The sequence below is a fragment of the Mesocricetus auratus genome, unplaced genomic scaffold (assembly GCF_017639785.1).
Source record: "Mesocricetus auratus isolate SY011 unplaced genomic scaffold, BCM_Maur_2.0 Super-Scaffold_100009, whole genome shotgun sequence".
Classification (NCBI taxonomy): Eukaryota; Metazoa; Chordata; class Mammalia; order Rodentia; family Cricetidae; genus Mesocricetus; species Mesocricetus auratus.
The window spans coordinates 81,560,401-81,704,579 of record NW_024429193.1 but is presented as its reverse complement, the minus strand read 5'-3'; the positions used below and the strand labels follow the sequence as shown (position 1 = coordinate 81,704,579).

Genomic DNA, 144,179 nt, shown 5'->3' with positions numbered 1-144,179 from the left:
CCTTCCCGCCAGCCTGGTTCCAGAGCCACATCATTCCCAAATAAACACACAGGAGGCTATATTAATTATGAAGCTGTTGGCCTTGCTTGTTTCTTACTGGCTAGCTCTGACCTAAGTGTTTATCCCATAATTGTTAATCTAAGTATGTCTCTTACCAGAGAAGTTTCCGGGCTTCTTATCCCTATGGCAGTTACATCTTGACTCCCTGTGTTTCTCCTACCCAGAGTCCTCCTGGACTCCTAGTCCCACCTATCTTGCTTCCCTATTGGCCAACAGTGCTTTATTGACATATACACAGGACTTCCCCATCATGTTACTATCTGTCATTCACATCTACACCCTCATAAAATACATTCACACATACACATGCATGCCTCCTTTACAAGAAAATAATACCATTCTGTCAAGTGGCATAAACCAGTCTCAGAAAACAATTGTTCCAAGATTTCTTTCATAATTGGAGCTGAAATATTTATCTACATATTACATATATGCATACATAGGTTATATTATGACTAGAAAAGGAGACTTGTGCTCAAGGGAGGGGAACTAGCATAAAGGGTAAAGGTAATAACAGAGTAATATAGAGATTATGAGTAATGTCCACAGTGTATAAGTATATAAATATATACATATCCTAAATGTAATAAATATATACAATATATTATAAGGTAAACTTTAAATTTAGAAAAATATCGCTGTTAATATAATATAATTTAATACAAGTATTATTTAAAATAAATTATGATGTTAAAAACAATTTAAAACTGGAAATATATTAAATGAAGTGACTATAAATTATTAAAGAGAAAGGATGAAATGCAGGGAAAGCAACACATGAGCAGTGTAATAGGCTATAGAGCTCATTTCTTTATGTGTTTCAACTCTCTTGTGCTTATTATTGTTATTTGACTTTGGTGGTGTATAAGTGCATAAAAACATTATTTACAGTGAAAATGTGTCTTGATTGGAGTTACACAACTTCAAAAATGACCACTCTAACTCTCTAGGAGTTCATCAAAATCTAGAGTTTGGGGTCAGACAAGTGTTCCTTTGAATGACAATCTTGATCTCATTTTTTGGAAGCTTTTGTTTTTAGTTCATTACAACAGAATGCTTTTTATATGTAAAAGTATTTGGCATTTATTTAGTGATGCTGCATAATAAAGACACTAAAACTGAATTTATGAAGTATAGATAAACAATTGTTGACAAGAACCCAAGATTACAAAATGAGTAATAAATGCCGACGGGAAAGTAGGTAATGTTCCTCTCAAGCATGAAACTGAGTGCTATACAACACCATAAACAAAAGCTACACCAGAAAGATTAAAGACTTTAAAATAATAGCCAAAGGAAAAAAAAACCCAAAGTCCTAGTAGAAAACCTTCTTAAAATTGACAATGATGTTGAGTAGGAACTTCCAAACAAAATACAAGTTAAATGACACAAACAAGCAAGGTAAACTTCAAAGCCTTTTTGTAAGAAAAAGAAAACAGCAGAGTGAAAAAGACAAACTGTTTAACTTACATCACATAGGTAAACAATTACTATTGAAATAGTTAACATTTTATGTCACTATGAAATACAAACATACAATCATACAAGTGACCAGGAGTTGAGGACCTATGTTCGCAGTGTAGACATAAATGGACAAACTCCTTTGGGGAAAGAAGTTCAATATCACTGAACATCTGGTAAATGAGCATTTAAACCTAAGGGCGACGACATTGCACATACAAAAATGGGTGGGGGAAGAAGAATAAATGATGCAGAGGAGACGAGGAGGAAGGGAGAGAGGAGAGAAAGAAGAAAAGCAGGAACAGAAGGAGGGAAGGAGGGCATATGAAGTGGTGATGAGGATATGAAGTGAAGAGAGTTTCAAGCATGCCCTGATGATGAAGATGCAAATATGATAGCTGCTGTGGGATGGTATGGAAGCTCTTCAAAATTATAATTGGTATTACCACACTATCCAGTGTTAAAACATGGGGACATTTATCTAAAATATTTGAACACATAATCTGAAAAAGATAGTCACAGCTCCATCCTCTTTGCAGCATTATTGACAACAGCTAAAATGTTGCATAACAGAACCATAAATATGCATTGATGGAGGATTGAGTATAGAAGCTATGTGAGTGGGTAGAGATCACCGGTGAAGTCTTTGCCTAGTTTAAGTGAGACACTACCATTTACACCAGAAACACACACATGTACACACACACACACATACACACACTTTCTTTCTCCTCCTCCCTTTACCCCTCCTTCTCCTCAACCATCTACTCTGTTTCTTTTTTAAACTAGGCATGATGGCCCATTCATTTAATCTCATCATTAGGGATGCTTAGGCATGAGACCTGTTATGAGTCTGGTTCCTGCCTGTGGGTTCACAGATACCAATCATGCAAGACTGCACTATGAGACCTGACTTCTCAATGGAAACGATGAAAGCCAGAAGATCCTGGACAGATGTCCTACAAACGCTAAGGGAACAAGGATGCCAGCCCAGACTACTATATCCAGCAAAGCTCTCAATTACCATAGATGGAGAAAACAAAATATTCCACGACAAAGCCAGATTTAAACAATACATATCCATGAATCCAGCTCTACAGAAAATGCTAGAAGGAAAACCTAGAGCCAAGGAAGATAACTACATTCACAAAGACACAGGCAATATATAATCACACTTTACATAACACCAAAAGAAAAAGGGAGAAGAAACTACACAAAATAACTTCACTAACAATAAATCAAGCACAAACAAGGATCACCAATCAATGGTCATTAATATCCCTCAATGTCAATGGCCTCAACTTGCCTATAAAAAGACACAGACTAGCAGAATGGATACGAAGACAGAACCCTTCCTTCTGCTGCATACAAGAAACACATATCAACATCAAAGACAGACGTTATCTCAGAGTAAAGGGTTGGGAAAAGATCTTCCAATCAAACGGTCCCAAGAAACAAGCGGGTGTAGCAATCCTAATATCTAACAAATTAGACTTCAAATTAAAATCAATCAACAGAGATGAAGAAGGATACTTCATATTCATCAAAGGAAAAATACATCAAGACAAAGTCTCAATTTTAAACATCTATGCCCCAAATACAAAGGCACCTACATTCGTAAAAGAAACATTACTAAAGCCCAAAATACACAAAAAAATCTCACACACTAATAGTAGGAGACTTCAACATTCTGCTCTCACCGCTAGACAGGACCTCCAGACAGAAACTCAACAAAGAAACAAAAGAACTAATAGAAGTTATGACCCAACTGGGGTTCACAGACATCTATAGAACATTCCACCCAAATAAAAAGGGATATACATTCTTCTCGGCACCACAAGGAACCTTCTCTAAAATTGACCACATAATAGGAAACATAGCAAATCTCCACAGATACAAAAAAATTGGAATAACCCCCTGCATCTTATCAGACCACCATGCCTTAACATTAGAATTCAACAATAACACAAATCACAGAAACCCTACAAACTCATGGAGATTGAACAATGCACAATTGCACCATCCCTGGGTAAAGGAACAAATAAAAAAGAAATTAAAGACTTCCTCGACTTCAAGGAGAATGAAGACACAACATACACAAACTTATGGGACACTTTGAAAGCAGTGCTGAGAGGAAAGTTTATAGCACTAAGTGCCCACATGAAAAAACTGGAGAACAGTCATACTAGACAATTAATAGCACAGCTGAATGTTCTAGAACAAAAAGAAGCAAACTCCGCCAAGAGGAGCACACGCCAGGAAATAATCAAATTGAGGGCTGAAATCAATCAAGTAGAAATCAGAAAAACATTGAGAAGAATCAATGAAACAAAGAGTTGGTTCTTTGAGAAAACCAACAAAATAGATAAACCTCTGTCCAAACTAACCAAAAGACAGAGGGAGAGCATGCTAATTAACCAAATCAGGGATGAAAAAAGGGGACATAACAACAGACTCTGAGGAAATCCAGAGAATCATCAGGGCATACTTTGAAAATCTGTACTCCACAAAATTTGAAAATTTAAAGGAAATGGACAATTTCCTGGATAGATATCACTTGCCAAAACTAAATCAAGAACAGGTAAACAATCTAAACAGACCTATAACCCCTAATGAAATAGAAGCAGTCATCAAAAGTCTCCCAAACAAAAAAAGCCCAGGCCCAGATGGCTTCAGTGCAGAATTCTACCAGAAATTCAAAGAAGAGCTAATTCCAATACTCCTCAAAGTATTCCACACAATAGAAGTAGGAGGCTCACTGTTAAACTCTTTCTATGAGGCTACAATTACCTTGATACCCAAGCCACACAAAGCCGCAACTAAGAAAGAGAACTATAGACCAATTTCCCTCATGAACATTGATGCAAAAATACTCAATAAAATACTCACAAACCGGATTCAAGAACACATCAGATAAATCATCCACCATGATCAAGTAGGCTTCATCCCAGGAATGGAGGGATGGTTCAACATTAGAAAATCTATCAATGTAATCCACCATATTAAATATCTGCGAAAGAAAAACCACATGATCATCTCACTAGATGCTGAAAAAGCCTTTGACAAAATCCAGCACCCCTTCATGATAAAGGTCCTAGAGAGATCAGGGATAACAGGAATGAACCTGAATATAATAAAAGCAATATACAGTAAACCAACAGCTAACATCAAACTAAATGAAGAGAAACTCAAAGCAATTCCTCTAAAATCAGGAACAAGACAAGGCTGTCCACTCTCTCCATATCTCTTCAATATTGTACTTGAAGTTCTAGCTACAGCAATAAGACAACAAAAGGAGATAAAGGGGATACAAATAGGAAAAGAAGAAGTCAAATTTTCACTATTTGCAGATGATATGATAGTTTACATAAGTGACCCAAAAAGCTCCGCAAGGTTACTGCTAGAGCTGATAAACACCTTCAGCAATGTGGCAGGATACAAGGTAAACTCAAAAAAATCAGTGGCCCTATTATATACAGATGATGAAGTGACTGAGAAAGAAATCAGAGAAACATCACCCTTTACAATAGCCAAAAACAGCATCAAATATCTGGGGATAATGTTAACCATGGAAGTGAAAGACCTGTATATCAAGAACTTTGTGTCTTTAAAGAAAGAAATCAAAGTAGATACCAGAAAATGGAAAGATCTCCCATGCTCTTGGATTGGTAGGATCAACATAATAAAAATGGCAATCTTGCCAAAAGCAGTCTACAGATTCAATGCAATCCCTATCAAAATTCCATCACAATTCTTCAAGGACCTAGAAAGAACATTAATCAACTTTATATGGAAAAACAAAAGGCCCAGGATAGCCCAAACATCCCTATACAATAAAGGAATTTCAGGAGGAATCACCATACCTGACTTCAAGTTCTATTATAGAGCTATAGTCCTGAAAACAGCTTGGTATTGGCACAAAAATAGGCAGGTAGACCAATGGAACCGAATCGAAAGCCCTAATTTTAACCCACACACCTATGAACACTTGATTTTTGACAAAGAAGCTAAAACTGTACAATGGAAAAAAGAAAGCATCTTCAACAAATGGTGCTGGCATAACTGGGTACTGGTATACAGAAGACTGCAGATAGATCCAGGTTTATCACCTTGTACAAAACTTAAGTCCAAATGGATCAAAGATCTCAACATAAATCCAGCCACACTGAAACTTTTAGAAGAGAAAGTGGGAGATACTCTTCAACGAGTTGGTACAGGAGACCACTTCCTAAACATAACACCAGTGGCACAGGCACTGCGATCGACAATTAACAAATGGGACCTTCTGAAACTAAAAAGCTTCTGTAAGGCAAAGGACACAGTCAAAAAGACAAAAAGGCAGGCCACAGAATGGGAAAAGATATTCACTAACCCTACATCTGACAGAGGGCTAATCTCCAAAATTTACAAAGAACTCAAGAAACAAGTCTCCAAAACACCAAAGGATCCACTTAAAAGGTGGGGTACAGAGCTAAATAGAGAATTCTCAGTAGAGGAGGCTAAAATGGCCAAGAGACACTTAAGAAAGTGCTCAACATCCTTAGCCATCAGGGAAATGCAAATCAAAACAACTCTGAGATACCATCTTACTCCTGTCAGAATGGCTAAAATCATGGGGGAACAGGAAGTTGAGGGGGTGGGGGTAGAATAGGGGGAAGAGGGAATCATAGGATCGAATACAGATCAGGCACCAGAGCGACCTCGAGTGATCTAAAGGGATAACAACAATTGGTAAGCTATGCAATAGTGGAGAGACCACCTCGAATGCCCATTCCTGATAATGAACTTGATGTCTATAACCATCCAGGAGCCTTCATCCTGTGACTGATGGAAGCAGAGGCAAACACACTATTAATCACTGAACTGAACCCAAGAAACCCAGTGACAGAGAGAGAGGAGTGATGAGCAAATTGGCAAAGAATGGGCTGGCAAAACCAGCAGAGACAGCTGATCTGAACAGGGGAGAGCTCTTGGACCCCAGACTGACAGTGGGGAGGCCAGCATGGGCCTGATCTGGACCCCCCAAATGTGAGTGTCAGCAAGAAGGCCTGGGGCAACCTATGGGGCCCTGAGCTGTGGATCAGTGTCTATCCCTGATATACAAACAGTCTTCGTGTGCCTATAGCACAAAGAGGGATGCTCTCTCAGCCTGGACTCTTAGGGGAGTGCCTGGACCATACCCAGAGTAAAATGACAGACTCTACATATCCCCTATGTGGAAGGATTTGGCAATAGGGTGGGAGGGTGGGGGGAAGGGGAGTGCGGGAGGAGGGGAGGGAGAGGGAACTGGGATTGATATGTAAAACAAGCTATTTAAAATTATAAAAAAAACATTTAATTTAAACAAATTCTTATTCACGACACTGATACTGTTAGAAAGTATAAAGCACAAATATTTAAATCAAAATGTTGTCCATAAACATTTAAGAAAATACAATAAGAAAAAGAAGGTTATGACAATGGAAAAAAGAAAGCACAAGGCACAATGACAAAGATAAAACGCACATTATTAAGAGTTTTTCTTACTTTCTCAAACGTGCCTCTTCGTCCAAACTTCTTGTAGCCAATTTTCCACTTGGCATCTTAGATAAAGAAAAGATGCTTTATACAGGCCTGTAATTAAACTATTAAAGTTATTTATCAACAATATGTACTAAACTGTTAAAAAGAAATAATTCATTATCCTCATTTATGATATCAATTAACAGGCATGAGAGCTGGAAATTTCACTTGTATAGAGCTTCAGTAGCAAGTTCAAGCTTTTAGTGAGATTAAGACAGTGAATGAATAAGTAAATATTAACTTTAAAAATAATAAATATTAGATTGTTTTCTTTTAAGGAATCATTCATTTAAAAATCAGTATCATTGCCTGATTGACCATGGTGCTACATCATCCAGTAATCTGAAATTTTGGGGCTGTTATGACTAAAGTAGCATGGCTACAATAAAATTGATAGACATTACAGTATAATAATTTGATCTTACAGTATAATAACTTGACAAATTTGTAAATGAGGAATGTTCTTATCTAAATACCCTCATCTGTCCTGATGCTTTATTGAAGAATTGAAAGAACAAAGGATTTGGTTGCTAGAACTACCCGGCACATCCTGGTCAGATCTGACTCAGTTACCATTAAGCAGTTCAGTGTATACATAACATTGAGATTGCATTGAAACTTACTGCTGCACGCATCTGGAAAATATTGCCTCCCAACAGGAATGAAAATCGAGTCATGAGACTGTTGTCTAAATCTGGCTCCTTGACAATCATGGTTTAATATGCCCTGGACACAAAGACTACACTCAGTTGATTTTCAGTAACTAGAGAACTGTTTTGCATTGTATCAGCACAGTAACTGATTTGACACACAGATATATACAAATACCTGCAGGACTTATCCCCACATCTTTCCTTTCCTCTTCTGTCCTTTTTCTCCCTCCCTCCCTAAATATGTGGGAATGCATGGTAGGCAAGCACTCTCCTACCGAACTCCATGCTCCGCACTTTGCAAGCCCTTTATGGAGTTCAGATGGACCTTTCTCTTATAGCTGCATAATGAAAGTTCTAACTTTGTCCCTAATGCATTTCCTCATTTCAGTTAACTAACATCACGGCTGCACTTCACTATTTTGCAAGAGTTCATCTTACAATGAAATAGAATCTCCTGCTTAAGGGCCTGGTATTCCCCAATGCAGTGAGAAGGCCTATAATCATTAGCTATTATTTTCACTTAGTACTTCCTCTTGAAAGTTAATCAGGTAAAATCAGATTTCGCTCAAAGCCAAATTCTTCTGCTTAATTCAGAAGGGATCTAAGAGCTATGAATCTTTGATTAGACATAATCTCTTATTATTCAACTATTGTTACTAGAAAAGAATTGAATTAAGTTTCTGTAAATAATATTCTATATCTTAAATCTTATTCTCAAAGGCAAATTCCATCACAACTACACATTACCTTTGTAAGGGATACCAAATTTAACTGCTTAATTTTCATCAATATTACCAATTAAGGGATCTTACTTTCTTATAAATTAATTCAAGCTTTATACCTCAAAGGAACAACTATATGAACTACATTTTAATTGAACAATACAATTGATCTTTCACTATACCTTCCAGGCATTATTAAATTTATTTTAGGGAAAGTTGGGTAAGACTCTATTTTTTTATTTCTATTGCTCTATGACTATAAACATGTGAAAATTAATCATATGGAACATTTAGTATTTGTGCATTTAACATTGTGTCTTTATTAAATGTTTAAAATAAAAATTAACTAATTTGAGGAGGGCAGCTGTGGTGCAAACCTTTAATCCCAGCAGGTAAAGGCAGGCAGAGATCCAAGTACGAGATCAACTTAGTTTACAAAGTTCTAGGACAGCCAGGGCTACACAAAGAAACTCTACTTCTAACAAAACAAAACAAAAAATAAAGAAGAAAAAACTAACAAAAGAAATGAAAGAATGTCCATTACTGTTATTTAAAACCCTATTCATTAACATATGTGACTGCTATATCCAGTGTTTAGTGTTATATGACTGCATCCATATATATATTATTTTCAATTTAAATTTAAATTAGAAATAAGGTTGCTTCCAGGTCCCTCTCCGTTTCCCTCCCCTCCTCCTGTGCCCTCCCACCAAGCCCCCAATATTCCCTCATTTCCCCAGGGAGGGTGAGGCCCTCCATGGGGGTGTCCATAGTCTGTAATTTCATCCAGGGCAGGGCCTAGACCCTCCCCCAAGAGTCCAGGGTGAGAGTGCATCTCTCGTTGTTAGATGGGAGCCCAAAGTCGATTTGTATACCAGGGATAAATACTAATCTACTACCCAAGGCTCAATAAATTACCTAGGCCTCCTCAGTGACACCAACATTCAAGGGGTCTTGATCAGTCCCATGCTGAATTCCCAGGCATCAGTCTGGGATTCAAGAGCTACCCCTTGTCAGGTCAGCTTCTTCTGGTGGTTAAACCAGCCCATTCTTAATGCCTTTGGTCATCAGTCCTCCCTCTCTGTACTAGATTTCTTGAATTCATCTCAGTGCTTAGCCATGGGAGTCTGCCTCTTCTTCCATCAGCCACAGAATGAAGGTTCTGTTTCCCAGATCTCTGGCCATGGGATTGTAGGCTGTCACTCCCCAGATCTATGTCTAAAATCCATATATGAGAGAGTACATACCATGTTTGTCTTTTTGTAACTGGGTTACCTCACTCAGGATGGTTTCTTCTAGTGTCATCCATTTGCCTGCAAATTTCAGGATTCAATTGTTTATTTCTGCTAAATAGTACTCCATTGTGTAAATGTACCACATTTTTTCTATCCACTATTCAATTGAGGGCCATCTAGGTTGCTTCCAAGTTCTAATCAAAAACACCAATGACAGCCTATGCTGGAGAGGATGTGGTGAAAGGGGAACACTCCTCCACTGCTGGTGGGAGTGTCAACTTGTGCAACCACTTTGGAAATCAGTATGGAGATTCCTCAGGAAAATGGGAATAAACCTACCACAAGACCCAGCAATTCCACTCTTAGGCATATATCCAAAAGATGCTGATTCATGCAACAAGGATGTCTGTTCCACTATGTTCATAGCAGCATTATTTGTAATAGCATCCCAATATTTTTAACAGATACAATGTAATGAAGGAATTTGTTATCATTAAGGAATTTCTCATGTTTTATATTTATTTACTGATTCTATATGGAAAAATGCAGAGAAAAGTAGACCTCATTCCCAACGAGCATATCTATAACACAGCTCCTCCACCCAAGTCTCAGGAAACATATGGAAAATGGGAAAAAAGACAATGAGAACCCTGGGGTCAGAATTTGCAGTGTGAGAATATCTTCTGGATATGGCAGGAGTGCTGCAACCATGAATGCTCACCTGCATTTGGTTGCTGTAGCAGAACTACACAAGACCACTGCAGGCAACACTTTGGCATGAATGGTGTCAGAAGGCTCACAATGGACCGCCCTTAGATGAAAAATGTTAGGAAGCTATTACCTCTCTAGGGCAACTGTTTTCTTCATGGTCTAGTCCTTGAGGGCCTGATCATGTCTCAGGAATTGCATATTTGCCAACATACAGAGCACAAATTGCAGTCATTCTTGATGTAGCCTAAAAAACAGAAGGAAATTATAACTATGCCTCATGGCATTAGGGAAGGAAAATAGCACTGAAGATTTTTATTCAATCAACCATATTTTTTAGAGGTAATGCTCTGCCTTAAGTGATCTGAAGTAGCATCTACTATTAAAAACTTAATGTGACTAATATCTACAAGCAAAGCCATGTTATTGTGTCAACTTTGTAAACATAATTCTGGTATTCCATTATTTTACTTCCTTGCAGCCCACTGTTTTCCTAACTATATCCCACATAGGATGTTAAGGCCTACCAGGCTGAGATGAGCCAACCTGAAGTTTGCCTGGTGGTATTAGATGTCCTGATTGTGCCTAACCAATGAGGAGTGACCACTTGATACTGACTGAGGCCTAACAACAGATGCTGCCAGAGGTCCTGATCATGCATAACCAATGAGGAGCAGCCATGTGATGTCAATGGATCGGGAGTCCTGGGTGCTCAGAGCGTATATAAGGTGCCCCCCATTGCCAAATAAATGAGATTCCTCCTTTGCTTTTCACCTGACTTCCACGATCTGTGTCGTTGACTTTGTACATTCTCACTCACTCTCCCCGAATGGACCCAACAACAATCCTTTTTCCTTTTTCTTTTTCTTGCATATTTCTTATGAGACAGAGTCTCGTGTGTAGCTGTCATTGAACATGAAGTCACTATACAGGCCAGGCTGGTTTCTTACTCAAAAATATCTCTTCCTCTGTTTTCTGATGCTCTCATTAAAGGCATGTACCACAAGACACAGATACCACCAGCTATTGTTTAGGTATAGTTTTGTGGATTGTAAAGTACCAATTAATGTTAACTGTGCTTCTCAGTGACAACTAAAAATGTCTTCAACTGTCATCACATATACTTGATAAAGAAAACCTCACCCAGGGATAATAATTTGTGATACCAAATGTTTGCATAGTATATTATTACAGAATCTCAAATATTTTCTGTATGAGTGTTTGCTTGCATGTATGAATGTGCACCACATGTACGTCAGGTGCATTCAGAGGTCAGAGGGCATTGGATCCCCTACAACTGAAGATATGGATGGTTATGAACCACAATATCTGTGCTGGTAGTGGAATCCAAGTTCTCAGAAAGTCAGAAAGTGCAAATAATGCTATTGACCATTGAGTCAACTCTCCAGTCCCCACACTTTATAGATTAATAATCAATATGGAAGAATTCTGCACACTAGAGACTGGGTAGTATACTTGTGGTATAATCTTTTAGCTGGTAGTGCCAGGTTGTATAAGACAGCAGGCTGAACAAGTCAAGACAAGCAAGCCAGGAAGCAGTGTTTATCATGGTCCCTACTTCAGATCCTGCATCCAAGTTCCAACTTTGAAATACCCTGTTTTGACCTCCCTTGACGATGCATTGAAAACTGTAAGGCAAATATACCCTCTCCTCCCAAGAGAAAAAAGCTAGAACAGCGTGTTCATTGGGACACTAAGTATATTTTCATTATATATGAATAGTAGTGTCAAAATTATAATATTTTTCGTCTAATTGAAAAAGAATAAGAAATAATGTCTAACTACCTAAAAACCATCAAATATTTCTTTGTAGGAGAGGATGTGGAGAAAGGGGAACACTCCTCCAATGCTGGTGGGAGTGCCAATTGGTACAGCCACTATGGAAATCAGTATGGAGATTCCTCAGGAAAATGGGACTCAGTCTACTACAAGACCCAGCAATTCCATTCTTAGGCATATACCCAAAAGATCACCATTCACACAACAAGGATGTGTGTTCCACTATGTTCATAGCAGCATTATATATAATAGGTAGATCCTGGAAGCAACCTATATGCCCCACAACTGAAGAGTGGATAGAGAAAATGTGGTACATTTACACAATGTAGTACAACTCATCAGAAAAAAACAATGGAATCTTGAAATTTGCAGGCAAATGGTTTGCTCTAGAAGAAACCATCCTGAGTTAGGTAACCCAGTCACAAAAAGAAAAACATGGTATGTACTCACTCATATATGGATTTTAGATATGGATCAGCGGAGTGTCAGCCTACAATCCCAGTGCTAGTAAGAATGGGAACAGGGAGGTTCCCAAGAAAGATGCATGATACCCCAGAGAACTGGAATGAGGCAAGCTCTCGTGAGAATATTGGGAACATTGGGGGATGGCAGAGGGAACCAGGAAAAAGAGAGGGGGATAAGAGGAGGGGAGAAGAAGGCAAGGGGGAGCAGCAAGGTTGAGTCGAGGTAAGAATAGAGAGAGATACAATAATAGATGGAGTCATTAGAGGGTAGAGGAGAGAGCTGACACTAGTGAGAATTCCAGAGATCTACAAGGATAACACCAACTGGCAAAATAAACAATAGTGGGGAGATTACATTAATAGCCCCTCCTTGATGATAAGGTTGAGGACTACCTTGTATGCCATCCTAGAACCTTCATCCAGTGACTGATGGAAGCAGAGACAGATACCCACAGCTAAACACTTAACTGAACTCCTGGAACCCAGTGACAGAGATGGAGGAGTGATGAGCAAAGAGGTCAAGACCATGATGGTGAAACCCACAAAGACAGCTGATCGGATAAAGGGGAGCTCTTGAATCCCAGACTGATGGCTGGGAGGCCAGCAGGGGACTGGTCCAGACTCCATGAATGTAATGTCAGTGAGGAGGCCACAGAAATCACTGGGGCCTTGGTGTTTACCATGGTGTATGAATCATCTTTGGGAGCCCATTCCAAATAGAGGGATGCTCACTAAGCCTGGACACATGGGGAAGGGCCTAGGTCCTGCCCTGGATGAAATGACAGACTCTGGAGAATCCTCCAAGGAGGGCCTCACCCTCCCTGGCGAATGATGTGGGGATGGGGTAGGGGCTTGGGGGGCTGGTAGAAGAGGAGGCGTGGGAGAGGGAACTGGGATTGACATGTAAAGCATTCATGTTTCTAATTTAAATAAAAAACATAGAAATTTGCAAGCATTTATTCAGCAATTCACGTGACAAAACCAGTGTCCATAGCAAATACTGATGAAAATGAATGGATAAAGGTGATAGCATAGCTCCCATGCCATGCAGTTATACCTATAAAGAGAAAAAAAAGGTAGTATATCTGATAGACTTCTAGTTTGATATGGTTACCCTGCTTATTGAACGTTTTAGAGGGCAATTTTTCAGAGTAGCTCAATGTATGGTAAAACATAAATTTTAAGGTATATGAGATTTGTTGCATTATAAATATATCAAATCACTGTCTTTACAAAAGACTTGAAAATTGCTTATTTTCATTTATTATTACCATTATTTGCATAACCACCAGAGACATTTATCACTGTTATTGAGTCTCATTGCCAAATACCAAGAAAATGGCCAACAATCAGTCATGAGATTCATACCGCATCCTGAATACTTATGTTAGATTTCACTTTCCTGAAAGTATCATACATATACACAGATGCACACACATACACAAAGATGCACTTAAAAGCACATAACCCTGAACACAAACAACATAGAGATATAAGTACACATGAAGCACATTCTTAAATCTACAATAGCCACATACAATTTCACACAAATTCACACACACAAGACTTGTTTTCTTGTTCCATGTATCTTACTCTTTTGTGAAAGAACCAGGGTTTGCTTCTCTGTCGATGAACCTATGCTATTTGTTTTTGTTGTTGTTTTAAATTCGACACCTAATGAAGCGTGACAAGGTGCTATGCAACTCCTGAGACTACATTTTATTAGAATTTAAAAGTCTATTAAGTTAATACCAGTTAATAAAGAATCCTGCATGCTATATTTTACATGGTGAGAAGATAATTGCCTCATAATTTCATATCTATATGGAAGTATTTATTAGTAAATAGTAGAATCTTTAATTTTTTAAAAAAGATTGGAAGGCAGTCTAGATTGATGTCGACCTAATACATGCTATAGTCATTTTAAAGGAGGGAACATAAATTGAAAAAAATGCCTCCCAAAGATTGAGCTGCAGACAAGCCTGTGCAGCATTTTCATAGTTACTGACTCTTGTGGGAGACCCAGTTCATTGTGAATGGTGCCATCCCTGAGATGGTGGTCTTATAAGAAAGCAAGTTGAGCAGGTCATGCAGAATTCCTACATGGCTTCCTCATCAGCTCCTTCTTCCACCTATGTCCCTGACCTGTCTGAGTTTCTGCAGTGGCTTCCCTCAGTGTACTGTGTTCAGGTGTGTAAGCCAATTAAATCCTTTCCTCCACAAGTTGCTTTGGTCATGGTGTTCCATCACAGCAATAGAAAGCTAAGAAAAGTGGTAATCTACCAGAAAATGAGAGCACTTGTATGTTTTATGTATTTGATTTCTGTGTAACAATGACAGATATCAGTGACATATTGGAAATTACAGAAATAACAAATTGAAAATTATTGGGACAACGTCATTATTTTTCCTAATCACTTTAGTGCTACAATGTGTCTAATACATCAACACAGTACTTTGTGTCAGAAGTTGATCAACCAGAGAAGCCATTAATATATCCATGAAAAATCAATGTACATAATAGTGCCTTGATTAGTTAGTTACAGAATACAAACATACATTATATAGTTTGTATAAACAACTCACAAGTTGTAGTGATCACCAGGCAAGAAAAGAATTATAAAATAGAAAGTTTCAAGAGTGACAGTATATTTAATTATCCTGTTAATCATCAATTACTTAAATTCTAACAGTATCTAAATATCTTTATTTTTGGTTAATATAAACTGAAAACTATAGATTCACTTAGACTATTTTAAATAATTTCCATACATTTTAGCATGAAAGATAATAATTTAAATTCACACTATCTTAAATTATTTTTAATAATAGAACTTTTAGTTTTATGTATCCCACTTGCTTCTAAAATACATACAACTCTTGCTGCTGGCATTTCTGTTGCCTAAAGTATTCATAAATGCTTAAATGTAGTGATGTAAATTGCTTTTCTCACTCCACTAATTTTATTTATTTTTAGTTTTATTTCTTTCCTGTAAACACCTGACTTACTATGCTCTGTATACGACACATAATTTGACACTTTAAAAGCTCTTGTTGACCATTTTTACTTGCTAACTTATGGAACAAAACGATTAATTAAATATTTTGCCTTTTATGTATGCTGAAAATATAATTTTAATTTCTGAATGGAAAGATTAATATGCTAATAAAATATTTTAGTTGTTAACTACATATCTTATGTAAAAATCTTCTAGAAATGTAAATAAGATGACAACAAGGATCACCCAATACTTACAATGACTAGAAAACACACATAATTAATATAACAATATTATTTACAATTATGTGAATATTACACTCTATCTGTGGATAATTCTCACTGATATTCATAAAAATAGCAGTAAAACATTTAGATATAAAATATATGTGCATTTTATATCTTGAATGTGATTCTTAGAATAAATGCACAACCCAATGGAACTTTATGTAGTATCTTGACGTTATCTTGAACAGATGAACTCATTATCTCTCAACTAGGGATTAATTCCTTGAATACATTTTAGTCATACTAATAAACACAGTACAAAATCTACATTATCCGTGTATTTTGCGGAGGGGTGTAAGTAGTATGTATTTGTTACTGAGTTCTCACATTGTTAGTGATTTTATAAAATAGCAAAGAATTTAGATTCTATAAAATAGAAAATAAAACAAAATTTTGATTCACATTAGTTATGGAGTTCATTAACTCTCTCAGCCTTAAATCATAGTCATTAATCCAGAATAAAAAATAACAAGTGTAATTTATAATATTCATATATACGAAAGTTGAACTTTGAAGCAGACATGCTTTATGGTCATAGTGTTCATTGAGAGACTCTTGCCTCAATGCCTCTGAGATTTTATCCTGGCTAACTTCATTTAAGTCAAAGGGCCTAATTACCTAAAAGTGAAAAAGCTAAAGAAGCAGGCTAGTGTTTTATAAATAAAGTACATGTGGTTCTAAGAGAGAAATCTGCCTTAGCAGCATGTGTTAAAGTCATTCAGTCTACTTTATAGCCATGACTTGCTATAAAGAAACACCAGGGAAGGGAAGATCATCTATTAAGTGCCAGGAGCATCCTTACTGTTCACAGCCCTCCTGTGAAAGACCCACAAGGAAAAGCATTTTTACCTCTTTCCATTATGCCAATTTCAAATTTTAAGAGATCTTAATTTGGATCATGCGAACAACACACACATACACACACACACACACAAACACACACACACATAGCATACATACACATGCAAATACACAGAATATTCATACATAAATATGTATGTGTTTATATTTGAATATATATTCAGGTATACAAACACACACAAAATAAGCTTCATTATGAATTTCAGCAAAATTTAATGGGAAGAAAAATTAATTGTTAGAAAAAAAAATCTCAGCACTACCAAGGCAGAGGCAGGAGAATCTCTGTGAGTTGGAGGCCAACGTGGTCTACAAAGCAACACAGAGAAACCCTGTCTCAAAAAATTAACAAAAAATTTTAAAAAGTCAAAGATTAGAACTTCAAATATGTCATACTAGCAAATATATTTGTCATCATAATATTCCTCTCTGCTTTTGTGAACTCTGACAAAAATTACACTGTGTCTTCTCTGGCTCTTTTAAAAGAATCTTGACATTCAAAAGAAAGCATCGCCCCCCTGAAGCATACATGTGAAGAATGAAAAAGTAACTTGGAAATTCGCTGTATTTACATGAACTGACTTTCATGCACATTAGTTCTCCCCTTGAATTCAACCACCATCTCTTTAACATTAATACTTATAATCACTTCTCTGTGCATGGGGCGTTCTGCAAAGGCAATTGCTTTCAGGCAGCCCTGCCTAAAATTACTTTCTGAAGTAAGGCTAAATATCATATGCACAGAGGAATACATCTTACAAAAGAATTTGTTAAATTATTTAAAGTTTATCTAAAGTTTCAGTAACAAGAACTGTAAGTCAACAGTCCCACGTGGAACTTATTGGTAGACTGGAAAGAGCGGTGAGAAGAAACCAACCCAGCTGGAGCAGAGAGAGAGGGGGTGGCAGGAGAGCTTAAAAAGGGAGAGCTGCACATGCTCACTGAGTCCCATAACCAGTGATGATTTAGCCCCCTTGTCAGGAGGAGGGGTTAGTGTAATGTTGGAGTTCCTACAGTACTGTGCACCGAATGCATGTTTTTCTGTACTAAACACTAAAAGTAAATATAAAGGCAGTGTAGTTTTAGCTATGATGAGTTGTGGGAAAGATTCTTTTACTTTTGAGTTTTGGGGTTTCATGCCATCAGAGTGTAAGAACCTGTCAAAGATAATGCCTCATAACATTCTTGATTCTTTATTTCATTATCTGCAAGCAAAGTAACTTAAAACACACTAACGGAATTATTTTGCACACATTCAAAGATCACAACTCCCTTATATTCCATCTGTAGGTTGAACTTTTGTAGCAGGCTATAATATATAACAAAAAACTTCTGTTTGGATTGATATTTGATTGACTGAAGTGTCTTTCAGAAATAGTATGAAATGAAATGATTCTGAAATTTTTAGGAAAGAAATCTTTGTGGATTGCAACAGTTGACATGTTTTATGATGCTAACTAGTTTCGATCTTCAGTGAAATCCTATAAGCGTGCACTGTTTCTAGATTACATAATCAGAACAAGAGTAAAAGAGCCCCGCATTAGTCCTCCTCACTGACACCTGGTGGGAGGGCACGGGAAGAGGGGAGGGAAATGAAGAGGGACCTGGAATTGACATGTGAAGCAACGAAGCAACCTTGTTTCTAATCTAAATTTAAATTTAAAAATAAATAATAAAAAAGAATATTAATATAATACAGAATTAACATAGACACTTCAAATAGGAGTAGACTACGAGTTATACTGAAAATGTCATTAGTAGTAATAAAAAAAAAGAGCCCTGCATTCCTTAAAATGTGCTTCATGAGCCGTCTGTATGTGATAGCTGGGAATTATTTTATATAAGCTTTGATCTCAAACTTGCTTCAAATAGTAAATTATAAACCTGTAGAATAGAAATCAAAAGGTAAAATGTAAGCTTTTCTACATTTCTCTGAGCCAAATACACTCAAACCCTTGCCTCCATTTTCCTCTTGCGAATGGTGAAGAAAGGCCTTAAGAAGACTGGCTGACTCACTTTTGGCACTCTTTAGCACCAGGGATAGAAGAATTTCATATGCACTTTTCCTAAAAATCATTTTCAAATGTCATTATATACAGAAAGTTCAGAATATCTGTTCTACATTTTAAGTAGGTATGCTACTATAAATATACAAATAAAGTATGACCCTTGCCAACTGAAAAAGTTCAAATAAATAGTTGTCCATCAACTTGACTTTAGGAATGCAGACACAAATATTTTTAAATTTTCAAATTAGTAAAAATGTGAACTATTTACTTCATAGATATGTTTCCCTAAAATGTTTTTCCATAATATGAAGAAAATGTAAAGATTGTTCTACTAATGTAAATGCAATTAAATTGTGAAGTGGCAATCTCTGAAAACACAAAAACTAGATTTCAAACAATCAGATTATGTTTCCCATACAGTAGAGTGAACTCCATGCCCAAGAGTCTGCCACAGGATTTGCTTTAGTGTGTACTGACTGAGAGCAAACTATTTACTTCATTTTTAAAATTCATTACATATATATATTTGTGTGTGTGTGTGTGTGTATGATATGTGTGTCTATATAACATATATAGAGGGGGGACATAGTAATATTCATAAAATTCATAAGTGTAATTGAAAATTTTAATAGTTCTTTTAGTTATTTTGACTTGGTATATAGTCACAATCAAAATATATGCATATATTGAAGCTTCCTAGTTCTGCTGAACAATTAATTATTTAACAGAATTAGTATAGATTGTGCCTTGCCCCTTCCAATGTTGAATCATTACAGAATTTTGATTCTCAGTTATACTTTTTTGGAATTCATCTGCTTGTCTTACATCCCAGCTGTAGCCTTTAACCCAACCCCTATTCTCCCCTCCAAATCCTTTCCCCATCCTCATATCCCACCCTCACCCCACTGTATTCCTCTTCTCTTCCATCTCCATTCAGGAAAAGGCAGATTTCCTAAGAGTATCAATTAAACCTGGCATATCAAGCTGCCATAAAGACTAAGCACCTCCCCATTACTGAGACTGGACAAGGCAACCAAGTAGGAGAAGTAAGGTCTCAAAAGCAAGTAAAAGAGTAGGAGACAGGCTTTGATCCTGCTGTTAAGAGTACAACAGGAGAACCAAACTACACAACTATAACATATGCAGAGTGCCTAGGTCAGTCCCTTGCAGCCTCCCTAGTAGTTGGTTCAGTCTCTGCAAGCCCTGAAGAATCCAAGTTAGCTGACTGTGTGTGCCTTCCTGTGGTGTCCCTGACTCTCTGGCTCCTATACTCCTTTCATCTCTTCCTCTGCAGGATCCCTGAACTCCACCTGAGGTTTAGCTGTGGGTCTCTGCATCTCCATCTATCAGTTGCTGGATGGCATCTCTCTAATGTGTTGGGCCATTTTAGACTACTTTTACACTATTGCTAGGAATCTAAACTGGGGTCCTCCCCATAGACTACTGGGAGACTCCACTGAATCAGGTTTCCGCCAAGCCCAAAATGCTCCCCACCAGCAGTCCCCTTCAGCACTGGTCCCAACCTGATTGCTCATGTTCCTAGCCCCACCTGCCCTCAGTCTACTCACAAATCTCTTCTATTTTCCTGTCCCAAAGAGATCTTGGCAGCCCCCCCACGAACTCTCCTTGAACCTAGTCGCTCTGGGTTTGTGGATTGTGGCATGGTTATCTTTGAACAGATATACTTCTTTATTCCAGTATAGTTTTAAAAAAATTCTAGTACTTTGAAAACTAGTGAAATATCTCATCTTTAAAAATGAGCTACACTTTGATACACAACTTTATTATCCCTTTGTGTTAAATATATTTAATATGATATAGGCTTGGATCAAAAGGCAAATATGTTTCCCTATTGTGTATGAAAATTGTCTATCAAAAACAAACAAATAAAATAACAACAGAAGTAAATACAGGTCTTACCTCAAAGGGAATAGTTTAATCTGGAGTCAAATTTGGGTGACCATGGCCCTGGAAGCAAGGAGATAGGCTGGCCCAGGTTTCAAGTTCTAATGTGGAGGCAGTTTCAGAGTTATTAGTTGGAGCAAAGCGAAGAAAGTCATAAACCAAGACAATTTGAAGACCCATTGATGGGTGTATCAGAAAAGCAAGTTGCAGAAAGGCACATAGGTCCAGGCACCATTTGACTGCATTCTTTGCTCTTTCACTGGTAAGCATAGGGTTTTAAATCTGATAGGTCAAGGCCAAATAATGGCCTTTTTGAGGACTAAAGACAGTCCCAAGGAAACTCTCAGTATGTTATAAGCAATATTCTCAGCTCTAATCCTTGAAGGTTTAAGCAGCCACAAATTTCTTTTAAAATTGTCCTTTAAATCCACAAAACTGATGGCCTATCTGGAACTTGGGGCAGAAAAAAAGGACTCTTGACTGATGTCTCTAAACTCTAAACTCATTCTACCTTCAACCCCATTTCCACTCATATTCCAGACCCACATCACACACACACATGACAACAAGCCTATGTGCACATGTATGTGCATGTGTGAGAGTGTATGCGTGTGTGCATGTCTGTCTATCGATGTGTGCACATGCATACGCAATGATAGTATTCACAAGTTGTCAACGATGTTGAAGATAAAGCCCAAATCTCCTTCTTCAGATCATGAGGCTCATAACTCGAATCCTGTACCTGTGATTTATCTAGCTGTTCATATTCATCTGTTCTTCCAGGAAATTGTTAATTTTAATCTTTATAGTTCTTTAGCTTTATGTCACACATGACTTCAAGGCAAATATGCAAAATGTTTACATATAAACTGTTGAATGGCAGAGATACATTACAATAAACAGGAAAACCAAGGGTAGAGAGAGCTGAATCAGAAACAAGTCTAAAATGTGGTCTATACTGCTCAGTGCCTCTTCCTTTTGTGAGGTATATGCTTGCTACTGTTTTTTTAATGACCTGGAAAAGGATAACCTTGTTTAAAGTCTCCCTTTTCACTGAGGTAAAAATAGACTATCTTTTGGAAGAGTTGCATATATAGGAACAAAGACATTGCTCCCTGTGCCCCATAAAAAATGTGGACTACAATGTAGACAAGAGGGCTTCTGCAGCTCTAGGAATAGAAACATACATCTCTGTTCCTTTCCTCCAATATTGGGCTCCCTGTGGGCTACAAATACTCACTGAGACACCTGTCGAAAATCAGAGGTTCCTTTTTGAGGGAAACAGTATATGCTTCCTGTTAGGTTGCAATGGGTGATGGCAATGAGTAAAGAGTAAAAACAAAACTTCTTGGGAAGCAGATTGTTTTAATCAGAACAGTGAAGGAAAGCGGTCTCCATGCTGGAATAGAGACTGTGCTCGCTGATGCAGAAGGCTTGAGCGGGTCTACAGGGCGGTAAAGGGAACTTATGTGATGGGAGATTCCATTTCCCACACTTGCTTGTTTCACATGAACCCTGTATGGAAGTTCTTCCTGTGGATCAACAGTAGAGGGCTGCAATTGTGGCCTCTCTAGGCCCTGCTAGAAAACAAGCTCACTGAAGGACATGAACATAGAGTCTATCAGAAATGATGTTATCAAGCAATAATCTATGTGTTGCAACAGTTTATGGATCAGCCTTTGTGATTAAGTGAGAAGAATTCATAACTCAATAAATTGGTATTACTGGAATCTGATGTTTCTGATAATTTAATATAAAACCATAAAACTGACAATTGAATTGTTAATGAATTTTATGAAACAGAAGAATCACTTTTTTCTATTGTAACATTTTATTCATCTTTTGTTAGACCGAAGTTCTATAAAATTATTTTGAATGGTTGTCCATTGTTTATCAACATGAATTTTTCAATTCTGCTACATAATGAATGGTATTAGCTTTCTTGGTTCCATTCTCTACAATGGCCAAGTCATTCCTTCAACAAGAGGTTGTCTTTTTTGGCTGCTTATCTTAAATTTATGTGTTATAGTGTATTTTCCATGTAGTAATGTGTTTTTAAATTCCTTAATGAAGCAACATGTTTTAGATTTCTCTCCCTCTCTCTCTTGTAAATATCATCCTCTCCTATCTAGAACAGCATGAGACTATTAAATAGTGAGTTGCATTTACACTTTAACAACTCCTGGAGTCTCCGTGATGACCATCAATGGTCCTAATCAATTTCCTTTTGTTTTTCAAATACAATGAATTAGCAGCCACACTTTAAATAACAGAGGGCATACCTGCTGACAGAAGTCAATTCTCCACAGGCAGATGTTTGCATGGCCTCAGGTGGTGGAGAAAGCACAACATACTGCTTTCTCAGTTACATCTGTATTAGAGAGCTGTGATATGTCCTATTTTATGTCATGCAAAATGGATAAAACTCCAGTAACACCAGGAAATTAGAACTTAGTCAAGCCTGCAATATGCAAAGAAAACCTCAGAATCACCTGCATCATAGTAAGTCTAAAAATATTTATGTTGTGAAAATATTTAATTAAAAGATTTCAACTGTCCACTAAAGCTACAATGTTATGATGTTGAAGATTCTAACATTATAGGTATCCAACTGGATGGAGTATAAATAAAACTTACTGGAAATTTTGCTTTTATAAAAAGTATTTTCTGAAAAATAATCACTTGGAATGGGAATAAGAAATAATCTCTATGATAATTTTCAAGTTAAACTATTTGGAAAAGTTAGTTTTTAGAATGTACACTTTATTTTGTTTTTATTTAGCAGAGTTGGAAGCATTTCCTAACTTCCTACAAGAACTACACAACAAGACTATATCAATTAAAAATACTGTTCTGTACATAAAGAAATCAATAAAAGAAGCCAACAATTTCAAACCTGAATGATAATGTTTAATAATGAAAATAGAAAATACTACAGTTTTTAAAATGGGATAGTTGAACTATATATACTCTTGGCTAAGTTATATCATTTGGTCAAACCCTAGTCTAAATACTGTTGTGAAGGTATTTGGCAGATTAATAGTCACTATTACTTCATATAAACAGTTTATATTTGCTTGGACAGTTACTTATTCTACATATTCTTATGCATGGATGCACATATTCACAACTTGCCAGCAGAACTGATGGGGCAACTTTGTCCCATGTTACAGGTAAGACTCATTCAATAGTGTAAAAGTTTTAAATTCCAAACTGATATCTAAAAAAAGGCGTTTTGTCTCAGATTTCACATAGAAATCATGCCCCCAGTTGTCAATTCAATGTTCTATCACAGATCCTCAACTAAGTCTCCAACTGAAATGATTCTGTTTGGAAATCTCAGATTATTTCCAATGTGCTACCACAAACTGAAAGGAACAGAAAGACGCAAAGCCAGCAAATTATAGAGGAGAATGAGCAGAACTCAACAGGCAGACAGGGTGATAAAGGGCTCCTGGGGGACAATGTTTCAACCTAAACTACAATGGTGTGGATGGCAATACCACAGACTGAATAACCAGATAACACACATCACTGTATAGATCTGTTTCTAAATAATTTCACACTGTAGCAAGTCCAGTCGATTAAATTCAGCACTTGAGGATTAACCCTAAACCTGCTGATAATCAGCTGATGGCCACAGCTACCATTGAAAACAGAGATTAAGTTGATTCAATTGTATGTACCTATGTAGGAATGTATTGCAGACTGGGCTTATGAAAAGAAAATGTATTCTCTATTCAACACTCAGTAATAATTTTTTAAAAAATTACACAAAAATAGAAATATGTAGAAACAGCTCCAAGTTGATAAAGTATAAGAATATTAGAACACTCATTTTTAGTGGGAATTGGGTATTTCCTGTTTATATCACAAAATGAAAAAGTCCTTTTTTACTATTATTTGCAAATCTTAGGTTTTTTTAAATATATATACAACAAAATTAAATACAGTGCATAAAGATTCAGAAAGAAGTTGTAAGCCACTGTCTTAGTTGCTGTGAATAGACACTGTGGCCAGGGCAACATATGAGAAAAAACATTTAACAGGAGGATTATTTTAGAGTTTTAGAGGGTGAGTCCATTACCATTATGTCAGGGAGCATGGCAGACAGGAAGACACAGAAGTGGATGAGTGTATGAGAGGTTACATGATCCACAGCCATGAGGTAGAGCAAGGGCGAGACTAGCTAGGAATAGTATGGGATTTCCACAGCTCAAATCCCACCATCAGTGACCCATCTCCTTCAACAATGCCATACCTCCTCATATTTCTCAAACAGTTCCACCAACTGCAGAACAAGGGATCAAATACAGGAGCCTATGGGATCAATTCTCAAAACATCACTCCATCAGTTTTTCATGATTCTTGGGACATTAGTAAGTCAATTAAATATTCTGAACGACTGAATGATGCATCACAGTAACAAGATACAGGGTTATTATAGAACATTGAACTATTTTCTCCATAGCAAGTTAATAGTTGGAATTGGGACCTACAGATAAGTTATGTGACCACAAAATGAAATATGTAGATATAGGTGTTAAGTAAGTAACGCTCTATGTGAAGGAATTTACAGAAGTATGAAGGGATAAAAGAATGTTTAAATCGATGCTGACATGGATAACTGATATTATTAAAATGTTACATTAAATGAACAGAGTACTTGCAGTCTTGTGACAATTAGAGGGTTAGACCATTGTAGATACATGAGAATAATCATCTTCTTTTCTATTCTTTCTCTTATTATCTGGCAAATACAAAAGTTACCGCCAAGAAATTCACTCTAAGAACTTCAAAAGTCCTACACAAAGACAAAGTTATACAACGGTAACGTATACGGGAGAGCCCAGGTCAGTCTCATGTAGGTTCCCTGCTTGTCAGTTCAGTCTCTGAGAATACCTGTAAGCCCAGATTGCTTGGTTCTTCGGGGTTCTTGTGGTGTCCTTGACACCACTGCGTCCGATGGATCCTTCCCCGCCTCTTCTGCAGGATTTTCCAGCTCCGCCTAATGCTTGGCTGTGGTCTCTGCATCTGTTTGTATTAGGTGCCATGTGAAGCCTCTCTAATGACCTTTGGGATAGAAGTGAGAACGGGATGTCTTTGACTGTGTTGTCTGATTTTTGGGACCCATGCTTCCTGTCGGATTGCCTAATCCAACCTTGGTCGAGGAGGAGGTGCCTGGTATCAGGGCAGCTTGATGTACGGTGGTTGACAGATATCCATGGGATGTCTACCTGTATCTGAAGAGAAACAGTGGAGGAGGAGTGGATGGGGGTGAGATGGAGAGAGCTGGGAAAAGTGTGGTGGGAGGCAAAGCGTTGGTTAGGATGTGAAAACCAGAAAATAAGTTTTTAAACAGAATTTTAGAAGAAAACTCAGAAAGTTTAAATCTATCAGGGAACTCAGTCACCTCATATTTAATTTTAGCTTAAATTCTTGGTCTTGAATGTCACTGTCATCTATAATATCATTACCAAGGTATATTGGGTTTTTTTGGTTTTTTGGAGACAGGGTTTCTCTGTATTGTTTTGGAGCCTGTCCTGGAACTCGCTCTGTAGACCAGGCTTGGTCTCGAACTCACAGAGATCCACCTGCCTCTGCCTCCCGAGTACTGGTATTAAAGGCTTGCGCCACCACCGCCCGGCCGTGTAACATTCTTAATTTGATTTTAGTAGCGAAATATAATATAACGAAAAAGTGTGAGAAAATATTACATAACTTAAAAAGGTGAAAAAATAGGAGCCATTTCACAAAATATATATGTTCTGTGTCTTAGCCAGGCTTTGTTCTGTTGTAATAGAACATCATGGATCTAAAACAAAACACAGAGGAAAGACTCTGTTACACTTGCACATCACAGTTTATTATTAAGGGATCCAGGGCAAGAACTCAAGTCAGGTACTTAAATGGAAGCCAGTAATCCTGCTCCCTCTTTCCTATGTACTCAGCCTGATGTTCTGTGCACTCCAGGAACATCTGCCTAGTGGGCAGTACAATCTTCACTTAGGTAGATATCCTGAAATCCATTATTGATGAAGAAAATGCCCCAACTACATGCCAACAGGTGGATCTTATACAGGCATTTTCTCAGTGAAGGTTTCCTATTCTTCGCAGATGATTCTAGCTCATGCCAGTATAGCAAATAAATAAATAATATACAACTTAAAATAATAGACACACAAAACAAGTAGCCAGCACACTCTGCTTTCCTGAAATTTAAATGATTTAATTTAAAAGCTTCTTATCACAGCTTTGCCAAGACAGTTAGCAGGCATAGATAACTGTGATGAATTCTCAGTTTTTTACATCAGTGTAGTTGGAGTCAATACTTCCATAATGTTTGTAAGAAAACAATAACTCACAGCCTCCATTCTAACGAACAAGGAAAAGACTGTGCCCTTAATAAGTATTTGTGATAGATAAAACTTGTTGTGGCTATAATACGCCTGGGCAATAATAATGAAAAAATTTGCAATTAAACTGTTGTTTACTTACAATATTAACTATTATGATTCTAGGCAGCTCTGAACCCCAATGACCTCAGATTCTATTTCAAGTATAATAAAAACAAAATTGAAGAGCATAGCCCACAGAGAATATACAGGTATGCAAGAGTAGTAACAATTTTCCAGTGACTAATGTCACAGAGTTTGTCCACGCAGTACAAAGGGCATGCTGCTTTCACTTTCCTGAGCTGCCAGGTACCACTGAAAACCAGAGAACACGCCACTGTGAGGAAGCTGACTGCAATAGACTTGGTGTTTATTTGAATGAGAAGGATGCCAGAGTCTCATATATTAGAATATTTGGATCCCAGGTTGTGGATCTGTTTGAGAACTAAGAGGTGTGGCCTAGGGAAAGAGGTCTGTCACTGGGGATGCTAGTGAGGTGTTAAAAGCCCATGACATTCTCAGTTAGGTCTTTCCTCCTTGTGCCTTTGAATGGAGATATAAGCTCTCAGCCTTTATTCCAGTGACACACCTACCTGTCTGTCACCATGCACCCTTGCCTTGATTGTCATCAAGGCAGGAGGAATGGTGGTATTCTGGCAGATGTTCTGGAGAAGTAACTGAGAGTTCTACATCAGAATCTAAAGGCAACAAGAAGAGAGAGTGACACCAGGCATGGCTTAATCATCTGAAACCTCAATCCCAGCTCCTAGTGGCACACTTCCTCCAACAAGGCCACATCTACTCCAACAATGGCACACATCCTAATAGTTCCACTCCCTGTGAGCCCACGGGGGCTGTATATTCAGATCACAACAGAAGACCATCTTTCTTTCCTTGTCCATGTTCTACCTCAACCTGATACCACATTATTCAGCAAGTAGATCCTCTTTTCATACAGCCTTTCATATTCTGGACTCCTAGCTGCTTCACTGGAGAGTTAAAAAGTTATTTACTGTTTTCTCAGTTTCTGGTCTTTTTCAGTCACACATATTGCTACTGGCTTTAAAATATTGTTTTCACACACTATGTTTAGATAATATAGTTTTCATCCCAGGTTTTCACCAGCACCCAGCCCAAGCAACTTCATTCTCTCTCTCTCTCTCTCTCTCTCTCTCTCTCTCTCTCTCTCTCTCTCTCTCTCTCTCTCTCTCTCTCTTTCTCTCTCTCTCTCTTTCTCCCTCTAAAAATGACAAAAAATGTATACACACACATAAACACACACACACAGAAGCACAACACCCAGCCCACCCCTGCCCCCCAACACAACAAAAAATCAAATAAAAAAATCACAATTAAAATGGCAAAAATATTAAATGAAAACAAAACAGTATACAAAAACCACTGTATAGAATTTTACTAAAGATTAACTGGAAAAATAAGCAAGAATTTTGATTTGAATTTTGATCTAATTTAAATCCTACATATTCATTTGTTCTAAATCACTGTTAGTAGAAATGAGCAAGAGCAATATACCATTACAATTTTCAAAACAGAAGCATATTGACAGTACCTGAAATGTTATCTTGCATGATTGTGACCTATGACCTACTGATATAAACACCATTTTATGTGTCAAGAACAGAAATGAACTATCATGGAGTCAAATATTGCTAATGGAGTATACAGACAAACTAGTCATCTAAGTAAAGGTGGAAACAAATAGTTTGGACATTTCTTCAATTCAATTTACCCTGGATTTGATGGCATAATTAACCAATACCAGGGATATACTTTACTAATTTGCATTTGCAGAGTGAACATGGGAACCTTGGAGGCAAATCATAAGCTCCAAGGCAATGAGGGATACAGGAGTTATGTCATTAAAAAGAACAAACAATAAGCATATATAAATTAAATAAAATAAATATTGGAAAAATGAATGGTCTTATGGCTAGGGGAGCCTCATAGAAGAGTAAGGTGAAACAATGGAGGAGCCACAAGAGGAATTAAGCCTCCTATAAGGTTGTATCTCTGAGAAAAAATACCCATGGAGAAGAGCAGGATGCCTAAATAAGACCTGGAAATGATGACACAATAGATAAGTTGAAGTGGAAGGGATAATGCTCTAGAGGCCCAAACTCTGGACAAAAAAACTAAAGGCAATTAATTAAAAATGCTGAGGTCAGAGTCCTTCCAGACCCTACCCTCTGACATGCCCAGCTTCAGGTGAACTTGGGTTATCCTGGGACCCCTCCTCTGCCCATCACCTACACCCTCAATCTTCCAGAGGCTTCTCCAGGCATTGAGAGGACCTGCCCACACAGGAAATATGTCAGTCCTAACAGAACCTACCAGTAGTTCTTCTCATACCTGTGTCCCAGTCCCAGGTGAACTTTTGTCCTCCTGAGACCCCTCCCCTGCCCACCACCCACTCCCTCAGTCTTCCAGGGGCCTGGTCATGGCATCAAGAGGACTCAGCCACACAGAAAAGACATAAGCCCTTCCAGACCCCACCTTCCAGCATGCCCAGCTTCAGCTTCAGGAAAGAAGGAGACCAGTGGAGGCAGAAAGACACCATCAGCACCCACTGGAAGAAAAGATGGGAAGAAGATAGAATAAGAACTCACTCAGCAACAGAAAGACCAAAATGACTCCATCAGAATCTAGAGCCCCACACGAGCAAGACCTGAAAAGCACAACATAGATGAAGCAGAAGAGATAGACCTTAAAAATTTTTATGAAGATGATAGATACCCCCAAAGAGGAAATGAGGAAATAGCCTTAAAGTAATAGAAGAAAAACAAAAAAAATTAATGAAATGGAAGAAAAGATGAACCAAAAATTCAAGAAAAGAATAAATCTCTTAAAGAATCTAGAGTACCAAGAGAAAACAACCAAAAAAATGAAGGAAACAACTCAAACAGTTGAAGGATTGAAAGCTGAAATAGAAACAATAAGGAAAACACAGAACAAGGGGATGCTGGATATAGAAAAGTTTGGTAAATGATCAGGAAATACAGATGCATGTATCACCAATAGAATACAAGAGATAGAAGAGAGAATCTCAGGTGTTGAAGACTCATTAGAGGATATACAGTAATCAACCAAAGAAAATCTCAAAACCAAAAAATCCCTAACAAAAAATAAACAGGAAATATGGGACACCGTGAAGAAGCCAAACCTGAGAATAATAGGTATAGAAGAAGGGAAAGAAATACAGCTCAAAGGTACAGACAACATATCCAACAAAATCATAGAAGAAAACTTCTCCAACCTAAAGAAGGATATGCCTAAGAAAATACAAGAATCTTACAGAGTAACAAATAGGCTAGACCAGAAAAAGATGTCCCCTTGCCACATAATATTCAAAACATCAAACTTACAGAATAAAGAGAAAATATTAAGAGCAGCTAAACAAAAAGGCCAAGTAACATATAAAAGCAGACATATCCGAATTACACCTGATTTCACAAAGGAAACTATGAAAGCCAGAATATCCTGGACAGATGTCCTACAAACACTAAGGGAAAAAGGATGCCAGCACAAACTACTATATCCAGCAAAGATTTCAATTACCATAGATGGAGAAAACAAAATATTCCACGAAAAAGCCAGATTTAAACCATACATATCCATGAATCCAGCCCTACAGAAAGTGCTGGAAGGAAAACCTAGACCCAACGAAGATACCTACACTCACAAAGACATAAGCAATAGATAATCCCACTTTACCAAACACCAAAAGAAAAAGGGAGGAAAACCTACACACAATAACACCACTACCAATAAGAATTATCAATCAATGGTCATTAATATCTCTCCATGTCAATGGTCTCAACTTGCCTATAAAAAGACACAGAATCGCAGAATGGATACAAAGACAGAACCCATCCTTCTGCTGCGTACAAGAAACACATCTTTACCTCAGAGTAAAGGGTTGGGAAAAGATTTTTCAATCAAACGGACCCAAGAAACAAGCTGGTGTAGCAATCCTAATATCTAACAAATTAGACTTCAAATTAAAATCAATCAAAAGAGATAAAGAAGAACATTTCATATTCATCAAAAGAATAGTCCATCAAGATGAAGTCTTAATTCTGAACACCTATGCCCCAAATAAAAAGGCACCCATATTCATGTAAGAAATATTGCTAAAGCTCAAATCACAAATAAAATCTCACACAGTAGTAATAGGAGACTTCACACTCCACTTTCACCACTAGACAGCACCTCCAGACAGAAACTTAACAAAGAAACAAAAGAGCTAGTAGAAGTTATGACCCAACTGGGTTTAACGGACATCTATAGAACATTCCACACAAACGCAAAGGGATATACCTTCTCTAAAATTGACCACATAATCAGAAACATAGCAAATGGTCACAGATACAAAAAATTGGGATAACGCACTGCATCTTATCAGACCACCATGCATTAAATTTAAAATTCAACAATAACACAAATGGCAGAAACCCTACAAACTCGTGGAAACTGAACTATGCACACCTGCACCATCCCTGGGTAGAGGAAGAAATAAAAAAAAAAGAAATTAAAGACTTCCTGGAATTCAATGAGAATGAAGACAAAACATACCTATACTTATGGGACACTGTGAAAGCAGTGCCGATAGGAAAGTTCATAGCACTAATTGCCGATTGCCGACATGAAGAAACTTGAGAACAGTCACACTAGAGAATTAGAAGCACAACTTAATGCTCTAGAACAAAAAGAAGCAAACTCACCCAAGAGAAGTAGACACCAGGAAATAATCAAATTGAGGTCTGAAATCAATCAAGTACAAACCACGAAAACATTGCAAAGAATCAATGAAACAAAGAGTTGGATCTTTGAGAAAATCAACAAGATAGACAAACTTTTATCAAAACTAACCAAAAGGAAGAAAGAGGCCATGCTAATTAACAAAATCAGAAACAAAAAGTTGAAAAATTGTACTACACTAAATTCTTAAATTTAAAGGAAATAGACAATTTCCTGGATCAATATCGCATGCCAAAACTAAATCAAGAACAGATATACAATCTAATCAGACCTATAGCAGTTAAAGAAATAGAAGCAGTCATGAAAAGTCTCCCAACCAAAAAAAGCCAAGATGCAGATGGCGTCAGTGCAGAATTCTACCAGAAATTCAAAGAAGAGCTGATTGCAACACTCCTCATTGTTCCACACAATAGCAGCAGGAGGCTCACTGCCAAACTCTTTTTATGAGGCTGCAATTACCTTGATACCCAAAACACAAAAAGAAACAACTAAGAAAAGGGACTATAGACCAATTTCCCTGATGAACATTGATGCAAAAATAATAAAATACTAGCAAATCGGATTCAAGAACACATCAGAAAAATCATCCACCATGATCAAATAGGCTTCATCCAGGAATGCAGGGATGGTTCAACATTACAGAATGTATCAATGTAATCCACCATATAAACAAACTGCAAAGGAAAACATTATCATCTCACTAGATCCTTAAAAAGCCTTTGACAAAATCCAACACCCCTTCATGACAAAGGTCCTAGAGAGATCAGGGATAACAGGAACATACCTGAACATAATAAAAGCAATATACAGTAAAACAACAGCCAATATCAAATGGAGAGAAACTCAACATAATTCCTCTAAAATCAGGAACAAGACAAGGTTGTCCTCTCTCTCCATATCTCTTCAATATTGTACTTGAAGTTCTAGCTAGAGCAATAAGACAACAAAAGGAGTTCAAGGGGATACAAATAGTAAAAGAAGAAGTTATGCTTTCACTATTTGCAGATCATATAATAGTTTATATAAGTTACCCAAAAAACTCTACAAGGGAACTTTTACAGCTGATAAACATCTTCAGCAACATGGCAGGATACAAGGTTAACTAAAAAAAATCAGTGTCCCTATTATATACAGATGATAAAGTGTCTGAGAAAGAAATCAGAGAAGCATCCCCCTTTACAATATCCATAAAGAGCATCAAATATCTGGATATAATGTTAACCACAGATGTGAAAGACCTGTACATCAAGAATTTTGAGACTCTACAGAAAGAAATCAAAGAGGATACCAGAAAATGGAAAGATATCCCATGCTATTGGATTGGTAGGATCAACATAATAAAAATGGCAATCTTGCCAAAACCAATCTACAGATTGGCATTGGCAATCCATATCAAAATTCCTGCACAAGTCTTCACAGACCTTAAAAGAACAATAATCAACTTTATATGGAAAAACAAAAGACCTAGGATAGCCAAAAGAACGTTGTACAATAAAGGAACATCAGGAGGCATCATCATCCCTGACATCAAGCTCTATTACAGAGCTATAGTCCTGAAAACACCTTGGTATTGGCACAAAAATAGACAGGTAGATGAATGGAATCAAATTGAAAACCCTGATTATAACCCACACACCTATGAACACTTAATTTTTGACAAAGCTAGAATTATACAATGGAAAAAAGAAACCATCTTCAACAAATGGCGCTGGCATAACTGGATATTGGCATGTAGATGATTGTAGATAGATCCATGTCTGTTGCCTTGCACAAAACTTAAGTCCAAGTGGATGAAAGACCTCAACATAAATCCAACCACACTGAAACACTTAGAAGAGAAAGTGAGAGATACTCTTCAACGAATTGGTACAGGAGCCAACTTCTTGAACATAACACTGAGATGGACAATTAACAAATGGGACCTCCTGAAACTAAGAAACTTCTGTAAGGCAAAAGATGCAGTAAACAAGACAAAAAGGCAGTCCAAATAATGTGAAAAGTTATTCACTAAGCCCATATATGACAGTGGGCTGGTCTTCAATATTTACAAAGAACTCAAGAAGCAAGTCGCCAAAACAACAAATGATCCCATTAAAAAGTTGAGTACAAACTAATAGAGAATTCTCAATAGTGGAGTCTAAAAGAGCTGAGAGACAATTGAGAAAGTGCTCAACATCCTTAGCCATCAGGAAAATGCAAAACAAAACAACTCTGAGATCCATCTTACTCATGTCAGAATGGATAAAATCAAACACACCGGGTCAATTTATGCTGGAGAAGAAGTGGAGATAGGGGAACACTCATCCACTGCTGATGGGAGTGCAAATTCATACACCCACTTTGGAAATCAGAATGGAGATTCCTCAGGAAAATGGGAATCAATCTACCACAAGACCCAACAATTCCACTCTTAGACATATATCCAAAAGATGCAAATTCATACAACAAGGATATCTGTTCCACTATGTTCATAGCAGCATTATTTTTAATAGCTAGAACCTGGAAGCAACCTAGATGCCCCTGGCTGAAGAGTGGATACAGAAAATGTGGTACATTTACACAATGAAGTACTACTCAGCAGAAAACATCAATGGAATCTTGAAATTTGCAGACAAATGGATGGCACTCGAAGAAACCATCCTGAGTGAGGCAACCCAGTCACAAAAAGACAAACATGGAATGTAATCACTCATATATGGACTTTAGACATGGATCAGGATAGTGCCAGTCTGCAATTCCACTGACAGAGAGTCTGGGAAACAGGAAAGAACATATGAGAGATATGCTTGGCACCCTAGAGAAGAGGAATGAGGCAAGATCTCCTGAACAGATTGGGAACACGTCGGGGTGTGGGTGAGAGGGAGCTGGGAAGAAAAGAGGGGAGAATAGGATGAGAGAGTAGATCATGGGGTGTTAAGAGAAGCTTTTTCTTTGAGAAGGAGCAGTTCCACCAGCCTGGTTCCAGAGCTGCTTTCCCGCCAGCCTGGTTCCAGAGCCGCATCAGTCCCAAATAAACACACAGGAGGCTATATTAATTATGAAGCTGTTGGCCTTGCTTGTCTCTTACTGGCTAGCTCTGCCTTAAGTAATTACCCCATAATTGTTAATCTAAGTATGTTTCTTACCGGAGAATAGTTCCCGGCTTCCTACCCCCATGGCGTCACATGTCGAACTCTCCTGTGTTTTCTCCTTCCCAGAGTCCTCCTGGATTCCTAGTCCCACCTATCTAGATTCCTATTGGCCAGACAGCCTTTATTGACAAATAACAGGCAAATAACAGGACTTCCCCAACATCTCCTCTTTTCTGTTTAAACAAAAAGAAAGGTCTTAACTTTAACATAGTCAAAGCATATATAGCAGAACAGTTATCAAGTAAGAATACAGCTACAATATTTTTTCTACCAACATTCAGCAAGATTTAAAGACAATATCATCTATCTCATTCTTGTGAGTCCAAAGTCCAATATGTAGTTTATCTCTTACCATAACTAAGGAAAACTGTAATTATAACTATCTGTCTTCAACTCCATCAAAGACCACAGAAGGATAATATACAATCACTAAGATTGACAGAGATATCTTACTGTCTGGACAGTCACCCGAAGTTCCTCTGTAACGTTGGGGCATCCATCTTCAGCCCATAGGCCACAATGTGTCCAGAAGATTTCTCAGCAAAGCAGGAAATTTCAAACTGTCCATCTGCATTGGCAGTCGGCAGAGCCCAGGCAGCTGGCAAGGGATAAACCAAAGTGGCTAGCAAAGGAAAAGCTTCCCATAACAGAATGGTGATCAGGAGTGGGATCATGAATTTCCACGCAAAATAACAAAAGCTTTAAAGGAATTTTAGAAAGAGAAGAATGGAGAGAAGCACAGATTTTTGATAGCAGCATTTTCTCTGGTGTTTTGCTAGCCACAAGCCGAGATTCATGCAGCTCGTTTACTGGAGTCTTCCTGACTCGGCATAAAAAGAAAAAAAAAAAACAAGAAAAAAACCACCAAGGTTGTTTTAAGAGAATCTGCTAATGATTTAAAGGTGTGTACATACAGCTGGAAGTGGCTGCTTTTGCTGGAGGTCAGCATGGACTGAAGCATTAAGCTGAAATCACTCTTACGCCCGCCATCTTGAAACGGCAGTTTAAAACAGCTGCGGTTTTACAGATAAGACACGTGGCCAGAAAAACGTAAAGATTTACAGTAAAGTCAGACTTGGATGAACAAAACCTCTAAAGGTTTACAGTGTGTTTAAGAATATACGTGAGATTGAGAGAGAAAATGAAACGGCAAAGTGGTAAATAAATACAAAAGCTGGCTGTGGTGGCGCACGCCGGTAGGAATTGCTCCAGAGGCAGAGGCAGGCAGGTTTCCACAGAGAAACCCTGTCTCAGAGAAAAATAAATAAAAGTGAAAGAAATAAAGTAATAATAGATAAATAAATAAGCCACATAAAGATGGAAAATACACAGAGAGTCTGGATACTGTACGCTATTATGTTTTTCAGTTTTTTGATTGCTAAGGAAGGAACAGCTGCTAAAGTACACTTGATTATAAATGCTGCTAAATTAATACAACTTCTATCTTTTGAAAATGCCTTGACCTCAAAATTTAAGTATAAGGATATGTTACTTGGGAAAGGAGATTTTGCTTATGTTTCTACAGAAAATGAAAAGCTGAAGATTCCTTCCAGGCTTCTGTGGTTTCACCAACCAAGACCCCCAGAAGCAGTGGACCAGGTGTTCCAACAATTGAAACCGCTAAGATGATGCAATTTTACAGACCCCGAAAATATGGAATTATACAGGTTTCTGAGTTTTGTCATGATCCCCATGGTATAAACAGCTCCCCTTCCAGCAGGAAGCAGTTTGGAATGAGCGACGTCCCAATTCCCATCTTGTTTATAAATCTTTGTTTTCATTTAAATGGGATTGTTTATAATTGGCTAGTGATCACAGGCAATCTTTTTTAATGGTAAAAAGGGGAATTATGGTATGGGTATTGTTTTTCATTTATTGAGACAAAATCAAGGTCAATTTTGTGATGCTTATATTTCTCCTCTTGATTAAGTATTGTGCTTATACTGATCTTTCAAAACGTAATGCATAATTGAATACAGACTATAGATAGTTACTTATAATAGAATTTATAGTTAGGTTTTCTAGATATACAGAAATATATTTGAGATGGACAGTCTTCAAACCTCTCAAAGACCTTCAGAACATGGCATTTAAAATGGTTTAGGGTTTTTCTTGACAATGTCTGCTCCTGGAAGCACCAATTACGTCTCAGAGGAAGATGGGCATCGAAGAAACTTGTTAAGGAGCTTGCTTTCAACATGGCAAGATTAGCCATTTGGGCAAGAAACTGCTCTTGCCTGTACTGCTTGACTGTTGTATAATCTGGTCATGCAGGACCCACAGGAAAGTGACTGCTAAACTCAGTCTTACAGGGTTCCTGCTTCATGGAAGAGTCTAGGAGACGTTCTGCAGGACAAAGAAAAATGACTGACAGACTGCCAATGCATATGGACAGTTTGAAATTTCCTGCTTTGCTGAGAAATCTTCTGGACACATTGTGGCCTATGGGCTGAAGATGGATGCCCCAACGTTACAGAGGAACTTCGGGTGACTGTCCAGACAGTAAGATATCTCTGTCAATCTTAGTGATTGTATATTATCCTTCTGTGGTCTTTGATGGAGTTGAAGACAGATAGTTATAATTACAGTTTTCCTTAGTTATGATAAGAGATAAACTACATATTGGACTTTGGACTCACAAGAATGAGATAGATGATATTGTCTTTAAATCTTGCTGAATGTTGATAGACAAAATATTGTAGCTGTATTCTTACTTGATAACTGTTCTGTTATATATGCTTTGACTATGTTAAAGTTAAGACCTTTCTTTTTGTTTAAACAGAAAAGAGGAGATGTTGGGGAAGTCCTGTTATTTGCCTGTTATTTGTCAATAAAGGCTGTCTGGCCAATAGGAATCTAGATAGGTGGGACTAGGAGTCCAGGAGGACTCTGGGAAGGAGAAAACACAGGAGAATTCGACATGTGACGCCATGGGGGTAGGAAGCCGGGAACTATTCTCCGGTAAGAAACATACTTAGATTAACCATTATGGGGTAATTACTTAAAGCAGAGCTAGCCAGTAAGAGACAAGCAAGGCCAACAGCTTCATAATTAATACAGCGTCTTGTGTGATTATTTGGGGACTAGAAAGCGGCAGAGCCCAGGCGGCTGGCAAGGGATAAACCAAAGCGGCTAGCAAAGAAAAAGCTTCCCATAACAATGGGGAAACAAGAAGATTGACTGAGGGGGAGAATAGGGATTGAATAGGATGACAAATACCATAATAGAGGGAGTCATAGGTTTAAAGAGATATCTGGCACCAGTGAGACCTCTAGAGATCTACAAGGATGACACCAACTGGCAAGCTAAGCAATAGTGGAGAGACTACCCTAAATGCCCATTCCTTATAATGAACTTGACAATTACCTTATATGACATCCTTAGAACCTTCATCCAGGGACTGATGGAAGCAGAGGCAAATAACCACAGCTAAACACTGAACTGAATCCATGGAACCCAGTGACAAGAGAGAGAGGAGCGATGAGCAAATGGGCAAAAAATGGGCTGGTGAAGCCAGCAGAGACAGCTGATCTCAACAAGGTCTTGGGGTCTTGGACCCCAGACCGACAGCTGGGAGGCCAGCATGGAATTGATTCAGACCCCCCTGAGTGTGAGATTCAATGAAGAGGCCTGGGCAAACTATGGGGCCCTGGGCAGTAGATCAGTATTTATCCCTGTCATACAAATGAAGTTCGTGTGTCCATAATGCGAAGAGGGATGCTCTCTCAGCCTGGACTCTTAGGGGAGTGCCTGGACCCTGCCCTGAGCAAAATGACAGATTCTGGATACCCCCTATATGAAAGGAAATGGGGATAAGGTGCGAGGCTGGGGGGATGGTGGTGGTGGATGCGGGAGCAGAGGAGGCAGAGAGAAATGGGATTGAAATGTGAAGCAAGCTATTTAAAATTAAAGTAATAATTTTTAAAAAAGAATGCTGAGGTCCAACGAAATAATAATAATCTTTCCCAGGAAAGAACCCGCTATTTGGTTATCCAACACCAAATACACAAACCTGAAACCATGTACATACAAGTAAATTATACAGACAGAGAAATTATATTTATTTAAGTATTATTTGTTATTTATGTAGATGATTTCAGGTCTGATCTCTTTGTCCACACAAGCTATCTCCACTGTCTCCATGTGAGTTGCTGCTTTGGTGATCATAGTGTATTTGAATTTTCATTATAACTTTTGTATCTGAAAATGTAAAATTTGAATCATAGGAATAGATTTCCAGATGTTCATTTACTATTAAATGTAAAATATAAACAATATTAAAACCATTAACTCAGTAACTTTCTTTGCAAATACTATGAAAATTTATCTGGTAGTTTTGGTCATTAAAATATAATAATTTTTATCTCTATAGAAATGAGAGGGGAAGGGGAAATGAGGATTAAAATAAATGGGTATTTACCTGCAATCTGCTGCTGCTTTGTTAACTTGCCTGGTAACAGAATATGTCCCCAATCTTTTGACTGAGAAGGATATTTTCTAGCAAGTGACTCAGAGGGGATTTGTCTTCCTCAGAGTCTAAAAAGACAGCATGGTAGCCTTTAAATAATTCAGAGCAACTCCTTGAAATTCAAACCAGAAGGGAAAATATAAATATCTGAAATGAAATGCTATAAAAACTCTCATCTGCATTCTTGGTTTAGATAATTCAATAATGACTAGAAGAGTTTCTGCCATGGTAATTTTCCATTTTGTAGTGGCATAAATCCTAATCACATACATACTTGGACATTTATAGGACGAAGGGCTACATTTATTTCAGAAAAGAGACCAATTTACAATACAGCCTCAAGTTCAAGGCTGTCTCTTGTTTCTCCATGTGAGCTGCTCCTTTGGTGACTTTAGTGTGGGTTTGAGCAAGTGTCCTTGTAGGTTTGAAGAATATATCTTTCACTTTCATTATAATTTGCATATATGAAAATTTGAAATTTGAATCCTATGAACAGATTTCCTGAAGTTCATTTACTATTAAACATAAAATTAAATAAGTTCTTTTAGCTTCCAAAGGAGACTTTAAACTACATTTAAATATTCTTATTATGGGGGCAGGGGGGAAATGGCCTAATAATATTGTCTAAGAGTAAGAAATAAGCTAATAAATACTTGTTGTGACCATTACATATTAAACTGTAAAACCTTCACTGTTACAATTACAAGTTAGTACAGTTCCTTAAGAACTGTTACATATATTTTGTATTAGTTATAACTATATGAAGAAACAGAACGACCTGAAATAAATTCTATTGGTATTTTCTGCTTCTGTTGCTAGAATTAAACAACATATTACAAACATCTTTATGTCACCTAAATGTGTAAATATTGAAATCTCTAGATGGTGAGCATTTCTGAGTGCAGTGTTTTTCCATGATCACAAATTATTTCTCATCGAAATCTTGTTTTATTTTAAAGAGTCAATGCATTGAAGTTTTCTTTTTTTTTCATTGAACTTTTCTTAAGTAATAAACATTATGACAAATACTGAATAAAACTCTGCATGGTAGCTTACATTTAGCATTCTAGTCATTTAGAGCCAGACAAAAAGGTGATTTCAAACATTTTGAGGCCATCCTGTGTTATACACTTCTAAGCTAAAGACAGCTATTAAGACCCATTGTCACAAAGTAAATATGCATTAAATTATTAAACACTCCTATTGTCTTTGCAATATTATGCAAGACACTTTAAAGATTACATCAGTATGTTCATATTAATAACATGTTCAATGTGCAGAAGTTCATCAGGCTTAGAATTAATGGAGCTCAATGCACAACAGTGTCTGGAATGAGAACAGTGAGGAAATACTTGTTCTCATATTTATCACATCTTTTCTCCATACAAAACTAGACATACAATTCAATAAAAATCTTGCTTTCATATGCCACATTTTACATTTGCTTCTCACCTGCTGGCAAGCAAAAGAAGACAACTTACCCAGCCATAAATTCCATTGAATTAAAATGACATATTAATAATAACACTTACATATGAAAATTCGAATGACTACAATTTATTCATCATTTAAAATGGCAGCTTTTTATTAATTGACAGATGACTGTGTCTGTATATTCTGTTGAGGTAAGAGACACAGGACCAAATAATTAGACAAATTCAAATGAATTGAAAGTGATAATACAATTTAATAGGAAGAAACCTGAGTCATTGTTACCACTATATTCTGAGATTTGTGAGTTTTCATTTTTTTAAGTAGAACATCTAGTCCTCATTGGGATCATTGTATATATCTAAGTTTTTGTGTCTGTGAATACGACAAAGACACATTCAGGGCCAAGTACTTTTCTTTAGACTTTAACTCCAATGCTTCTCAATCATCATTACTGTTAGTTCATACAAATGTAGAAGTGAATTGTGCTGTTACCATTATATTGGAGATAGTATAATAACAAAATAATCTAAATTTGTAGAACTATTTCCCACTAATACTTGATGGTATTGCTTACCTAATGAACCTTTCTGTTCTTATGTGATAGACATTTGTATGAAATTGTCAAGTATCTCTTGAAAAAGGACTCCTAATCGAGAAACTTCTCTTTCATCTACAAAGAGACCATTTTAAAATCTTTTTTTTATTTTAAAAACAATCTTTTCTCATTTTACATACTAAACCCTGTCCCTACTTCCTCCTCTCCTCCTGCTATGCCCTCCTTCACTCCCCACCCTCAATCTACTCCTCAGACAGGTTAAGGCTTCCTATGCGGAGTCAACAAATTCTGCCATATCTCTTTGAGGCAGGAACAAGGCCCTCTCCCCTATATCTAGGCTGAGCAAGGTATCCCTCCATAGGGAATGGGCTCCAAAAAGCCAGTTCAAGCACTAGGGATAAATCCTGGCCCCACTGCCAGTGGTCCCACAGAAACCAGTTTTTTTTTTAAATCCAACATGATACCTGTGAGCAAGTATCCAAATGTCAGATGAGGTAAGTCTTAGACTACATTAATTATCATCCAAAGATAAATTATAAACCACTCATGCAATACATACATTATTTAGTTTTTTAGGGTTAGATTTTTTGGTTTATTTTCAATCTTAGAAAGACTGCTTACCTTTTCCTCTAATGCATAAAGTACCCATCATTAACTGCAATATCCCTGTGACAATGGGAAGACAGACTCTTTTAAAAATATCTCATTCATTAAGTGGTGAATGGAGGGAGGAAAAAAGGGAGGAAAAGAGGGAGATAATGTATATCTTCTGTATGTATGTTCTTGGGGAAGCCAGAATAGAGCATCAGATTTTCTGGAGCTGGTGAACTATATGATATGGGCACTGGAAATTGATATCGGTCATTGGGAAGAGCAATAAGCTCTATGCCATATTTCCATCGTTAGAATAAAAGTTCTTTCAGTTTAAAATTTATCTATCTATCACACTGAAAAATTATCCATTTATCAATTGTTTTCTTCTATAATCACATAGGTGCATTCTGTTCCCAGCAAACTGAATTCAAGTAAAAAAGAAAAGCATGGTGGTGGGCAATTGTAATTCCAGTGCTGGGTAGGTAGAAACTGAAGGTTCCTTGGGGCTTTCTGGCCATCCATTCTAGACTCAGACACACTTGTCAGACCACTGAGAGACCCTGAGTTAAAGAAAAGGTGAATGGCATTGGAATGGTAGCTGATATTGTCCTCTGACGTACACCCACACACATATTTACATACACACTACACACACACACACACCCTGCTTGCGTATCTACATACACAGGAACATATACACACAATGAAATAATTAAAAATAAATAACTTGCAGCCGGGCGTTGGTGGCAAACGCCTTTAATCCCAGCACTCGGGAGGCAGAGGCAGGTGGATCACTGTGAGTTCGAGACTAGCCTGGTCTACCGAGCGAGTTCCAGGACAGCCTCCAAAGCCACAGAGAAACCCTGTCTCGAAAAACCAAACCAAACAAAAATAAATAAATAAATAAATAACTTGCTTCCCAAACTTTCAAGAGCAACACACATGTGTCACAAGTCTGTCTTTGAACTGTATTTCTGTATATTATATGATATGTTAAATTTTTAATTTCTTATACTCTTATCTTTATGTAGTTTTATTTTGTCTTTGTGTGTGTGTTTGTGTGTGTGTGTGTGTGTCTATGTGTGTGTGTAAACCTGAGGTCAATATTGAGTATCATCTTCAAACGCTTCTCTACCTTACATTTTGACAGGGTATCTTGCTGCGTCCACTGCACAGCCTGTGTCTGAGAACATGCGGAGGGTGTCGGGGGATTGACAACACAGAGACTTGTTCAACGATGTAAAGAAAACTTTAAGCAGGCCCCAAAAAGGCTCAAGAAAACTTCCCAAGAAAGGCCTCCCTCCAGAAAAGCTTCTGCTCTCTCCTCTCCCCTGGCTGGTTCTGCTCTGACACCAAAAATTGATCTGGGTGTGTCAGAAGAGACGGTTAGTCTTTGGACAAGGTCGAGATCAGGGCGGTTCCCATGGGCAAGCCCTTCCCAGGAACTTATTGCCCCGGGCATTGTATTGCTTTTAGTAAACATGTTTTTAGTAAACATTGTCTTACAGCTGCCTACTCCCAGGTGGATGGGGAAGTGGGTCTCTGCTCAAGGACTGGTGTCCCCACAGTATCTCTCAGCAATCTTGAGCTCATTGATTGGCTAGACTGGCTGGTCAATGAACATCCTATGTCTACATCCCCAGATATTGAGCCATAAATATATACCTGCCCACACACAACTTGCTTTTCTACACAGATATTGGGGATCCAAACTCAGGCCCTTACACTTATACAGGAGACACTTAACCCACTTAATCCACCTCCCTAGTACCATATTCTCAGTGGTTTTGTTGTTTTTATTTGTTTGTTTGTAATAGAGTTTCCCTATGTATCCCTGACTGACCTAGAACTCTATGTAAACCAAGCTGACTTAGAACTCTCTATGGACTGACCTTGGACTCAACAATGATCCTGCCTGCTTCTGTCTTCTGCTTCTAAGTGCTGAGTTTAAAGGTGTGTGTCACTATTACCAGCTATTACTAATATTCTTTTTGTTTATTTTGCTTTTCAAGACAGTGTTTCTCTATGTAACCCTGGATGTTCTGGAACTCTGTGAACCAGGCTGGCCTCAACTTCAGAGTTTCCCTAGCTTGTGCCTCCCACTGCTGGCACTAAGGGTTGACCCACCACATCCAGGGTCCTAGAATTCTTATTTTAACATAAAAAATTAACTTTATTTTCATTTACCTTAAGAGAAACATTTTCAGCAGTGACTAAGCCAAGATCATATACCCAACATTATAGAGTGAATTGTATTCCCACTAAAAAAATCATGAGTTTAAATTCTAATCTCTAGTACCACAAAATTGACTTTATTTGGAGATACTGTATTATGTTCAAATGTGCCCATTCCTGTGGACCCTAATTCAGTCAAAGAGGTTAGTGGCCTAAAGAAAAAAAAAAAAAAAAAAACAGAAGCAACCCTGCTCCATAATAAAACCCAAATTAAAACAAAAAAATCCTTTTATTCTTCTCTCACACATTATATCCTGAGTACAATGTCTTCCCCCACCTTCCCTCTTCCCTAAATCTCCTGATCCTCGTTTAACATTAAGGGAAAAAAACCAACAGGCCTTCCAGGGATATCAACCACAATCAAACATGGCCTAACAAGATACAGTAACACTGGGCACAACCCTCATATCAAGTCCAAACAGGCAACCCAGTAGTAGGAAAGGGGCCTAGATGCAGGCAAAAGAGTCAGAGACACCAACCACTCCCATTGTTGGGAGACACATACAAACACCAAGCTGTACAACCATAGGCATATGTAATCCTAACTCAGGCCCATAGAGGGTCTGTGTTTGTCCCTTTAGTCTTTGTGAGCCCTTGGGAGTCTTGCTTAGTTGATTGTGTGGGCCATGTTCTCATAGTATCCTTTCACCTCCCTGGTTCCTACAATCCTTCCTCCTCTCCTGCAGGGGTTCCAGTGACTGTACTTAGTGTTTGCCTGTGGGTCTCTGCATCTGTTCCCATTAATTGCTGGATGATGCCTCTCTGATGACAGCAGCAGAATTCCACTAGGAATCATTTCATTGAATTTGTTTCTTATGCTAGTTGTGATTGGTTCTATCCTGGGTCTCTGAGCTGCCATACCTCTAGTTCATGACTATCCAGGAATTGTCACATATGGACTACTTCTTGTGGAGTGGGGTTTCTTGTCATTCCAGCCATTGTTTGACCACTTCCACAAGTTATGCACAATTACTTCAGCTTATCTTGAAAATAGGACAGATTGTAGGTTAAAGATGTTTGTGGTTGGGTTGATATCCCAGTCCCACTGCTAGGAGACTTGCCTGGTTATAGACCCAGCCGGAAGCCATAGAAGAGATTGAATCCCCATATTCCCAGCTCTTTATTCCACACACCTTCTACATACCTGTGACCACACCCAAATGGGCATGGTTAGCGCTACAGGTACTTAGAATCTCTCCCTATAATACTCCACTGTGGAAAAGTGCCACAGTTTCTTTATCCATTTTTCATTTGAGGGACATTTAGGCTGTTTCTAATTGTAATATTTTACGTTCTTAATTTAGCACCTTCCCACTTTGTTGAAATGAAGGCAAACCTGCATACAATCCCCAAAGTCAGCATTTAAAGGGGCCACTTAATTCACTCTCAAATTTGTTTTGAATGCTCAGTGTTCTTCAAAGCATTAGGTGTACAACAGTGAGTAATTCATGTTCCCAAGCAGTACACAGTCTGGGGATTGGAGAAAAGAAGATGCAAATATGTAACTAAAGTGTATGATTTAGGTTCTGTAGGGTGGCTCAGCACTCACACTGGGCACCTCACATGTGACTGTAACTCCTGCTCCAGAGAATATTACACCCTCTTCTAGCCTTTACAGGCACCTTCAACACATGCACGCAACCACACATATACACAATGAGAAATTATGTTTAATTTTACAAGTGTAAAATGTGCATAAATATTTTATTTACAATTTAAGACAATACAATATATAATATTTAAAAATTAAAACAACTCTTTTGAAAAGAGAGTAATATGTAAAATCCCTAAATTTAATTTACATCTCTAATCCTAGTCATGATATGTCTGTTTCAAAGAAGAACTTGCATTCAAGTTTTCAGAATTACTTATCTATAAATATCATATATTGGTGACAACTTTCTAATTTCAGCTAAATAGTTCATGCAAGATTTTAGGGTAATTGTATACGAGTCTCTGTGTTTAGTCTCTTTGGCATGAGAAGGAACTCTGAACGCTACCAAAAGATAAACATGGACACTAACCCAGACAAAAAAAACCAACAACAAAAAGAAAACAAACAAACAAAAAAAACAACTTTGGTCTGCAATCTGTTCTGTCTGCAAAATATGCTAGGGCAATGGTGGAACAGAACTGGGGAGATTAGCGAACCATTGTCTGACTTGATTTACTGCCCATCCCAGGAGAAGGTATCCATACCTTGCACTGTGTCGGTAACCAAGAACCAGAGACTAGATGGACCAGAGACTTAGGGTAAAACAAAACATTAATGATTAAGAAAAGATCAGTGAAATGATCCTAATACCATTCTGCTATGCTCACAGAACAGAGTCATATCCAGCAATCATCAGAGAGGCTTCCTCTGGCAGCATATGGGAACAAATGCAGAGACCCAAAGCCGGAGTAAGACATTATGTGGAGAAAAAGTCTAAATTGCAGATCTCTATCAATTCTCTCCACTCAGAACCCTGAGAGTCAGGCAGTAACGGAGGAAAATTGCAAAAGGAAGAGGGGACGGAGGATTTCAGGAGAACAAGGCCATTTGAGCCAAATAAGAGAGGAACATATGAACACTGAAATTAAAGCAGCAAGCATAGGGACTACAAGAGTTTACATCAGGTCCTGTAGATACATACTATAGCTATTAGCATACTATTTTTACAAGACTCCTAACTTTGAAAATGAGTAGGTCTCTGACTCTTGTTCCTAGTCTTAGGACTCTTCTTCCTGTGAGGTTGCATGTCCAACTTCTATATGACAATTTTTGCTTCATATTATTATATTTTATTTTGCTATGTTTGGTATGTTGTCCCTTAGAAGCCTGTTCTTTTAGAATGAGAGAGAGAAAAAGAGAATCAATCTGGAGGGATGGGCATTTGGAGAGGAACTGGAAGGATAACTATAATTATGTGGGGAAGAGAAAATATAATTTGGGTATATTGTATGAGAAGAGAATCTATTTACATTAAAAAGAATCCTTAATTATTTTGTTAAATTATAAAACATATAACATTCCTTTAGTCAGTTCCTAAGGAATGATGATAATTTAGGTAGCCTGATAGGTAAAAAAAAGTCATCATTTCAGTTATGGGTTTGTTTTTTGAACAACAAAAAAGTGAATCCTCATCCAAGTTGCCTGTCTACTGTTTCCAGATTTCTGTGATATTTTTGTATTCTGTTCCATGTACTTAACTCTCTATCCTTTCAATTCCAGTTTTGATGCTGATTACTGTAGCTATATTAAAATCTGATAATTCAGAGACAACATGAAAATCTATTTTAAGAATGAGAGCCCTGGGCGTACTTAAACATAATAAAAGCTATATACAGTAAACCAACAGCCAACATGAAAGTAAATGGACAGAAACTCAATGCAATTCCTCTAAAATCAGGAACAAAACAAGGCTGTCCACTCTCTCCATACCTTTTCAACATGGTACTTGAAGTTCTTGCTATTGCCATACAACAACAAAGGGGGAACAAGGGGATACAAATTGGGAAGGAAGAGGTCAAACTTTCACTGTTTGCAGACAATATGATAGTTTACATCAATGACCCAAAGAACTCTACCAGGGAACTCCTACAGCTGATTAACACCTTCAGCAAAGTGGCAGGCTACAAGATCAACTCAAGAAAATCAGTAGCCCTATTATATGCAGATGATAAAAGGGCTGAAAAAGAAATCAGAGAAACATCACCCTTTACAATTTCCACAAACAACATAAGATACCTTGGGGTAACGCTAACCAAACAAGTGAAAGACCTGTATCGCAAGAACTTTGAATCTTTAAAAAAAGAAATTAAAGAAGCCCTCAGAAAATGGAAAGATCTCCCATGCTCTTGGATAGGTAGGATAAATGTAGTAAAAATGGCAATCCTGCCAAAAGCAATCTACAGATTCAATGCAATCCTCATTAAAATCCCAGCACAATTCTTCACAGACCTTGAAAGAACAATACTCAATTTTGTATGGAAAAACAAAAGACCCAGGATAGCCAAAACAACCCTGTTCAGCAAGGCAACGTCTGGAGGCATCACCATCCCTGACCTCAAGCTCCATTATAGAGCTATAGTCTTGAAAACAGCTTGGTATTGGCACAAAAATAGACAGGTAGACCAATGGAATCGAATTGAAAACCCGGATATTAACCCACACACATACGAACATCTGATCTTTGACAAAGAAGCTAAAAATATACAATGGAATAAAGAAAGCATCTTCAACAAATGGTGCTGGCATAACTGGAGGCTGGCATGTAGAAGAACGCAGATATATCCATGTTTATCGCCATGCACAAAACTTAAGTCCAAATGGATCAAAGACCTCACCATAAATCCAGCCACACTGAACCTCTTAGAAGAGAAAGTGGGTGGTACCCTTGAACGAATTGGTACAGGAGACAGCTTCCTGAACATAACACCAGTAGCACAGACAGTGAGATCAACAATTAATAAATGGGACCTACTGAAACTGAGAAGCTTCTGTAAGGCAAAGGACACAGTCAGCAAGACAAAAAGGCAGCCCACAGAATGGGAAAAATATTCACTAATCCCACATCTGACAGAGGGTTGATCTCCAAAATTTACAAAGAACTCAAGAAGCAAGTCTCCAAAACATCAAAGGACCCAATTAAAAAGTGGGCTGCAGAACTAAATAGAGAATTTTCAATAGAGGAGTCTAAAATGGCTGAGAGGCACTTGAGAAAGTGCTCAACATCCTTAGCCATCCAGGAAATGGAAATCAAAACAACTCTGAGATACCATCTCACTCCTGTCAGAATGGCTAAAATCAAAAACACCAACAACAATTTATGCTGGAGAGGATGTGGTGAAAGGGGGACACTCCTCCATTGCTGGTGGGAGTGCCGACTGGTTCAGCCACTTTGGACTTTGGAAATCAGTATGGAGATTCCTCAGAAAATTGGGAATAAACCTACCACAAGACCCAGCAACTCCACTCTTAGGCATATATCCAAAAGATGTCCAATCATACAACAAAAATGTCTGTTCCACTATGTTCATAGCATCATTATTTGTAATAGCCAGAGCTTGGAAGCAACCTAGATGTCCCTCAACCGAAGAGTAGATAGAGAAAATGTGGTACATTTACACAATGGAGTACTATTCAGCAGAAAAAAAAACAATGGAACCTTGAGATTCGCAGGCAAATGGATGACACTAGAAGAAACCATCCTGAGTTAGGTAACCCAGTCACAAAAAGAGAAAATGGCATGTACTCTCTCATATATGGATTTTAGACATAGATCTGGGGAGTGGCAGCCTACAATCCCATGACCAGAGAATCTGGGAAACAGAAACTTCATTTAGTGGCTGATCGAAGAAGAGGCAGACTCCCTCGGTTAAGTAAGTACTGAGCTGAACTCAAGAAAGCCAGTAATAGAGAGGGAGGCCTGATGACCAAAGGGATTAAGACTGGGCTGGTTTAACCCCCAGAAACTGCTGACCTGACAAAGGTTAACTCTTGAATCCCAGGCATCAGCCTGGGAATCCAGCATGAGACTGATCAAGACCCCCTGAATGTGAGTGTCAGTGAGGAGGCCTAGGTAATCTATTGAGCCTTGGGCAGCAGATCAGTACCCATCCCGAGTATACACACGAACTTTGGACTCCCATCCAACAATGTGAGGTGCACTCTCACCCTGAACTCTTGGGGAAGGGTCTAGGCCCTGCCCTATATGAAATGACAGACTATGAACACCCCCATGGAGGGCCTCACCCTCCCTTGGGAAATGAGGGGATAATGGGGGGGGGTGGTTGGGGGGAGGGCATTGGAGGAGGGGAGGGAAAGGGAGAGGGACCTGGAACTGACTTGTGAAGCAACCTTGTTTCTTATCTAAATTTAAACTGAAAACAAAATAAACTGAAAAGAAAAAAAAAAAAAGAATGAGAGCCCTACAGACATAATGCCTAAGAATAGACAACACCATTTTTCCCCTTTGCATGTGAAATGAAAGTACAAAAAAAAAAGGATTTTTTTTTATTAAACACAGGAGTTCTGATATCTGTGTACTCCAAACAACAGTGTGGTGACATTTGGATGCAGATCCTTTCAGCGTAATTAGATGATGAGGATGGGGTTCTCATAAAAGTATTACTGCCCATTAAAGGAGAGATTTGAGGAAATTATTCCTCTCTTTGTTTCTCTGACAATATCTCTACACTTAAAGAACTGCATGTACCCGAAAACTGAAATTTTGATGTCCTCGATAAAGTACCATGTTATATTACCCCTTTTTTACTATCCCAATGTGAATGATAGAGTTTATTTTAAAAAATAAAGGAAAATAAGCCATGTCATAATGTATTTGTACATATTTATTTTCTGTTTTGTAATGAAATATACATAGCCCAAAATGATTATATTGTGATTTGTTAAATAAGTTAAGTCAATGCAATTGAATGTAATAGTATATAAAATTTATATTACAAACATTATGTTAACTTAAAAACCAATTCCTTTATTCATATCCTAGTTACATGCATAGAAGTTTACAGGTTTAGCTGTTGCTTAATAGGTAAGTATAATAATTCAAATCCTGTTAAACCTGCAAAGCAGTGGCATCCAGGTCACTTTAGTAGAACATTTTAGCACTTCTTTGATGTACACAATGAAGAAATATTTATTTAGGGACAATAACAATTCTGTATTAAGCAATATAAGAAGTCAGGAGAGAAGTGGATGAAAGTGAACTATGAACCTAATAGCCATTCCTCCTCAGGAACTCAAACTGATGGTAATCTTCATGACCAGCTGATTTCTATTGGTTCATTAATAGAAACATTAAATTGCTTCAGATCAATTGTTAGTATCTAAAAACAGAAAGGAAAGTTACGATTAATGGTTTAATTATAATTATGTTTTTCCTGTTTTTTTAAACAAACATTATTTCCATCTCAGGCTATCTGTAGGTAAACAGATACAACTTCTCCTTGTTTTGATGATGGCATTCATATATGATCCTTTTTTCATGTGGTTCTAATGGGTAGGGCATGTTTTGGCTCACGGTCCAGTTTATACTTCCTCATTGCCAGGAAGTCAAAGTGGAACTTCTAAGTTGGGCGCTTAGAGCAAGACACATCACATTCACAGTAAATAACAGCAATAATGAAAACATGAGTTCTTTCTAGTGTTTGGCTCACTTTGTCTTCATATAGTCTAGGGCACAGACTCAGGGAGTGGAATAGTGCGCCGGATCTTCCCAAGTCAATAAACATAATCAACTCCCATAGGCATGCCCACAGGCCAACCTAGTCTAGACAATATCTCATACAGACTCATGTCTGGGTGATTCTGGAGTATGTCAAAGTGATGATTTATATATTGTTCCTTTTCAAATTCTTGGCCTCTGGTTTCATTTGATGTTGTAACTTACTATATAATCCTAAATACCTAAATAAAATCTGCTAAGTCTCTATAATATAATATTACTCATATGTTGTTATTTTTTTTTAGGGCTGACTGCTTGGTAATGGGTAACCAACACAAGTGACTTTGATGTAGGTGTTCATGCGTGAGATTTATTGACATAGAATTCCAAAGAACTTTTTATAGTTGCTATTTTAAATGAATATGTTTTTGTAAATAATTGAAGTAATTTTATCAATATTTAAACATATTCTTGCATAGGTATTTAGTTAATGAAGCAAACTTCTTTTGAAAGAGTATGCTTTTAAATGAACTTGAAATAGCATGTAAGAGCTCTGCATTTGATCCTGTTCAGGCTTCATTGTGCACTTCGTTTTTATAGCAAAATTATTTACCACTGCTAAATAAATATCAAGAAAATATAAAATGCATGCCATCTGTTATCTTCAATCTAATGAAAATATTCAAGACAACACAATTTAAAGTATGAATAATGGCCAACAAAACCTGGACCTTGGAAAAAAGGATTATAAAATAAGTATGATTTTTACTAGGTATTTTGTAACCAGAACAATATTCACAAAGTAGACTTGAGGGACTACAATATCAAATTTTACTAACATAGGGCACCAAATATTCCAAACTGCTCCCTCCAAACTGACAGAATTTAAATAAATTTAAATTTACATAGTTCAATGTCAAATTAGTAGGAAGACTAAATTCTAAGTTGAAGAGGAAACCAAACATGCAGAGAAGCAGAGAAGACATCACAATCAACAGGCTGTTCAGAATCAAGTCAAAGAGCTTTGACCATGGTGCCATTAAACACTAAGAGCCTGGGAAATTCATTAGAACCTAAGATTGTCCAAAGCTGTCTTTCTTAAAGTTGAGGTTGGGAAACCTGTTACTCTGTAAATCAAGTACACTTAAAGTGACTGATTTATTGTTAGTTCTTCTCATACAAAATTGAAATTGAATGGCACATTTTTTCTCACAGTTATAGTCATTAAGATGTGGTCTTACTCAGAGGAAACAGAATTAATTGAGTTCTTACATATATAATGTACTAAGTCCACACTAAATTCACACAACTTGGATGTGAAGGAACTTGTGGGACTGCATATTTCCACATATATACCAAGTTTGGAAGAAAGACATAAATTCAGAGTGGGAAATAAAAAAATAGTCAATGGTGCTGCTCTGATACAAGAATCTGATGCCTAGCTCAGAGCCTTGATTGCCTCTCTCATGACAACACTCATCATGCTATGAGGAGCTACGTTACTTTCAAAACAATTACATAGACTGTTTATTTAAGATGCATGTAATGCTCAAAACCAACCTTTGTATTGAAAACAGTGTTTGGGGAATTGTTAATTAATATTGCTTATTTTATATGAGTAAAGTTATAAAATAGCTGTCATTAAATGGATTTGTATGGCATGTTATTGAGGATAATGTAGAGACATCTTGCCAGGATAATGACATATAAATAAATATGTGGGAGTAACATGATTAAATAAGTGTCAAATACCATGGTTAATTTGAAATTCTGTTTTAGTACTGGTGATGACCTTGAGGAGTTGTGTAGATGTTTTACAGAGGCATGCTTGTTTAAAGGACATCCATATGTCACTCACCTCCTTGGCCGCAACGTGAGTAAAGTTAGGTTTTAGTGTATTGCCATCATAAACCATACTAACTTCATTGATGCTGGTTGTTCCTTTTCCCCACACATATATTTCTCCAAGTTGCATCTCATATTTGTTTGTATACCCATTTTTCAATATAGAATTTGTTAAAGTTTTCTGTAAAAGTGAAGAAAATGAAGTCAAGTCTCCATTTGTAAATATTCATGTAAATAGAGAGAAAAATACATAGCTGTGAACCAAAATAAATCTCAGGGCATAGCAAATTAGTGATTCAAGTATATTAAACAATAAGGTTTTATATAATGAACAGAGAATAAACCCCATACATTATTTAGTACAATTGACTATAGAAAGTATTATGTACCTGGTTTAGATTGAATTGTATCAAGGTATAGAGATCTCTTTCATAAGTGTCTGCAGAAAAAGAAAAATGAGAAGTAATATTATTTTTCAAAGAATAATGGTAAATACTAGCATATTTATTTTTCTTCCAGGGTAAAAATGAGTATTGAATTCTTGGGATGCATTTCTTGCTAAAGTCAAATACACAAAACAGATAAAAATGTTGTTTAGATACATGACTTTATCTAAAGTCCATATTGCCATAATAAAAATACAGCTAGCACTTACTAAAGACTTACTGTGTGGCAAATTTTAGGTACAATAACAGAAGCTCTATAGGAGATATATATTATCCTTATCATAATCATCATTATTATTGTTGCTATATTCTATGTAAACAAGAAGTGATCTGTCATAAAACAAATGAAGAAACAAAACATAAATATTGTTTTCCTTGTACTTATATAAGAACAGAGGATTTAGAAGATGGAAAAAGAAAAGTAGAATCACAAATATTATGAAAACAGGGACTAGAACAATCTAGAAAATCTAATGTATTTCATTTCCCCCATCTACTCACAGAAGTTAGAATATTGCTGCTAATTTTTCTGATTCTAAAACTGATACTTTGCCACAAACATGTTTTATATATTCATGTAGAAGACATGTATACTTTGATTTTCTTCTGTCTGTATACATGTATGTGTGCATACATGTGCTTTTGCTTATGTATGTGTGAAAAGTGGATGGCTTCAACGCCTTAATTTTTTAATACAGGTTCTCCTTGTAACCCAGAACTTGTCACATACACTACACTGCTTACATCTCACCCCCAAAATTCAGCAGTGTAGGATTGCAAAGGCACACTACCATGATTTGGAAAAACCTTAGGACAGAAATCAGATTCTCCTCTTTTCAAGGTAAGTACATTAAAGCTAATTTATCTTTGTAACTTTCAGAATATGTATTCTTAATGATATCTTTAGGTATGTCTGATGCCAATGGAGAGCAAAACTTATATACTGAGAGGTTTAACTATTTTTTGTGATGTTAAACACAATTGTGAATACAATGAAAGTAAATTTAAGTTTCAGATACTTTCTTATGTTAAGGAAAAAAGAAACGCAGAAACAATGACAACAAAAACATATTGAATGTAAAAAAGAAAGGCAAAAATAAGGATACAACATAAATCGATAGTAATACAGTAAGGAGACTAAACATATTTCATCCTGCTTTGTAGAATATCTGGTGGTTTTAGAGATATATCTTATGCACCAATGATGAACATGGAACATGACATGTTTTGATCCTTGTCCTATAGTTCCAATGTAAATAGCACTGTCCTGTCTTGTGTTGTAAGTAACCTCTGCACATACAATTCATGTAGCTCAGTTTTTATATGGGGACTAAATACTTTTAAAGTAAGAGAAGAGTCTTGAAGTTTAAAAAAATTTGTGTACTAGTCAAGAAATTTTTATACTCTTTTAACATTAAATGATATGTCTAGCTTTGTGCTCAGCTATAAAGTACAAAGTTAACACAATGTATGGAATATACATGCTGTCAGCTCCATTTTGTCTGGTGAATAGAACACTCACCTATGCCATCTCCATCATCCCAAAATAGAGTTCCTTGTGCTGTTTGATTGTCATCTGCAGCAACAATGAGCTTCATGGGATTCTGTCGACTAAAAGAAAGAATCCATTCATTTATTTTTTTTCAGAGTAGGACACTTTATGATGTGACAGTCATGCAAGAATATGAATTAGAATGGAAGTTAAGAAAACAAACATCCAGTCAGAGAAAAGGAAGCTTTCTTCTACAAATGAGAAAATAGATACAGAAAAGAAATCCATTATAGTCAATGTAAAATATCACAACTACCATTTGGCTTAAGAGTTTACCTATTGCCTCTAATCAGAAGAGGATTCATTCATAATAATTTAAGTCATTAAGTGGTGGTGGAAGTCCTTCTGTGTATATGTTGTCCTATTGGTTGGTAAAGCACTGTTGGCCAATAGGGAAGCAAGAAAATTGGACTAGGAGTCAAGGAGGATTCTGGGAAATGTAGTCAAAAGTAGAGAATTGCCATGTGATCCCAGGATGAGAGGATGGATAAGGCTGCATCCTTGGCAAAGTAAGACCTTATTAAAAATATATTAGTAACTGTGGGTTAATAATTAAATTAGAGCTAGCCATTAAGAAACCATAGCAAACGGCCAACAGCTTTATAATTAATAATGCATCCTGCATGTTCATTTGGGACTGATGTGGCTCAGGAACCAGGCTGGAGGGAAGAAAACATGTTACTTTTATGCATCACTATTTTAATCAATCTTTCCCTCCCTCCTTTCATTTTTTTTGCTCTCTCATAGTATCAGGATCAGACACAGGTGTGTCCGATACTCTGCCATTGATCTGTAGCATCAGACCTATTAACAGAATTTTCAATACCTCAAGCTTAAAATTTCTACATATAAATCATCACGTATAAGTACATATTAAGAAGAATGAAAAAAATAACTAGATGGCTCAAAGTTCATTGATTTTATGGATAACGTCCCTCAGCTCATGCCTACATATTTCTATTTATGAACTTAACACTGCTCACTCTGTAGCACTATGTGAAAAGTAACTTGGTTTGATGGCATCAAATTGTAAAGAAAGTTATTGCTTCAACAAACTATTTATTCTGTCATGCAATGGTAATCACAGATATTGAAACTCAAACTGTCCTGAAGTTTCCTAACATATCCAGAGTTTTAAAGTTCAATTTTTCAATAACTTCATATTCAATTTTTAGATAAGCATCCAAAGCAGAAATGTTTACATGAATATTAATTAACATTTACTTAGATAAAGGAAACTTTATCTTATAAATATAAAATTCAGATTTAGTGATATGCATAGAGGCATATAATTTTAATCCCATATTCCCATAATTTGAGACTCAGGTAGAACATCTCCAGTTCTATGTTCATGTCTGCAACACAGCAAAATTCTGTCTTGAAAATTCTGGCTGAACTCACAATTTACAATACTTATGAAAAATTATACTGACATGTCTTATAGCCTGCACTACTACATTGTGTAAATGTAATGTCAATATCCCATATCACATGTGACCCTTAACACATAAACAGAAATAAGAACTAGATGAAAGAATTCTCTCAGGAAACTGAGAGTCCTTCATGGTATCAGTTACATATTCATATGTATATATGGAAAGATAGCTCAGGCAGTTAAGCAGAGTTTGTTCATAGCCACTGGGTTTTATCTTGTGTCTTTCCAGGAAAGTAGCCATAGGAAAGAATAAGCAAGCCAAAGAAACATCCATTCTTACATCAACCACATGACACTGAATGTATTCATGTTCCTTGGAGATTGGACATATCATTAGACCTGATGTTTTATTAAATAATGATTAATAGTAGTGAAACTCAAAGCAGCTATGTCTCCATTAGTCTTCATACAGGGGAAGACTATAGGAAGCTAGAAGGCAGGTTTTGTTCCTCCGGACATCAGGAAACAGCAGTTTGAAGGAACTATGATTTACTATATTGCTAATGGATATCTGCATTTTTGTAGTATATAAGTCAGAAAATATACCACAGAACAGAAAGGAATGGGTAGAGGCAGGGGTTCAAAGTAGAAATCAAAGGGATACCTTCCAAAATAAATTCTGTAAACTTCCTAATATTGAATATTATTCAGTGAATTAAAATGTCAAGAGATGGAAGGACTATGTGAGTGTACTGCTAAGTGAATGAAAGTGATCTGTGCAAGGCTGCATGCCATGAAGCTCAAAAAATATATCATTCCACGAGCTGTAAATGGTGAATATTAAATGCTCCCTGATTGCAAAGGGATTCCATGGGGTTGAGTGGATGGAGAATAAAGGGTGCTTGGAGAAATGGAACTTTAGATCACAAAAGATCAGACATGAGCCTTCTTATAAACTATTGACACTGGATGATAGTAATGTGTTCTTGCTGGTTCATCAAATATTGTGGGGCTGTTTATGCTAAAGAGGTTATTAAAATGGTAAATGCACTGAAACCTCTAAGCTATTCTCTTAGTTCTCTACAAATCAGATTTGTATTCTAGAATACCTCACAAAAATATCATTTTCAGGTCCAGGAATACAGTTCAGGTAGACAGCTGGCCCAGCTTATCAAAAGCCTGGGTGTGAACCCTAGCCCTACAGAAGCTAGGCAAGGTAGAAAACACCTAGAATCCCAGGACTCAGGAAGGCGAGACAAGCAGTATCAGAAGATTAAAGTCATCCTCTGCTACATCGCAAGTTCAAAGTCTGTCTATATTATATGAGACCTTGCCTCAAATAATTTTTAAAAAATTAAATTAAAAACCCAGGAAGGAATGGTTTTAAGAGGTATAGTTATATACATATCGTAGTTAAAAATAGATGACGATCTTGCTTAGGCAGCTACTCCAAAGACAAAGTATTTGTTTGCAAATATGTCTGCAGATTGTATAATGAGATCAAGAAGTTTGAGTTTGTATTTAGTCAGGAAGCTTTATTTGCAAAGACAATTTCTCATATGTCTTAAACATTTATGCACATTGCATGCAGAGAGATAATATACGTTTTTTCTTTTGAAGTTACATTTTAAAGAAATTTTTATGTAGGTGATGTTGGATGACAGGGTCAGATCTTAAAATGCTATAGATTACTGCCATTAGTATTATATTCACTATTCATTATACAAAGGAGAAAGAATGCCACTTTCCAAGGTAAGGATGGGTAGGTTTGTTTGCATCTCATAACAAAATATTCATTTCCCCTAGAGTAGTTGTTGCTCAATTGACTCAAAGTTTCAGTTGTAGGATCTACCAGGGTGACTTCAGGTCATCCCACTGGAACTAGGGGGCAGGGAAAACTGAAGTTCATCAAAAGCCTCTTTTTATTCCATGCATTCTGTTTATGATTAAGCACCTGCGTTATTAGAGAAGGATCACAGGGAAAAGATCAGATCCTCTCTAACCACTGACTTATAGAGCAGGATATATTAGAAAATAAGATGACAGTCACCTTAAATATGTGTTCCGTGCAGGCTCTTGGCATGGTAGAATATAACCTCCTCGGACATGCAGATTTATTTTATCAAAAGGAGCTTCAAATGTTTGTTTTTGTCCTCTGACCTTTATATCTTCTCCCTGGTAAGAACAAGGAGGGAAAGAATGAGAAATGAAAGAATTTGTAAAGCAAGAATTTAAGAAGACATATTTATGAAATTAACTGTTGCAATTTTCTACTTAAAAGCTAACAAGACACATAATTTTTAAAAAGAAACAATCGACTTTATAGTGTATCCTTAGGTCTTGGCTACATTTTTATCCTCATTTTGTTATTTGTTCTCAAGTTCTCCTATGCAGAAATATGTGAATTTTACAAGGACACAAAAGATGAAACACTCCATTATTTTTAATGATCATGTTTTTTATCTATACAAAAGAAGTAATGGACATTTGTAATATATAGTATACATTTTCGTGCTTATTTGCTAAAACAAAGCAATGTGCTTTGTGCTAAAACACACTAGAACAGAATAAATGAGTTGTTCCCTGGTATGCTAATTTGATTCAATGATAATTAACAGCATACAACTAAGTTTGGATTTTAAGTGGAAAATAAACAGATAAATAATTTATCATATGAATAATTAAGACATCCTATACTTCAGTTTAGTTCGCTTCCAAGAATTCTTCCAAAACTTACTGTATGGTAGTCAAACCACCGAGCGTTAGGGACATAGCCAGTTACAGTGGTCCTGTACTGGAATTGAAACAGAAAGTCATTGAAATCTTCTGAAATGAAATCAAAACATTATGTGAATAAACAGATGGTCACACTTACAGGCTCAATGACAGGAGTCACCATAAAAGCTGGACCCCACAGGAACTGCTCATATATTTCCCAGGTTGCCTTATCATCAAAGAACCTTCACAAAAGAATCACAAAGTATTCAGTGAAACCAAAGAACTGATTCTAGTCTGAACACTACAATGTGCTTAATCAGATCCCAGTTTGCCTTAAGAATTTTGGTGGACTCAACTAAAAACCATTCCCAAAAAATAGTTAAAACAAAAAGCTATTCTGCTGTTTAGAACACAGTGTGGAGCAATATATACTATATGAGTAAAACCAAATTATGTGAAAATGTTCTAACAAAAAGAGTTGTTAAGGAATATTTGAACAATATAATGACAAGTCCCTGTGAAGTACAATTTGTATAGGAGAATTAACACCTGTCTTTAAATATGAACTTTGTCTAGTAAAGGATTAGCAAAATTGGAAGCCGTAATACAAACAGCCTGAAAAAAGTTTGCAAAACTTTCATTATAAGGATGTTTATTATTTCTTTTCTTAATATTCTAAGAGTTTTTTTTTGTTTTAAGACAAGGTGTATAGGTTTACACCAGTAATCCCATACATGAAAGCTGAGGCAGGAGGTTTGCCATGGAGGAAGAACAGTCTGAGTTATATAAAGAATTCCAAATATGAAAGTAAAATTCTGTTTCCAGAACGTACATAATTTTGAAATTATAAAACAAAAAATAAATGAGAACCAGTTCTGTAGAGATGCCACTTCAACAGGTAAAGGACTAAGACAAAACCTTAGAAGTTTGGAGTCACACTGCTGCATAAGGAATGTTTAGTTAAAAAAAAAACTAAGATAAAAAATGTCAAGATGGTGGTGGTGGTGGGGAGATTGTCTGTCTTAGAGTTCTTCATATTGTCTGACATGGCTTAATGTCATTAAAGATTCTTGCATATCTAAGTTGATTTCTTAACTTTGAAAACCAAATGTTCACAGAAAAAAACATTACAAATTTGTAAGTAGTCACTAGCAAATGTTCCCATTCCTTATGTTGTTGAAATTAAATAATTAATATAATCACTTTTTACAATTCGTTTTAATTTTACATTTGTTTTCTTCCATTAGCAATTGAGAGTGGTGGTCAAGTAGCAGTTGGGGCTTAACCATCAAAGAACTCCCCATGAGACAAAGGCTGGATCACTCTCAATAGGACGAAAAAAAGGTTCAGAATCCATAACCAAACTCTCAAAATTTAGAAATGTAAAAGATATTAATCTGAAATGTTAAGAGTAAGAATAACTATATGATGATGAGAGAAACAGCAAAATTGTGCTTACTCATGCATTAGGGGTCTGATGACAGTGCCACCATGAACATGAGCTTCATGCATCTGTGTGTAAAAGTAGGGCAGCAAAGTGTATCTGATTTCTAGAACGTCCTTGGACATGTTAGCAAAAGTTTCATTCCAGGAAACAGGATCTTGCCTCTGAAATAAAGCATAAATTAACAGTCATATCTCATTGTTTAAATCTCAGCCATCAAATTGGAGAATAAAATTAGTAACTGAGCAATATCATGTGCTAGGAACTATCTTTACGAAAATCCTAAATGCTGTCTCAGTTCTCCTGTTATGAAGAATGAACGTGGTACAATATTAATATTTTAAAAGACAATGCAAATTAAGCTACATGCCTGAGTTAAGTAGACATATGCAAGTATAGTTCATATTTTAAAAGATGATAAATACATTGACAACTATGATAATACTCGGTGCTGGAATGTGAAGTCTAGCAAGGAAATTAAATGATTTGTTAAACAAAGATGCCCTGAAATCCAATAGATAAGCCAAAATCCCTATGCTACGTTGTATGCCATACATGCTTAAGTGAAATAAATAGATTACAGTATTGAATGTTAATAACGCTGTCATTTCTAGTTTCTCAATTTATCAGCTTGCTCTTTAAATATCTGATTTTAAGTCTTCCCATTTTATACATCATTGCAAATATCTCATACTTCTAATCAATGTAGTTCCAAGTTGAAGTATTTTATTGTTGCTCTGCCCTAGTGTAGAATAAGCCATATAGTAGGTCATTTTCCTAACTCTTCCAATATCATATAGAACAGCTACAGTATGTGTATACCCTAGCCAAGCCATGCACCCTGATTATACATTATGTCCTAATAGACTTTAAAAGATGGGCTAAGTACTATTTCATAAATATGAAAAATATTGAAGCATTAATTTAAAACTCTGTGAAGTAAAATATGATTGAAACAACAACAAACAATCTAAGGGTGTGTAGGGGAAAAACAAAGATGATAAAACAAGATTGACAGGAATATAGTAATGACATACTCTAGTAAATTGAATGTTGTGGTTTCTTGAATATGGATAAAAGGCTCCAAGTTGCATCCAACGAGTACAGAGATGATATTCTGAATCATTGAAAAAACCACAGATATCTGCTCCAACCTAAAAGATAATTATAATTCAATGCATATTAAGTATTGTTTCTTAATGATTACAGAATACAAATGTAAAATGAATAGATCTACTTACATATGGTATCCCAAAAAGATTAAATTCTAGCATACCTAAAAATTAGAATAAAGTTTTAGTATTTTAATTTTATGAATGAGGATCATATCTTCATATGTAAGTTCTTATTAAATGATACATTTTGGTATTACTAATAAATTAGTCTCTTGTAATCATTCTTCTTCTAATTAGTAATATTAATGATATTCTCAAATATGAGAGATCATATATATGTTTTAAGACAATATCACATTACATAATTTAATCTCTAATAAGTTATAAACACACCACAGTGACATAAGACTAAGTAGCATTATTTTGCTCAATTTTATTTTTAAAAATAGTTTTTCAGCTATTATTTAATCATTTATTTTTATCATATAAAACAAATATAATTAGTTTTATTAAGTAGTATTAAAATGATAATTTTAACATAATAGAGTGCATGTAACTTCTCAGGTCTTTGGCAAAGTAAGTATTCTAAATGTGATTTTAACGAATGTTTCATTAGTCCATATGGTTTAAGTCTAGAATCAAAACAGTAATTGTTTATTTGTGGCTTGAAATGATGTAGCCATTTGCTAATATCAGAAAAGATTTGGTTTAATGTGTTTCCTTCTTGACAATTTCTCTGTGATTCTTATTCACCAGTAGATAATATCTACCCATTTCCTTCTTAGATTTAGAATAGTGTTTCTTCAATCTCACACCTTCTTTTACTAGGAAACAGGGTCCACATTGAGTAGTGATTTTTATCCAAGTAAAGTAGCTGAGTATCATCAGTCACTTGTTTCTCTGCAGCATCCTTAATTGTGCCTTCCTGACTAGTGATTCCATAAGAATGAGGTGAAAATTTAATTCTTACAATTTATTAATGATATTTATCTAGCACAAAGAAAAAAATTTAAAATAATTATAGAAGATATTTCTACATACCAATGAGTGATTTTTCCAAATTAGCCCAGTTTGCATAATTGTCTCCGAGCCAGTGTCCCCCCCAGCGACCAGCCGTGGGATACGTGGACCGAGAGATGACTATCCCTCTCAGGCCAGTGGTCTTTCGTAATGCACTATACAATGAAGACATATGTTGCATGTTTACATTACTCATTTTCTTTAAATATTACTTTTTGTCCTTGTTGTTTTACAAGACAGAGCAGTTCTATGTAGTCCTGGCTGTCCTGAAATGTGGTTTTTGACTACTCTGGCCTTCAATTCAGAGATCTGCCTTCCCAGTGCTGGAACTTAAGGCTTGAGTTACCTGTCTGAGTTTAATATTTCCACGCAAACAACTTCCTTGGAAACGTTGTATATACTTTAGGATCAGGTCAGCTCTTCACAGCTGAGCCTTCACTTAGGTTTAGCGTGACAGAAACTTTTCTTCCCTTCTATAATTTGCTAGAGTGATATGCATCTATACTGTCAAATTTTCCTTTCTTAACGTTTCAATGCATGTAAGTTAACTTAATAATACTAGTCAAGTGAATCAATCAAGTAGAGCATTTTATTCAACTGAAATTTTTGGGATTAAGTAGAAATGTGATAACTCAATGGAGCTCTTCTCAGCAATAAATAACCACGTCTATTGTACATATTAATCTGAAGAATATATTTTCTAAGGCCTCCCCAGCTTAGCAGAAAATAAATAATGGAAAGAATTAATGGATCACTTATGTTTTAAAAAGAATCATCACACTTTAGATGTAGAATTTATCCCAAGTCTAATCACAGCAAGAAAATATACAACTCTGTTTATAATTAGTGTTACCTTTCTTTTCTAACCTGAGTTATGCATAATAAAACATAGTCCAGTTTAAATATAATACAGTAATACATCAATTTATCTGCATCTCTTTCACTTTTTTCTGTCATTCTTCAATTGTTTTTTCATCATTTGATCTTTCTATAATTAACATATATATATGTTCTATCAATTGAAATAAAATTTGTTGTTACTCAAAAATAACTATATGAATACAAACTATATAAAAAAGTATTTCAGCATGATGGACAGAGGTGGTGCATGCCTTTAATCAGAGCACTGGGGAGACAGAGGCAGGCAGATTTCTGTGGGTTTAAAGCCAGCCTGATATTGAGAGGGAGTTTCAAGACAGCCAGGGTAATACAGAGAAACTCAGACACAAAAAAAATTTCACTTGATGACTACTAAAATGCATAATTAGGTAGATTTTAATGTTGACTAAGTTCATCATCAGAATCAAATACTTTTCTGGTAACAACAAGGTACACTATGACTCTTATTATCTGCTTAGGTATAAAAATTCATTGTATTCCTTTGTTATTTCAGTGATGGTTAGTGTTAGCTACCCATTTGATAGAGTCGAGAATAATCTGCAGGTCTCTAAATGCCAGAGGGAGGTTATCTTGATCATGTTACTAATTACTTTAAATTGCATATGTACTCAAACTTCATTTATGTATTTGTACATTCAACATTATTCATTGTTTATTGTACTAGGATATTTTGGACAACAAAATAAATATGGCCTAGGATCCTATGGATTAACATGAAAAATATGAAAATAATAAGAATATAATGAAGATAGGTGGATTTTGTTTGACTGCTCAGCTGATTGTCAGGTTTCTAAGACTTATGAAGGAAGAAGTAATTTACAAATTGGAAATGAAAGAAATATGGCAAGGCTTTTGAAATATGACTTGAAACTATTATCATCAATATGAAAATGGACTAGAAGACCAGAGAAGAAAATGATAAAGATTACTTACTCCAGAGTGGGTTTCACTTGTGACCATCCATATAAATTGTGCACATCATAATGCAAAACTGATGACCCATCACTGAGAATCTGTTCAGTTTCCATGCACATGGTCCGGAAATGTAATCCCTCCGTTCTTTTCGTGAGTTCTGGGAAAACACAGTAATATTTTGGAGAACATGACTTGAAACATGTAGCTCATAACTACACATTCTTTAATTCTTAACTTTCAGATTCCAATTTTACTAGTGATTTAAAAGGTGCATATGAAATGCAGGTAATGTTTTAATCCAGTATAAGCTGGATACTAATCAGGCCAGAGTTTTTTGCACAATTATCACCCAAAGATTTAACCATTTCTTTATGGTGAATATGTGAAAAACCTGTTCTTACATTCGGAAACATCATACACCACTGTGAGTTATAGTTACCTAATGTGTCATATAAAGCAGGTATCCTTTCCCTCAAATGATAAAATTGCATCCACTCATAACTGTTGGTATGCAAATTATGCTATTTCAAATAATTATTGATTTTTAATCATTTGTACATTTTGTGTATGCTAATTTTAAGTGTCTGTAGTCATCTGTGCAATAATCACTGAATTTTGTGTTTGTATAAAAATCTAAAACATGTGGTCCACACCTTTAATCCCAGCACTTGGGAGTCAGAGGCAGGCAGATCTCTGTGAGTTCGAGGCCAGCCTAGTCTACAGAGCGAGTTCCAGGACTGCCTCCAAAACAATACAAAGAAGCCCTATCTCGAAAAACCAAAAAAAGAGAAAAAAATAAAACACGAATACATTGTCAGTTGCATAAAATTTTCAAGATTTACTCAAAAATTTTTATTTATGTGTATATGTGCATGTACACAAGAATATAAATGCTCATGAAGGCCGGGAAGCACTATGGGATATTCTGGATCTGTAGATACCTAGACCGTTTTAGCTGTCATATGTGGGTTTCAGGAACTAAACCATAGTTCTCTGCAAGAGCAGGGGGCAACCTATCTGTAAGCCATCTCTCCATCCCTGAAATGTCTACTGCTTTTTATTCAGTTAAATGAAAAATACTGATTCAGTACATTGCAATGGAAATAATTCAATTAATTCCCATAGGAGGCCTCATCCTTTCTGACGAAAGGATGGTGGCTGTAGAAAGTAGGTGGGCGAGGGTTTGGGAGGAGAAAAGGGAGGGAAACTGTGGTTGATATGTAAAATAAATTTTAAAATGGAATAAAAAAATTTAAAAATAGAAAAAGTGTCCACTTGGGGCACAAATCTCAGAACTAATGCCACTATTGTCTTCAGCAAGCTTTATGTTTGTTGCCTCCTTCCAGACATGAGCTGTCACCAGATTACAGAGGAGCAGAAAATATGTTTAGTCTATTTTCCCCTTCTTAAGAATAATTACTGCACAAAATTTTTAATGAGTAAAGTATATTAAGACATTTAACACAGAAAATTCTGAGGACAGTATGACAAACAAATTTGATTAAGCTAGAATTATGGGTACACAAATAAAACATTTACTTTTTCTCTCAAAATAGTGTTGGATTATTAACATTTTATGTGAGGTTGGGCATATTGGACTGTGTGACTGAATACTGAAAATTTAGAATGAATTTACACTTACTACAACTTAAGGACAACATAAACAGTAAACAGCAATAATTATTTCATATTATGAAAAGTATAGTCATCAAATTCTACCTGGGAAATAAGGTGGGTAGTTTAGTGTATCATTTCTGCATCTATTGCTGACAGTTCCATTTACAAAACTGGAAGGCTCGTTCATATCCTGAAAGAGAAAACAAGAAGTTTTAAGAATTTTACTCAATAATTGTTGGTAATCATTATTTAGAAACCTTGATAGGTAACACAAGTTTTTAATTCCAGAACTCAGGAAACTAAAGCAGTCTTAAGACAGTCTGGGATACCTGGGGAGTGGAGACTTCCATGGTAACCAACTTGTAGTGTTGGAGTGCAAATAAATTAAATGGGTTTGGACAGCATTTTGCTTACTCCATATTTTAAAACTTCAGAATATTTCATTGTGATGTAGTGTTCAATTCAGAATATTTAAAGTGACTTCTATACTCTGCCTCATTTTAAAAAACATAATGTATTCCCCACTGTAGATTATGCACATGAGTGAATCTGAGCAATATGCTTCCATGATGTAAATTATGATATTATATGACTTATAATGTTCTCTTCTCTCAGGCTCCTTCAAAGGGACATCAATTTTTTTAGGTTTAAAAATACAAGATGTAGCTTAAAATGTAGACAACTTCAAGGGGCATCATCACATTTGATCTCAGTCAAAAGGAGCATCTGTAGTGACCATATGGATTAGACACTCTGTAATCCTGCCGGGTGGATTAGGGGCTCTGTAGACCTGCAGGATGTATTGAGGCTTTGTAGTCCAGCAGGGTGGATTAGACACTCTGTAATCCTGTAGGATGGACTCAAACCATTTCTCTCATGAAATGACTTCCCACACCTGAGTATGACATTCTTGCATTAGGTAAACATAAAATAACTAGTTATGCCGGGCAGTGGTGGCACACACCTTTAATCCCAGCAATCGGGAGGCAGAGGCAGGCGGATCTCTGTGAGTTCGAGGCCAGGCTGGACCGACAGCCTCCAAAACAATACAGAAAAACCCTGACTCATAAAACCAAAAAAAAAAACCTAGTTATTATTTATTCATAACAGGACTCATAGGCTATTTTGGTTACATGGTCAAGTTGAGTAGCCCAAGAAGTTACATTCTCCTGTATATGTTACATAGTTAAAGGCATGTGTTTAGTATTCCTTTTTATAACAATGTTTAGCACCAAAAGAGTGAGCTAAGCAGCATAGGGATACATGGGCATTATTAAATTACGAAACATCTGTAGAATAAACATAAAACAAAGCCTTAACAGCTCACTTACGATCCACAAGCCATCAAACTTCATTTTGTCATTGTAGAAGTCATAAACTTCTGTTGCCCACCACTCTGCTGTGGCATTCTTGAAGAAGTCTGGAAATGCTACATGTGCTCTGGAAGCCTAAATAAAACAAAATGGAGACCCACACTCATATTCAAAAAGTTCTCAGCCTGGTTTACAGACTGAGTTCCAGGACAGTCCAAGCTGCTCAAAAAAGAGAGAGGGGGAGGAGAAAGAGACAGAACAGCTCAAGGATCTCTGTGGAAGATAAGCAGAACAATTTGAGGACTTGGAAGTAGTAGATGACTACAAGAATACACAAAATACAACAGTTTCACACATGAATCACAGGGTTGGGATAGCAGACACAAGATCTGTGCAAGTTCAAGCCAGACAAAGTCCCTGCATGGAGAGGGGATGTCCTTTTTATCGTCACTTTCAATCTAGTAGTATAATGATGAGAAATATGGAGTAATCAAGGAAAAAAATAAAGCATCAATTCAACAGCAAGATACTTAAAATTCTTTTACATCTACAATGCATCTCCTTTTATAAGATATTATTATCTTATAAAAACAATGTAAAACATACAATTCCTTCATCCTAAAATTTCATATTTGAAAAAGCTTGGTAAAGGTGATTAAGATTAATCCAATAAAAATATTTTAAAATATACTTACTCCTTTTAAAGGAAAATATTCAAATTCAGTCATACACTAATACAACCTCTAATTCCAAATTGTGAATTTTTTAGCTATAAAGTCCAGCAACACAAAACTTACATTAACTGCTTCATCTTCTGTTAAACTCTCATTTATTTCAATATTTGGTAAATCTGGCCAAACCTGTAAGAATGTATAAGTGAGTTAATAATTCAAGATGCATTAGTTCTGACTTCTATAAATATTATTAATATCCCACTAGAAGTGTATTCTGACTTTATATCCCTGTCCCTTTAATCCCTATAGGTATATCTTATGCATTTCATTTTACAATATTTTTAGATTTAGAGAAAAAAATGATGAAAATCGGTGTATTTCCTTCACCTACCTTCCCTTTAACCACATGACTAACTTATGTTTAGACTGTGCTTGAACTCCATCACTTTGTTAATTAGTACAATAACATTAAAAACAATCATAAATTAGTGAGTTAGGAAAAAACTCAAACCAAATATATAAATCATGAATTATTTCACCACTATAGGAATTTGTGAAATTTCATCCAATTTAAATATCAATATTGAGTGACTGAAATTTTTTAATATTAAAAAAATATCTTCCATGTCCAAGGGCCTAAAACAGGTCCACAGTTCCAGAAAGCTTGATATTACCAGGAAACAACAAACTCTCACTACAGCCTGCAAAGACAAGGCTGTCCAATCTATCCATATCTATTCAATACAGTGCTCCAACTTCTAGCAAAAGCAATAAGAAAACATCAAAGGGATACAAATTAGAAAGGAAGAAGTCAAACTTTCACTATCTGTAGATGATATGATGGCATGGATAAGTGACATGAAAAATTCTACCAGGGAACCACGGCAGCTGATAAATACATTTAGTAATAAGGCAGAGAACAAGATTACCTCTAAAAAAAATCAGTAGCCCTCCTATATACAGATGAGAAAGAAACCAGAGAAACATTTTATTTCACAATTAGTCACAAACAACATAAAATATCTTGGGATAACTCTAACCAAGAAATGTATAACAAGAAATTTAAATCTTCGAAGAAAGAAGTTGCAGAGGACATCAGAAAATGTAAAGATCTTCCATTCTGTTGGATAGGTAGGATCAAAACAGTAAAAAATGGCAATATAACCAAAAGCAATCTACAGGTTCAATGCAATTCCTATCAAAATCCCAGCATTATTCTTCACAGACTTTGAAAGAACAATACTCATTTCACATGAAAAACAACAACAACAACAAAAAAACAGGTCAGGCAAAACAATCCTGTACAATTAAGGAACCTCTGGAGGCATCACCATCACTGACTTCAAGTTTTGATATAGAGTCATAAGCATGAAAACAGATTGGTATCAGCACAATGGAATCAAAGTGAAGACACTAACATTAATCCAAATACCTATGAACACCTGATATTTGACAAAGAAGCTAAAATTATACAATGGAAAAATGAAAGAATCTTCAACAAATGGTCCTAATATAACTGGATGTTAACATGTAGAAGAACACATATAGATCCATATCTATCCTCATGCACAAAACTAAAGTTAAAATGGATAAAAAAAAATCTCAAACTAAATCCAGCCACACTGAACCTCATAGAAGAATATATGCCTTGAAGGCATTGACACAAGAGACCACGTCCTAAATATAAAACCAGTAGCACAGACACTAAGAGAAACAATAAATGGTACCTAGTGAAACTGAGAAGCTTCTGTAAGGCAAAGGACATGGTCAACATGACAAAACAGCAGCCCACAGAATGGGAAAAGATCTTTATCAACCCTACTTCTGACAGAGGGCTGATCACAAATATATACACAGAATTCAAGAAACTAGACATCACAGAACCAAATCTTCAAATTTAAAAATGGGGTACATGTCTAAACAAACAATTCTCATCAGAAGAACCTCAAGTGGAAAAAAGACACTGAAGGAATTGCCCAAAATCTTTAGCCTTCAGGAAATGGAAATATAAACAACTCTGAGATACCATCTTTTACCTGTCAGAATGGCTAAGATAAAAAATATGAATGATACTTTATGCTGGACAGGATGTTGAGTAAGGTGAACACCCCTTCATTACTGGTGCAAGTATAAACTTGTACAGCATCTTTGGAAATCACTATGGCAGTTTCTCAAAAAATTGAAAATCAATCTACCTGAAGATCCAGAAATACAACCCTTGGGCATATACCCAAAGAATGCAGACTCATACCACGAGTACATTTGCTCAACTGTGTTCATGCAGGATTATTAATAGTTAAAGCAAACTATATGCCCCTAAACCGAATAATGTATTAAAATGGTACATTTGCACAATGGAGTACTATTTAGTGATAATAAAATAATGACTTCTAGAAATTTGCAGGCAATTGTTAGAAAAAAATTCTGAGTGAGGCAACCCAGACCCAGAAATACAAACACAGTATGTACTCACTCATAAGTAGATATTATATATAACTGAAAGAATAACCAGCCTACAGTCCACAATCCCATAGAAGTTAGGTAACAAGGAGGACCCTAAGAGAGGAATACACGGATCCCCTCAGGAAGGGGAAAGGGACAAGTTCTGCTGAGTAAATCTGGAGAGGGAGAAGAACGGGAAGGAGAGAAGAGGAGGGGGAGGAGAAAATAAAGGAACCAGATGCTCAAGCTGGGGTTAGGACAGAGTTGGGAGAGCAAGGAAAGAGATATCTTGGTAGAGGGAGTCATTACGGGGTTAACGAGAAACCTGGTGCTAGGAAAGTTCCCAGGAATCCACAAGGATGACCCCAGCTAAGCCTCTAAGCACTAGTGGAGAGGCTGCCTGAACTGACCTTCCCCCAAGTCAGATTGATGACTACCTTATTTGTCATCATAGAACCTTCAACCAGTAACTGATGGAAGCAGATGCAGCGATCCACAACTGTGCACTGGGCTGAACTCTCAGAGTCCCATCAAAGAGAGCGAGAAGTCATAATATGAGCAAGGGGGTCAAGACCATGAGAGGAAGAACCAGAGCTAGTGGGAGTTCAGTGACTCTGGACTGACAGCTGGGGAATCTGCAAAGGACCCCTGAAAGTGGATAACTGTTTAAGGGGCAACTGGCAATGAGAGCAGGATTTATCCCTAGTGTATGAACTGACTTGTTGGAGCCCATGCTCTATGGAGGGATACTTTGCTTGCCTAGATCCAGTGGGAAAGACCTTAGTGCTGCCTCAGTGTGATGTGGCAGAATTTGTTCACTCCCCATTGGAGGCCTTACCCTCTCTGATTAGTGGATGAGGGTGGGGCAACAGGAAGTTTGGGGGAAACTGGAAGAGGGCAGGGAGGGGGAACTGAGATTGGTTTGTAAAATAAAAAAAACATGGTTTTAAAATAAATACAGTAAGGAAGCCAAATCCAGATATAGTATAATTCACTCAGATCTCAGTGTCACTGTTTGTAATGTCCAGTGAATGTGTTTCCATCTTTACTTTCTTCACATGAGTCCAGTTCTCAAAGCAAAACAACAAAACCAATGCTCCTGTTTTTCACAAAAATAAAAATGCATAACTGTTTGTCACCCAGAGCACAATGAACAGCCACTCCACTTTTGGATGTTTCATTAGAAAACATAAACAATATCTAAAAATGAATGAAATCCAATTTAGTCACAAAAAATTGATTTTAGGATTATTATACATCCCTTATTTATGTCTAATAATTCAGATCTATATCAGATAGAACAGAATATTTTAGTTATTGAATCTGTACTTTTATGTCATACCAAATATGCTTTTAAAATAGTTAATGAAATAAAATATCTAACATTTTCAAAATTATTATACTTAGAAATATCAAGTACCTTCGCCCAACAAATGTCATTTGTGTTAGGCCACTTGACAAAGACATCTTTCTGTATCCCTCGATCAAAGGCAGGGTAAGGCTTTGTTTCATTTCCTGAAATTGCTGGATCCTAAAATTAAAAAAAAAATAAAACAAACTAGGCATGAAGACAACTTATTTACAGCTTGTTGGGTGGCCATTCAAAGATGGTGCAACTTTCTACTCTTTTTTTTTAAGATTTATTTATTTATTGTATATACAGTATTCTATCTGCATGTATGCTTCCAGGCCAGAAGAGTGCAACAGATCTCATTACAGATGGTTGTGAGCCACATGTGATTGCTGGGAATTGAACTCAGGACCTCTGGAAGAACAATCTGTGTTCTTAACCTATGAGCCATCTCTCTAGCCAATTTTCTACTCTTGCACTATCATAACCTTCTGTTCTCCTTTAGGGAACTGACCAAGTATCAATACCAGATTCACGCTACAATATTCTAAGAAATTCTCAAAAGAATCTGTTAGGAACTCAGCAAGTTTATTGAAGGTTCTTGGTTTCATTTTTTCACCTCGTGAATGTTCTGGCTGTCTAAATTTCTCATTAAAATATATTCAAAAACTATTCTTTCCAGCGATTATTTTTATTCAACCCACTGAAAGCCACTTTGATATAATGGGAAACCCTCAGAAGAAATTCATCAGACCACCTGAAAGTGTCCTGGGAACAAAAATATCAATTCTCACCCTTCGAAATTGAAACCAGTGTGTGACTTGGGTGGTAACTGGAGCACAGTTTGCCTTTGGTACCTGTCACTTGACTTACATCTTTATAGGTAAACCTTAATGTAACATAGATGGTAATAGCCTGAGTAAATAATATACAAAGTGATGGGGGAAAAATCAATGGGTAGGAGGAGTGCTTGAAATGTTTTTTATTTTAAAAAATTTGGTGTGTGTGTGTGTGTGTGTGTGTGTGTGTGTGTGTGTGTGTGTGTGTGTGTGTGTGTGTATACCATATGTACCAGGTCTGCTGTAGAGGCCAGAATAGAGTATTGGACTCCCCTGGAGTTTTACATCATTGTAAGCTGCTCAATATGGGTGCTGGGATCAAAACTCAGGTCTTCTTAAAAGGAGAGAGTTCTCATAACTACTAACCAATATGCAAGTCCAATGTTCTCTTTTTGAAAAGTCTTTATACCTTCACTTTAGAAGAGTAAATATAAACAAACAATATAATTCACGTAAACTCAATACTAACCAATATAATAATATATTTCATTCCCTCATTTCTTATTCGTTCCACAAACTGGGGAAGATCTGTGAATCTTTCACCAATGGTGAAGTCTAGTTGCCGTTCCATGTAATTAATGTCTGTATACTGAACATCCTGAAATAGAAAATAATGACAACTTGATACCTGCATAACAAAGCCTGCATTAAAGAAAGAAAAATGGTGATAAAAATGCAAAGTAGTTTATAAACAGTTTCATGTGGATGACTGCTTTGATGAATGATTCAACAATTATTTAATTTGAGAAGTAAACAGTACAAATCAGCAATAGTGTAATATTGGTTTCCAAGAAAAACAGAGACAAAATTTTTTAATGCTATGAAATTAGGGTAAAATGGTCAGTCAGTTAAAATCTGAAATTTCAATGCATATTGTACTAAAGTTAGCCATACATCATGTAGGAATAAATTAAGATAATTTTACCAGTCACAAAAGGGAAAATATTTATAATCCCATCAGTTATTATCAAAATTACCTTCTCAAATAAATCAAATTGATTTTTGAAATTGCTTGGTGATGCATTGTTTACACTTAAATATTTGGAAATATATCTAGCCACCAAATTTAAAGTTTACCATGCGAACATCAAATTAGTATTAAATAACTAATTTTCCAACCATGTTCTCTTAATCAACATTGCCCTTAACTATTACAGTTTTGGGGGAAACTGCTGCTGTCATAGTAGGGTGATACTGAAAAGCCTCAACTTCAAATATCAACTTGCATACTTCTGTATTTTCAATGTATGCAAATGAATGACTCGGATATAGAATCCATGTCATTTTCAGATAGTGAGGTTCTTGATGTAAAACGAGGACTTACATAGATGTTTTACATATTGCAATGTTTATGGAATTCTTTCATATTGATAAAAATAAACAGATTCAGAAGCATTGTGGAAAGATCATATTCCATAAACCCTGCCATTTAGCCCTATGTAGTCCAATTATATATCTTAAGGCTCAAATCATGCAGCTGCATGCCGAGCTCCTTCAAATTGGCTACATTAAGTGATACTATAGATTATTTAAACATAAAGGGAAGATGTACGACTATGCAAGCCACAAGTTATGAGAGGAAACAAAATGATTCCTCAGAATCATCCAGGGTCTTACTAAAGTTGGAGACTAGGCAAAGATGGAGTATTACAGTTCCTTACCTATATATGTGAGACAGATATATGAAAACCCCATATCCAGTTATTAACATGCTCCTGAAACATGAACATTATTCCCAAATATTTAATTTACTGCTAAGGAATATCGTGTTTAAATAGGTCCTTCTATCTTACAGGCTCCATTTTATTGGTATACATACATAGGGGATGTTAGCAGCCACCATATCTTCATATAGTTGCATAATCTCTGAAGTATTTCTGTATCCATAACGACATAACTGAAATCCCAGCGACCAGTAAGGTGGCATGACTGGAAAGCCAATTACCTTTAGAAACATTATCAGTAAGACAAAATAAGTATTTCACATTATATGCAAAGCTCTATGGTTTTTAAATGAATATGCACTCATACTTCATGGTATTGCCTTGTTGCAGCTTCTGGGGTTGGTCCCAAGAACATGTAAAAATCCAAGATTCCTCCAATTGTGCGGTAAGTTAGAGCAGGAGTTGGCTGGAATGTAACATCTGAAAATCCAAAATAAGACTTAATTGTTATCTACATGTGAGATATCTATTTGTTACTGGACCACATTTTCCCATTTCATAGGTGAACTTTAACAAATAATAACTTCACCCATTCCATTGCTGTTCAGTAACAGAACTCCATGAGCATTGCCTTCATTTTCCAAAGCCATATAATAGGGATGGAATCCATAGGAATTAAGTTTGTACTGAAACATATAAAAATATAATATATATTTAGGAAAAATAAAGTATGAACTAGACCAATGTTGTTTAAATTCATTTACATTGAGTTTATTAACATATTCCTGATTAGCAAGTTATAGTATTTGAATAAGGTAAATGTATTTCTTTAAAAATATCACTTAGCTGGTAGGTGGTGGCACACACCTTTAATCCCAGAATTTGGGAGGCAGAAGCAGCCAGATTTTCATGAGTTTGAGGCCAGCCTGGTCTACAAAGTTACACAGAGTAACCCTATCTCCAAAAACATAAAAGATGTAAAATATTGCCTCTTTTGTACTAATAATTTCATATAGCATGCAAATGAATATGAAAAGATGTGATATCCATAAACTATGCAACAATAACTGGCAGACTACCCTGATGTTAGAGCAGTTACGTTTCTTGTTTTGTTTTGTTTTTTTTTTGGTTTTATGAGACAGGGTTTCTCTGTTTTGGAGGCTGTCGGTCCAGCCTGGCCTCGAACTCACAGAGATCTGCCTGCCTCTGCCTCCCGAGTGCTGGGATTAAAGGCCTGCGCCACCAACGCCCGGCCAGTTACGTTTCTTTCAAGCAGTTATGTTTCTCACTTTATCTGTAAGTTAACATTTTTCCTAAAATAGAACATTCTGGAAATAATCATAGTGATGTAGATAATCAACCTGTCAAAAAGAAAAAGTTTATAAAGATATAAACTTTCCATGTAATTTGTGTAACTTGAATTTTAGTAAATTATTGGAATGGGAAATCAAGATAAAATTAACCTAATAATCATTATATTAACATAGAGGAGTTCTTTGGAACTCAGATTGTCACTTATGGCTTCCCCCTGCTCCACTAGATAACACAACGTCCATGTGCACGTGTGAGGGAGCATTAACTGGACTCAGTGGGCTCAAAAAAAAAAGATATATAAAATTAGAATTCTACCTTTCCAAAAATGAAAAAATAAATTATTGAAGTAAAATTTTTATTTTATTTTATTTATTTATTTATTTTGGTTTTGGTTTTTCGAGACAGGGTTTCTCTGTGTTGTTTTGGAGTCTGTCCTGGAACCTGCTCTGAAGACAAGGCTGGTCTCAAACTTACAGATATCCTCCTGCCTCTGCCTCCCAAGTGCTGGGATTAAAGGCCTGTGCCACCAACGACCGGTGAAGTAAAATTTTTAAAAATTTGTTCAATATGCCTTTTAAAATACATCACAAATTTTATTTTCTCTAATTTTTCAATGATCTCTGATAATATTGTTTACTTTTTCAGAAAATCACCGTATTAACTCTGGGAATCTCTTGCACCTTTTATGTTGTTTCAGTCTTGAGCTATTACCCCACAGAGAACTGAACCAACTCCCCATCACAGTCTTATCCGCCTCATTACCTAGTCACACATGGATACCTACACCAGGAGGTTGATCTCTTGTGAACATTCCCCAAGTATGCCAGTTCATATCTCTCTTGAATGCTGTGTGTTCTGCTTCCCCAAAACCATATAAATATTCTGATGGAAGACGGCTAGATATCTGAATGAACTGGTCATTGAATGCAAATCCAGGCAGGCGAGAATCCCAGCTGAAAATAAAAAGAAACAAGGCTGTCACTGTAAATATGTGTAAAATAAAAAGTAATAACTGTAATTATTTTTGTTGTCTTGAAAGCAAATCAATGCTTGTTCTCTATGCAAACACAAAATCATATTGCAAATAATAATGTTAATTCTTCATTTGTGATCTGAAAAGTGTTTCTCATACCCCTAATTACATCCAGGTGTCAAATGGATGTGCATAATTACTGTAAAAGAGTTTTTATTTTGACTAAGTTAGTGTCTTAATAAGTAAACTGCATTTTATGTACCATTGTGTGAAATATACGATGAGAATATAATTATATGTATTCATCATTAGTTCAGGATTGTACTAAAAGTAAAACTGATCAAAATAATAGTGGCCTGTTGGATTATATCCCAAAATTGAGTATGATTTATCTTATCTAGCCTTTGGGATAATCATTTTTTTATCTTCTGTACCTTAAGAAAATAAATCCTATCAGAAAGCATTATCATAACAGATATTTCAACTGCAAATTCTTCCTGCCTACTACAGCCTGCTGCTTTTTATTGTATTTAAAATACACGAGATATAGAAATGCATTTTAAAGGGATCATTACTTTAGTTATTTGTGAGAACAAATAGAAAGAAGGAGCAAAAGAAAGCAAGGCCAGCAAGTATTTTATTATGAAAAATCTGAGACACACACAAAGCTTCGAGGTCATTTTGAAATTGCTGCCTGAATAGGAGAACCTTCCCAGCCCCAAGAGTTTGTTTCATGAATCAGTTTGCTTCTCGTCCTTTTAAACTAAACTTTTTATAATAAAATAATGTTAAATCCAGTAAGTTGGGGTTTTCTTTATTGGCATCAACACTGTACATAACCGACAGCATCCTGAAATCATTTAAAAGAAGGCATGGAGTGCGTCAATAAAAATGCTTTTCAATTTGATGCCATTTGAGAAAATAGAGTGATTTTTTGAGTAAATTTATTCACCATAAGATGAATACAGATTTGTCTCAATTTATTTTCATCAACTTCCAGATCTCATAAATATTTTAAAAAGTTTTAATAACACATTTACATAACATATCCATCATCATCATCATCGCTATTATTACTATTATTTGGGTTTTTTTGAGACCGGGTTCCTCTTTGGAGGTTGTTCTGGAACTTGCTCTGTAGACCAGGCTGGCCTTGAACTCACAGAGATCCACCTGCTTCTGCCTTCTGAGTGCTGGGATTAAAGCTGTGTGCCACCAACGCCTGACTCCTAACTGTTATTTTCTGAACACTTACTATGTATTTTAAGATGAATCTGTTTACAATATTGTAATAATCTAGAATTTATTAAGGAAAGTGACCGTAGCTATAGAGTAAATTAAGTTTCAGATGAGTTTTTTTATTTGGTTCTTTGAGTATGCTGTTTAAAAATGTTAAAATTGAGAAAATATTTACTACAACTACAACTGTTAGGATATTATCTTTTCAATTAAAACTTTCCACTTTGTATCAAATAATTTAATCACTTACATAAGCCGTCCACTGCTTCTCCTTCGAACCTGGATGCCAAAAGGGTTTTCCTTGATTTCAACATCATAAAGCCTATTTTCATAAGAGCTTGTGGGGGTCTCTGGAATGTTTAATGGTACTGGAACTTCATATCTCTTATGATTCGCATCGAAAATCTATTGCAGAGAAGCATAACAACACAGGAGCATTCATTTGGCATTTAGAATTGTCATCTGAATTTGCATATGTAACTTACATAAAACATTGCGTATGCAGAAACTGATGAGGTCCAGAAAATATTAGATTGCTTAACATTTTTGTACTAAGAAAGTTTATATGAAACATACCTTAAATTGTAGCATGTCATTTTTGTGATATTTTACTTCTACTCGTAGATTGGAGATGGGGTTAGAAGGGAGGTTTACTCTAGCATTTGCAGTATTAAACTGGAGTTCGGCTGTTATACCCGTTGGTGAATATTGAGTTGAAGTTAACGAATAGGGATTGTGGTCTGCAGGAAAGTAGCAATCAGGTGCAAAGGATGTCGCACTAACCTAAAAGCGGTAGAGGAACAACATCGCAAAGTGTAAGCATTGTAAACTCGAACTTAAAAAAATCAAACAGGATGACACCAATTGGCAAGCTAAGCAATAGTGGAAAGACCACCTCGAGTGCCCATTCCTGATAATGAACTTGATGTCTATAACCATCCTGGAGCCTTCATCCTGTGACTGATGGAAGCAGAGGCAAATACCCACAGTTAAACACTGAACTGAACCCAAGGAACCCAGTGACATAGAGAGAGGAGCGATGAGCAAATTGGAAAAGAATGGGCTGGCAAAACCAGCAGAGACAGCTGATCTGAACAGGGGAGAGCTCTTGGACCCCAGACCGACAGCTGGGAGGACAGCATGGGACTAATCTGGACCCCCTGAATGTGAATGTCAGTGAGAAGGCCTGGGCAACCTATGGGGCCCTGAGCAGTGGATCAGTGTCTATCCCTGGAATACAAACAGTCATCGTTTGCCCATAACACAAAGAGGGTTGCTCTCTAAACCTGGACTCTTAGGGGAGTGCCTGGACCCTACCCAGAGTGAAATGACAGACTCTAGATATCCCCTATGTGGAAGGAATTGGCAATAGGATGGGAGGCTGGGGGGGATGGGGAGTGCGGGAGTAGAGGAGGGAGAGGGAACTGGGATTGACATGTAAAACCAGCTATTTAAAATTAAAATTAAAAATTTAAAAAACATAAAACCAGATTGGGGTAGATGAAAAAAAATCAAACAGGAAGTCCTCACCCAAGCTTAGTCACAATTTGTGTGACTCATAATTTATAAAACTATTACTCATGAGATACGTTCTAAAATATCACATTACATATTTACATATTGATTCTAATGTGAGAACAGTGGAAACAATCAACAATTGTTTTTTATCGCGAAATAATACAAATTGTGTTTTATTTAAAACTTTCCATAATTTTTGCCCGTATTTAACTTTGTGCTTTATAATGCTGTGATTTCTCTTCCTGAAAATGACTATAAAATGCAAAGTTGTAGTTTCTTCTCTTCCACATATTTTGATACTTATATAGTATCTTTTATGACTCATGCTGAAAGCTGCAGGTAGCATCCCTACCAAGATTAAAACCAGGGACTCTAAACAGAGATATTTAGACAGCACCCAAAGGCAAATTGATAACTGAGGTACTGATCATTAAATAGCTTACAACAGCCTTTTCTCAAAATATCCCAGTCATTAATTGATTATAGTTTCTGAAAAGCAATACATTTCTCCACATTTCAGTCTAGTTTTTTCAGAAATTATATAAATCACCCAATTCTCCTTAAAAGAATAAGATGCAAACTAATTATATTGAGATGTTCATTTCCTCCTATCTTCTTTATATTGGGTAGCTTGCAAATATAATGTTCATAGCTATGATAAACTTTGAAGACAAAACTATATGGAAGAATCTGACGCACTAATTACATTAAAACGCTGGGGAATGAATCCCAAGTTTCTGTTTACAAGAAAAAAAACTAAGTTCTGTTTTGCTTTATGAATATTGTGGTTTTAATTTGAAATACAGTTTACACAATGGTTACCTTTAGACAGTTTCAGTCAATAACTCCATCAGAGTTACTTTCCTAAATTTCATCACAGCTCCCTTATTTACAGTTTACCAACTTCTCTTTTGGAACACCTGCATTGGATTCTCGGTACCAATATGGTGGCTCACAAACTTTTGAAGTTCCAATACCATGCCATTGGACATCCAGTTTTGTCCTTCACATGCACTGAACACATGTGTTTCACATATACATGCACACATAACATGCCACTCAATATAAAATGAACAAAAAGTGATTGCTAATACAGTCTAAATATCTCAGTATCTGTATGGTAAGTACTCAACAGAAAAATAAATAATTTGTGTTTCCCAAGAAATTTCTAACTGCCTAAATTTAAAATATGTCATTAAAAATGTTTGCTTATTTAACACAGATCTGTCCATGTGGCAATATATCTGTTTATTACAGAATTAAATATGTTACTGTGACTTTGAGTGCTGTAGCTCTGAATAATTTAGCTTTGAGATTTTCAGCTAACATCAGATCTATTAGGACTCTTAAGGCTCAAAAAAACTGATGTCAGATTAAGGAGATAAATGAAGACTGTTAACCAACTGGAAGACTTGGGAAAATCTCTAATGGACCTCAAGTTCTAGGATAGTTCTACATTTCCAGATAATAACAGGGTTTAATTTCTGTACTGTCTGGGCAAGATACATGTTATGTTTGCTTTCGTATCATAATAAGCAGCATGGTTTGTACACATTCTGTATACAGCTGATTTACATCTCCATCCACTACTATCTTCTTATTCTCTTTTACTCTTTGACTCCTTCCCTATCAAGCTGACATTTCTCCATCACTAAATTCCCTCTTTTAGAGTTCACATTAATCCATACAGCTTTATTAGCATACTTATTCTCAATATAAATCACAGTCCTGGAAAAAGAATTTGCATTATGTCTCAGCAGTATAGTTAATGTATGGCTGGGGTAATATAATACCAAATTGAGCTCTCAGTCTTCCTAAAGTCACAACAGACCCAATGGGTACTAGTGCTGCAACTGCAGTTGACTTCTCCACTGTTCAACCACTATCACAAAACCTGAACAAAAATATTTGTTCTTCACTGCTCACCAACAAAGTTCTTATTGTCATCATGATTTCATTGTTTTCCTTATTATTTGAGTATGAAAAGGAGAGCAATCAGAACACAACACAAAATGGAATATCACATCTGCATACTATGTCACTTCCCAGTCCATGATATGTACTGTCTGCTTAATATTGAATAAGAAATATTTTAGTTGTATATTCAGTGCTCCTCTGTTTGAGGACATTCATATCTCAGCTCCAGTTTCTCCTGTATGGCTCATATTTCATTCATGTATGTTATCATTTGTAATATTAGATGATTGTACTTCACCCATTTTGAAACAAAAAACAGTTTCACCTCATAATCCTTTCACCCATAGCTCCATGTTTTCTTTTTACTTTACAGAAAAATAAAAAGTTTATCATTTCAATTTAGTTTAACTCAGCTAAATCAGTCATAAACCACATTCAACATTTTACTTGCCAATATTATCAATGACTTCCATCCTACTAAATCCAGATGTCAATTTTCAGGCTTGTTCTCATAGATTTTATAACAGTAATCTGAATGATAGAACATCTTATCTGGCTAAAGATGCATTTTTCACTTCCCTTCCATGGACCAACAATATTTTTAAATTAATGCTTTTGGTACTTATTTTTTATTTTCCCAATAGAATGCCATGAGGTTTCAGGGTTCACTTTTTGAACTGATTTTTCCTTTTCTGTTCATGTTCATTCCCTTGGTCATCTCATCCCATGACTTCAAATATACTGACATGTGACAAGAAAGGATCCTTTAAGAGGATCAAATGCATATTGCTACATTACAGATGTATATGAACTTTTTTTAGGAATATCAACCTTAATATATATATATATAAAGCTTCTCCCCTGAGCCAACTCCGCAACTACAAACAGTTCTCAGTTTTTACTAAGGCACTTCTTTTTCCAATTGTTCAAACCAATATGTAGCACAAAAAATAAAACACCCTGAGACTGATATTGGGGTTCAAGCTTCAAGCTGAATGTCAGGAAAGCAAAGCAGCCAGCCACTAGCTCTTACTTCTACCTCAGCTCAACCTCAGATGACCCCCAACTTCACTGTTCCTCAGATTCATTAAGACTGCTATGCTCTACTCAGAGTGGTTAGAGACTAACTCTCAGACTGGATGCCTCTACCTTTTATACCTCTCAAATCCTGGGATTAAAAGCATGAGCTTTGATTCACTCTCCTGTAGTGGTCTTGGACTCAGAGATCTGTCTAATTCTTAATCCTGAGTTCTGGGATTAAAGGTGTGTGTCTGGCTTTTATGGCTAGCTAGTGTCAGCTTTGTTATTTTGATTTCAATCACTTTAACAAATCATAAACAATACTTGGTATCGAACCAATGACTTGAAGTCAAGAGTTACTCTTTTCTTTTTTACACATTAAATGAGAAACAACATTTCTTGGCTTTTTGTTAAATATAAGTAAGAATAATCATTGATTAATTCAAATATTACCACACCAAATTAATTCACTTGCTAACAGTCTCTTCAACACAGCAATAATGATGGCTGCATTAAAATGGAAAATCATATTTGGCATTTGTATATCTCAACAAGAACCTCCCTCATGCTAAGACTCAAATTCTTAATGGTACTTAAGGACTACCTAATTGATCTAAATTATTTGTTTTCATTTTTCTATGACACAATTTATCAATGTTATTCCACCACTAATTCTGTTTCAGACGTACTGGCCTTTTTGCTATTTGTTCAACGCGACTTGTGAATAGCCACTCTTTCCATGCTGACAGTTGATAATCCTTTCTAAAGTATCACTGGCTCTGTGAAAGTGAATTTCAACACTTCTTCCTGTTTCATGTTAAGAAGTTACCTGTGTTTGAGAAACAGTTGTTCTTATTATCTTTGGTATTGTAACTTCTTAAAAAAAATCAAACTAAGTTTCAGGATAAATGAGTACCTAATACCACTTGCCATAGCTCCCATTCACTTCAGAATTGTTACAAGTAAGTAACTGTTTTTTTCTTAACAGGTGCCTAATTCATCCTGATGCTAACACTAGAAAGGAGAGGGAGCATTTGTCTGCAAGCAGAAATTATAACTAATTTCAACTAAGCAGAAACTTTGAGCAACTGATGGATAGTAGGTAATAGCTTTAGTTCAATGATACAAAATTTTAATTACCTGGCTTTATGGAGTAAATTCTGTCTGCTCTCAGCACTCAGAGACATAAGAAAGGGCTGAGCACTGAACAACAAGCCTAACAAGTGGGAATGTTTCACATCGATTCTTCTGTCCTGTAGCACTGATAAAAATGTCTGCTGTACACAGCTGTCATCCCTCTAACCAAAGAGTGCACCCTAAAAAAACCCTAGAGCATGTCTTAGTGTTATGTATCCAAGCTTTTATAGGTAGAAAATTTGTTTTTAATGTACATTGTTATTACTAAAAAAATACCTTGACAATTTTTCCAGGCACCTATAATCAATGCACTGTATAAATACAACAAAATACTATTTTGTAAAGAAAAAGTTTATCATGTATTTTGCATGTTCACTTTGCTGGATTTAAAATGTATTTTCAAATTTCCCACTGTTATGCTTATATGAAAACCACATATTAATTCACAAGAAAACTGTTATTACCTCTTGCCAAATGCAGCCTCTCTGTACACATAAGTTCTCAGTTGCCATGCCTGCATCTGGATAACAACCAAATCTCTCATTGTCTGAGAAAACTTGATTCCATCTAATGATAAAACTTTTTCCAAGATTAAAGTTGAGATCAGTAATTGAGAGAACCTATGGAAAAAAACCGAATGATTAATTCTTTAACTTTATGTCTAAGTATAGCAAACTCAGTCAATATGTAGATGATATATCTTTTTGAAGAACAGAAATATGAGGGGAGGAGGCATGTTACTTGAATATCTAGAACTTCAAGGGGATATCAGTCATTTTAAAGTGACCAACTTACCTTATTGGAAGCATCAAACGTGAAAGCAAGATGATTTGTCATTTGTTGGGCATCTTCTCCAATTGTAACTTCTGTTACAGTGTCTGTCAGCCCAAACACTTTGATTGTTTTAAACGCAAGGACAGCTCCTTCTGAATATGCTGAATGTGTGCAATTAACAACCAAGTCATTCTGAGGAGAAATGGTGCATACCATTAGCTGTTAAGTCCTCTGATATTAACTAGACTGGTGGATGGAAAAAGGGCAGGGTTGAGTCATCCACCACACCATCCCACTAGTGAGAACTGTGTTTACAACTCATTTTGTTTGTATATGTCATAAAACTTTATTTTTGAATTAATGATGAAATCAAATATGAGATATATATGAGATATATAATGTCTCTTATTCTAGTCGCTATATTGATCAGAGATAACTCAAAATTGTTAGAAAGAATAAAGAAATATAACTTCTGTGAAATAAATCATTAGCTATTTAAAAAATTAAATGTGCACGTATTTTTCATCCTTATCATAAAATGAACATGAATTATTACTGTAATTGACATTTTAAAACATATCCATATGTAGAAACTATTTACCAAGTTGTGCACATATTTTCATCCTTGTTGCTAAATGAACATGAATTATCATTGTGACTGACATATTAAATCATATTGAATTTATTAAAATTATTTTCTATGTGAAGTTAAAATAGAATTAACTAAGTACAAATGATACTATGTGTAATTTCACTATAAATTTAATCTAATGCAGTTAATAAAAGGTTTTGTTTGTTCATAATGCATAAATTTAAATTTAACAATTAATTCAACAATTTATTTTACTGAAAACTGGAAATTTAAGCACTTCCCAGAAGCATTGTATAATAAATTATAAAATAGACATTAAAAATACATATATTCTCCAAAAGAATTCTTACATTGGAAACAGAAAAGGTGTAAAATATGTAGTTTCCATTTTCTATGGTCTCTGAAATTGAAAAATAAATAGTTATCAGATCACAATTAATTAAATTTTCTTTTCTTGTTTTATATAGTACTTAGATTATTTTAAATTATACTAATGAAATGCTGTAAACAATTTTACTTTTACATTTCTGGTAGCTGGACTTGGAGATTAATTCTTGTGCTCAGAAGAAAAAAGGGTAGGAAGTTTAGAAGAAAAGTGACCAGGCAGCTCCAAGATGAGTTGAAGGGAAGCAATGTGTGGTGAATACAATTAAACCATCACGCATGTGGGGGAATGCTCCTGAGGACTCAACCCTACACAAAGACCTGCAGGCTACAAAAGACTGATGAGACTGAGATAAAGTCTTCCCCACGGACGAGACACCAATTGGTTATCCTGTATAAGATGGTCAGCCCTGAAAACATATATGTTCAAATAAGATGATACATAATGAGTAGAAGATATGTACACACACGCATAAGCATGTATGTATGCATGTATGTACATATGTACATTCTATGTATGAATATGCCAAAAACAGTGGAAAAAAGAGGACATGAATTTGAAAGATAGCAGAAAGGAATATATGGAAAGTATTTGAGACAGAAAAAAAGGAGAAAGTTTGCAATTATCATGCAGTTAAAATACCAGTTTTTAAAATTAAAACTAATATAAACAGATATGTCTTTTTTCAAATAGTAAATAAGATATTATTTAAGATATTATTTTCTTTTTCATTCCCTTGTCAACAAAGATATTAAATATAGTTTCTATTGAGCTTATTCATGAGGAGTAAAATAGTCTAGAAATTCAGAAGAAAACAAATGTCATTCTAGTCAGATGTATTAACCAGAGAGTGTAATCCCAGTTTTGGAGAGGCAGAGGTTGAGACAGGAGAGGGAGACTGTTACCCAGCCTGAGATACATGGGACCCTATCTTCATTAATGAAGCAATAGCAAAGGTTATAGAGGATGATATGTTGCTATAAATTACTATTTGAAGTGATTTTATATCTTAACTACTAGGTATAAAATAACGTGGTTTTTCAATGAAGACATGATTTAGCACAATTCTATTTCACATCTCTGTGTTTACTATTTTTCATTATTTTGGAAAATGAATGAATGTAGAGAGATACTAAATCAGATTTAAGCTGTAAATGAACTAACAGTTAATGTAAGAAACAATGATATCTGTATCAAACATGTGTTAAAAGGATACTAAGTTCAAAGAAAATTGAAGATTAAACTAGTCAAATTTGAAGGAAATCAAAGATAAATTTTAGTGACATTTGAAAAGTAATGAGTTCAAATGGAAACTATATGATAATATTTGCAGACACAAATAAAACTATTAGTAGCCAAGTGTCTCATAATGAATAAATTAAAATAATTTCAGTAAAAATGTAAATGATTGATTAAATCTAAAACCATAAAGTTAATAGGCAGATTTTACATAGTATAATAAGATGGCCCATGCTTGTTTTATTATTATTTAGTTTATTTCCAGTTGTATTGATTTTGCAAACTCTAAAATAAAGGAGTATGAATAATGAAAAAGGAAATGTTTTTACATTAAATAATTTGACACTGATATTTATTAACTACTTCTGAAATTATTGTTTTTGTTTCTGTTTTCATTACTACAATGTTACAGTAAAGATTACAATGAATTACCCAAAATATTTGGAAACAATGCAATTCCTACACTGAAAATTAGACAAACTGTATCATGTTAAAAGTATTAGTGTAAGATAAAAATCACATACAATTGTCAAAAAGTTTCTACTGCATACCAATTCACAAAGTTGATACATTAATCACATACACAAGTCAAACAGTGATCTCAAATTTTATAAAGAATTGTATCATAAAAGTATCATTAGGAATGCAATATGTATGAATGAAGCTAAACTACCAAGTTACCAGAATAGAAGATGTTGAGACTCACCTTTCGTTTCTCCATCATCCCAGAAGAAGTCTCCCTTTGCTGTCTGATTTTCATCCAATGCAACAATGAGACCTAGAGGATTCTTACGGCTACAGTATAAAATATGGTTTGAATAGAATTAAAAACAATTTTGTAATCAAATTATAACTTATAACAAATTCTTACTATTCAATATAAGTATTTTAGTAGATTATTAACATAAGAAGACTAATATCTACATATTTTTCCATTCATAATTTTCAATGGAAATTTACTGTTATGAGTAAAATCATAATTCATATACATGTAAATAAACAAAAGCATAATAAATAATTATGATGATATTTAATTGTTGAAGGATATGACACCTGTAAAATTCTTAAAAGTGGATCTTTGGGGCTGCTCCCGGCTTCCAGAAGAGCAGCCCACACAGGAAAGACATCAGCCCCTCCAAGACCCCAACCCCAGGGAGGCCAGCTTCAGGAAAGAGATCAGCCGCTCCAAGACCCCAACCCCAGCGAGTCCAGCTTCAGCATCCCCAGCTTCAGCTGCAGTAAGGAAGGAGATCAGTGGAGACGGAAAGACCCCACCAGCACCCACTGGAAGAAGAGATGGGAAGAAGACAGAATAAGAGATCACTCAGCAATAGAAACACCAACATGACCCCACCAGAATCTAGGGATCCAACACCAGCAAGACCCGAAAAGCACTACATAGATGAAGAAGAGGAGACAGACCTTAAAAATTATTTCATGAAGATGATGGAGACTCTCAAAGAAGAAACAAGGAAAACCCTTAAGGAAATAGAAGAAAAAACAAACAAAAAATCCATGAAATGGGGGAAAAATTCAAGAAATAAACAAATCTCTCAAAGAATCTAAAGAGCACCAAGAAAGAACAACCATAAAAATTAAGGAAACAACTCAAAGAGTTGAAGGATTGAAAGCTGAAATAGAAACGATAAAGAAAACACAGAATGAAGGGATGCTGGAAATAGAAAAGCTTGGTAAATGGTCTGGAACTACAATGCAAGTATCACCAATAGAATACAAGAGATAGAAGAGAGAATCTCAGGTGTTGATGACTCATTAGAGGATATAGAGTCGTCAACCAAAGAGAATCTCAAAACCAACAAATCCTTAACACAAAATATCCAGGAAATTTGGGACACCGTGAAGAAGCCAAACCTGAGAATCATAGGTATAGAAGAAGGTGAAGAACTTCAACTTAAAGGTACAGAAAACATATTCAACAAAATCATAGAAGAAAACTTCCCTAACCTAAAGAAAGATATGCCTATGAAAGTACAAGAATCTTACAGAACACCAAATAGGCTTGACCAGAAAAAGAAGTCACCTCGCCATATAATAATCAAAACATCAAACCTACAGAGTAAAGAGAAAATATTAAGAGCAGCTAAAGAAAAAGGCCAAGTAACATACAAAGGCAGACCTATACGAATTACACCTGACTTCTCAATGTAAAAGATGAAAGCCAGAAGATCCTGGTCAGATGTCCTACAAACGCTAAGGGAACAAGGATGCCAGCCCAGACTACTATACCAGCAAAGCTCTCAATTACCATAGATGGAGAAAACAAAATATTCCATGACAAAGCCAGATTTAAACAATACGTATCCATGAATCCAGCTCTACAGAAAATGCTAGAAGGAAAACCTAGAGCCAAGGAAGATAATTACATTCACAAAGACACAGGCAATATATAATCATACTTTAAAAAACACGAAAAGAAAAAGGGAGGAGAAACAACACAAAATAACTTCACTAACAATAAATCAAGCACAAACAAGGATCACCAATCAATGGTCATTAATATCCCTCAATGTCAACGGCCTCAACTTGCCTATAAAAAGACACAGACTAGCAGAATGGATACGAAGCCAGAACCCTTCCTTCTGCTGCATACAAGAAACACATCTCAACACCAAAGACAGACGTTATCTCAGAGTAAAGGGCTGGGAAAAGATCTTCCAATCAAACGGCCCCAAGAAACAAGCGGGCATAGCAATCCTAATATCTAACAAATTAGACTTCAAATTAAAATCAATCAATAGAGATGAAGAAGGGCACTTCATGTTCATCAAAGGAAAAATACATCAAGACGAAGTCTCGATTTTAAACATCTACGCCCCAAATACAAAGGCACCTACATTCGTGAAAGAAACATTACTAAAGCTCAAAATGCACATAAAATCTCACACACTAATAGTAGGAGACTTCAACACTCTGCTCTCACCGCTAGACAGGACCTCCAGACAGAAACTTAACAAAGAAACAAAAGAATTAATAGAAGTTATGACCCAACTGGGTTTAACAGACATCTATAGAACACTCCGCCCAAATACAAAGGGATATACCTTCTTCTCGGCACCACATGGAACCTTCTCTAAAACTGACCACATAATAGGAAACATAGAAAATCTCCACAGATACAAAACAGTTGGAATAACTCCCTGTATCTTATCAGACCACCATGCATTAACATTAGAATTCAACAATAACACAAATCACAGAAACCCTACAAACTCATGGAGATTGAACAATGCACAATTGCACCATCTCTGGGTAAAGGAACAAATAAAAAAAGAAAATAAAGACTTCCTCGATTTCAATGAGAATGAAGACACAACATACACAAACTTATGGGACACTTTGAAAGCAGTGCTGAGAGGAAAGTTTATAGCACTAAGTGCCCACATGAAAAAACTGGAGAACAGTCATACTAGAGAATTAATAGCACAGATGAATGTTCTAGAACAAAAAGAAGCAAACTCCCCCAGGAGGAGCAGATGCCAGGAAATAATCAAATTGAGGGCTGAAATCAATCAAGTAGAAACCAGGAAAACACTGAGAAGAATCAATGAAACAAAGAGATGGTTCTTTGAGAAAATCAACAAAATAGACAAACCTCTGTCCAAACTAACCAAAAGACAGAGAGAGAACATGCTAATTAACAAAATCAGGGATGAAAAAGGGGACATAACAACGGACTCTGAGGAAATCAAGAGAATCATCAGGGCATACTTTGAAAATCTGTACTCCACAAAATTTGAAAATTTAAAGGAAATGGACAATTTCCTGGATAGATATCACTGGCCAAAACTAAATCAAGAACAGATAAATAATCTAAACAGACCTATAACCCCTAATGAAATAGAAGCAGTCATCAAAAGTCTCCCAAACAAAAAAAGCCCAGGCCCAGATGGCTTCAGTGCAGAATTCTACCAGAAATTCAAAGAAGAGCTCATTCCAATACTCGTCAAAGTATTCCACACAATAGAGGCAGAAGGCTCACTGCCAAACTCTTTCTACGAGGCTACAATTACCTTGATACCCAAGCCACACAAAGACACAACTAAGAAAGAGAACTATAGACCAATTTCCCTCATGAACATTGATGCAAAAATACTCAATAAAATACTTGCAACCGGATTCAAGAACACATCGGAAAAATCATCAGCCATGATCAAGTAGGCTTCATTCCAGGAATGCAGGGATGGTTCAACATTAGAAAATCTATCAATGTAATCCACCATATTAACAAACTGCCAAAGAAAAACCACATGATCATCTCACTAGATGCTGAAAAAGCCTTTGACAAAATCCAGCACCCCTTCATGATAAAGGTCCTAGAGAGATCAGGGATAACAGGAATGTACCTGAATATAATAAAAGCAATATACAGTAAACCAACAGCTAACATCAAACTAAATGGAGAGAAACTCAAAGCAATTCCTCTAAAATCAGGAACAAGACAAGGCTGTCCACTCTCTCGATATCTCTTCAATATTGTACTTGAAGTTCTAGCTACGGCAATAAGACAACAAAAGGAGATAAAGGGGATACAAATAGGAAAAGAAGAAGTCAAACTTTCACTATTTGCAGATGATATGATAGTTTACATAAGTGACCAAAAAACTCTGCAAGGTTACTCCTAGAGCTGATAAACACCTTCAGCAATGTGGCAGGATACAAGGTAAATTCAAAAAAATCAGTGGCCCTATTATATACAGATGATGAAGTGACTGAGAAAGACATCAGAGAAACATCACCCTTTACAATAGCCAAAAACAACACCAAATATCTGGGGATAATGTTAACCAAGGAAATTAAAGACTTGTATATCAAGAACTTTGTGTCTTTGAAGAAAGAAATTAAAGAAGATACCGGAAAATGGAAAGATCTCCCATGCTCTTGGATTGGTAGGATCAACATAATAAAAATGGCAATCTTGCCAAAAGCAGTCTATAGATTCAATGCAATCCCTATCAAAATTCCATCACAATTCTTCAAGGACCTGGAAAGAACATTAATCAACTTTATATGGAAAAACAAAAGGCCCAGGATAGCCAAAACATCCCTGTACAATAAAGGAACTTCAGGAGGCATCACCATACCTGACTTCAAGCTCTATTATAGAGCTATAGTCCTCAAAACAGCTTGGTATTGGCACAAAAATAGGCAGGTAGACCAATGGAACCGAATCGAAAGCCCTAATTTTAACCCACACACCTATGAACACCTGATTTTTGACAAAGAAGCTAAAACTGTACAGTGGAAAAAAGAAAGCATCTTCAACAAATGGTGCTGACATAACTGGGTACTGGTATGCAGAAGACTGCAGATAGATCCATGTTTATCGCCTTGTACAAAACTTAAGTCCAAATGGATCAAAGATCTCAACATACATCCAGCCACACTGAAACTTTTAGAAGAGAAAGTGGGAGATACTCTTCAACGAGTTGGTACAGGAGACCACTTCCTAAACATAACACCAGTGGCACAGGCACTGCGATCGACAATTAACAAATGGGACCTTCTGAAACTAAAAAGCTTCTGTAAGGCAAAGGACACAGTCAAAAAGACAAAAAGGCAGGCCACAGAATGGGAAAAGATATTCACTAACCCTACATCTGACAGAGGGCTAATCTCCAAAATTTACAAAGAACTCAAGAAACAAGTCTCCAAAACACCAAAGGATCCACTTGAAAGGTGGGGTACAGAGCTAAATAGAGAATTCTCAGTAGAGGAGGCTAAAATGGCCAAGAGACACTTAAGAAAGTGCTCAACATCCTTAGCCATCAGGGAAATGCAAATCAAAACAACTCTGAGATACCATCTTACTCCTGTGAGAATGGCTAGAATCAAAACACCGAAGACAATTTATGCTGGAGAGGATGTGGAGAGAGAGGAACACTCCTCCACTGCTGGTGGGAATGCCGACTCATACAGCCTCTTTGAAAATCAGTATGGAGATTCCTCAGGAAAATGGGAATTAATCTACCACTAGACCCAGCAATTCCACTCTTAGGCATTTATCCAAATGAGGCAGGTTCATACAACAAGGGCATCTGCTCCACTATGTTCATAGCAGCATTGTTTGTAATAGCCAGAACCTGGAAGCAACCTAGATGCCCCTCAACTGAAGAGTGGATAGAGAAAATGTGGTACATTTACACAATGGAGTATTACTCAGCAGAAAAAAACAATGGAATCTTGAAATTCTCAGGGAAATGGATAGGACTGGAAGAAACCATCCTGAGTGAGGTAACCCAGTCGCAAAAAGACAAACATGGTATGTACTCACTCATATATGGAGTTTAGATATGGATCAGGATAGTGCCAGTCTGCACTTCCACAGATAGAGAGTCTGGGAAACAGGAAAGAACCTAAAATATATGCATATAGGCATAGTACCCAAGAGAAGAGGATGGAGACAAGATCCTCTGAATGGATGGGGAACACGGCGAGCGGTGGGGGGGGAGTGGGACCTGGGAAGAATAGAGGGGTAAAGAGGAAGGGACTTGGTCATGGGGGAACAGGAAGTTGAGGGGTGGGGGTAGAATAGGGGGAAGAGGGAATCATAGGATCGAAGACAGATCAGGCACCAGAGTGACCTCGAGTGATCTAAAGGTATAACATCAATTGGCAAGCTAAGCTATAGTGGAGGGACCACCTCGAATGCCCATTCCTGATAATGAACTTGATGTCTATAACCATCCGGGAGCCTTCATCCTGTGACTGATGAAAGCAGAGGCAAACACACAACTAATCATTGAACTGAACCCAAGGAACCCAGTGACAGAGAGAGAGGAGTGATGAGCAAATTGGCAAAGAATGGGCTGGCAAAACCAGCAGAGACAGCTGATCTCAACAGGGGAGTGCTCTTGGACCCCAGACTGACAGTGGGGAGGCCAGCATGGGACTGATCTGGACCCCCCCAAATGTGAGTGTCAGTGAGAAGGCCTGGGCAACCTATGGGGCCCTGAGCTGTGGATCAGTGTCTATCCCTGGTATACAAACTGTCTTCATGTGCCTATAGCACAAAGAGAGATGCTCTCTCAGCCTGGACTCTTAGGGGAGTGCCTTGACCCTACCAAGAGTAAAATGACAGACACTAGATATCCCCTATGTGGAAGGATTTGGCAATAGGGTGGGAGGGAGGGGGGAAGGGGAGTGCGGGAAGAGGGGAGGGAGAGGGAACTGGGATTGACATGTAAAACAAGCTATTTAAAATTAAAATAAAAAATGATAAAAAAATTCTTAAAAAGTGGAAATTCCAATTAAAACTAAAAACTTAAATGTGTTTGATGAATGTTCAATTTTCGGTGCTGGAGAAATTGTTCAGTGTTAAAAACACTCGTGTTATTCATGAGAACATCTGTTTGGTCACCAGTATCACCAATTAGTGGAGTCACAACGGTCTGTAACATTGTTTACATGAATACTACAAACCCTTTGGGTTTCTCTGTGCACTGCACACATATTGTGTACATACAGACAAGCAAGCATGTATACATACAAATGAATTTTAAAAGTAAATAAGAATGTTCATTTCAACTAATATAACCTTAATTTGAAATGCATTAATTACCCTACTGATATGAAAATATGGCTGTGATGGCTAATTTTACATCAAGTTGATACAGGCTAGAGCCATCTGAGAGGAGGTAGCCTCAACTAAGAAAATGCCTCCATGTGATTCTGTTATAGGTAAGACTCTGAAGTATTTCCTTAATTGGTTATTTATATAGGAAGGCCCAGCCTATTGTGTATGGTGTAATCACTGATCTGGTGGTCCTAGGTTCTATAAGAGAGCAGACTGAATAAACCATGGAGAGAAAGCCAGTAAGTTCCTGCCTCCAGGAACCATGCCTGCTTGAATTCCTGTCCTGATTTTCTTCAGTGATGGACTACAATATGGAAGTGTAAAGCAAAAAAGAAAAAGAAAGAAAACAAAAGAAACCAAAAACCTTTCCTCTCCTGCTTCCTTTGGTTATGGTGCTTCATCATAACAATTGTAAGCATAATTGTAAACATTGATAATGTTAAATGTTAAAAAGTCATGTATAATAATTTCCAAAGTGAGGTTAGTTACAATGGATATCAGTCATGGAGTCAATCGCATATTTTCTTCTCTTCTTTCTGTATCACCAGAACGCAACACTTCTGAGGCTGTAGGATCCTAGCAACTGTTCTACACAGAGTACATTACTCACATTAGCCAAAGTTTTATTCTGTTGTTCAGGAAGATCTGGAAGGTGCCTGATTTTTGAGAACATTTTCATGAAACAGTTGTAATCATTACCGTAAAACCAAACTAAACTATGAAACTGCTAATACATACTCACATAGTCACTTGCATTTCCTCAAAAAAATGGTTGCAGAAAATAGAAGTCAGGCACTGTTGTACTTGGGTTGTAAATTTGTGGAAATGTGAGTTCCCACATTTGTGAAGTTTGTAGACTAGCATAGGAGACACACTGCGTACAGCAAGCAAATCGTTAGGAGACTGTGTGGTTGTGCCAAGCCCCTTCATCTCACCTTGCTGTGGTCGTTACATCGGGTTCCTGGGTTGGGATGACATAGCCTCCTCTGAGATGCAAACCTATCTTATCTGCTGGAAGGTACATATCAACCCTTTGCTTTCTCCATGGCCTTTTCTCACCCTGTATTAAAGAATAAGTAGTATTTTTAGTGTTAATTCATCTGTTAAATCTAGTTTCATGCTGGGCGTTGGTGGTGCATGCCTTTAATCCCAGCACTCGGGAGGCAGAGGCAGGTGGAGCTCTGTGAGTTCAAGACCAGCCTGGTCTACAAGAGCTTTGGAGGACAGCCTCCAAAGCCATAGAGAAACCCTGTCTCGAAAAACTAAAACAAAAATCTAGTTTCATAATGATTATAATTTATACATTTTATCCATATAATCGAACATTTATTTATTATTATGGAGAGAAAGTAGTTGTCATTCAGTTTTCAATGCATAAGGAAACAATTGCATTTTCATCTAAAATATAAAATAGGATATAGAGAAATATTTCCTTTCTACAATTATTAACAATTATACTCAAATTTTCTACTTTTAAAGTTATCCTGCTTATAGTAATTATGATTCTTCATTCAAATGGATATCAATAATTTAGCGAGAATATGTCGTATTTGTTTTCAGTGTGACTCTTTCTTGCAACAGAATACCCTTGAGTTCCAACCATTGTTCTGCAGAAGACAGGATTTCACTATTTTAATGTGACAATAGTAATATTTTGCATGTAAACCACATTTTCTTTGCACATTCTTCAACTAGGGAGCATGCAGCTTGATTTACTATGTCACTATCAGAACAGTGCAACCCTAAACATAAGGTTATATCATTTTGAAACATCCTTGCCACTGCTGTGTATACATTCCAAAGAAGAAAAAACTTGATAGTAAGGCAAATCTGTCAGCAGATTTTGGAGGAACTTCTGTGCTATTTTACAGAAGGGAAAATAGAAGGAATTTTTAAAAGAGACACCAAAACACAATTTGATTAAGGATGTAATAAATGAGCACCATTTTTCTATGTCAGAGTAATGTAACTATCATCCTAAAGAGGATGAGAATTACAAATTTCACATTTTATAGCAGTTAATAGGCAGAGTTCAAATACAGTACAGAACAGACAATGATAAAAGGAGTGAAAATGGTAGTTACATTGATTTGTTCAGTACTCAATGGACAAATGCAATGAAACTATACACTGAACTCATACATATATGCATTTTTGATGTTTCAAACAAAATGTCATGTAACATGCTTGGGATGCAAGTATTTACTTATATGTTCATTACAAATTTCATACCTGCATTTAGTTATCATGTTACTCCATAATTGTATGTAATTAAAATAATAAAGGAGTGAATACCAAGAAAATGATGCACATAAAATAAAGTTTGTTTACCTTTAGAAAGTCTTTTCAAATATTGTTTCAACCAAAAGTCATGCTCAGCCAAACAAATATGTAAAGTACAGTTACTTCAAAAATAAGTATTTCTGAATATAAAGGTGTCATAAGAATCCACACTCCCAAAAAATAAATAAAAGAATTGTATCTGTGAATTTATGAATGTTATCATTTTGGCTTATCTAGTTGGCCATGAAAAATATTTACAATGATATAATTTTTTAATTTAAAACCATATAACTCTATCTCAGTTCTTCTAGCAAGAAGGCAAATATAAATTAGAAGAAAAGAATTACATATGTCTGTATTCCTTGCTAGGATACTCCTTTAACTCCATTTAAATACAAAAATATATTTGTTTGATAAAAATATGGCTTCAAATTAAGAACCTGGCTCATTCCATGTGGAGGGATGCTCTCTCAGCCTGGACATATGGGAGAGGGCCTAGCCCCCGCCTTGGGTGATATCACAGACTTTGGAGAATCCTCATGGAAAATGTCACCCTCCCTGGAGTATGGAGTGGGGATTGGTTGGTGGGTTGAAGGGGTTGGTGGGAGGCAGGGGAGGAGGGGAGGGAGAGGGAGCTGAGATTGACATGTGAAGCAAGTTTATTTCTAATTTAAATAAAAAATTGTGGAAACAAGGAAAAAAAAACCTGGCTCATATGTAACTGGGAGTAATTGTACACCAGATTTCACACAGAACTCCAGTTGACGAACATTTGCTGTAATACTCTCAGAACTCTCAAACATAGACACAAATACAATGTGTGTGGAAATGTGCTTGTGTGACTTACATATATTTAGGATACTTACTGTTTCATAATCATACCATGTGGCATCAGGAATGTATGCACTCACATATTCTGCTCCCTAAATTTAAGAAAATCGGTGTAACTATACAAAATACAGTAAATATCCACAGATTTTATGCACATTTTTGAAATTCCAATTTTTAAGATAAAATACTGTCAAGTATTGTTTTAAATTTTCCGTTTTGAAGGGAAAATACTTATCTGTTCTTACACTCCAGTAATTCTGAATAATTTGCTTTTCATCATAATGTGAAATACATATTGTACTGGCAAAAGGGATACTATTTAGGTGACAATTACAATTCATATATGCACTTGTGTTGTTATAATCCACATGGTTATTATGATGTACAACATTCAGGTCTACATAATTACATGGACACCAGAATTTAGGCATAAAAGACACATATATCATACTCCATTTTTTTGCTTTGCACATTCTTAAGGACAGTTGTTTTACATGGCCATTTTGCTCATATCTTAGCAAGACTGCATTGTTCATATCCCTCTAAGAGTAAGTTAATTAATGCTATGATAAGCTTTTAGATGATGCAATAAATATAAACTCTTCTGTATAAAACTGGTTATACACACCCCCTTGCTAAGTTGTTTATAATATTTTATCATTTAGATGTATCAAATAACTCTGTAAGCATCAAAATCTTTTGGTATTTTATATTTCAGCAAGAGATTGTGAACTTGAAATAGTTCATTGAGAAACAAGTGTTATCCAGGTGCATTTTACCTATGAAAAGATTTTGTTATGCAAAATTGTCTTTAATCAATAAACATAATAAATGTATAAAGCCCACCTGTTTCAAAACAGGAGTTATAAGCAGTGCAGGGCCCCATAGAAATTGGGTGTCCTCAATCCAGCTATTTGGGTCTTCATAAAATCTAAGAACAATGATAACATGTAAGATATTATAAAACAAGCAAGGCTAAATTGCTTATTTTACCTTTTCAGTTCTTCCCTGAGAATCACTATTTTTAATTTATTTGTTTAATATGTCACTATTATTTAAGCAATAATGCTAATGTAGTTCCTACTATATTCAGTAAGAAAGAAAGGCAAAGAGAAAGGAGAGGGAGTAAAAGGGAGAGAGTATGGTAGGCATGAGTTAATACCATAGTCAAAACCTCCACATGTCTGCCATAGATACATCGCTACTTTTAATGTATAGTAAGCAAATTGGTCTTTACTATTTTCTTGTAAGGCAGGTTAATAAATTTCTATAATTATTTCAGTCTACTTTGAATATTTTTCACCAAAATATCTAATATGCCTTCCCTAAGAAGCATCTTGTTCATTCACGACATACAAGCTTGTAGACAATGGACATTTTTGTACTTGCACCACACTTTTGATCTACAGTTAGGTGACTTTACAATATATGACTGTTACATTTTAAGTAATTTTTAAGTTGAATCTTTCAGGTATTCATAATATCTTTTAAATGTAGTTTCATTTATGAGTTCTGCTAATTTCTCATTTATAACTTAATCTTATCTACCCAGAAGATTAATCACAACACTGTATATACAAGAAATCTTTCTATACAATCAGAAAAAAATAATAATTATAGATCTACTTTTCATCTTGATTTGTTTCTATTAGTGTTTTATTATGGGTCTGAATATACATTTTACTGTTATTTTTGTGTGTGTGTTATGATATGTGTGTTTATGATAAATGTGTGTGTAGTATGGCACGTGTGTGTAGTAGTACGTATAAATGTGCATGTAGGTGGTATGTTGCATGCATGTAGTATGTGTATGATGTGTGTGGTGTGTGTGCGTATGACTTGTGTGTATGTGGTGTGTGTGTGCGTGTGTGAGTGTGTGTGTAATAATGTGAATACATGTGGTGTGTGGTTGTATGCACATGTGTGTAATGTATGTCTATCTGGTGCATGAATGTGAGTATGAAAGTGCGCATGCCTATTCTCACATGTAGAGACCAGAGAAATTTTCTTCCTATAATTTCTCCTTACCTTATTGCCTTGATCAGAGCCCCCTCTGAACCAGGAATTCACCACTTAGGCTAGGCTAGGCTAGAAGTCTTGGGACCCACCTCACTCTGTGTCCCCTTAAATTGTGGTTACATTCCAAAGCAGCCATCTATAGCTTTGCATGTATGCTGTGGATTAGAACTTTATCCCTCTTGTCAGCAGCAGAGTGAGGTCTCTAACCCTCTGAGACAGCTTTCAAACCCCTCAACTCACAATGTTCATTCATAATTCCCTGTACTCACTCATGAAGAAATGGTCTTGCAACTGTTTCTCCAAACACATGGGCTTTGTAGAACAAGGTGTAGAGGAAAGGGAGTAAGGTGTAGCGGATGGTTAAATAGTGTCTTGATGTCTTTACCAAAAGAGAGTCTTGTCCAAAAAATGCAGGATCTTGCTCCTTTACAATATCAAAAAATTAAAATTAGAAAAGAAAATGTAAATAAGCATTCAAAATGGAACCATTTTGATTATTGTTTAAAGTAAATTGCTTGAATTTGAGCTCTTCTATGAAAGGTTAAATACTTCTGTATAATAGCTTCTTTTTGACTGGATGGTTCAAGGTTTGTATCCTAAGTTCTGTTCTTTTACTTTTTCCAGTTTTTAAATTTAAATTAGAACCAAACTTACTTCACATGTCAATCCCAGCTCCCTCTGCCTCCGCTCCTCCTCCCTGGCTCCCCCAACCAGGCATCCCAGGTCCCCTTCCAATCCCCACTCTGATCCCCAGGGAGGGTGAGGCCCTCCATGAGGGATCTCCAGAGTCTGTCATTTCATCCAGGACAGGTCCTAGACCCTCCCCCAAGAGTCCAGGTTAAGAGAGCATCCGTCATTTTAAATAAATTGGATTTTGATGTATACATTTCCACCTAAATATATATTTTGAAAGAGTAAAATTGTCCAATTACAAGCTTTTAAACTGTTGATTCTTTTATTATTATTCCATTTTTCATGTTCTCAAAACCTTAGTCAAATACTCTGTATTTTGTTCCAAATATAACAGCATGTGTACTATTGAATTTTTGCTCAGCTACATGGCATACTGTGACCAAAGGGATGTGGGTAACACATTCAAGCAAAGGCCTGAAATGTACTAAACAATTCTGTTCTGTGCATATCAATTGACCTCAAAAGGGACAGTAATAATCTACAGGTCCAGAACCACAGACATCAAAGTTTCCTGGTCAGTTAGCAAACTTCAGCTTTGAAGTTCAACTGTCCTGAGACCAAATGATCCTCTACCTAAGGGATTACTGCCTCTCTGCCCCAAGGAAGACTGCAACAATAAAGCTTGTGTACACAATTTCCTACAGGGTCCCTGAATTTAATGAGGCTTCCACTTAAATTTATAGTGAAATTACCCTATTTTCTAATCCTGGCCACATAACACGTAGTAGGCTTTCTGTGTCTGACTCTTTTGTGGAGAATCAAAGCTATTCCAGGGATCCTGCTCACCTTAGCATCTTCCCAAGTGACCTAGCAGAGTCCATTAGAACCCAGCTGCTATATGGTTCTCCCTGTGTGATCACCACCCTTCAGTGAGCTTCAAGAGGCCCAGAACTGGACAGTGGATTGAAGACTCACCACTCCACTGGCTCATGCCCACTCTGTTGTCTCACATATGCATTTTGCTAATTAATCATTACCATGTTCATGCAAATGCATCCTGAAATACTTGTTTATAGCTCTTCCATGTCCAGGGAGTCCTCATAATCTCTTTTGTGCCATTTGGCTTGGTTCTCTGAAGTTTCCTTACAGACTGAGTTGTGCAGTTGGCATTTCCCAAATGGAAATACAATTTTTGTATGAGAGCAACATGTGAACACTGACACCCTTGAGCAGCATGTTCTTAACCGTCTCGAAAGTATAAATGAATGTTACTTTTCTCTCTAAAAACAGTGTCTGTGGCAGCCCACAGCACACCAATTGCAAGGGAGAATAGCTGGATTTTCTTACACTTCTTTTCCTACCAGATCAGAAGGATGCATTAAAAGTTACTGATGTGTTTGCTGACCTATTTATTACACTCTTAATAATCAATGCAAAATGACTTTTTGCTCAAATTAAAAGTGTCTTGAACTTTTTGCCTTCCTTTTATAAAAAAAAGCTAGAATCTTGATAGGATTTTGTAATTTTATAAAAATAAATCAAAACTTTCACTATTAAAATCCAAGACAAAATATGGTATCAATATATTTTGTTCATGATTTTTTCATTTGTCTACTTTTAGACATAAAATGTATTGATGTTGAGAAGTGTATTTCCAAAATTTATTTATAAAATAGTTTACATATTTTTCAATCTCTATATATTTATATTGATGAAAGAGCACTGTCTAAAAGTACAGTTGTGTTTGTGTCAAAATATGAGGAGCAGGTATCACTTACCACATAGCCATCAGCATTATGGTTTCTAGAAAATGGATAAAAGGCTCCGAGCTGCATCCACCTTCTGCAGAGCTCCTCTGTGGTGTCAGCCGCGAATCCACAGATGTCTGCTCCAACCTGAACAATAGTGTCTGTCTTATTCATGTGTTGACATTCTTTGTCTGCTTGCTTTATTGCATTCCTACATATCCTCTAATCTGATTTGCTCTCTGTGTTTGATTCTTCTTTTTAATCTACCCACACTAATTTTATTCTCTGCTTCCCATCTCCCACCTTCCTTCACCTCCCCACCCTAAATATTCCTGTTGTTAATCTTCTTGATGCCCAAGCTTGATTTTTATCACTGGTTTACATGAAATATGTCTTATCAATGTTTATCTTTAAGTTATTAGGGTTCTGTTTAGGTTAAGATCTTTTGAAGTGTTTGAGTATGGGGAGGTTCGCAAATATGTTCTTGTTTTCTATGAATTTATAGTAGGCATTGCAACTTCAATACTAATCATTGGGGTTATATAAATTATAATTATCATTTACCAGTATGTTAGTCACTTTCTACTTTTAATCGTTAAAATATTTTAATAGCAAATTGTTTAATTTTATTTTAATGCAATTTATAGTCCTTTTTGAATGTTTTCCATTATTTCCTGTTTGCATATTATTCCTTTAACACGTCAAAAATTATACTCTTACATTTTCTTCTAAAATGATTAACCTTTACTTTAATCACATGTTTTTATCTACTTGGTATTGACATTGCAGATTATGTGAGAAATAGCAATATGTTATTTTGTCTTTTCAAATGTATACTTAATCATCTAAATGAATATTTGATACCTTCTTTATAGATCTACAGCAATGTAGATCATTTAGAAGGTATGTGCATATACATAAGCCTGTGCCTTTTATAAAAATGGTAAACCTAGTTGACATCCCATACAACATATTCAGTGCATTAGTTACTATTTCCTTATCTGACAGAGCAATAATGTGTAGTGAATTTGGATTCAATTTGTGGACAGTTTCTGTTTCTAGTATAGCAGTTGTTTGCAAATGTGGTATAACTCTTCAATTTATTTAGTAATCCTTTACAATTTCTGACCTTATAGATATTAACAAGAGGATGGTGAGAGAGGACAAAAACGAAGGTATGTATTGCAATACATGTGGCATGCTCAGATGAAGAAGGAGGTCCACAAGATTGACTCAGCCAATATCACAGCACAGTTGGGGAATGACCCACAAAACCCCACTCCTAGCTGAGGAGCCACCGCTTTAGAGAATGAGTTAGTTTTCTTCAGGGATCTCACCGCTGAGAGGGTCTCTGTTCTTCTGTAGATTGTCCTACACCAATGTAAATGCTGGCTGCATTAAGCAGCCTAAGTGTAATTTTTTTTTTTTTTGGTTTTAGGAGACAGGGTTTCTCTGTATTGTTTTGGAGGCTGTCGGTCCAGCCTGGCCTCGAACTCATAGAGATCTGCCTGCCTAGGTGTAATTTAAAGATAAAGGCAAAAGTGGGAGGTGATAGAGGAGGATGCGGAGGGAATGGAATGGAGAGTAGACTTGATGAGAGCATGTTATAGATTGATAGGAATTTTTCAATGATTAAAAAAGAGATTGGGGTCAAGAAAGATGAGCTGGAACACAGGGAGAGGAATGAATAAGAGTAAAATAAAGTGACACATATGAAAAGTTAATAAAATTATTCAAACATAAGTGACTTTTTGTTAATACCAGTGTTTATTGTTTTTCTGCTGAAATTCTATTTTTATTATCACATGCTTTAGTATAATGTGTTTGTTCATATTATCAAATGATCACTTTCGTACATTTATTTTATGTCACTTTGCTTCCTTGAAATAACCTTTCACTACTATACATTTAAGGTTAATTGGTATTTCCTTTCCTATATTTAAATTCATGCACTAACTAAAATTCACAATAACTGTGTCTTTGGCTTTTATTTTTCATTTGCGTACATGTATTTGTTTTGTTTCATTTATTTTTGTTTTTCAAGACAAATGACTTAATGTCTTGCTATTTACTCCAGTTATTCCTGGTCCTTAATACTCAGAAGTCTAGTCTGATGTTGTCTATGAGTGATTACAGGCATGTCCCGCATGACAACCTGCTTGTGGTTTTGATTTAGTATTTAAAACTCCAAGTTTTTGCTATAGTTGAAAACATACAAAATTTGATTAAGAAATATCAAATTACTAACATTCAGTAATAAATTAATTTCCTTTCCTTTTCTGAAATTTACCTTGAATTTGGTTGAATATATTTATTTGCATGATGACAATGTATTTCTTTGCCTTCCAAGTTCAGTATTGTGTGTGGAAGTTATTTTGTTTCATTGGGTTTTGGGTGTTTACTTAATTCATGTATAGGAAAGGAAACTCAATAACTATTAAGCATATGCTTCAAGTATTTTGTGATGACTTTATATAATTTCGACTGTCAGAATCATAAACTAAATTTTTGTTAGATTCATTGTCAACCATTTAATAATTCATACTTAGAATTTACTACATTTTCCTCTACCTTAAAATTTTTGAGCATTGGCCTGTCCATATCTTTTGACTAGTATTAAATGACCTTACCAAAGGTATGCCAAACAGTCCGAACTCCAGCATTCCAGTGATAGACCATTCCATCTGCTCCCATGAAGCAGTGTTGTCTCCAAGCCAATGAGCAGCATGCTTTCCAGAGCCAGCAAATGTTGACCGAGTAAGGATGAAACTTCTCTTGTTAGGAAAAACTTTTTCCACAGCTCTAAAAATACAATCAAGTGAAAACATGAATATTACTCCAAAAATAAAAATGAATTAATTAACTTAAAATGTTGCTCTTAAATTTATATGTGATTTCAGACACAAGATATGATATTTGGAAATTTTCATGAAATTTTAGCATCAGTTTGCATTTAGATATCAAAGTGCAGATCATTTGAATACATTTTGATCAAACACTTGAGAAGGATATCTTTGAAAAAGACACTTTTCTATCAAAGGTAAATCACTAGAAACAAAGAAAATATTTAAATTACTTCAAAATATGATGTCAACTGGAGTTGCTTTGCAATAATATTGTATCCTCGCATGCCTTTTACATATTATGAGCTATGTTATATTGAACCATAATATATTGCTGTTTTTCCATTAATTTAACTACTTATAATGTAATGTTTCATACTGCATCCAGGTTTTTAAATTTATTTTTGAGGGATATTAACTGAAATGGAACTGTAACATCTCCATCCTCCTTTTTCTTCCTGCAGGCTGTGCCAGTAATGCTCCCTCAAAACCATCCTTCGTCCTCCACTTTAAGTTAATAGCTTATTTTTCTCTTACTATTATGCTTAATTGTAAGTGTGAACAAAGAGAAGTACAAAGGCTTTGGTACATTGTACGATTTGCCACCAGCAAAGCATTAACACTTGAGCATTTACTTGAAGAGACCAAGATCTTCCTGTGATCAGTTGGTGCTCTGTAGAAACTTAGAGAACACCAAATAAGGAACAGAATATCAAGGACTGCTGCTCACCTGCTTCTGTTTTTGTCATGTTCCTTATTCTATTATACTCTACTACTTAGAAACTGGGTGAATTGAAACACTTACTGATGAAGAATAAAAAACAATTATTGTATCATCATTTTCTTAAGCTAAATGAGAGCTTCATGACTGATAAAAATTTTCATTATTGTTTCCCATAGAAAGTAAACAGAAGAAATTCTGAAAGTACAAACTGTATGAATAAAGCAAATCCTTGCTCGATATATGTGTCAGGTGATTCTTGTTAATATACTAATATTGATAACATTTATATTAGTAAAAGATATTTTACTTTTACCTTGAAAATGCTTTTTTATTTCTTACTCTAGCAACTTTCTATCTAAATTGCTCAACTTCCAGAAACATATGTCTAAATAAAAAATAATTATTTTTTTTAGTTTATGCATGAAATTTCACATACTTTTCCGTGGCTATAGCCATGCTGTATCCATACAGGCTGTGGACATCATACTGTTTCCCCCAGTACTGCACAGCATCCATGCAAATGGTTTTGGAATACAAAAGTTTGTCAAGGATACCTTAAAGAAAATAATATAATAGTCTTGTGAAATATTTTATGGTAAGATTTGTGTCTGTTTTTCTAGTATGTTGTCCCATTCCTGAACAAAAAAAACCTACATTTGGTTAAACAATATCAGTTACGTTCATGCATTTCATTCCTGTGGAGATTGGAAAATGATTTTAGATACATTAAGTTTAAGTACTTTACCCATTAGGTACATTACCCTTCATGTAATTAAATTTAACTGAACAATATTCTATGGTTTTAATAATAAATAAATTCATGTGAACGAGTCATTTATGAGTGAATTGCTTTTTATACACTTATATTGTAGAGCATTTCCACAAACACTAATTTTAGTCTTTCATAGGAAACAAGTTGATTTAAATGTGATTTTGGTTAGGAGCTGGGGAGGTGATTCAGTAAGCAAAGTGCTCAGCACACAAGCTTGAGAACCTGAGTTTGAGTCTCAAGCACTCACTAGCAAGGTACACAAGATGGTGAGTTGTCCTCCTAGCACTGGGAGGTAGACACATGTGCATCTGCAGATCTCTCAAACTATCTTCTTCCTTCCTTTCTTTTTTTTCTTTCTTCCTTCCTTCCTTCCTTCCTTTTTCTTTCTTTCTTTCTTTCTTTCTTTCTTTCTGCTTTCTTTCCTTCCTTCCTTTCTTTGTTTCTCTTTTCTGTCTTTCTCTCTAGCTTTAGTGAAGAAATCTTGTCTAAAAAGTGAATTGTGAGGAACATTAGCTCAACAATTAATAAATCTTACTCTGAAAAGTGAGATACCGGAATTTAGATCCCAGCAACCGCCTAACAAGCTGGATGAATCATGAAGGTCTATAACTCAGTGGGTATGCTGGGAAAATGTGAGTCCAAATTTCAAGGAAAAACCCTATCTCAGTGGAAAACACAGAAGGTGATAGGAGGGTAAAACAAACCTTTTTGGTTCTGTGCATCTGCACAGACATATATGCTCATGAACATATGTATTCACAATTATGTAGACATACTAAATAAATAAATACATACATTTTACACAATAAAGTGGAGAATTATAGATAAAGAAATTAATATCTTATTTTTCACATGTGTTAATGTGAAAACATACAAACATACACACATGCAACACACAAAAGATCACTAAAAATAAGTTGGAGAGCAACAGAGAAGACCCTCTTAATCTCATATGTAAACATGAAAGCATGTATATATACATGCAATACATACACAAACAAGTATTAAATCAATGTAATCACAATTATTATATTTGAAAAAAGAAAAGAAAAACTAGAGATTTTAGGATTAAAAATTATAAGTTTGTGATTTAGATATATACTTTAGAATATTTTAGTTAATAAAACTCTTGTCTCAACTATGGGTTATCAGGTAAGCAAACATAGCTTACCAGGAGTGAAAGGGGGGTAATTCAATTTGTTGACGCTGCACCCTTTCAGAGAACCTTGAATAAAGCTGGAAACTTCATTCATGTCCTGAGAATGTAGAAGAGGGAAAATAGTAGCAGTTAAAAATTACTAATGACAGATTTCTAATGCTATTGAAAAAGACATCCTTGAAATCGTTTGTCTTAGATATATAGTCCTAAAAATGAGATGCATATACTACAATGGGTACCTTAGACTGGAGTGAATGTTTTTAAATGTTGTAAATACCTCTCATTTAACAGAATTATAAGTCTACAGAAAGCACGTCTGTGCATTTAATGAACATCTTTCAGATAGTCTTCAGTCTTCTCATTCTCATTTACTTATGCACTTTCCCAGCAAATCAATTCTTATATATTTTGGAATTGGAGGGGTAGGTATCTAGTTTTCATCATGCACTCAGCCCACTGCTGGTACGATTTTTTCACTTACTCCATAGCTTCTAAGCATTGTAACAACCCCGAAAGCTTTTCAAGGAACCATAAGTTAGGTGAATGATATTCTAAGAACATTTAACCAAATTATGTTTGAAATAGTGTTGAGAAATTATTTTAGTGTATATGTGATGACTATTCTTGGTTGTCAATTGGGTTACATCTGCAGTTAACTAAAACTCGTTCAGCTCAATACACCTGAGAGTGATTATTCTTAATTAAGCCCTTTGAAGTGATTAAGATCCATCTTAAACCTGGTCTATAGAGTCTGTGACAGCTTAGATGAAAAACACAGAAGAAGGAAGTGCTTGCTCTTTGACTGCTTGTCCTTACTCTTGTTTCACCTGTATTGGAGCCTGCTCTTTCAAGATTCTAACATATACAGAAGACCAGCTGAGACACCCGGCGCTGTGAACTGAACAACTGTGTTCTCAGACTTTCCATTTCGAGAAAGTCATTGTTGCATTAGCTGGACCATAGCTTGGAAGGCATTTTGATAAATACCATATATCACATATCTAATATATATTAGGTTATTAGTGTGGAAAAAGATGAAGTGAAATTTAGTTGAGGCAAAAGATTTTATATATATATATTTCTAAATATATATAACTATATGTATATTTCTGACTATTCTGTTCCCCTGGGGAACAGAACATGTCTTATTACCTATCAATAGGACAATATAATGAATTCTATATATATAGATATAGAATGTGTGTGTATGTATGTGTCTTTATAGACAAATTATTTTGTGTTCAAAAAATGAAAGTATTTGTTTACAATAGCTACTTACTATCCAAAGTCCATCATATTGCACCTGCTGGTGGAAAATATTGCATTCAGATGCCCACCAGTCACTGGTTTTTGGATTAGTAAAATCAGGGTACACCGTTAATCCTGGCCATACCTAGATGAATAGATCATTCATATGTACATATGAGTAAAAGGAGAAGTTAAAAATAAGTTGTATTTCAAACATGTGTACTCAAAAATATGTCAGTATTAAATTTCTAATATACTACAGTAAGTATGTATGACTCATGTGCAACCTATAATCAAAATTATCTTGATATTATTTTAAAATCCTTTAAGGAAAAACAGTTAAAATAAATATAAAGAAGAATCTTTAAGTATTGAAAAGAAAATGAAAGAAAAGATTTGGATTAGATGCCATATGGAGGGGAAGTATTTGCATCTTTATCCTTGTAGTTTATATTAATAAATCAAAGCAATGTAATGTATCACAGTTTCATTCATTGAAAGCATGTTGCTACATTTCCAAACAATCTACATTCCAAAGTCTCAAGAGAAGAAAATTTTATTATTACAGCAATAAACACTAGATATTTTCTGTGTTCTAAATATTTTTGTAATTTTTAACATTATCCACTAGAAATCTGGGACAACTATTTTTGTCATCATCTTACATATAAGGTTAGTAAATTAAATCCATCTTGCAGGTGAGGCAAGTGACACACAGTCATGTCAAATGGAATTTTCAAAGCCATGCTCTCACAACTGGTTAGCAGGAATCCAAACTCAATGTGTAGTAGACCTGACCCTATATATCAAAGATAAGGTATACTATATTGCCTCTTGACTATGTATTCCTTTTTAAACTATACTTTATTATTTATTCATCCAGTAACAGCATTAAGAAAAATTAATTTTTAATTAATTAGGACAAGTTATTATACCTTTAAAACCATATAAGCATAATTGTTTGCCAATTTTCCCGGATTACCCTAACAACTGTTAACGAAACAGAGTCTGTGAAACATTAACGGGTAGTAATGGGAGGGGTGTATTTGGATCTGACAGAGACTATAATCATTGAAAGAAATTTTGTTCTGGAAAATGTAAGTTTATTTGCTGCAGTAAGGTTAGGTAAGATGGTTGTCATTATCAGTGATAATTTAAGAAATATATATTTAGAAGTTATTTCCTTTTACAGTTTCATTAAACCATATCAGTTAATTGATAACTACAGGTGCCTAGTCAATATTTGCTCTTGACATGACTTATGAGTGTGCTCATGAAAAGAATACTTATTCTGTCAAGACACATACATCACAGGTTGGGCAGGTGGCTCAAACAGTAAAATGTTTGTCATATAAGCATGAGATTCACATTTAGATTCCCAGAACAGTAGTAGCACATGTCTGAAATCCCAGAACACTTAAAGTGAGATAGGAGAAGAGAGAGAATCCTTGGAAACTCCTGGAACAAGCCAGTGCAGCAAACATGGTCCCTGTCTCACACAGGATGGAAGGCAGGGACTGATTCCCAAAGGTGTTCTTTTACCTTTACATGCATGCCATGACCCACAGATGCTTGCAATCATGTACACGCACTTACAGATTTACTGACAGGTAGACATATGCATATGTTAATACACATATCTAAAGTTAGGCACGTCTTGAGTTCTTCCATAACTGGCTCTGTGATCTTTGAAATTTTAATCCAATTTTCTATATCTCAGTTTTCTTCCTTGAAACAATTTCAATGAACTACACAATATATTGAGGTTTAAATGTGAATCATAAAACTCAGTGCCTAGTATATAGTTACTAAGTTTATATTTGCAAAATATTTTATATTAAATTATCTATGTAAACATTTCAGAATTGTTGTAAGAATTCCAACAGTGTATCAGATTTATTGGCATTGATTTGATTATTCATTTGAATGACCTGCTGTCTACTTTTATACAACTAAATTCCTTTAAGGACTAATGATGTGTCCATTCTGACTAAAATATCCTTGCAAAATTACAATTCATACCCAAAGAGGAAAATATCACACACAAACACACCATTTACACAATGTTTGCTAAATAGGAGAGCAGAGCCACATAAATTTAGTGGATGTGAGAACTTACCTCTCCAATAAGTGGTGTAGTTCCATCTGACTCACTCACCCAAACTTTTTCTTCATTACCACTCACATATGTTCCATAATCTGATCCATTTGCCCGCTTAGTTATAGATATTGCCGGGTCCTGATAATCAAATAAAAAGCTGTAGGTACTATGTTAAAGCACAAATGTATAATAATAAAAATGTTCTGCTATACAATTTGTCTTTACCAGGATGATAATATATTTTTGTCCATGGTCATGTAAATCCTGAGCAAATTCAGGAAGCCCTTTGAAAGCAACTTCATCATAAGTAAAGTCCTTTTTGTCTTCCATGTAGTCGATATCAGTGACTTGTGCATCCTGAAAATTAGCCAAGTGTGTTTCAGTGAGAGGAGAGAGGTTTCTTGTAACATAAACTTTTAAGCATATGTTTGTTACAGAGAGTTACCAGCATAACATTGAACTTAGTCTAGTCATAGGAGAGCAGGCTAATGTAATTTAAGCTCAATATTTGGAAGGTGAAGTAGGAGGTCCTGGAAATCCAGGCCAGCCTGAGTTACAGAGTGAGATATTATTTCAGGAAAAAACAAAAGAAATGATAGGTTAATTTATTTCATTTCCTCAAAAGAAATAATATTGATTATGAAACTATTTACTTTTTTCCATTGGTTTGGTTATTTTGTTTCCTTTTTTAGTATTGGTTAGGCTAGAATCTAATGAATGTTTTACTACTGAAACACTCTGCTGGCTGTAGGTCATCTCATTTTTATGTGTAAAAGCCATAAATTACTGTTAATTGAAATTTTTCATTAGTGGGTTCTATTCAATATATATATATATATGTAATTTTTAAAATCAGAATGTTATTTTTTCACATTAAATGTATTTAATTGCTAACTGCATTCCTTATACCCACAGACAAATGTAACTTTTACTCTTAATCACAGAAAATTCTTGTAAAAGACAGTGGAGTCTTTACAGCAATCTACAACTTGTGAAAATGCATAGCACAGGTCATCTTGATGTCTCCAACCCAGAGTGATGCATCTACAGTGCAATCGCTACAGACTCAAGAATATTGCAGAAGAATGGGCATGAAGATTGTAAGAGCCCGAGGTCCAGGACATCCACCATGAGATGGTGTCTTAAATGTGACAGGAAGTGGCACCATGAAATCTTAACAATATGGCCACCTAAATTTGAGCTGCTCAGTGACAGTGCCAGTTGGTATATCAGCACGGATGGTAGAAATCTCACAAAGTCCCAAACTTAAACGAAGATTCCTAGGAAATAAGGACTGCTGAGAAAAAGGGAATCATCTTTCTGCAGGGACAAGTCCTAGAATTGGTTATTTAACCCTAAGTGGCCCCCTTAAATAAATAAATACAGGCAACAGTTAATGTTTTCAGGAAGATATATATATGTATATATATATATATATATAGTGAGATATCCACCCTGCCCACACCTGTTGCACAGATTAATATACACACATTTATGAGTGTATAACAGTAATTAAATAAAAAGAAGTTGAATTTGGGAAGGAATGGTGAGAACACAGAAGGAATTTGAAGATGGAGAAGGAGGGTGAATTGATATGATTACATATAGCACTCGTTTATGAATTCTCAACAATTAAATTAAAAATTAACAACAAACATATTTTGTTTTAATAACCTCCTGATAAGGTTTTCAAAAGCATATATTTTTAAGCAATAAAAAGAGGCCATCAATGTGAAGAAAACGAACAGTATCTAGAGGATCTGGAGAGAGGAAATGAAAGTGAGAAATGATGTAAATATATTATAAACTCAAATAAAGAAAATAGGAAACAAATTGAACCAACCTACGAACACAATATATGGACATAGGATAATTTACCAACAAATCAGTTTTATAACTATAAATGTTCTAGACCATCACTCTAACATACTTTATGCATACATTTATCCTGACACCATGAGTCAAGTCCTAATACGTTATAATGCTTGCCCTCCGTCCCCCAGTCCCTAGCATCCTTCCTTCTCCTTACATATGGGATGCCAGCTTCCCGGTTTCTTCTTACTACTTCTTTCACTGCATCTAGTGACTGGTAATTCCAACGACTCAGTTGAAAGCCAAGACTCCAATACGCTGGCATTGCTGGTAGTCCAATGAGCTTCAGGTGAATGAACAGTCAGTTAGTTTCAACAAAGAACAAAGTCTTTAGAAATACTAGTATTAATGTGCTTTTATTCTACTATTGCTTTAATACTCACCGAACTACATGCTATAAATACACAATACCATTTAAATTCTATTTTTTTCCTGGAAAATCTCCCAGAAGTTTCTCATAAAACATTGTTTTATTCTGTCTCACATCCTTTGCATATTGTGTGTTAAACACTCAGAAGAAAAACATTTACAAAGATCTATTTGTCTATCATGTAAAATTAGTGGCAAGAATTAAAGTATAGTAAAAAGAAAGTATAACCGAAATGGAACTTTTTTGGTCATACCTCAATTCCTACTTTTATAAAAATTGTCAGTGACATGCACTTTCATTAACTATTCCTATTCTCCAAAATTATACACTTTCTTTTGCTTTATTCTACCAAACATAATCATGACTAAACAAAGTTTTAATATGTAATGTTTCAAAGAAATATGACTTCTAAGCTTAGCTATTTCATCATAAAAATTAATCTAAATAAAAATCTACACATAGATATATGCAGATTTCATTATACAGGGAAGAAATAAAATTTATCAACTCATGCTGTAAAATTTTGATTCAAGTACATGTAGGTAAGAAGTCTTACATATGCAACAATAAATTTTTAAACAACTTATAAAGCAAATTATTGTAGGAGATGATTGACAAATTCAGTCTGAAACAAACCTCTTGGTATTGTTGAACTACTTCTCCTGGTGTGTCTCCAAGAAATATATAAAAGTCTAATACACCACCAATAACTCTGTAAGTAACTATTGGAGTTGGCTGAATGAAAATCTCTAGAAAATAGACAAAATGTGAAAAATGTTCTTATTGATAAAACAATTATTGACATGCATTTAAGACCATTTTGGTAATGATATCAGCAAACATAATGTTCTTTTATAAGGAGCAGTAAGCTATTGAAAATAGAAGTAACTTTACAGAAAGAAGAAGGTTCTGCTTTTCAGGGTGTGACAGAATACCCAAAACTTTCCTTTCCAGAGTTGACAAGATTCTTCTGGAAGTTGAAGAGGAGGAGAACATAGAGAGTCAGACTCCTAACAGGAACAAATATCTTAGTTATTGCAACTTAAGATTGAAAGATCATATCACTACACATTAGTTTCTAATAAAAATTCTAAAAGTTCTTAACTTAACCTTGTCCAAGTAATTGGCTAGGTAATTATGGAAAACACTTCTCTTGGTGAACAATTATAACTTTTCAACAGTAATAAGTCACTTATTAAGATATTCTGCTCATTCCATTTAGAAAACAAACCAGCTGGGGAACCTGATCAAACTAGACCCTGTGAATGTGGGTAACAGTTATGTGACTTGATCTGTGGAAGGGTGACTCTAGTAGTGGTACCAAGATCTTTCCCAGGGGGCATCAACTGGCTTATTAGAGGCCATTCTCTGTGTTGGGATACCTTGCTCAGTCTTGATACGAGGGGGGGGAGCTTAGTCCTGCCTCAGCTTGGTATGCCAGACTTTGTTGATCCCTCAAGGAAGTCCTTACACTCTATAAGGAGTGGATGGGGCTGGAGGGGGGCTGGGGTTGGTATGTAAAATGAAAAATATTTTAAATAAAACAATTTATTTTAAAAAAGACTCTACATTACATGAAATGAACTTACTCTTTCTATGGCCAAAGGACCTTTCTGGGTTTTTTGTTTGTTTATTTCTTTGTTTTAGTTTCTGTTGTTGTTCTTCTGAGAGTATTGTGCTAAGTATTTTGACAGTGAAGCTGAGGGAAGCATCTGTTTGTGTGAGTGGATTTTAGATTTATTATGAAGGGAAAGAGATTGCCTATATGTCACACCACAATGTATGCTTTCCCAAACAGAAACAGTCACAACGAAAACCTAATTTTACAATCATCCATTAAAATTTCACATGCTGTCATTATTTGTAAAATTGTTTATTTTGAATTCAGATATCTACGATGGGAATAGTACTTGAAATTGTCAAGATAAATATCATGTAAACATTATCAAATAAATTATGCTTACCCATTGCATTGCTGTTCATGAGAAAAACACCATAGGACTTTCCAGAGTTATCTTCAATGCCCATGAAGAACGTCTGATGCCCATAGAGGTTATGATTATTCTGAAAGGTAAAGTACAAATTTCAAATATCCAACTGAATCCAAAGTGAAGACAAAACATACTAAAGTGAACCTTATACACTCATTTAGTATTGTAGTTTACTCTTCTACAGCACTATATTAATTTCTCTCACTATATACACATAATACATAGTAAGATTATAGCATAAAATAGTATAATACACTTCAATTAATAATCTATGTTAGCAAAAGTGAACATTAACATGTACTAATAGATCTCTTGCTTTTCTTTGTTTTATTATGATTAAATATATTGGAATAAGCCATGCTGATATTATGGCACACCTGTCAGGACCCATTTTTTCATAAGGTACACATAAAGATATCTATCTTAGATTCTGCAGTGTGTTTGTCAAGATCAGATGAGAACATGAGATAATGCTGGCAAGTCCTAAAACAGACAAATGGAAAGTTAAACCTTTCTAATTGGTTTTTTACAGAAGCTTAAAGCAACACCTCTATAGAAAGCATGAATAAACCTTCAGACTCATGTTTATTACAAAGCACAATGCTTTAGCACTAAAAACAGATACTAGAATTCATTAGTAGTTTTGTACCAAGTGAAGTTCCTTAAAACAACTATCCTTTACTTATTTTGAAGAAACAGTGTTAGCATTTGTATATAAAGATAACTAAATAATAAGTAAAAATAACTAGATGTTGATCTTTTAGCCTTATACATTCCACATCAGTACAAGAAACAAATACATGCAGAAAAAAGGCACTCTTAAAGTAACAGGTGCTAGAAAGATCTAGAAGCTTAATTCTTTGTGAGAAAGTCTGGGAGAAGTTCATATAACATGGTATATCATATACCTAATATGTGAAGTAAAACCAATCAGAAGTTGCTGTATTTACAAAGAAATTATATCCCTTGCAAAATATTTTGATGTTTTGGGTGATTGTGAGCTATAGATGTTGACAATTCTCCAAAGAATGAATACTAAATATAGGCAGACACTTCTATGGAAAGCCTGGTATTTAGAATTGTTCTGTCTCATTCTCTTTAACTACAAGTGGACAAAAATAGGATAATAAAATACAAAATTAAAATAAAAAACAGTCATTAGCTGAAGATACATGTTCAAGTATTGACAAAAATCACTCAGTGAAGATATTTTTCAAACAGTTTTCATTAAGATAAGCTAGATCTACATATCTTTTGTGCATAAAATTCATATAAATAACTCAAAATGGCTTAAAGTTCTTTATTTTCAAATTTCAATTTGCTTAAACTAGTGAAGAAAAATAAATTAAGAGCTTAGGCACAGAGAAGAACATGCTGGTCAAGTATCTAATGGCACCTTAAATGTAAAATTAAAATCTTCATAGAAAAGAAGCTATGAGAAAAAACAGGGATAGTCTTAGGAGTTAGAGAAAATATTTGACAGCTGTGTTACAGACAGTTTGGTTAATAACTAGATTATATTAGGAACTGTAAGACAATCAAAAAATTTTTGATAATCAACTGAAATAACCAGTCACACAGGTAGCTCTGAGAGGAGAAAAGAGGAAAGATCAATAAATATTTTATATGTTCAAAATCCTTATCCACTAAGAAAATACAAACTCAACCAACACTTAGAATCCGTTTTCATCCAAATAAGACTAGTTATCATCAAGAAAACAAATGAGAGCTGGAGAGTTGTTACAGTGGTTTCAAGTACATGCAACTCTTTCAGAGACCTGAGTTCTGTTTCCCGCACCCACAAGAAATTCCCAAACCATAAGTTACTACAGTTCCAGGGGATCCAAGACCTTCTCTGATCTCTACAGGTCATAGGCATGCACATGGTACATATACATAGGTACAGACAAAATTCACACATGTATGAAAATAATACAAATAGTTTGAGGGGAGTAGAGTTTTCGCGGCAGGGATTTTCTGTAGCTCTGGAACCTGTCTTGGCACTCGCTCTGTAGATAAGGCTGGCCTCAAACTCTCAGAGATGCTCCTGCCTCTGCCTCCTGAGAGTTGGGATTAAAAGCTTGTACCACCACCGGGCAATACTTTATTTAATTAACAAAAAAGAAAACCACCTGCTGAAAACTCAGATGAGGATGTGTGTAAATAGGAAACCTTATTCACTGATGTTGGGAGTGTAAACTGGAAATCAGTATGGGAGTTCCTTTTTGGCTGGGGTTTTTTAAGAATGTTGAAGAATAAACTTGGAGCATTCAGTATTCACTGCATTGCCCTCATGACTGTAAATAAATTAAAAATAAAATTACCATATTATTGATGTAATATGGTCCTTGTTACCATATTACTGACACGTACTCAGAGGGCTCCATATGCCTACAACTTAGATGTGTTCCTATCTAGGTTTACAGCTATGCTATTAACATTAGCAAGAAAATGGACCAGAACAGATGTCCATCAACTAATGAATGAATGACAAAAAATGTGTTAACTCTACATATGAAAATATTATTTGTTTTTAAAAACAATGAAGTTTTGAGGAAAATGAGTGGAGCTGGATAATACTATAAACTAAGTAATCTGGACTCAGAAAGACAAATGCCACATGTTCATATGTTCTTTCTCAGATTTAAGTACTGACTTTAAACACAGATCCTCTCATTTTTTTCTCTTTCCCTCTTCCTGTTACTCATCATGTAAACAGAAAATGAACATCATGAGAAATAGATGTTGAGAAAGGGGAGGAGTAACAGAAAACCTGAGATAAAAAAGTAAAAACGCTGCAAGGGGTGGGGGTACAAGTTTGGAAACAGGAAGATGAGAGGTTTCCAAAGAGGTGGTGGAGGATCAAACAAACAAAAAATGTTTGAAAATGCTATAGTGAAATTGGTAATTACCTTTCCAAATACAATTTTAAAGCAAGTTGAAAACCAGTATAATTCTAAGATAAGTATTTCTGTTATATAAATAGTTTAATCAACAATATCATAAAAATATTGAGAAATGGCATGAATATATCAACTTCTCCAGAGTAATCATATAATGTATAAAGCCAAGATAATATCGTACATCACCAGGAAGTTCATCCCGAGTAAAGATTGGCCATGTTTTCCAGTATAAGTCATGACGAAATCTCTTATGAATGTGTTCCCCAAAGCCATAAATGTATTCACTTGGAAGTTTTGTTGAAATCTGCAAATATTGGTTGGAATACACCAGTGGACCAATACTCGTGTCAAACCTTAATCATAAAAAGAAAAAGAAAACTTTTTTTGTAGATTTGACATAGTCCTTTGTGTTAGTTAAATGGAGACATCATCAAGGATATTTGATATCCAAAATGTCAATCATCAGCTGAAGTTGTAATTGAAAAAAGTACAAGTTGTTCCATAAATAGAACTTGGTTTTAGCATCCACATAACTTCATTTTCATCTATACAGTTTTCCACAGGCTTACTACCTCCTAGTTCCCCTCACAGATGCAGAATATAACTACAACTATCACCTGTGTTACACAGATGTAACTTAAACATAAATTAATAATAGATAAATAAATAAAGTCATATTTTCAAAGACCATAACTATACTCTGCAATTCAGCTATCAATAAATATGTCATGCAAAAATCTTGAAGATATATTCTTCATGACCAACTCATTAGCAAAAGTCTCCTATCTTCCACTACCCAGAAGCAAGATAAGCATTGTGTTACTCAATTCTTATGGTTAGAATTGTCTAGAGTTCACATGTAATTGATTCAGTGAAGTATTTAATTTTCTGCGCTAGACTACTCTGCTCAGAATTAAGTACACTTTAGGAAATAACACAAAGCAAATTATAAAAATGGCCAAATCTATTTAATTAAAGACAATGTACGAGATTGGATTTTCAACAATGTTCCATGTTAACATAAGAGCCTATATCTTCACTTTTCTCGATTACAAATTTTCTCATTTTTAAAACAATTACTTTTGATATTATAATTACTACATCATTGCTCCTTCCTCCCCAAAACATTCCTATATACCATATGCCCCTGTTTACCGTCTTTAAAATCTATGTACATTGTGTGTGTGTGTGTGTGTGTGTGTGTGTGTGTGTGTGTGTGTGTATGCAATGCTCCCTGTATGAAGGCTGAAATTGTTACAGGAAGCTACTGAATTTTTTGTAGCAATTACTCCTTGCCCCAGACAGTGCATTATAAATGAAAGTATTCAGCTTGATCTGTATGTGCAAATGATTTTTTGACATTCCCATGGAAATTCATATCTTGCCAAACAGAAACAGTTAAATTCAAAATGTTCTTTCAGAAAAGAAGCAGCGATGAAGATAGTGAATATAGCAGCTATTTCTCCACGTGACTAATACTAATGATGGGAAACCTTAGCAGCACTTTCCACCACCTCTGCCTTTGGTTAGGATTAATTGATGCTTTCAAATTTCTATTTTGCTGTATTTCTTTAATGGGAATCAAAATTATTTCTTCACCATAACACTTGTAGATCTTTACTTACACTTTTCGGGATACTTTTTGTGAACTGGAACTGACATTAAGATATTCTTACCCTCTGGCAAGAGAATAAGATCGGCCACCAATTTGGATTGATATAAATGTAAAATGAAAGCATCACTTACAGGACTCTGTTGTTGCTTTTCCTGATCACTTTGATGCTGAAAGGTTTCTCTGTGACCTGCACATCATAAAGTGCATTAGCTGCTGGGATCCCAGCAACGTCCTTTACAAACTGATGTGGCACTTCATATCTTTTATTATTTGGATCTGTAATCTGAAAAGATTTTAATACATGAACAGTAAATACAATCTGTGAAATATATATAAATTTATAAGATCTCTACTAATGCCACAATATAAAGTTAACAATTTAGTGATTATGCAAGGATAAACAATACAAATTCTTAAGTAATAATAATATTTAGTTGGTTAGCATGTTTTCTCTATGGTTGAGTAAATATATTTATTGATAATATAAGAAGGATGTTTCCACTAAGTATCATTTAAAACCAGTCTTTTAAGTTTATTATTATAAGTGCTAAAGTATCTATTTTTATAGATATCCCCATGTCTACTGAATATTTTAATTTTTATATTAAATACATTACTAAAAACTTATAAATGAAAAAGAACACACTGAAATTTACCACACCCAAAGTAGATACATCCCAAAGAGTCTCTAGATAGACATTAAGATGAACATTGTGGAGCTTCATGTTGTATTTGCAGTACAGAATATTTTCTATGCATTTATTCACCATCTTTACAGGATTAAACTAGAAAAAAAGCCTATGTCCTCCTTCATAACTCCTGCTTATTACCTCTATTCAGTATCTCCTCCACCCATCATTCTTTTAAATTTTGTGATTACATTTTCTCTAGAATGGAATAACATAAAACACACTCACACATATACATATACATATATAAAATTATCTCTTTATCTGTTGTTTGACAGCTAGTTTTATTCTAGTTATTTGCAATGGTGAATAAAAAGTTTTAAAATTTGATGGACATTGTGGCACATTTCCTTTAATCACAGCACTCAGTAGGCAGAGGCAGGCACATCTCTCAATTGCAGCCTGGTCTATAAAGTGAGTTTCAGAACAACCATGACTGCTTAACAGAGAAACTTTGTCTCAAAAAACACACAATAAAATAATTTTAAATGGTGTTTTTTTGTCATGTATTGTGGTAATACACTACATTTTCAGCATATTCGTTCACGTGGGTTCTATTCTTAGCAGTGGAAAACTGACTTAATGAATATATAATTTAAGTCATTTACTTTTTAATGTATTCCTAAATATTTGTAAAATCATTATTTTCTTCTCCAAATTATATGTGTATGTGTGTACAGATGTGCACAACTAAACCTGATCTACAGGCCAGCAGCCTTACTTTAATCTCAAGAATGATGTTTCATCCATTGTATTTATAGAATATTATTAACTTTTATCAAATCAAGTTTTATATTAACATCCTGGAGAGATCTCTGGGTGGTTAAGAACAATCATTGACCTTGCAGAGGGAGGACCTAGGTTCAATTTCTCTGAACCACATGGTGGTTAACAGATATCTGTAACACAATTTACAGGTTCTGATACCTGTTTTTGGCTTCAGTAGGCATTGGACCTACCCATGTTGCTAAAACATTCACAGAGGCAATGCATTTATACACACAAAATAAACAAATGGTATAAATATTTTAAATCACACTCCTATAGATACAAAAGTTACACATCTTTAATACAAACAGTTATTGGACACCAGTTCTTCTGAAGACAATAACTTAAGTATTTTAAATACAGTATGTAACTTTTTGGATAAATATTTCTCATGATGGACAACACGTGGAAGGAAAAAGAGTGTGATCATCAAATATAATTTATGACAAATTATTTCTTAGAAATATTAAAAACCAAAGACTAGAGAGATGACTCTATATTATCTATTGCAGCTCTTACAGAAAACTTGGATTCAGTTCTCAGCATAAACATGGGATCTCATAACCATGTATAATTTCATTTACATGAAGTCCATCAGCCTCTTCTGGCATCTATGGGTACTGCTCTCATCACACACACACACACACACACACACACACACACACACACACACACACACAGAGAGAGAGAAAGAGAGAGAGAGAGAGAGGAGACAGACAGGCCGACAAAAATTTGCACACAGAAAATAAACAAAAGTTAATCTTTAGAAATGGTAAAAGTCCAACCTTGAACCGCAAACGATTTGGGGTTTGACTCTGAGTTGTGAGGAGGACACTATTAATGTCTTCTCCAAATAGAGTAGGAGAAGGGATCCTGTTCAATTTGGCTTCAAGTCCTTAAACAAAGACAGGAAAGAAGCACATAAAATTAAGATAAATTTTGAATACTAACAATTACTAAGAATTCATTTTATATTAATAATTTTCTTGTGATATCACAAATGACTGTTTCTTTTTATATTTATATTGCATGATGAAACCATGAAAAGTGCGTCAACATAGTATTTAAAAATTTTGCTGTATGTACTTATGGGATTCTATCAAAGATACTAATTTCAAAGAAAACCTTAAAATAGACTCTACACTTAGAACATATACTGAACTATTGTTACAGCAACTCTCCTTACCAGTATCTTTTGGAGTTACTGCCTCAGCATTATAGCCATGGTTATTTACAAAGAAGCACCAAGGAATGATCGAGTTGTTCCATGGGCGCCAGCAACAGCCACGCTCTTCACATTTTTCCTGGTAAATATTTTTAATGAATAACATAATTGGCACTGGAATCAGACGTACTAGTATCTATTTTATTTAACTGTTATCACTCTAAGCATGCACATTTTAAAATATTTTTCCCTCTCAATAGTTACATTTTTTTCCTTTAAGATACTAACGAAGATGAATTTGAATTCTTATGTTGTGTTCATTAAACATCAAAGGCAGGTCAAGTTATATCAAAGAAACTCTAGATTAAATTTAAGCCTGTATAACTTATAGCAGTGACTGGGGTCTAAAAGGAAGACCCTGTCCATGCTAGATAACTACTCCACCACTTTATCATAGTCTCAGCCCAATGTTTTATAGCAAGTTTTCAACCAATTATTAGCTAAACTTCACAGCAGTTGGGTTATTTAAACAGTCACAACAAATTACTGTAATTTCATAAACATTTCAAAATGTTGGCTTACAGTTATTGTATCAACTACATGAAAAAAATCAAACAAAGTAGAAAAAGCCTTCAATGCATGCATACTCAAAATGTTGAATAGCATGGTGATGCCTAATGGAATATCCATATAATAAATTTCTCAATTATGACACAGTTTTGCAATTTGAATACTGGTACAATACTTTTATAGCTGTTTTTGTGAAAAGTGTTTCAAGTTGTGTGTATTAGTCATCTGAAATTACACATTTTTTCTTTATTTTTACAACACTTTAAAAGGACTTCATGTACGGAAACATGCACATATATACATTACACACCAGAATGCAAAAAGATCAGTTGACACCTCTCAATACTTCAAGCGTGTAAAGCCTTTTTTGGACAATTTCGTCTCTAATTAAGTAGCCTATCAAAAGATTCCCCAAAATACAAAGATATACTGTAAAATAATTAGAACAATGGGCATTATATCAGTCTTTCTAAGATGTTTTGTTTTAACTTAGTTAAAACACAAAAGTAGAACCAGTTATAGATGTTGTAATCTGAAAACTTGTGAAGTTGTGTTTATAAAACAAAAACCAAGGACATAGTTAGTACATTTTGATAAGCTAAAAAGTCAGTAGAGTGAAATTATAACAAATTTATCATAATATACTCTATTAGCAGTTTCCTTTGGCTGCCATAAAAACCATGAGATAAAAGGTGGGTTAAAGCAAAGAAAATGTATAAATTTTCTCTCAGGGCACTGCTGGTTGGACATCCTGACTCTGGGGGCATGGAGGAGAATCCTCCTTTTACCATGATTTACAGGGTCTCTTGGAAGAGCTGCCATCCCTTGCACTAATGTTCATTCAATTTTATTCTGTCCATCACTCTGCATAGATTCGCCATACAAAGTCATGTATGTTGAAACAAATATTCAAAAAACCCTTCTGCTAAATAAGATTCTGTTCAGCCGGGTGTTGGTGGTGCATGCCTATAATCCCAGCACTCGGGAGACAGAGGCAAGGGAATCTCTGTGAGTTCGAGGCCAGCCTGGTCTACAGCGTGAGCTCCACAACAGTCTCCAAAACAATACAGAGAAACCCTGTCTTGAAAAAACAAAAAATAAATAAAAAGTATGATTCTGTTTTGGGACTCTTCGGATTGACATAAATACTTAGCAGGCATAATGTACTCATGACAAACATATATGATAGTATTAGTTTGAAAATAACATGAATTTAAACTAAATTTATTTAATTTTTCATTTGTGGAATTTAATTTTTCGTTTGTTTAGCTGCTCTTTCTCTTATTTGAAACTTTTAATTCTTTTATTTACTTCTCTAATTTCAGGGTTCTTTCTGATTTTATTGAAAGACAGAAGATTAAGAAACATTAAAATTCTATTAGTAGTCATAATATCAATAAACTCCCATAAATAACATTGCACAAATTTCTCAATTTTTATTTGTGTGGCATGACTACATGTATCTACTATAATCAGAATTCTATTTTATATATGTAATACTAAGTTGTGTCAGTGGTATAAATAAAATTATTCTCTGAAATTAAAGAGTTGTAGGAAGGCCTTTCCTCCTCGTCCCATATTACTTTATTTGGCAAAAGAGTCCTCAGGAAGAATAGAGGCTAAGTCTCATTCAAGCTTATTGAAGCTCATATAAAATAAGTGTTTTCCTTCTGGTGTGCATCCTTAAGAAATGTTCTGTGAGGGTGGCAAAAAGCACTATCTACAATAAGAGTAGCAAGTCATCTTAGATACACTCAGAGAAGCAGATGCTTAACTCCTGATGTATGAAGAGTCCTTGTTTAGCAGACAGAGACCATTATAGGAAAGAAACATTTGTCAAAATAGAGACCAAATAATGGTGTGTTGCCTAGCTCCAACTGATGTATGTACAGCCGCACCCTCTCTACCTAAGGCTCAAGAAGAACAGGGTCTTTGTTGTAGCACATGTCTACTAAATATAACAGGGAAGATGAACCCATGAAATATGAACAATATAGTTATCCACATGAGAGCTTCACAATAATGTAAGTAGTGGGTATGACATTGAAGATGGGGAAATCTCACAAGGTCCCACTCCTAGATTAAGAGATTAAGGTTAGGGTTAAGGTTAGGGTTAGGGTAAGGGTTAGGGTTAGGGTTAGGGTCAGGGTCAGGGTTAGAAAGAGAGCCAGCATCCCTAAAGGATAAGGTCCCCCATTGGTTATCCAATAACAAGCAGTCGGCTCTGGAAACATAAACCAACAACTCTAAATGGATTCTAAATGTTGTGTTTATTCAATTACATTTTATGTGTAATACTAATTAAATCAATACTGCATCCATGTGAACGAGGTGGAGGGATGGATTCTGTTGGAAGAGAAACGTGGGGTGGGGCTATATAGATAAGCCCATATTCTTTAGAATAATTTCTGAGGCCTCACTACACATTAGGAAAAATGGCTACTTTGTTGTTCACAACTTGTACACACTTGAAGAATTCTTCTGATACATTCGCTTAGCCTTGATAAATTCTGAATTTGCAGTTATGTCTAAACTATTCTTTGCGTGATAGTTCATTTAACAACAGATTTTCATTTATACTATTATGAACAAGTTTAATATTTCTGGGTGTTTTTTCTTTTTATCTAAATGTGAAAAAATTCCCTTTCTGTTGCTGTCTCCTTCTACCGTGACTTCATTTTCTGTTCCTTGAATCCATCTCAGACCTTACAAAACTTTGTGAGCACTCTACAAGCTGAGGTGCATTGGACTTGCACTCTTGGTGAATTTGCTCAGGCTAGCCTTAGACTTATGATCATCTCACCTTAGCTTCTCCGGTAGCTGGAATCACAGACATGAAACACATCAATAAACTCATATTGTGTTCTTGAATGACAAATGCAGATATATATGCTCAAGTAGAGTTTGCTTACTTCATGAGCTTATGTGGATAACTAAGATTATTGCTATTAATTTATTGATAAGCACATGGAAATATTTTTGGGGAACTTAATGTTTTCAGATGGCATCAAAGTTAAATCACTGTGTTTTTATATGTTCTTTATATTCTTCCTAAAAAGATTCAGTGATAATCTTCCATCATTTCTTGAAAAGAATTGTAGTCAGAGTATCAGCTTTCCTCCATCTGTAACAGCAATAACTGATCTATTTCAGTGCTTCATCAATGAGTAATAGGAGTTATTACTAAATTTACTATTATAATGAATGCTCCATTTATTTGTATAGTTTCTCATAAATTAATAAGAAAATCCTGTGTGAATTATAATGCATAAAAAGTCTGATGAGGAATATTGAATTAAGATTCAATCGGTATTCATAGAATTTGTCAAATATGGACATAAAAGGCATGTGCTTACTGACATTTAATTACACCAGATTTTAAATTAAAAAGTCTGAGTCAATATATGGCTACATGAATCCAAACACCTTCTCTACTAATTGTAATACAATGAAATACAAATATATTGAAAAATTAGTTGTATTTAATTTTCTAGAAATTCTTCTTAATGCTGCCACTACAAATAATGTGATTTAAACTATGTTCAAGTGTTACTAAAGAGCCCTGTGCTATCACAGATTATGTATTAAGAAGTGGGAATAGCAATGAAAATTTCATAAAAGTTTATAATATCAATATCAATAATAGTTTAGGAAGTATGAATGGTTATTAATCTCTAATTTGAAAAGACAAAGGAGTCAAAAGCAGGTTCTATAACATCAATTCTGTTATGTGTATATCCAGAGAAATAATGGGGACATGAGTAAGGTTTATAATATGTAGTTATATTGAGCAATTATCTTTATGTAATGACGTATATATTCTAAAAGTCATCCAGAGCTTTCTTAGCAGACCTGTGTTGGAGTTTCTTCTGGGATGCAGTTTATCCTCTCATTGATAGGATCATCTGGCTCAGTGGGACACTTTCCAGGACTAGAACTTTGAATTTCTGGAAGAAGGAAATATTAAAAGTTATTTTTGCATATTTTCAAGAATTTAATACTTTGTTCACCAAGTAGGTTCATTTTATGTGTAATTAAAATGAAATCAATTTCTGATTCTAGAAGACCTAAAAATTCAAGCCTTGGACAGTAAAACAGAAAGTTTAAATAATATTTCAAATTCATATGTATAGTCTAATTTCTACTAGAGATGAATATTGCCTTTATAGATATGTCAACAATAGGGAGAAGGTATGATAATCACTGATGTAGGATCTGTCACTAGTGTTTGACTCAGGTATTATGTACAGCATCCATTTCTGTTCTTACTTGCTTAATAGAAAATGATAGTGGAAGAGAGACAATTGCATATTATTGTCAATATGCAGCAACTCTGATTAGAATAGGAAAAGTTCATTAGAAACAGGAAGTCTTATGTCACGTATTTTGTACTTTGTCATGGACTCTGTATTCCATCAGCCATAGCAAGACAAAGACAATGTTGCCTATGCCATCCATGTACTGTTCAGATTTCTGAAAACCTTAAGGAATAATCTAGGCATCCTCCAAACTGAGGGATGAGCCGGGCATCGAAAGAGATCCCGCTGGCAAGTTATTCCACCTGTTGAATGATTTGCCCCTTTACTTCATTTCTACTTCTTAAATAATTTATTCTGGGAAACCCACTAATGTCAAAGTGCCCAGATTCGTTAATTATAGAGGTTTCCTTTGGAAATATCAGACTCCAGCGGTCAGAAAATGCTCTAGCAGTTTTGGAACTTATACTGAGTTCTTGATATTTCATGTGACTTTTGATAAATTCTTTAAAAACTATTTTGATCGCATTTATTTGTTCATTGATTGAGTCACAGTATTGCTTTGGTGCTGTTACATGGTTATAAAAGCAATAGGGTAACTTGCAACTTGTGAAAGTTGGTTCATTACATTGGCCTCTCAGGCACCAATAGAGTTTTGGGAGGTTTATTTGGCGGGACATAACTTCATTTTATTTTTTCCTGTTTTTTGTAATGTTTTTATTTAAATTAGAAACATAAATGCTTCATATGTCAGTCCTAGCTCCTTCTCCCACCTCTCCTCCCTTGTCTCTCCACCAGCCCCCCAAGGCCCCACCCAATCCCCACATCATTCCCTAGGGAGGGTGAGGCCCTCCTTGGGGGGATCTCTAAAGTCTGTCATTTCATCCAGGGCAGGACCTAGGCCATCCCCCATGTGTCCAGGCATTCCTCTATGTGGAATGGGCTCCCAAACATCATTCATAAACCATGGTAAACACTGATCTACTACCCAAGGCCCCGGTGATTTCTGGGGCCTCCTCCCTGAGACTATTTTTGTTTCCTTCTTACACAAAACCATCCATAAAACAACAGAATACGGCAAGGAAAAGACTGGAAATTTGTTCAATGCACATGTTCACAAGGCTGTTTCACTTTTTCTTTTTTCTCCCAACCCTTGCTCCAAAGGCCGAGCACCTGTTCGTGTTGCTTCATATCCAGCACTTAACTCTTTATGCCCTAGCCAGAGGCCTTATTGGTGGCTTGTGTCACATCTTTTTTTGTTTGTTTTTTTCTTTTTGAAACAGGGTCCCACTATGCAAATCCTAGCTCTCCTGAAGCATGTTGGGTAGACCATCCTTGCCTTGAATTCACAGGGATACACCTGTCTCTGCCTCCAGATTTCTGGGATTAAAGTTGTGCACCACCCCAGGCTTGGCAATTTTGCAATGCCTGCCCCTTGCCTACCAAGGCATAAGGAAGGAAAGCAGACTGAGCCGTTCCTTTCTGACGGGTGAGGATCTCACAGATGAACTGTACCAGCAGCTTTTCTGCATATTCCGTGCTGTAAGAACAGAACTCAAAGCACTTCCAAGGCTCAACATTGCACACAGCACTAGAGGCCAATGGTATAGGTGTGGCCAGTGGGTCGTGAATAGAAGAACAAACTGGTGCAGTAACCACCACACCTCCTTAGAATTGCTGCATGTCCAGAAACGCACATAGATGCTCTAGTTTGTAATACACAGCTACTGTTACTTTCCCATAACTTCACTCTACTGCATAAAATAGATACTATTGCTTACCTTCCACAGCAGGTACCTTTGTTGCTAAAACAACAACTAGAGCAATAGCTATTATTGTTACTATGATAAAGAGGACAATCAGAGAGATTTCTAATCCACTGAATTTCTTCTTTGCCATCTGAAGAAAGAAAAGAATTTGTGCTTAAATGTAATTTTTTCAGCAAGCCACAAAATTAATTACAAATATGTGCAGATTAATTTCTAAGGCAGCAGACTTGTGGGCAATTGTATATGTAACAAAAATGGAAAACAAAGAAACGATGAATTTGAAAGAGAGTAAAGGGAAGAGTTTTCTTTGGTCAGAGGAAAGGCCAGAGAGATGTAATGGAATTACATTGTAATCTTAAAAAAGTTGAGGAGATATATTTTTAAAAGTCTAATATAATACAACAAAAAAGAAGTGAAAATGTGTAGCATCATGACACCAACCTTCCTTCATATAGAAAACATATACAAAAATCACATTAAATGTAAGTATTCAAAAAATAAGGCCTAAAATTATCAACTTTGTGAGTAAAATTTACAACAATTTTTAGATCATGCCAATTTTGAGCAAAACTTCATAAGTTATAACTAATAACCAATTTTACAAGAATGACACCTTATTAGATAGCAGTTTGATTAATGTTATTTTATAGTTCTGTTAGCAATAATTAAATATGTAATAAATACAGAATATATTCTGCATATGCAGATATTATTTTAAAAATACATTCACAATACTTGAAGCTTTATAATATTTTTATGATCTAATCCATTTTCTGTTTTAAAAATATTTAAACAATACCAAGATTCCACCTATATTTAAACAAAAACATATGACAAGCTAGAAAAAATGCTTATATCTTATAAAATTTGAATTGTTCATCTACTTAGAATGATACATCTACTAACTGACTATTAAAAATGTGCAAGTAGAAATATTTCTAACACAATTAAATAAAAAGTGTATTTGCTTTAAAACATGAGCATATAGACATAGTGGGACCTGGAGACTTACCTTAGCTCATAGCCTGTTCTATTTGCTGTGTTGTGTTGGAGTAGGACAAGGCTGTTAAAGTAATGATCAGAGAAAATTGCTCAGGTATATATTGACTACTCATAAAGTTTTATTGCAGTTTCATAGGCTTATCAACATTTAATGTTCTTCTGTTCAACATTAAATTGCCAAAGCCTTACCCCTGAAAGTAGTTTACATAAATATACCCCTCTGCCATGCCAAGTTAATTAATAACCATATTTTTCATGTACCCTTTGATGTCTAGATATTAGGAAATTATGAAGCAACATATAATCACTTTTTGAAGTTGACTTTCCTATTTTAAGAGTCTGTTTTTATTTCAATATTTGGATATGTTTTTAAGAATTTTAATTCATTTTATGAACTTTAAAGGCATTTGAACAATATAGATTATAAAATGTTTGCAAGGATCAACACTTAGCATTTTTTGCTGTGATAAATCAAAGGTTGGAGCTGATATCTTACATCACAGGTCTTCAAATGACCTGAGAAGAGTCATAGAACCACTGAACATGATATCAGAACCTCTCCTAAGTTTCTTCCATTGTCTGCCATACATGGCACATAAGCTGTTTTTTTACATACTGTTTGATTTTGTTCACTCTCATGCTTGCGTTTCACTGTATAATATATTAATTAAAATCAAATTAATCCAAGTAAAATAATAAAAAGATAATTGTTGGGCCCCAGTCTCCACGGGGTCTGCGTGAGTTGTTTCTCAGTCAATTACCAGAGGTGCATTCTGTTTTCTAGTTTTACAGCCCCTGCCTTGCCCCATGGGCATCAACCTATACCTGGGGTTTTTCCACTGTTCTGTAAGTCTGTATATAAGGCTGTTCCCCCCTTGCAATAAACGGCACACATGCATTCTCTTAGCAGAAACGGCTGGACATCTTGTCTTTCATTTAAATATCCAGGCTTTCACCTGATACGTTAGATTTGCTTGTGGCACAGGCACCACAGATAATAATTCATTAAAAAATAATGATTATATAAGAGTTAATCATATATATTACTAACCTTAAGGCTGCAGAACTGAGGAAATTCATGAGAAGAAAACATATATATAGGGCCTAAGCAACATATATTTATTTTTATGTATGAAACATTTTTTACAGAAACACAATGTAAATATTTCTCAGTTAATACTGAAAATTTTACAGAACTAATAATGTTGCTGGTTGAAGATATCATTACTATGTTTTTTCTCCATATTATTTTTAACTTAAATTAGAAACAATCTTGTTTTACAAATCAATCCCAGTTTCTTCTCCCTCCCATCCTCCCATGCCCACAACCAACCAACCATACTACCCCTGTTCTGTCCCAAGGGAGGGTGAGGCTTCCATGTGGTATCTTCAAAGTCTGTCACATCATTTTGGGGCAGAGCCTAGCCCCTCCCTACCATGTGTCTAGGCTGACAGTATCCTTCTATGGGGAATGGGCTCCGAAAGTCTATTTGTTCACTAGGGATAAATACTGTTCCACTACTAGAGGCCCCATAGACTTTCCAGGCCTCCTAACTGACACTCACAATCAGGGGTTCTGGATCAGTCCTATGCTGGTTTCCCAGCTGTCAGTCTGGGCACCATGAGTTCCCTCTTGTTCAAGTCAAATGTTTCTGAGGGATTCCATATCCCAGTCCTGACACCTTTGTTCATCACTCCCCCTTCTCTAAAACTGAATTCCAGGAATTTGTCTCAGTGCTTAGCTGTGGGTGTTTGCTTCCACTTCAGTCAGCTACTGGATGAGGGCTCTTGGATGTCATATAAGGTATAAAATGAAATCTAGAACTAGGGAAATGTCCAGAAATATACAAGGATGACCCCAACTAAGAATCTAAGGAATAGTGGAGAGGCTACCTTAAACGCCCTTTCCCTATAATGACATTGATGACTAACATATTCCTGTGGTTTTTGAGAGCATAGAACATGACACAAGAGATCTATGCTGCCCACAAATTCCATGACTAAATTTATTGAAGAACACATTTCTTACCTTAAAAGATGTAAAGAAACTGCTAACATTATGCTCAATAAGAGAATAAAATATTTTGTCATGGACTCCTACTACTGTTTCACCTTTATTGTCACAGGGTAGTCTACTTTGACTCTTACATAGAACTGGAATTCTGCAAACAGTTTTAACTTCATTTTCAATGGAGTAATATTAAAATAACATGACCACAAAGACAGAGCAGCACAGTTTCAAGGCAGATTATAAACATTAGCATAAACAATAAAAGGCCAGCATGACCAAATCATTACAAGACCCTGGGGAGAGATGAAAACCTTCTAGTTACAAGGAAATAAGATGATATTGCCCTGGACTGGCCTCCATGAGCAGAAAAACAAGTTCATTATAACGGAATTTTAAGACTATTATTTTGAACATATAGACTGTGTTAATATGTGTGGAAAATCCCATCAACCGTCTCCAAATTGCCAAGGGAAAAATATGAATGTAACCAATGTATGTAAGACTGATACATGTTAGTCATTTAAGTTCCAAGGTAACAATGACCATTTGGAGACTGAAACTAGAACATAAAACTAAAACATTTTACAAGAACAAGTCATATATTTTGCAATTCATATACTTATAACTTGTTCTTATAAAAGCACTTTACAAGAACCAAAGCCTCGTACCTGGGTAGAAGTATTTTCCAACTGTAAGAAGATATTCTATTCAGAAGACTTAAAAAAAAGGCTGAAGAAAGAGCCAAATAAAGGAATAGCAAGTTGCTCGCCCTACAAAGTAAGATAAATATTTTCAAATTATTAAAATAAAATTCCATTTCTACTATTTCTGTATCTTGGGTATAAGTGTTTTATTGTAGATGTACTGATTTGGACTATGTACTCCATTGTCACTTATTTTCTGTAGTTGAGTTAGGTGAGGAACTTCGTAATTGTCTTGTTGAAATCTGTGTGAACCTAATCTGTGTGTATAAAAATAAAATTTTATAATTCAGTTATTATATATATTGTTTTAAGAAAATGACAGGCATAGGTTCTTTTCTGGGGTCTATAAGCTTTTTACTAAGGGGACATTGGCTGTGTTTTTTGTGTGAGACATATATTCCATCTTACTGAATTGACCTTAAGTCCAATTAGACAGCTATTGGCTATTCCCTAAAAAAAATGCCATTATTTAATTGGGACAACCATTGTCATAGTCCCTAAAATTTTCATCTGTTTTTCTCCCTTGGCAACTTGCATAACACCTTCCAACGATATCAAAGCCTGTACTCAGAAAGGAAACTACCAGGTCATTTCCAGATAAATCTCTTCAACAAACGTGTACAAAGTTGTGGCTTCTTCAAAAGAGACTTAAAATCAAATTATAGAAATAAACACAGGTCAATGCAAATGATCTAAATTGTTTTGGGAGTCTCTTTGATACTACTCTAAGAATGCAAATGTAGGTTTTGCATGACAGAGAGGTACTGGTGATTTGTTATATAGGCTATGGTTCTTGTGGAGACAATTCCTTCCATATCTCTTAACTTCATTTAAACTACATCTGTATCTATCTAAATTTCTATCAATATATCATCTTTCTATCTTCTATCTATAATTACATATATATATATCAATATATTTTGCCATTCTAACCATAAGTTTACAGATTTAAGGATTTTATTTTTATTCACAGCTATATAGGATTATGTTTTATATATGTGCATCATTTTCATTATCCATTCTTTTTTTCTTCTTTTCTTTAAATTAGAAACAAGCTTGTTTTACATGTCAATACCAGTTCTTTCTCCCATCTTCCCCTGCCTCCCCCTACAAGCCACCATTCCATCCCCCTTGCTGTGCCCCAGGGAGGGTGAGGCCTTCCATGGGGGAATCTTCAAAGTCTGGTTATAGAACTTAGAGCAGGGTCTAGGCCCTCCCCCATGTTTCTAGACTGAGAGAGTATCCCTCTGTGTGGAATGGACTCCCAAAATCCATTTGTATACTAGGGATGAATACTGATCTACTGCCAGAAGCCCCACAGATTTCCCAGGCCTCCTTACTGACACCCAAGTTCAGGGCATCTGGTTTGGTCTTTTGATGGTTTCCAAGCTGCAAGTCTGGGATCCATGAGCTCCTCCTTGTTTCTGAGGGTCTCTCCAGCCTGTTCTTGATGACTTTGCTCATCACTCCTCCCTGTGTGCAATTGAATTCAAGGAGTTCAGCTCAGTGTTTAGCTGTGGGTGTCTCCTTCTGCTTCTATCAGCAACTGGATGAAATCTCTAGCATGGCATGTAAGGTAGTCATCAATCTCATTATAGAGGAAAGGTATTTAAGGCAGTCTCTCTACTATTGCTTAGATTGTTAGTTGGGGTCATCCTTGTAGATCTCTGGACACTTCCCTGGTACCAGATTTCTCTTTAAACCTGTAATGACTCCCTCTATTATGGTATCTCTTTTCTTATACTATCACCTATCCATTCTTAAAAGACAATTTGGGTTGTTTCCATTTTCTGTTATGAGCAGAGCAAGTGAACACAGATGAGCAAGCATCTCTTTAGTAAATAGAATCTTTTGGATGTAGGGCAGTCAGAGGTATAGATAGCTTGGTCAAATGGCAGAAATTTTATAAGAACCAGATGTAGATTTGCTGTTATATGATGTTTCCTGTGCATGACAGTGAAGTTGTGTTCATTAAGTCTCAACAATGAGGTTTCCTAAAGAAGGAATGTCAGTTCCAGGTAACATGTCAACATGGCCGTGGAAGCAGTCACAGGACCCCATCCCTAGATAAAGCACTATAGGAAGCAACTGCTGTTCAGGAAGAGTCTCTAATGAACTCTGATAAGTTATCCAAGCCCACATGGTGAGATGGCAGCCCTAATCCCAAGTACACAGTCCTGTTCCCATGTACACAGCCCTAATCCCATGTACACAGCACTGATCTTATGTGCATAGCCCTGATCCCATGTGCGCAGCCCTGATCCATGTGCACAGCCTTGATCCTATGTACACAGTCCTGTTCCCATGTGCACAGCCCTGATTCCATGTACACAGCCCTGATCTTATGTATACAGCCCTGTTCTCATGTACACAGCACTGATCCCGTGTGCATAGCCCTAATCTCATCTGCACAGCCCTGATCCTATGTACACAGCCCTGATATTATGTACACAGCCCTGATATTATGTACACAGCCCTAGTCTCATGTACACAGCACTGATCCCATGTGCACAGCCCTAGTCTCATGTGCACAGCAGCAACAGTAGATAAACTCAGTGAGATACATGTGTTCATGCTATATACATATAAAATTACAGTATTATTAACACTAAAGCAAACATCAAGAGGAGAGAAAGTTTTGGGAAACAGGTGAGAAGTTGAAGGTGAAGAGTGGAGAAACAAAGTAAACATAGTATTCATCTATAAAATAAAATATCTATTGAAAATTCTAGAAAAGATATACATAAGAAGTGAATTTGTATCAAAATTTTCATAGTATCTTGATTCAAACTTTCCTTAAAATTTTAACAATTCAGTTGCCAATATTGCATATACATAAAATGGCAAATTACTCAGCCACAGAAATTACGAACTACTGATCTATGTAAATAACATGAATTACTTCTAAATTTCAGTTTAAACTTTTTGCATCAACTTTAATTCTCTTAGGGTATAAGGAAAAAGCAATTCATTTTCAGTTTGCATGAAACTGTCAATTTTAATTATTCCCTTTTCATATTTTCTATTGTATACTAATACATCTTAAGTAGAAGCTTTTGCCTTTTCCAATTATACTGAGTTGAACCAGATTTAGAAACATGAAAGTCTTGATCTTTCTCATATGTGGAAACTAATTTTAAAGTTTGCGTGTACTTAAATAAGGCCATGTAAGAGTGCACGAGTCCCTGATATTAGATAATACTGGAGCTGGTGGTGTGGAGGTGGGGGAGGGGATGGAGAATTACAGATGTTGACAAAGAGAGAGAGGCCAAAGGACACAAATGAGGTATAGGAAACTACTAAAGTGTGGGGTGATAGAAAAGGGGAAGGGAGGTGAGTGGAGATAAACAGAAACCACATAATGTCTGTTTCGCAAGTATCATTATGAAATCTAATATTTGCATGCTAATAAAAGTTTATTTTTAAAGTCAACTAAATCTTTATGAACATACATATGGTTACATTTTCATACATTCTCTTCAGCTATTCCCTTTTGACTGATAGTACGAGTTAGCGTTTCCCTTGAGCACTTTATTTTATTCTTTTCTTTCTTTGTCATTGTTTTATTTATCTTCTCACTCTCCTCTAACAATAGCCTTAAGTAATCTATTTAGAAATTACTGAGATGGTTAGTTCAGATAACACCATGATAGTTATACAAGTACAAAATAAAGTAAATTATGTGCAGTAGTCAAAAAAGCATCTAACACAAATTATGTTGTAATTTCATACAAATGTTAATTCCTAAAATTTATTTTTAACTTTGATATGTGCATTTGGGGGGATTGGGAGTTGTCCACAGAGTCACTGACTCCCCTGGTGCTGGAGGCAGTTTGGGGTTGCTTAATTTTGGTGCTGGGAACTGAACCCGGTTCCTATCGCAAGAGTGTCCTAGTTTTCTTGTTTTTCTGTGATAAAACACTGGCCAAAGGCAAACTTGGACAGAGAAGGTTTATCTTGCTTTTAATTTACAGTCCATCACTGAAGGAAACCAAGGCAAAAGAGGACCCTGGAGGCAGAAACTCAAGGAAAACCAGTAATGCTGCTTACTTAGTTTGTTTCCCTGGATTGCTAAGGTACTTTATTAATTCAGGAGAAACACATCTTTACCTAGGGATAACATTGTTCACATTGGTCTGGGTCCTTCAGAATCTGTAATCAAAGAAGAAGGTGACCTAAAGTGATGTCCACAGGCTAATCTTATATGGCTAGCTCCTTAATTGTGGTGCCAGCTTCCAAAATGACTAGTTTGTGCGCAGTTCTCAAAACTAACCATTATCATGAGAACCTGATGACCATCTATCCAGCCACAAAGTTTTAGTCATTGAAATACAAACTGTACAAAAATGATAAAACTGTGAAATAAAATAACTCATATTGAGTAGATTAGAAAATAGGCAGAAGATTTTTTAAACACTAGAGTGAAATTAAATAAACAGTGAGTGACACTATAATCAAAACTGATTTATGCTAAAATGTTCTTTTTATAGATTGATGTGCTTAGACATATTAATTAGCATTTTGGGATTTGAATTTTATGGTAGCTAAACTATGTATATTAAATATGCACATTGGAGTAGTATTTACAAAATCTTTATAGGAATATGTTGACTTTTTTAATGTTGCAGAAAGATTAAGTGACCAAACTTCAACATTCACAGCAATAATAAGAGAAATAGTTAAAAACACTGAATTATCAGCAAGTTCCTATTTCTTTCAAAGACTTACACAAAAATATACCCAGAAATAAAATGAAAGTAACCATCTTGGGAGTGGAACAAAGTTGACTGGAGACTCTAGGATTTGAAGAACTTGAGCTTTAATTACAGAAGCCAGAAGCAAAAGTGGATTTCAAAGTGAAAAGGGAGAGACACTGATTCTTCATGGAGACATGTCAGAAACATCACAAATGAGGAAATGAAAGAAAACAGGAGGAGGGGAAACAGAAGGCTGGAGGAGTAAAAGAGGAAGGAGAAAAGTATAAAGATGAGAGGGAGAAGAAGGGAGGAGAGAGAGAGGAAGAAGAGGGCAGAAAGAGGAGGAGGAGGAGAAGGAAAGGAGGAGGAGAAGGAGGAGGAGAAGGAGGAGGAGAGGAGGAAGGTCCTGAGGACAAAGAGCAGATGTACACATCAGGAGCAGAACTGGAAATGAAAGCAGAGTCCACAGTGACAGACGGTGAGCCTGGAGTTCAGGAGGGGGACGACATGGTGTTGAGGAAGCCAGTGGACAAACACGAAAAAGAAGGAGACTAGGAAGAACAGGGCAAGGGGGCGTATTGGAAAAGGAGGAAAAAGAATAAAAGCTGAGGACAAGAGGAAGACATCATCATCACTAGGGAGATGAAAACTTTGCATGTTGTGAAAGGTTCTTCAAAAAATAGAACACTTGAAGGGAACGAATATTTCCAGGATTATTTGTCAGCAACACATTGGATAGATGACTGTAGAGCTCAATCTCAATACCTATTTTCCTAAGCTCTATAGCTATGTTGACATTTTCTATTCAAATTGTGTCAAAATCTCTTCATTTAATACTGCTGCTATATTTGTAAGTTCAAGACTAAAATGTCTTCATAGTTTGATCATTTGGTTTACTTGCCCTCCCCTAAAGTAATTCCACCTACTTCTACCAAAAAAATTATTCTGCTAGTTACAGCCATGCCATTTTATTTCAATGTCACTTATTACCAGAAATGCAAAATAGATCTTTTATTCCTATTTCTAAGTTTTAATTTTTATTGAAAATCTATTTTTATACAATTTTATACAGAATTGTTCATGGCTTCTACTCCCTCATTCCCTCCCAAATCCTTCCCACCAAATCATCCACACATCCTTTCCTTCTCCCTCTCCCTCCCCCCTCTCAAAACAAGTAGAAAAAACACACAAAATGACAAAAACACAAAAATAACAAGACACAAAGAAAAAAATACAGCCACTGTATTATGAAATAAAACCTTCAACAAAGCACCATTAAAAAATCCCAGATACTTGGATCCCCATTTTGTTTTTTGTATGTTTTGTTGTTTTCTATTTATTTTAATTTAAATCAGAAGCAATCTTATTTTACATATAAATCCCATTTCCCTCTCCCTCTCCCTCTCATCCTCCCATCCCCCTCTACAACCCTCCCATCCCAACCTCCATTCAATCCTCAGGGAGAGTAAGGCCTTCCATGGAGGATCAACAAAGTCTGTCACATCATTTGGGACAATCACATTTTGTATTAAATCTCATTGTCAAAGCAATCTGTTTCCATTCCGCCTCACCCTGCTCAGCTTTCATAATCGCTCATCTATGTTTACTTGGTCCAACATATAATTTGTGTTTTCTTTTTTTTAACATTTTTAAAAATTTTAAATAGCTTGTTTTACATGTCAAATCCCAGTTCCCTCTCCCTCCCCTCCTCCCGCACCACCCCACCATCCCCCCTCCATCCTCCCACCCTATTGCCAATTCCTTCCACATAGGGGATATCTAGGGTCTATCATTTCATTCAGGGTAGGGTCCAGGCACTTCCCTAAGAGTCCAGGCAGAGAGAGCAACCCTCTTTGGGTTATGGACACACAATGTCTGTTAGTATTCGAGGGATAAACACTGATCCACTGCTCAGGACCCCATAGGTAGCCCAGGCCTCCTCATTGACTCTCACATTCAGGGGGTCTGGATCAGTCCCATGCTGGCCTCCCAGCTGTCATTCTGGGGTCCAAGAGCTCTCCCCCTGTTCAGATCAGCTGTCTCTGCTGCTTTTGCCAGCCCATTCTTTGCCAATTTACTCATCACTCCTCTCTCTCTGTCACTGGGTTCCTTGGGTTCTGTTCAGTATTTACCTGTGGGTGTTTGCCCCTGCTTCCATCAGTCACTGGATGAAGGCTCCAGGATGGTTATAGACATCAAGTTCATTATCAGGAATGGGCATTCGAGGTGGTCTCTCCACTATTGCTTATCTTGCCAGTTGGTGTCATCCGTTTAGATCACTAGAGGTCACAATGGTGCCTGATCTGTCTTCTAACCTATGATTCCCTCTTCCCCCATCCTACCCCCCCCAGTCAACCTTCCTGTTCCCCCATGACCTACTCTCTCTTCCACTTCTCCCCCCTCTCTATTTCCCAGGTCCCCCACCCCCAACCCCTCGCCATGTTCCCCATCTGTTCAGAGGATCTTGCCTCATTTCTCTTCTCTTGGGTACCATGTATATCTTTTAGGTTCTTTCCTGTTTCCCAGACTCTCTGTCAGTGGAAGTGCAGACTGGCACTCTCCTGATCCATGTTTAAAATCCATATATGAGTGAGTACATACCATGTTTGTCTTTTTGTGACTGGGTTACCTCACTCAGGATGGTTTCTTCCAGTGCTATCCGTTTACCTGCGAATTTCAAGTTTCCATTGTTTTTTTCTGCTGAGTAATACTCCATTGTGTAAATGTACCACATTTTCTCTATCCACTCTTCAGTTGAGGGGCATCTAGGTTGCTTACAGGTTCTGGCTATTACAAATAATGCTGCTATGAACATAGTGGAGCAGATGCCCTTGTTGTATGATTTGCCTCCTTTGGATATATGCCTAAGAGTGGAATTGCTGGGTCTTGTGGTAGATTGATTCCCATTTTGTGCTTTCTTAATGCAAGCTGAATTCATATTTTAAAGCTTGTTTACAGTATTCATTATTCAAAGTAACTCCTCTACAGCTTATCCTGCAATACTTCTCAAAAGTATGAACTTTTCCTCTTTACCCAGCTCAGTGTGTTATATAATGATATTAGTGTACTGGCTCAGCTTATCAAATATTGAAGACATTATGTGAGTCTGAGAACAAATAGCACAAATGCCTTTATTGCCTTGATGCATAATGCCTCTATGATCTTTTCTATAGAATGATGCAGCAATGTATAGCACAGTTATATACTCAAAGCAGCTTCTCCTTGTCAAGATCCACCAGTCTAACGATGCCTGGAACACATCTGTAGATAAATAGGAAAGAGCTAAGAGTGCTGATTGAAACTTGTGATGATGTTTGAAATAAGATTTGGATTGGAGATTCATGATTGCAAAGTACGTTACAGAAGAGGAGACTAACGATGATTTGTATGCTGTTCATTTGTAGACCAGTGATGCCTTGACTATTTTTTAGAGCAGCCTGAGTAGACTCAGATTAACATAGGGAAAATAACTGTTCCTCATTTCAAATGTAAATTCTTAAAATTTCCTCATACTATTCAAAACCTGTCCATTAATCATCTTTGGAGCAAATGGGTAAAAAATATTGCACCTAGAAGTTATACAGGTTGTGATATATAAAGTGTTTATTTTGCCAGCACTACAAATTTCATATTAATGGAACATCTAATTAATATCAATATTGGAGAAAATATTTTGGCTTAATGAATAAGGCAAACATTTTTAACACATATTATTTTTCTAAAAATATTCCCAAACATTCAACTTGTTTATAGTTTTCTTTAAGCATATCTCCATATTTTAATTTTAGGAAATTTATTACAAGAAAAACATATGGAAATATTAAATATTTGCTTAAATATTAGCAACAGAAAGTGATTAAGAACTTTGAAAATTGATTATGCTTGACTAGTTGTATACTATACTGAAATAGAAGATCCACCCATAAACTTTGAGAGAACTTTAAAAGCAATTAGCTCTTCCCTGAAATTAGTTTGTTCATTGATACACTGAGGTTTAGTTCTCTGAGATAGACATTTAGAAACTTAAAACGACATTTCTTTGACAAATAACCACAAAGCACTAAAGCTAGCAGGGAAATTTACATCTTAAACACATGAAAGATGATTTCATATGGTTAAGGATTTATACCTACATCTTGAGTTATTTGGAATATATATCATTGTGTTATTTTTTAATGTAATTAATTTTATTTATTTAAATTTCCCTTTCCAATGTCAATAGCATTTGCTCTTTTGTTCAATTGCTCCACTTAAAACTTGAAATGAAATCTCAAATGAATAATTAAATAATCATCTTACCCTTAAAAAAAAGGAAAAAGATTTACACCCACAGCTAAACACTGAGCCAAAACATGGAATCCATTGCAGAGAGGGAGGAGTGATGAGCAAAGGGTCAAGACCAGGCTAGAGAAACCCCCATAAACAGCTGACCTGAACAAGGGGGAGCTCTTGGATCTCAGACTGGTAGCAGGGAAGACAGCATAGGACTGGCCCAGACTCCCTGAACGTGGGTGTTAATTAGGAGACTTGGGCCATCTCTGAGGCCTCTGGTAGTGGATTGGTATTTATCCATACTGTACAAATGGATTTTGGGAAACCATTTTTCATAGAGGGATACTCTCTGAGCCTAGACTCATGGAGGCAGGGTGTAGGCCCTGCTCTAAATTATGTGACAAACTTTGAAGATCCCCCATGAAAGGACTTACCTTCCCTGGGAAGCAGAAAGGTGATGGGATAGGAGGTTGGTGTGGGACAGGGGATGAGGGGAGAGAGAGAGAATTGGGCTTGCCATGTAAAACAAGGTTGTTTCTAATTTAAATAAAAAATTTACAGTAAAACTTCCATTATATAAATTCATATGAATTCATATGTTATCTTGAATTTTAAGTATTTCCAGTAGTTAATAATGATAGTCAGTTTCCAAGGTAACATGAGCAAGACTCAGTTTATCATAATTGAAATCTTGATGGTTAGTTTTGTTGTCAACCAGAAACAAGCTTGAGTTGTTTCGAAAAAGGAAACTCAATTAAGAAAATGCCTCCAAAGAATATCCATAGGCAAGATTGCAGGGCATATTTTGATTAACAATTGATGGAGAAGAATCCATGTCACTGATGAAGTGTTATCTTTGGATAGATAGTCCTGGGGTCTTAGGTTGCATAATAAATCAGGCTAGCAATTCCTTGGGGAACAATTTAGTAAGAAGCATCCTTCTCATGTTCGGTACTTCCATTCCTGCTTCAAGATTCCCATTTTTATAAGCTCCCTCCATAAAAGACAAAGTTGTCAAATAAAGCCTTCCTTGCTTAGTTGGTTTTGCTGTTTTATCCCTGAAATAAAAGAAGGCAGAATTTAATTTATGAAACATTTATGTGTTGGCTCTCAGTTACCACAAGGGAATTTCAAACAATTATCAAAATAAATGTTGACAGCTATAAAATAATTTTTATAAATTACCAGGTCTATATGGTATTCTTAATGTTACATCTACCAACTCCCAACACAGGATTTTGTATATCCACAACAACCGTCATTTAGATAATATGCTTCCAGAAGAAAAGACATATATAAAGTTTCATTGAGCCCATATATTTTCTAAATAAATGAACAGCAATTGGACCAAGGAAACCTTCCCAGCTCAAATATTAGTAAGTACCACATTTTGAGAGTTTTGTGACTATGGTTACATGTTAATTTGTTACATGTTAAAGTGTTAATAAATGACAGCTCTTCATAAATAAAGATGCAATGAACATAGTTGAGCAAGTGCTACCTCTGAAAAAGAAAATCTGCACACTCTTGTAGATTATTCCTTAGCCAATTATTGAATTAGCCTCTTCCATGACAACAACATCTTCACACACTGTACCCTTCATTCTTCTAAATAATAGATATTCATTTATATAAGTAAATATTCATTAGAAGTGAGTATGAAATTAACAAAATTAATAGGTTAAGTTTTAAATACTTTACCTGTTTATAACAATTTTAGTATAGACATGATGCTGATGCATATTATGAGTTCTTAGAATATCCCTAAGAGGCATAAAGATTAAAAAGTTATTTATGGGATATGTTTGTTTTCAAGGTTTATTTATTTACTCAATAATTCTTCAGCAATTTCCAAATATCATGTTTTATTATAGGTATATGATAAAATGTCTTCTTAAAATGTTAATAATTTGTCTAACAGAGCCTATCAGGAAAGGACAATCAGTGAATAAAAACATAGTATTTACCACTAATCAAATAGAAGACTTTTTAATTAATAATCTTGAACGAAGTCCTTTCTATCTCTTTGTCTAGTGTATTTAACTCAAGTTATTTATTTCTCTAGATTTGGTTACTTTGGTTAATGTGAAATATGGAATTTTTGTAGTGACACTATTATTCTTATCACCATGTAAATACTATGATTAGATCCAGGTGTCATTATTGTACATATATTTATAATTTATTCCTATGTAAACAATTTGTTGAGTAAGCAAAAAATGTAGTTTACCATATTCAATTTTTAATTCATCCTAAATATGTGCTGTTATTTTCTTCTAAATTTGCTTACATATTAATCTTTCCCATAATAGCATACTAATTAAGATGACAGATTTTCATCTGTCAAGGAATATGAGAAATCTTTTGTCTAGCAACATAATACCAGTTCTTTTGAAACACTATATACTACTCATTATAACACATAAGCACTTAATATCCCCAACATGCTTATGATGTGTGGTAAAATTGCCATAAAAGAACTTTATATAAATGTCTTCATTGAAATTTTTAAATAAGTAAATTATATATTCCTCAAATAACTTTGGGTGAAATCATAAATAACTATTTGTGAGTATATATGTGAAATATTCATGATAGTGTGTTTACACATTCATATGTGTCAGCACATGTGTTCTTGAATGTATTTAAACAAACGTGTAAGAGAATGTGGAAGGTAATATTTGCCATTGGGTATCATTGGTCATTGTCATTATCTTATATTTTATATATTGAAGCAGGGACTCTCAC

At 35.7% G+C, this 144,179-nt stretch overlaps 1 protein-coding gene across 1 annotated transcript; it reads right to left on the bottom strand.

The window, feature by feature from the left end:
* Nucleotides 1-50,773: 50,773 nt before the first annotated feature.
* Si (sucrase-isomaltase) lies at nt 50,774-129,898 on the bottom strand. Its single transcript, XM_005076128.2, has 48 exons — nt 129,758-129,898; nt 128,758-128,875; nt 126,573-126,667; nt 122,172-122,289; nt 121,771-121,880; nt 119,660-119,811; nt 118,095-118,266; nt 114,984-115,083; nt 113,656-113,768; nt 112,807-112,932; nt 111,003-111,134; nt 110,796-110,915; nt 108,708-108,821; nt 107,441-107,525; nt 105,934-106,051; nt 104,561-104,732; nt 101,961-102,077; nt 99,819-99,973; nt 98,377-98,461; nt 97,566-97,622; nt 95,352-95,476; nt 87,529-87,617; nt 85,549-85,598; nt 84,628-84,798; nt 84,297-84,452; nt 78,817-79,023; nt 78,491-78,645; nt 76,813-76,981; nt 75,304-75,400; nt 75,082-75,194; nt 74,870-74,995; nt 73,520-73,648; nt 72,281-72,391; nt 68,542-68,604; nt 67,763-67,879; nt 66,534-66,621; nt 64,833-64,971; nt 63,021-63,154; nt 62,106-62,140; nt 61,902-62,018; nt 60,880-61,028; nt 59,578-59,662; nt 59,440-59,496; nt 58,753-58,877; nt 55,298-55,386; nt 53,719-53,768; nt 53,343-53,510; nt 50,774-51,146 (listed from the first exon to the last, which is right to left on the bottom strand). Exons 2-48 carry the CDS (start codon nt 128,873-128,875, stop codon nt 51,078-51,080), a joined length of 5,442 nt encoding a protein of 1,813 aa, XP_005076185.1. The 5' UTR covers nt 129,758-129,898; the 3' UTR covers nt 50,774-51,077.
* Nucleotides 129,899-144,179: the final 14,281 nt, after the last annotated feature.

What these genes read in the sequence shown, in the direction of transcription:
- Si (XM_005076128.2), bottom strand. Translation starts at nt 128,875, where the DNA reads ATGGCAAAGAAGAAATTCAGTGGATTAGAAATCTCTCTGATTGTCCTC. An exon ending in CGTTTGATGCTTCCAATAAG is followed by an intron (nt 84,453 to 84,627) that starts GTAAGTTGGTCA and finishes TTTTTTCCATAG; the next exon opens with GTTCTCTCAATTACTGATCT. An exon ending in CAAGAGATCAACCTCCTGGT is followed by an intron (nt 75,401 to 76,812) that starts GTAGGTATCCAT and finishes TATATGTTTCAG; the next exon opens with TACAAACTTAATTCCTATGG.